Below are 144,179 nucleotides of genomic sequence, written 5' to 3'. Positions count from 1 at the left end.
TAAAGAGAGAGGTATGTTGTATAGTCTGTAAATATGCTGATACGGCAGTAAGATGGATTTTAATAGATGAGAAAGCTAAATTTGACTTTTGTAAATTAAGTAGGTAGCATACAATATATTGTATTGATGCTGTAAGTTGGTCTGTATTTTTAGATTGACAGTAATAAACAAATAGTTTCCATTTGTTAGTATAGCATTGTCTGGTTGCAGGCTTGGATGCTTGTTTGAGAACTTCCATACATTTTAATGGAAGTTTCAAGTATCCAAATTCTATGACTTCAGGAGCCAAATTGCTAAGTTGAGAGCACTGGGATTGGGTGTCTGATTTGTCCCTTGTGTTGTGCAGGCAAATTCGGTCTGTTTGGAAGTTTGTAGTGAGGTACTACCGACAGGTCTAGGAGTGTTGTGTACCAATGTTGTCGTGCCCACGTGGGAGCTATGAGAATCCTGGTGAGAGAGGTTTGATACAGTTTGTTGACCAGGAATGGAAGTAGTGGGAGAGGGAGAAAAGCATAAGCAAATATCCATGACCAGTTGATCCATAGAGCATTGCCCTTGAATAGAGGGTGTGGGTGTGTGGACGCAAAGTTTTGGCTTTTTGCGTTTTCACTTGTAGCGAATAGGCCTATTTCTGGTGTCCCCCACTTTTGAAAGTACTGGAAGTACCTGAGACTGAATCTCCTATCCGTGTATCTGTTGGTGTGTTCTGCTTAGGAGATCCACTAGCTGATTGTGTATTCCTGGAATGTATTCTGCTAGTAGATTAATGTGATTGTGAATTGCCCATTCACGTATTGTTTGGGCTAGAAGGGACAGCTGAGATGAATGTGTCCCGCCTTGTTTCTTTAGATAATACATGGTTGTCATATTGTCTGTTTTATCGAGACAGTTTTGTGTTTGAGAAGTGGTTGAAACGCTTTTAGGGCAAGGAATACAGCTAGCAATTCTAAATGGGTTATGTGATAATTTAGTTGTTTTGAATCCCATTCCCCTTGTATGGTAAGGTTGTTGAGATGAGCTCCCCAACCTATCATTGATTCATCTGTTGTTAATGTGGTCTGAGGCACAGGGTCCTGAAATGACTGCCCCTTCATTAGATTGCTGAGATTCCACCATTGAAGGGTCTTGTGCGTTTGGTGGTCTAACAACACTAGATCTTGCAATTGACTGTGCTCGAGACCATTGTTGTGAGTGGCACTGTTGTGGTGTTCTCATGTTTAGTCTTGCATGCAGTACTATACGCATCTTTGAGATCTAATGCGGTCATGTAATCTTGTTTTTGTAGTTGTGGAATGACGTCCTGCAGAGTTACCATGTGAAAGTGTTCTGACAGGATATATAGATTTAGTGGTCTGAGATCTAGAATGGGTCTGGGAGTGCCATCCTTTTTGGGAATGAGGAAGTATAGTGAGTATACCCTTGTTCTGTGTTGAGATTTTGGAACTAATTCTATTGCCTCTTTTAGTAGTAGCGATTGTACTTCTTCTTGTAATAGAACGTTGTGTTCTGGGAACAATCTGTGATAACGGGGAGGAATATTTGGAGGGGTAGAAATCAACTCTAGGCAATAACCATTGCGGATAATTGAGTGTACCCATTGGTCTGTGGTGATATTTTGCCATTAGGAGTGGAATTGCTGCAGTCTGCCCCCCACAGGAGATGTGTGGGGTTGTGGCATGCTTATGAAGTCACTGTTTTGATGGGGTAGTGACATTTTTTGAGGCCTGGAATTTGCCTCTGGCTCTGAAGTTTTGGCCTCTATAAGAGCCTCTAAATCCCCCTCTCTAGTACTGCTGTTGTTGTCCTTGTTTAGGCTGGGAGGTAGAAGCCTCCGTAGATTGGGGCTTGAATCCTCCTCTAAATTGCTGCTTATGAAAGGAGCCTCTGTAAGGTGTTGTGTATAAGGCTCCCATTGCTTTAGCAGTGCCTGAGTCTTTCCTGAGTTTTTCTATTGTGGTGTCAACCTCAGGACCAAACTGGTGTGTTATTTTTTTATTTTTTATTTTTAAATCGAAGGGCATATTCAGTACTGCCAGCTGTATTTCTGGTTTGAATCCAGAGGGCCATAACCATGCGTGTCTGCATATGGTTACAACATTATTCACACTTCTAGCTGCTGTATCTGCAGCATCAAGGGCAGACCTTATCTGGTTATTACTTATAGCCTGACCTTCCTCAACAATTTGTTGAGCCCTTTTTTGATGCTTTTTTGGCAGGTGTTGTAATAGCTCCTGCATCTCGTCCCAGTGAGCTCTATCATACCTTCCTAGCAAGGCTTGTAAGTTTTCAATGCGCCATTGGTTATCTGCCTGTCTACCCTCTTGCCAGCAGCATCAAATGTTCTGCTTTCTTTGTTAGGGGGAGGGGTATCCCCTGACGATTGACTATTGGCCCTTTTTCTGGCTGCACTGCAACCACTGAGTCTGGAGGTACCTGATGTGTAATGTAAGCAGCATCTGTAGGTGCAGGCCTATATTTCTTGTCTATGCGTGGTGTTAAAACCCTAGCTTTAACCGGCTCATTAAATATCTCATCTGCATGTTTGATCATGCCAGGTAGCATTGGGAGGCACTGGTAACGTGAGTGCGTGGAGGATAAGGTATTAAAAAGGAAATCCTCTTCTAAAGGCTCAGTGTGCATGATTACCCCGTGGTACGCAGCTGCCCTAGAGATGATGACCTGCGTGTATGCAGTTGTATCTACTGGTGGGGAAGGTTTCGAAGGATGTAGGTCTGGGTCGTTAGCTGGTATGGGATCTGGATCATACAGATCCCAAGGATCAACCGTATCACCATGAGAATAAGTCTGTAAGTGAGTTGGTGAAGGTAAAGGTGGTGGGCTAGTGGGTGGTGGAGAAAAAGAAAGTTGTGGTGAATGAGGGGGAGAAGTATGCAGAGGTAATGGCTTCTCCTTCCGTTTAAAAATCTTTGTTGGTGGTGAAGCAGTACCTAGATGTTCCTGAAAAGCCAACTTTCTTTTAGTCTGTGGAGAAGGTGCTGTAATGATCCTGCCAGTCTCTTTATGGATATGGATCCTTGATTGTCTTTCATCCATGATTTCGAAAACGGGTTGAATTTCAGTGTCCTCAGAAATATATTCTGATGGTTTTGATGATTTAGAGGACTGTTTATCACATGGTTTGGAGCTCTGCTTTAGGTGGCTCCAAAGTCCTTGTCCCTCTGAGTCAGAATACTTTTTCAGCTCTGAAATTTGCAGTTTTTTCGGGCCCGAAAATACAGCCTGTTGTTTCGGTTCTGAGGCAGGACGTTGAGGTTTCGACTCCTAAGTGTGTGGACGTCAACTTGGTTCGGCAGTTGAGATTTTGGTGAATTTGGTCGACTCCAGTATCGAAGTAGGTGTGGCCTTTTTCGGCACCAAACCCGAAGGTCAGACGCAGAGTATTTTCTTGCGGGTTGAACCATGGCTCTCTGGCAGTGGTGCATCCAAGGCCTTTGATTACTTTTTAGGAGTGGGCGCAGGGGCAGTCGGACTCACGTGCTGACCGGCAGTGATGAGTTTGGTATCTTCCTCCGAGTCTTCTTCGGAGTCAGTGTCCTGAATGGAAACTGCCGTCTGAGCCTGTTCTTCCTCAAGGGTGTTGATATACTCGGTACTTTGACACCATTTCCAGTCTCCTGGCTCTCCGGTCACGTAGTGTCTTCTTGTATCGGAACGATTGATAGGCTTCACAATCCTCTTCTTGGTGATCGGGAGAGACACAGATTACATACTGGGTGTTGATCTGTGTATGGAAATTTCACGTGACAGCGAGGACAGAATAGGAATGGAGTCCGATCCATCAGGCTTCAACGCAGTAGGCCCAAACAGGCCTGAGATGGGCGCTCACGCCGCGAAGGATGAAAATTGGTTTTCAACTGTACTATTGGGTCTACTTTAGATGAAAACGCGATCGAAACAATACCGACAGTGAAAAAGTTATCTAGAGTTTCCGATTCAAAATTTCGGAACGAGAGGAAACACGTCCAAACCTGACAGCAGAAAGAAAACAGTCTAACAAAAGAGTTGAAGCCCATGCGCAGTATGACTGAGAGGAGGAGTCACTCGATCCTGTGACTCCGAAAAGACTTCTTAGAAGAAAAACAACTTGGAACACTCCAAGCCCAACACTAGATGGCGGAAGCAATGCATAGCATGTGTATCTGCAGCTACATATGGAAAATGTCACTTACCCAGTGTACATCTGTTCGTGGCATGTTCCGCTGCAGATTAACATGCTATGCATAGGTCCTGCCATCTAGTGTTGGGCTCGGAGTGTTACAAGTTGTTTTTCTTCGAAGAAGTGTTTTCGAGTCACAGGATCGAGTGACTCCTCCTCTTTGGCTCCATTGCGCATGGGCATCGACTCCATCTTAGATTGTTTTCCCGCAGAGGGTAAGGTAGAAGTGAGAGAGTATAAAAAAAAAAAAAGATGTCCATGCAAATGTAATTGAAATATATATATACATATGTACAAATGTTGCAACTTAAATGGCTACAGGCTCCCGGGGAGGCGGGTGGGTGCATGTGAATCTGCAGCTGAACATGCCACGAACAGATGTACACTAGGTAAGTGACATTTTCCGTTCGATGGCATGTGTAGCTGCAGATACACATGCTATGCATAGACTACAAAGCAGTTTTCCTCCCATAAGCGGTGGTCAGCCTGTAGGAGTTGAAGTTGTTTGAAATAGAGTTCTTAGTACAGCCTGTCCTACTGTTGCTTGTTGTGCTGCTAACACATCTATACAGTAATGCTTGGTAAATGTATGGGGTGTTGACCAAGTGGCTGCTTTACAAATTTCTGTCATTGGTATATTTCCTAAAAAGGCCCTTGTTGCTCCTTTATTCCTGGTGGAATGTGCTTTTGGTGTTACTAACAGCTGCCTTTTGGCTTTCAGGTAACACGTTTGGATGCATTTTACTATCTAGCTAGCTAGTCCTTGCTTTGAAATTGGATTTCACAAATATACAAGGACAATGGGGCAACGAGCAAAAACGGCTACACATAAATCACTTACCCAGTGTAAATCTGTTCATGGCATGTTCCCCTGCAGATTCACATGCGCACTCCCACCTCCCCGGGAGCCTGTAGCCGTTTAAGTTGCAATTAGAAATTGTAAATAAACACTTTTTTAGTGCAAACTATGTACATACATACCTATTCCATTGCATGGACATCTTTACTATTCTCATTCTACCACTCCTACCTCACCCTCTGCGGGAAAACAATCTAAGATGGAGTCGATGCCCATGCGCAATGGAGCCGAAAGGGAGGAGTCACTCGATCCGGTGACCCGAAAACACTTCTTCGAAGAAAAACAACTTGTAACACTCTGAGCCCAACACTAGATGGCAGGAACAGTGCACAGCATGTGTATCTGCAGCTACACATGATATCGAACATATATATATATATATTTATATATAGCCTTGTGTTGGACCAGGAATGTTTCCTACACAGATATTGAATCTCCAGGGGCAGAGCTACTCAACTGGAGCTCAAGTGAACTGTTGCTGCTAAACTACCTCCTGGCCATAACTTCCTTTAGGCTTTACAGTGTCATTCACATCTTGGATCAGCCCAGAAGAGTATTTGTCTCACTGTAATGCCATTGGCTACATTATTTTATCCTAGGGAGTGCTTCCATGCAATGCATGAGATGCACTATTTTCAGCACGTGGCATGGACTATTTGCTGAACCAAAAAGCCATACTGAAAATGTTTCCCCCTACTAACAGCAATAACCGCTTACTCCTGTCTCCACCACATCATCAACCCCGGGAGCAAGAAGATCAGCAGTGACCACACCACCATTTTCCACACATACGTCACCACGCCCACTTTCCTCAAAGGGTGGAAACGCGCAGATGTCAAACCCCTTCTCAAGAAACCATCCGCCGACCCCAGCAAACTCAAAAACTACCATCCCATCTCTCTGCTCCCTTTTCCCGCCAAAGTCCTCGAAAAAGCCATCAACCACAAACTCACTCAACACATGGAGAAAAACAATCTTCTGGACACCTGCCAATCTGGATTCCACAGCACTGAAACCACCCTGATCACTGCCACTGACATCTAAACCCTCCTGTATCGGGGAGAAACTACCGCTCTGATCCTCCACAACCTCTCAGCAGCGTTTGACACCACATCCCACCATTCTCATCAAGAGGCTTCATCACATTGGAATCCAATGAGACACCCTCAGATGGATCACCTCCTTCCTCACCAGAAGAAGCTAGAGAATATGCCTGCCACTGTTCACCTCGGAACCCAAGAACATTATCTGTGGCATCCCTCAAGGCTAATCCCTCAGCCCTATCCTGTTCAACACCTACACGACCCCCTTGGCCAACACTGTAATAATCCATGGACTAAGCATCATACCCTACGCAGAAGACAGCCAGCTCATCCTCTCTCTATCAGTAGTCCCGCAACCTCGGCATTATACCGGACAGCAAGCTCACCAAGAGAAGCCAGATCAATGCAGTCTGTCCTGCTTACTTCCTCACTCTCCACATGCTCCAGAATAGCTTCAAATGGCTATCCGTCAACACCAGAGAACTGTCACTCAAGCCCTAGTCACCAGCCGGCTGGACTACAGCAACACACTATGTCAGAATCACCACTCACTTCCTGAAGAGACTGTAGACCACTCAGAACTCAGGGGCCAGCCTCATCCTCGACCTCCCCAAACGAACCCACATCACCCCTTGCCTCAAGAAACTCCACTGGCTGCCCATTCCCGAAGAGTTGCCAATTCAAGATGCTGATCCACACCTACCGAGCCCTACACAACTAGGGTTCAGCTTACATGAATCACCGTCTGAACTTACACCAACACTCCAGACTTCTGCGCTCCCCCTCCCTCTCCCTCATACACAGCCCTGTGTCAGCCAAAGCAATAGTGGAGGACGCTCCTTCGCCTACCTTCCAGCAAAATCCTGGAACAACCTCCCCTCCCCCTCCAGACCTCCCTTCTAGGATTCCGGAAAGGGCTCGAAACCTGGCTGTATGACTGAACACACTCAAAGCAGCAAGGACCTCAAGAGCCTGGATACCCTCTCAGATGATTAGCCGCGCTTTATAAATACTGTTTGACAAACATTGTAGTGTATTTATATATTTATTCAGATCATGTATGAATCAGTGTTATTTTCCAAAAATGAAACATTGGTGTGCTAAGCAAACTGTACTAAAATACCAAACAAATAATTTCATTTATAGTAAGTATTCTAGTGTTGTTACATAAGTGTTTATTTTCCATTTCACTTTTTTTGCATTTAATGTTGAGAACTGCATTTTCAAGATGATTTACAACTTGCCAGTGTGCTTGTTCTGAAAAGTCGTATACATCGAGTTTCTCTCTCATCTCTCCTCCACAGTTCTATCTGTGGCTGTAGAGACAAAAATTAAGTATATTGTCTGATATAAGCAGCAGCCATTTTGAAATGGTGCTGCTTACTTGCTTTGCCACGTGAAAAGACACTGCAGGCCAAGCATTAGAATTTTATCCTTTCATTTGGGCAAGGGCACCATGATATAAACACTGTAGGAAGCTGGCCTGGTGTGTGGTGAGCACCTATGGTGTTATCACCTTTCACCAGGTCCAGATATCTCCTATTGGTGAGGTGTAGGCAGTGTCTAGGAAGCCAGGACTCTCTAGAGGTAGCTGCGGATGAGCAGCCAAGACTTATCTAGGAGACATGCAAAGATTATGCAATAACACTATAGTCACACATCACTTACACACATGAAAGAACCACACAGTGTTACAAAAATAAAGGTACTTTATTATAGTAACACAACTACTAGAATACTGAATAAGCAATCCCAAACTGGAGGTAAGTAAACACACTATTATATACACATTAGCAATCAGTAAATAGCATAGAAAGCAATAGGCATTGGTAAAAGCAATGGCAAATAGTGAGGACCCCAGGGGAGGGCCAAACCATATACTAAAAAAGTGGAATGTAAAAGGCAGTCCCCCAACCAAGGAAGGGGAATCGGCAGAAGGGAGCTGGAGGAACTAGGAACCCCAAGAGGTGAGTACCAGAGTGACCCCAGCAACCAGGAGAGCAGAGGTAAGTACCTGGTTTTCCTCAAAACCAACCAGAGGACTTTGGAAAAGGATTATGCAAGACCCAAGGTTCATGGGACTCGACCCAAAGAGGGGAGTTTGGGGTGACCCTCAGCAGCTGGGAGAGTCACAAGAAGGAGGTAGCCCCCTCAGGCAACCCACTGACAGCAGGCACAGGAGTCGCAGTGAGGCCCACTCAGCACACCTGAAGAGGAGTCCCACGTCACTGGAACAGCAGGCAGGTTACTGTGCTTTGCGCGAAGGAGTGCTGGAGGCCAGGGCTACACAGAGTCTAAAGATCCCTTGGCGGAAGAACAAATGAGCCTTGCTAGCTGCAAGAGTCGTGGTGCACAGGTGTACTGTCCTGCAAGGAAATGCAAGGGCTTACCATCTCCCAAGTTAGTCAGCTGGTAGAGAGGGCCAAGGGGACCACTCCAGACCACCACCTGTGATGCTCCGGAGAAGAGCTGAACCATGCGACCAGACGTCGTTGCAGTTGGTGAGTGCGGATGCAGGGGAGTGTCTCTTTCACTCCAAGGGAGATTCCTTCTTACTTCTTGTGCAGGTTGAAGACTTGTCGCTCTCAGAGGATGCAGAGCCGGGGAAATGTTGTAGTTGCTGCAAGGAGCCAGAGAAACAATGTTGCAGAGCAGAGTGGTCGCTGTAGTTGCAGATTGTCGGCTTCTAGAGGGTCCAGTTGCAGTTCCAGTGGCCAGAAGATGAAATAAACGATACAGAGGAGTTCTGCTGGAATCGTGCATGTCGAATCTGAGGACCCACCCAAGAGAGAGACCCTAAAAAGCCCTGGAAGGGGGATTGGTCACCTAGCAGGGTGACCAACGACCAGGACGGGGCTGTGACGTCACCTACCTGACCTGGCCACAGATATGCATCCAGGAGCCTCTGCCCACCTTGGATTCAAGATGGGAGAATCAAGTGGCACCTGGAGGAGCTCTGGGCACCACCCTTAGGGTAGTGATGGACAGGGGAGTGGTCACTCCCCTTTCCTTTGTCCAGTGTTGCACCAGAGCAGGGAGTGGGAGTCCCTTGGACTGGTGCAAACTGGTTTATGCAAGGAGGGACCTAATGTGCCCTTCAGAGCATACCTGTCGATTAGGGAGGCTACCTCTCCCAAGCCATGTAACACCTATTTCCAAAGGTGAGGCTGTTACCTCCCTCTCCCACAGGAAATCCTTTGTTCTGCCTTCCTCTGCCTGAGCTTGGTCAAGCAGCAGGAGGGCAGAAACCGATCTGAGGGGTGGCAGCAGCGCGGGCTGCCTGGAAAATCCCTGAAGACTGGTAGGAGCAATGATGGGGGTCCTTTAAGAATCCCCCCAGAGTGCCTGGAATCATTCAACAAATACTGGCAACAGTACTGGGATATGATTCCTACATGTTTGATACAAACATGCCCAGGTTCAGAGTTACCATTATGTAGCTGGACACAGGTAGTGACCAGTGTCCAGTACACGGGTAAAATGGCTTCCCCGCACTTACGAAGTCCAGTGTAGTGGAGCTGGAGTTCGAAGGGACACCTCTAGTCATGCATGTGTGCCTTCACACACAGGTAGTTGCACCCTGCCCTCTGGGCTAGGAGAGCCTACTATAGGGGTGACTTGCAGTGACCTGTGGTGAAAGGGTGCATGCACCTTTTCACGCAGCCTGCAATGGCAGGCCTGCAGATACTTTTTGCATGTGCTCCCCCGGGTGGCATAATACAAGCTGCAGCCCATGGGGAACCCCTGGTGCCCCAACGCCCTGGGTACCTAGGTACCATATACTAGGGACTTATATGGAAGCACCAGTATGCCAAGTGTGGGGTGTGCAAAGTCCTAAGCAATCTAATTTAGAGGCAGAGAGCACAATCACTGGGGTCCTGGTTATCAGGATCCCAGTGAAAACAGTCTAAGCATACCGATAGCATGCAAAAAGTGGGGATAACCATGCCAAAAAGAGGGAACTTTCCTACAAACAATGCTTCCTTAAACATTTCTCTCAAGAGTATTCGCACTCAGCAGTTCGTTTCAAATGTGATTTGTGAGGCAATTCAGAAAAATCATATTGCTGGAAACCACTGCAGCACTGTCTAAGATGCCAGACCTGCCAACTTCCCCAAAAATTCCCACAGTGAGAGGAGTGGGCGGAACCTTGGAGGTGGTGTGGCCTTGTGCCGAGAAGCACCTGAGAGGCACTTTTGCCCCAACGCAGGCCCCAAACCCCCACCTCTAACCAAGAAAACAAAAGCTTGTTGAGGCTGCTGCCGATGTCCTGGGGTGTTTTCACACCCATTAATGGACATTAGCAGTTAAAAGCCTCAGAAAACGAGCTGAAAACCACTGTTTACATTGGTTTTCAACTAGTTTTCCCTGCCACCATGTAATATTGGCCCCTCACCAGGAGACCATGTGAGGGAGAACCAAGTTCATGTGTCACATGGTGGCATCGTGTGCGTTGCCAGGTCTGAGATGCCCTTAAAAAATGCATTTAACCGGCGCACTGCAATACGATACGATGAAGTGTTAATCTTGACCCTTCCATCGAAACAGAATCATCTACATGTTTCTGAACATCGCAGCAGCACTTTCTGTAACCCAAGCCACCAACCAGGGTGTAGGAAGTTGGCTCTGTATGTGCTATTTCAAAGTAAGAAATAGCATGCACAGAGTCCAAGGGTTCCACTTAGAGGTAAGATAGTGGCAAAAAGAGATAATTCTAATGCTCTATTTTGTGGTAGTGTGGTCGAGCAGTAGGCTTATCAGAGGGTAGTGTTAAGCATTTGTTGTACACACACAGGCAATAAATGGGGAACACACACTCAATGACAATTCCAGGCCAATAGGTTTTTGTATAGAAAAATCTTTTCTTAGTTTATTTTAAGAACCACAGGTTCAAGATTTACAAACAATACTTTAAATGAAAGGTATTTCACTTAGGAACTTTGAATTAGCAAAATAGCATATACAGTTTTCACACAAATGGCAATAAGCTATTTTAAAACTGGACACAGTGCAATTTTCAACAGTTCCTGGGGGAGGTAAGTGTTTGTTAGTTTTGCAGGTAAGTAAACCACCTACAGGGTTCAAAGTTGGGTCCAAGGTAGCCCACCGTTGGGGGTTCAGAGCACCCCCAAAGTTAGCACAACAGCAGCTCAGGGCTAGTCAGGTGCAGAGGTCAAAGTGGTGCCCAAAACACATAGGCTTCAATGGAGAAGGGGGTGCCCCGGTTCCAGTCTGCCAGCAGGTAAGTACCCGTGTCTTCGGAGGGCAGACCAGGGGGGTTTTGTAGGGCACCGCAGGGGACACAAGTCAGCACAAAAAGTACACCCTCAGCGGCACGGGGCGGCCGGGTGCAGAGTGCAAACAGGCGTCGGGTTTGCAATAGGTTTCAATGGGAGACCCAGGGGTCTCTTCAGCGAAGCAGGCAGGCAAGGGGGGGGGCTTCTCGGGGAAGCCACCACCTGGGCAAGGGAGAGGGCCACCTGGGGGTCGCTTCTGCACTGGAGGTCGGATCCTTCAGGTCCTGGGGGCTGCGGGTGCAGTGTCTTTACCAGGCGTCGGGTTCTTTGAAGCAGGCAGTCGCGGTCAGGGGGAGCCTCTGGATTACCTCTGCAGGCGTCGCTGTGGGGGCTCAAATCAAATCACAAACATTTATAAAGCGCGCTACTCACCCGTGAGGGTCTCAAGGCGCTAGGGGGAGGGGGTTACTGCTGCTCGAAGAGCCAGGTCTTGAGTTGCCTCCGGAATGCGAGGTGGTCCTTGGTGGTCCTGAGGTTGGTGGGGAGGGAATTCCATGTCTTGGCCGCCAGGTAGGAGAAGGATTTCCCACCTGCCGTGGTGCGGCGGATGCGAGGGATGGCGGCGAGTGCGAGGTTGGCGGAACGAAGTTGACGGGTGGGCGTGTAGAAACTGAGGCGACGGTTGAGGTATTCGGGTCCCTTGTTGTGGAGGGCTTTGTGTGCGTGGGTGAGGAGCCGGAAGGTGATCCTTTTGTTGACGGGAAGCCAGTGCAGGTGTCTTAGGTGGGCGGAGATGTGGGGGGTCAACTCTGGCTACTCACAGGCTCGCAGTCGCCGGGGAGTCCTCCCTGTAGTGTTGTTTCTCCACAAGTCGAGCCGGGGGTGTCGGGTGCAGAGTGCAAAGTCTCATGCTTCCAGCGGGAAACGTGTTGTCTTTAAAAGTTGCTTCTTTGTTGCAAAGGTGTTTCTTCTTTGGAGCAGAGCCGCTGTCCTCGGGAGTTCTTCGTCCTTTTAGATGCAGGATAGTCCTCTGAGGCTTCAGAGGTCGCTGGACCCTGGGGGACGCGTCGCTGTTGCAGTTTTTCTTGAAGTGGGGAGACAGGCCGGTAGGGCTGGGGCCAAAGCAGTTGGTGTCTCTGTCTTCTCTGCAGGGCTTTCAGGTCAGCAGTCCTTCTTCGTCTTCAGGTTGCAGGAATCTCGTTCCTAGGTTCTGGGGAGCCGCTAAATACTGAATTTAGGGGTGTGTTTAGGTCTGGGAGGGCAGTAGCCAATGGCTACTGTCCTTGAGGGTGGCTACACCCTCTTTGTGCCTCCTCCCTGAGGGGAGGGGAGCACATCCCTATTCCTATTGGGGGAATCCTCCAAAATCAAGATGGAGGATTTCTAAAGGCAGGGGTCACCTCAGCTCAGGACACCTTAGGGGCTGTCCTGACTGGTGGGTGACTCCTCCTTGTTTTTCTCATTATCTCCCCTGGACTTGCCGCAAAAAGTGGGGCTGTGTCCAGGGGGCGGGCATCTCCACCAGCTGGAGTGCCCTGGGGCATTGTAACACAAAGCCTGAGCCTTTGAGGCTCACTGCTAAGTGTTACAGTTCCTGCAGGGGGAGGTGTGAAGCACCTCCACCCAGAGCAGGCTTTTGTTTCTGTCCTCAGAGAGCACAAAGGCCCTCACCACATGGGGTCAGAAACTCGTCTCTCAGCAGCAGGCTGGCACAGACCAGTCAGTCCTGCACTGAACATTTGGGTAAAATACAGGGGGCATCTCTAAGATGCCCTCTGTGTGCATTTTTTAATAAATCCAACACTGGCATCAGTGTGGGTTTATTATTCTGAGAAGTTTGATACCAAACTTCCCAGTATTCAGTGTAGCCATTATGGTGCTGTGGAGTTCGTGCATGACAGACTCCCAGACCATATACTCTTATGGCTACCCTGCACTTACAATGTCCAAGGTTTTGCTTAGACACTGTAGGGGTATAGTGCTCATGCACCTATGCCCTCACCTGTGGTATAGTACACCCTGCCTTAGGGCTGTAAGGCCTGCTAGAGGGGTGACTTACCTATGCCACAGGCAGTGTGAGGTTGGCATGACACCCTGAGGGGAGTGCCATGTCGACATAGTCATTTTCTCCCCACCAGCACACACAAGCTGGCAAGCAGTGTGTCTGTGCTGAGTGAGGGGTCCCTAGGGTGGCATAAGACATGCTGCAGCCCTTAGAGACCTTCCCTGGCATCAGGACCTTTGGTACCAGGGGTACCAGTTACAAGGGACTTTCCTGGGTGCCAGGGGTGTGCCAATTGTGGAGACAATGGTACATTTTAGGTGAACGAACACTGGTGCTGGGGCCTGGTTAGCAGGGTCCCAGCACACTTCTCAGTCAAGTCAGCATCAGTATCAGGCAAAAAGTGGGGGGTAATTGCAACAGGGAGCCATTTCCTTACACAGGGACAACCTGCAGTGCACATGCAAGAGATAAAGCTCAAATCAAAGCCGGCGTTCGCTCGTAATGGTACTTTCGGTTACATTTGTGCTTCAAAGAGAGGTCGCAGATGCATGCCACTTTCAGGCTTACAAGGAATAGACGTGGTTGATAAGGGGGCTTATTATCTTGTTAATAGCTTCCCTGTTTCTCATTCTTTGGGCTATGGCTTAAACCACCTCTTCTACTTGCCATCCGTGTCAATGTTAACTGCACCCTGAAGGCAAGTAGCAGATTGCATGAGAAGACACTTTCAGCATCAGATTGATAAGTGTATTTTTTCCTTTTCCAAATCTGCAGGGTCTCATCGCGGTTCGAGGTGGTTCATTTAATTCCCAACTCATGGCTCCTGCTCAGTGATCAACCTGTCGCATAGTGTGCAGCAGCAGGCAAAATCCTACTACGCCTCAGCTCCCTCAAAGCTCTTGCTCAAAGAGGTCTGGTTTTAAAGTGCCAAAGAGCACATAAAAGCCATATCTAATGACTTTGTCAATGTATGTTTGTGAAGCACACCAGCTGATCTCAGAGTCAGAACCCACCGAGGTTCATCCATAAATAACACACTACAGGTCCCCAAATCCTGCCCAATGTGGTGCATGAGCCGTCAACTATAACTCAAAATATTTCCCACGTGGCCATGCACAACTAACTCTTTGAATCCTGCTCCGAAAGATTTCTGAGTATCCTGCCCTACCAGATAACTGGGAAGCCTACTGTGACCCTATGGGAACACTGGGAGACTTAGTTTACGCGTCTGACCTTGGGAGTCTGGTTGAACTGGAGCAGATGCAGCTTCTTCTGTATGACACCCACAGGCCTAGTAGACAACTTCTTTAAAATCCTGTAAACTGATCTGCCATTTCTATATTAGGCCCAAAACCAATGACATTCAAGTAAGATTCATTTGAAGAGACACAAGGTGAAAATCCATCAGTTTGACTTCACTTTTGTGTTCAAATTAGACAAATCTGTTTTTCAAGCATGGTTCTGGATGGGAATGTCTTGTATATGTAGAGACAGGAACCCTGAAGGGTTTTGGAAACAGATGGGCCACAACGTCATCTTATCAAGAGTGACTTGAAGCCACTCTTCTGGTGTACAATGGGTCCAATATCTGCACTTCATGTGCACATAGACTTGTCTTTAGTGGGCGTGGCAGCACAAGGGTGTAGGAAGTTGGCTCTGTATATACTATTTCAAAGTAAGAAATAGTGTGCACAGAGTCCAAGGGTTCCCCTTAGAGGAATTCTCATAATTCTAATGCTCTATTTTGTGGTAGTGTGGTCGAGCAGTAGGCTTATCAGAGGGTAGTGTTAAGCATTTGTGGTACACACAAAGGCAATAAATGAGGAACACACACTCAAAGACTTACTCCAGGCCAATAGGTTTTTATATAGAAAAATATATTTTCTTAGTTTAGTTTAAGAACCAGAGGTTCAAGATTTACAAGTAATACTTCACATGAAAGGTATTTCACTCAGGTATTCTAGGAACTTTGAATAATCACAATAGCATGTACAGTTTTGACAAAAATGGCAATAAGCTATTTTAAAAGTGGCCACAGTGCAAAAATCAACAGTTCCTGGAGGAGGTAAGTATTTGTTAAGTTCACAGGTAAGTAAAACACTTACAGGGTTCAAAGTTGGGTCCAAGGTAGCCCACCATTGGGGGTTCAAGGCAACCCCAAAGTTACCAAACCAGCAGCTCAGGGCCGGTCAGGTGCAGAGGTCAAAGTGGTGCCCAAAACAGATAGGCTTCAATGGAAATAGGGGTGCCACGGTTCCAGTCTGCCAGCAGGTAAGTACCCGCGGCCTCGGAGGGCAGACTAGGGGGGTTTTGTAGGGCACTGGGGGGGGGGGGGGGGACACAAGCAGGCACAGAAAGTACACCCTCAGTGGCACAGGGGCGGCCGGGTGCAGAGTGCAAACAGGCGTCAGGTTTCTGATAGGAATCAATGGGGAGAACCGGGGGTCTCTTCAACGATGCAGGCAGGCACGGGGGGGGCTCCTCGGGGTAGCCACCACCTGGGCTGGGCGGAGGGTCGCTCCTGCACTGGAGTTCGGTTCCTTCAGGTCCTGGGGGCTGCGGGTGCAGTGCTGGTTCCAGGCGTCGGGTTCCTTGTTACAGGCAGTCGCGGTCAGGGGGAGCCTATGGATTTCCTCTGCAGGCGTCGCTGTGGGGGCTCAGGGCGGCCAACTCTGGCTACTCACAGGCTCGCAGTCGCCAGGGAGTCCTCCCTGTAGTGTTGGTTTTCCGCAGGTCGAGCCGGGGGCGTCGGGTGCAGAGTGGAAAGTCTCATGCTTCCGGCGGGAAACGTGTGATCTTTAAAAGTTGCTTCTTTGTTGAAGAAAGTTGCAGTTTCTTGAACAGGGCCGCTGTTCTCGGGAGCTTCTTGGTCCTCTAGATGCAGGATAGTCCTCTGAGGCTTCAGAGGTCGCTGGACCCTGTTGGATGTGTCGCTGTTGCAGTTTTCTTCAAAGTAGGGAGGCCGGTGGGGCTGGGGCCAACTCAGTTGTCGTCTCCGTCTTCACTACAGGGCTTCAGGTCAGCAGTCCTTCTTCTTCTTTAGGTTGCAGGAATCTATCTTCCTCGGTTCTGGGAGCCCCTAAATACTGAATTTAGGGGTGTGTTTAGGTCTGGGAGGGCAGTAGCCAACGGCTACTGTCCTTGAGGGTGGCTACACCCTCTTTGTGCCTCCTCCCTGTGGGGAGGGGGGCACATCCCTAATCCTATTGGGGGAATCCTCCTTCTACAAGATGGAGGATTTCTAAAAGTAAGAGTCACCTCAGCTCAGGACACCTTAGGGACTGTCTAACTGGGGGGTGGACTCCTTGTTTTCCTCATTACCTCCTCCAGCCTTGCCACCAAAAGTGGGGGCAGTGGCCGGAGGGGCAGGCATCTCTACTAGCTGGGATGCCCTGTAGCGCTGTAACAAAGGGGGTGAGCCTCACCACAAGGTGTTACAGTTCCTGCAGGGGGAGGTGAGAAGCACCTCCACCCAGTACAGGCTTTGTTCCTGGCCACAGAGTGACAAAGGCACTCTCCCCATGTGGCCAGCAACACGTCTAGTGTGTGGCAGGCTGGCAGAAACTAGTCAGCCCACACTGGAAGTCGGGTATGTTTTCAGGGGGCATCTCTAAGATGCCCTCTGGGTGTCCTTTACCATAAAGTGCACACTGGCATTAGTGTGCATTTATTGTCCTAAGAAGTTTGATACCAAACTTCCCAGTTTTCAGTGTAGCCATTATGGTGCTGTGGAGTTCGTGTTTGACAGACTCCCAGACCATATACTCTTATGGCTACCCTGCACTTACAATGTCTAAGGTTTAGCTTAGACACTGTAGGGGCACAGTGCTCATGCACATATGCCCTCACCTGTGGTATAGTGCACCCTGCCTTAGGGCTGTAAGGCCTGCTAGAGGGGTGACTTACCTATGCCACAGGCAGTGTGAGATTGGCATGGCACTCTGAGGGGAGTGCCATGTCGACTTAGTCATTTTCTCCCCACCAGCACACACAAGCTGGCAAGCAGTGTGTATGTGCTGAGTGAGGGGTCCCTAGGGTGGCATAAGACATGCTGCAGCCCTTAGAGACCTTCCCTGGCATCAGGGCCCTTGGTACAAGGGGTACCAGTTACAAGAGACTTACCTGGGTGCCAGGGTTGTGCCAATTGTGGAGACAAAGGTACAGTTTAGGGAAAGAACACTGGTGCTGGGGCATGGTTATCAGTGTCCCAGCACACTTTCAAATCATAACTTGGCATCAGCAAAGGCAAAAAGTCAGGGGTAACCATGCCAAGGAGGCATTTCCTTACAAAGGGTCTTGGGCATTTTGCTACCAACAGTGATGGCTCAGCAGAGGGATCGAGTGCAGTAAAGCCTCACACTCACCCTTTACTTATGGATGAGAAAACAGTCCTCTATCTTCATTAAACTGGGAGCTGCACAGATGGGAGAGTTTTCACCAGGCAGAAGTCTTTTTCGCACCCAGGAATTAACTGGCACAATAAACTCTATACTACTCACAAATCTGACCCCTTCGAAAACAGGGGTTTGCGCAGGTTTCACAATTGTCCGTCATATATCCAATCGGGCCCTAATGCTCTCCGAAGGGACAGCAACCATCAGAGGAAAGGCCACTAAGGGCTCGATGGAGGGACCTCATGAATCAGAGGAAGTTCTTGTCAGGGTTATGACTCGATTGGTGCAAGGGAGGCTAATAGCCAGCAGTAAATGTTTAGGGGGACATGTCCCCAGTAAGAGCAACATGAAAGGAGACTTGAGCAGTGAGTGGAGGGTGGGGTTTGGACCTGGAATATCTTGTCAAAATGATACAATGTGTGCCATTTTAAAGAACACAACACAGTTCTGAGAAGCTCTTAAAATTATTACTGCTATTATATCCCAATGTATAGTCTGGACAATTAGAAGAAAATATTGGATTTCAAAGCACAGTGCAGCAGGACCTTTGTTTAAAACTGGAGAGAATTTTACTGGGGTTGATGAGAAGTTTTCCGAGACGAACAACTGGTGGAACGGTGGTTTAAAGCCCCCTTTATTCTGTGCCATCAGTAAAATAGAACTGGTTGAAAATTAGATTTCACAGGTACTTCTTAAGAATTTTGGTGGCATTTGCAGCAAATGTTTAATTTTAAATCACACTGATGAGGACGCTATTAAACCATGTGGAGCACTTTAGTGCCTCTGGGTGTCAGGACAATGGTTACATCTGGACAGGATGCACATATAAACATTACAGTGGGTTTGCGGATACTTCCCAAGAACCTTTGGATTAATGAGCGGAAAAGGCATCAACGAAATGAAGCAGGCAGAAATTATTAGGCAACCCCCCACACACAAGCAGGCTACCCTCTTACCCGGAGGCAGGCAGCGCTGTGGGGGCTGTACCCATCTCCCGCAGCAGATACCACGGCCGACAGTTGCCAGACAGGCATGGAGGCCCTGGCAAGGGCCAGAACCAGGATTTGTCAGTGGCCCTAGCTAGGAGACACCAGCTTAATCTCCATCTTCATCGCTGGAAGGAGAGCAGCCCAGCCCTTGATAGAGCGCTCAATCAACCCAGGCGTTGGCCGTGCCACAGCTTGGATCTAAACTCCCAGTCCTTCCTGGGATTCTTCCCCCTCTAGCTCTCTTTCTCAGTGTCATCCTGTAGGAAGTTGGCTCTGTATGCACTATTTCAAAGTAAGGAATAGTATGCACAGAGTCCAAGGGTTCCCCTTAGAGGTAAGATAGTGGCAAAAAGAGATAATACTAATGCTCTATTTTGTGGTAGTGTGGTCGAGCAGTAGGCTTATCAAAGGAGTAGTGTTAAGCATTTGTTGTACATACACACAGGCAATAAATGAGGAACACACACTCAGAGACAAATCCAAGCCAATAGGTTTTGTTATAGAAAAATATATTTTCTTAGTTTATTTTAAGAACCACAGGTTCAATTTCTACATGTAATATATCATTTGAAAGGTATTGCAGGTAAGTACTTTAGGAACTTTGAATCATTACATTAGCATGTATACTTTTTACATAAAACACAATAAGCTGTTTTAAAAGTGGACACTGCAATTTTCACAGTTCCTGGGGAGGTAGGTTTTTGTTAGTTTTTGTCAGGTAAGTAAATCACTTACAAGTCTCAGGTTTGGGTCCAAGGTAACCCACCGTTGGGGGTTCAGAGCAATCCCAAAGTTACCACACCAGCAGCTCAGGGCCGGTCAGGTGCAGAGGTCAAAGAGGTGCCCAAAACGCATAGGCTGCAATGGAGAGAAGGGGGTGCCCCGGTTCCGGTCTGCCAGCAAGTAAATACCCGCGTCTTCGGAGGGCAGACCAGGGGGGTTTTGTAGGGCACCGGGGGGGACACAAGTCCACACAAAAAGTACACCCTCAGCGGCACTGGGGCGGCCGGGTGCAGTGTAGAAACAAGCGTCGGGTTTTCAATGGAAATCAATGAGATCAAGGGATCTCTTCAGCGTTGCAGGTAGGCAAGGGGGGGGCTCCTCGGGGTAGCCACCACCTGGGCAAGGGAGAGGGCTTCCTGGGGGGTCACTCCTGCACAGGAGTTCCGTTCCTTTAGGTGCTGGGGGCTGCGGGTGCAGGGTCTTTTCCAGCCGTCGGGAAATGGAGTTCGGGCAGTCGCAGTCAGGGGGAGCCTCGGGATTCCCTCTGCAGGCATCGCTGTGGGGGCTCAGGGGGGACAACTTTGGTTACTCACGGACTCGGAGTCGCCGGAGGGTCCTCCCTGAGGTGTCGGTTCTCCACCAGTCGAGTCGGGATCGCCGGGTGCAGTGTTGCAAGTCTCACGCTTCTTGCGGGGAGTTGCAGGGGTCTTTAAATCTGCTCCTTGAAACAAAGTCGCAGTTCTTTTGGAGCAGTGCCGCTGTCCTCGGGAGTTTCTTGGTCTCTTGGAAGCAGGGCAGTCCTCTGAGGATTCAGAGGTCGCTGGTCCTGGAGAAAGCGTCGCTGGAGCAGGGTTCTTTAGAAGGCAGGAGACAGGCCGGTAGGACTGGGGCCAAAGCAGTTGGTGTCTTCTTTCTTCTTCTGCAGGGGTTTTCAGCTCAGCAGTCTTCTTCTTCGGTAAGTTGCAGGAATCTAAATTCTTAGGTTCAGGGGAGCCCTTAAATACTAAATTTAAGGGCGTGTTTAGGTCTGGGGGGTTAGTAGCCAATGGCTATTAGCCCTGAGGGTGGGTACACCCTCTTTGTGCCTCCACCCAAAGGGAGGGGGTCACATCCCTAATCCTATTGGGGGAATCCTCCATCTGCAAGATGGAGGATTTCTAAAAGTTGGAGTCACTTCAGCTCAGGACACCTTAGGGGCTGTCCTGACTGGCCAGTGACTCCTCCTTGTTTTTCTCATTATTTTCTCCGGCCTTGCCGCCAAAAGTGGGGGCCGTGGCCGGAGGGGGCGGGCAACTCCACTAGCTGGAGTGTCCTGCGGTGCTGGCACAAAGGGGTGAGCCTTTGAGGCTCACCGCCAGGTGTGACAGCTCCTGCCTGGGGGAGGTGTTAGCATCTCCACCCAGTGCAGGCTTTGTTACTGGCCTCAGAGTGACAAAGGCACTCTCCCCAAGGGGCCAGCAACATGTCTCGGTTGTGGCAGGCTGCTGGAACTAGTCAGCCTACACAGATAGTCAGTTAAGGTTTCAGGGGGCACCTCTAAGGTGCCCTCTGGGGTGTATTTCACAATAAAATGTACACTGGCATCAGTGTGCATTTATTGTGCTGAGAAGTTTGATACCAAACTTCCCAGCTTTCAGTGTAGCCATTATGGTGCTGTGGAGTTCGTGTAAAACAGACTCCCAGACCATATACTCTTATGGCTACCCTGCACTTACAATGTCTAAGGTATTGCTTAGACACTGTAGGGGCACAGTGCTCATGCACTGGTGCCCTCACCTATGGTATAGTGCACCCTGCCTTAGGGCTGTAAGGCCTGCTAGAGGGGTGACTTATCTATACCTGCATAGGCAGTGAGAGGCTGGCATGGCACCCTGAGGGGAGTGCCATGTCGACTTACTCGTTTTGTTCTCACCAGCACACACAAGCTGGCAAGCAGGGTGTCTGTGCTGAGTGAGGGGTCTCCAGGGTGGCATAAGATATGCTGCAGCCCTTAGAGACCTTCCTTGGCATCAGGGCCCTTGGTACCAGGGGTACCATTTACAAGGGACTTATCTGGATGCCAGGGTGTGCCAATTGTGGATACAAAAGTACAGGTTAGGGAAAGAACACTGGTGCTGGGGCCTGGTTAGCAGGCCTCAGCACACTTTCAATTCAAAACATAGCATCAGCAAAGGCAAAAAGTCAGGGGGTAACCATGCCAAGGAGGCATTTCCTTACACAACCCCCCCACCCCAAACGAAAGAAGATGAGACTAACCTTTCCCAAGAGAGTCTTCATTTTCTAAGTGGAAGAACCTGGAAAGGCCATCTGCATTGGCATGGGCAGTCCCAGGTCTGTGTTCCACTATAAAGTCCATTCCCTGTAGGGAGATGGACCACCTCAACAGTTTTGGATTTTCACCTTTCATTTGCATCAGCCATCTGAGAGGTCTGTGGTCAGTTTGAACTAGGAAGTGAGTACCAAAAAGGTATGGTCTCAGCTTCTTCAGGGACCAAACCACAGCAAAGGCCTCCCTCTCAATGGCACTCCAACGCTGCTCCCTGGGGAGTAACCTCCTGCTAATGAAAGCAACAGGCTGGTCAAGGCCATCATCATTTGTTTGGGACAAAACTGCCCCTATCCCATGTTCAGAGGCATCTGTCTGCACAATGAACTGCTTGGAGTAATCTGGAGCTTTTAGAACTGGTGCTGTGCACATAGCTTGTTTCAGGGTGTCAAAGGCCTGTTGGCATTCTACAGTCCAGTTTACTTTCTTGGGCATTTTCTTGGAGGTGAGTTCTGTGAGGGCTGTCACAATGGATCCATATCCCTTCACAAACCTCCTGTAGTACCCAGTCAAGCCAAGGAATGCCCTGACTTGAGTCTGGGTTTTTGGAGCTGCCCAGTACAGAATAGTCTGGATCTTAGGCTGGAGTGGCTGAACTTGGCCTCCACCTACAAGGTGTCCCAAGTAAACCACAGTTCCCTGCCCTATCTGGCATTTGGATGCCTTGATAGAGAGGCCTGCAGATCGCAGTGCCTTCAAAACCTTCTTCAGGTGGACCAGGTGATCCTGCCAGGTAGAGCTGAAGACAGCAATATCATCAAGATAAGCTGCACTAAAGGATTCCAACCCAGCAAGGACTTGATTCACCAACCTTTGGAAGGTGGCAGGGGCATTCTTTAAACCAAAGGGCATAACAGTGAACTGATAATGCCCATCAGGTGTGGAGAATGCTGTCTTTTCTTTTGCTCCAGGGGCCATTTTGATTTGCCAGTACCCCGCTGTTAAGTCAAAGGTACTTAAGAATTTGGCAGCCCCTAATTTGTCTATTAGCTCATCAGCTCTAGGAATGGGATGAGCATCTGTCTTGGTGACAGAGTTGAGACCTCTGTAGTCCACACAAAACCTAATCTCTCTCTTTCCTTCTTTGGTGTGAGGTTTGGGGACTAAGACCACTGGGCTAGCCCAGGGGCTGTCAGAGTACTCAATTACTCCCAATTCCAGCATCTTGTGGACTTCCATCTTGATGCTTTCCTTAACTTGGTCAGACTGTCGGAAGATTTTGTTTTTGACAGGCATGCTGTCTCCTGTGTCCACATCATGGGTACACAGGTGTGTCTGACCAGGGGTTAGGGAAAAGAGCTCAGCAAACTGTTGCAGGACCTTCCTACAGTCAGCTTGCTGTTGGCCAGAGAGGGTGTCTGAATAGATCACTCCATCCACTGAGCCATCTTTAGGGTCTGATGAGAGGAGATCAGGGAGAGGCTCACTCTCAGCTTCCTGGTCCTCATCTGTTACCATCAACAGATTTACATCAGCCCTGTCATGGAAGAGTTTTAGGCGGTTTACATGGATCACCCTCTTGGGGCTCCTGCTTGTGCCTAGGTCCACCAGGTAGGTGACCTGACTCTTCTTTTCCAGGATTGGGTAAGGGCCACTCCATCTGTCCTGAAGTGCCCTGGGAGCCACAGGCTCCAAAACCCATACTTTCTGCCCTGGTTGAAATTCAACCAGTGCAGCCTTTTAGTCATACCAACACTTCTGGAGCTGTTGGCTGGCCTCAAGATTTTTGCTTGCCTTTTCCATGTACTCTGCCATCCTTGAGCGAAGGCCAAGTACATAGTCCACTATGTCTTGTTTTGGCTCATGAAGAGGTCTCTCCCCTTCCTTCTTTAACAAGAGCAAGTGGTCCCCTTACAGGGTGGCCAAACAGAAGTTCAAAGGGTGAGAATCCTACTCCCTTCTGAGGCACCTCTCTGTAAGCGAAAAGCAGACATGGCAGGAGGACATCCCATCTCCTTTTGAGTTTTTCTGGGAGCCCCATGATCATGCCCTTTAATGTCTTGTTGAATCTCTCAACAAGGCCATTAGTTTGTGGATGATATGGTGTAGTGAATTTATAAGTCACTCCACACTCATTCCACATGTGTTTTAGGTATGCTGACATGAAGTTGGTACCTCTGTCAGACACCACCTCCTTAGGGAAGCCCACTCTGGTAAAGATACCAATGAGGGCCTTGGCTACTGCAGGGGCAGTAGTCGACCTAAGGGGAATAGCTTCAGGATACCTAGTAGCATGATCCACTACTACTAGGATGTACATATTTCCTGAGGCTGTGGGAGGTTCTAGTGGACCAACTATGTCCACACCCACTCTTTCAAAGGGGACCCCCACCACTGGAAGTGGAATGAGGGGGGCCTTTGGGTGCCCACCTGTCTTACCACTGGCTTGACAGGTGGGGCAGGAGAGGCAAAACTCCTTAACCTTCTGGGACATATTGGGCCAGTAGAAGTGGTTGACTAACCTCTCCCACGTCTTGGTTTGTCCCAAATGCCCAGCAAGGGAAATATCATGGGCTAAGGTCAGAATGAACTCTCTGAAACCCTGAGGCACTACCACTCTCCTAGTGGCACCAGGTTTGGGATCTCTTGCCTCAGTGTACAGGAGTCCATCTTCCCAATAGACCCTATGTGTTCCATTTTTCTTGCCTTTGGACTCTTCAGCAGCTTGCTGCCTAAGGCCTTCAAGAGAGGGACAGGTTTCTTGTCCCTTACACAGCTCTTCCCTTGAGGGTCCCCCTGGGCCTAAGAGCTCAACCTGATAAGGTTCCAGCTCCATAGGCTCAGTTCCCTCAGAGGGCAGAACTTCTTCCTGAGAAGAGAGGTTCTCTTTTTCTTGCTGTGTTGCAGCTGGTTTCCCAGCTGACTTTCCTTTTCTCTTGGTAGGCTGGGCCTTTCTTCCAGACTCCAGCTCTACTTTTTCACCCTGTGCCTTGCACTGTGCCCTTGTCTTGACACACACCAGTTCAGGGATACCCAGCATGGCTGCATGGGTTTTCCGTTCTACCTCAGCCCATGCTGAGGACTCCAGGTCATTTCCAAGCAAACAGTCTACTGGGATATTTGAGGAGACCACCACCTGTTTCAGGCCATTGACCCCTCCCCACTCTAAAGTTACCATTGCCATGGGATGTACTTTAGTCTGATTGTCAGCGTTGGTGACTGGATAAGTTTGTCCAGCCAGGTATTGGCCAGGGGAAACCAGTTTCTCTGTCACCATGGTGACACTGGCACCTGTATCGCTCAGGCCCTCTACACTTGTCCCATTAATTAAGAGCTGCTGCCTGTATTTTTGCATGTTAGGGGGCCAGGCAGCCAGTGTGGCTAAATCCACCCCACCCTCAGAGACTAATGTAGCTTCAGTGTGACACCTGATTTCCTCTGGGCACACTGTTGATCCCACTTGGAGACTGGCCATTCCAGTTTTAGCTGGAGTGGAGTTAGAAGTGGTATCTTTCTTGGGACAGGCCTTGTCTCCAGTTTAGTGTCCAGACTGACTACAGCTACAACACCAGGCCTTTTTGGGATCAAAGTTTTTACCCTTGTACCCAGAATTGTTTTGTGAAGAGGCTCTGGGCCCACCCTCCTGTGCAGGTTTTTGGGGGCCTGTAGAAGACTCTTTACTATTTTTGTTTTTGGCTGTCTCACCACCCTTCCCCTGGGGAGGTTTTGTGACCCCTTTCTTTTGGTCACCCCCTGTGGAAGTTTTGGACACCCTAGTCTTGACCCAATGGTCCGCCTTCTTTCCCAATTCTTGGGGAGAAATTGGTCCTAGGTCTACCAGATGCTGATGCAGTTTGTCATTGAAACAATTACTTAACAGGTGTTCTTTCACAAATAAATTGTATAGCCCATCATAATTACTTACACCACTGCCTTGAATCCAACCATCTAGTGTTTTTACTGAGTAGTCTACAAAGTCAACCCAGGTCTGGCTCGCGGATTTTTGAGCCCCCCTGAATCTAATCCTAAAATCCTCAGTGGAGAATCCAAAGCCCTCAATCAGGGTACCCTTCATGAGGTCATAAGATTCTGCATCTTTTCCAGAGAGTGTGAGGAGTCTATCCCTACACTTTCCAGTGAACATTTCCCAAAGGAGAGCACCCCAGTGAGATTTGTTCACTTTTCTGGTTACACAAGCCCTCTCAAAAGCTATGAAACCATTTGGTGATATCATCACCATCTTCATATTTAGTTACAATCCCTTTAGGGATTTTCAACATGTCAGGAGAATCTCTGACCCTAGTTATGTTGCTGCCACCATTGATGGGTCCTAGGCCCATGTCTTGTCTTTCCCTTTCTATGGCTAGGATCTGTCTTTCCAAAGCCAATCTTTTGGCCATCCTGGCTAACTGGATGTCCTCTTCACTGGAGTTATCCTCAGTGATTTCAGAGTTGTTGGTCCCTCCTGTGAGGGAACCAGCATCTCTGACTATTATTTGTGGAGTCAGGGCTTGAGAGGCCCTGTTCTCCCTAGATAGGACTGGTGGGGGGGGAATCACCCTCCAAGTCACTATCATCATCCTCTGAGTTGCCATCCTCAGAGGGGTTGGCCTTTTCAAACTCTGCCAACAGCTCCTGGAGCTGTAGTTTGGAAGGTCTGGGGCCCATTACTATTTTCTTTATTTTACAGAGTGACCTTAGCTCCCTCATCTTAAGATGGAGGTAAGGTGTGGTGTCGAGTTCCACCACATTCATCTCTGCACTAGACATTATGCCTCTAAAAGTTGGAATACTTTTTAAGAATCTAAAACTAGTTCTAGGTTCTAATTCAAACTTTTACCAAACTTTTAAACTCTAAAAGAAATGCTAAACAGGATCTAACACAAGGCCCTAGCAGGTCTTTTAAGAATTTAGAAAAAATTTCAAATTGCAAAAAATCTATTTCTAATGACAATTTTTGGAATTTGTCGTGTGATCAGGTTTTGGCTGAGTAGTCCAGCAAATGCAAAGTCTTGTACCCTACCGCTGATCCACCAATGTAGGAAGTTGGCTCTGTATGCACTATTTCAAAGTAAGGAATAGTATGCACAGAGTCCAAGGGTTCCCCTTAGAGGTAAGATAGTGGCAAAAAGAGATAATACTAATGCTCTATTTTATGGTAGTGTGGTCGAGCAGTAGGCTTATCAAAGGAGTAGTGTTAAGCATTTGTTGTACATACACACAGGCAATAAATGAGGAACACACACTCAGAGACAAATCCAAGCCAATAGGTTTTGTTATAGAAAAATATATTTTCTTAGTTTATTTTAAGAACCACAGGTTCAATTTCTACATGTAATATCTCATTTGAAAGGTATTGCAGGTAAGTACTTTAGGAACTTTGAATCATTACATTAGCATGTATACTTTTTACATAAAACACAATAAGCTGTTTTAAAAGTGGACACAGTGCAATTTTCACAGTTCCTGGGGAGGTAAGTTTTTGTTAGTTTTTGTCAGGTAAGTAAATCACTTACAAGTCTCAGGTTTGGGTCCAAGGTAGCCCACCGTTGGGGGTTCAGAGCAATCCCAAAGTTACCACACCAGCAGCTCAGGGCCGGTCAGGTGCAGAGGTCAAAGAGGTGCCCAAAACGCATAGGCTGCAATGGAGAGAAGTGGGTGCCCCGGTTCCGGTCTGCCAGCAGGTAAGTACCCGCGTCTTCGGAGGGCAGACCAGGGGGGTTTTGTAGGGCACCGGGGGGGACACAAGTCCACACAAAAAGTACACCCTCAGCGGCACTGGGGCGGCCGGGTGCAGTGTAGAAACAAGCGTCGGGTTTTCAATGGAAATCAATGAGAGATCAAGGGATCTCTTCAGCGTTGCAGGCAGGCAAGGGGGGGGCTCCTCGGGGTAGCCACCACCTGGGCAAGGGAGAGGGCTTCCTGGGGGTCACTCCTGCACAGGAGTTCCGTTCCTTTAGGTGCTGGGGGCTGCGGGTGCAGGGTCTTTTCCAGCCGTCAGGAAATGGAGTTCGGGCAGTCGCGGTCAGGGGGAGCCTCGGGATTCCCTCTGCAGGCGTCGCTGTGGGGGCCCAGGGGGGACAACTTTGGTTACTCGCGGACTCGGAGTCGCCGGAGGGTCCTCCCTGAGGTGTCGGTTCTCCACCAGTCGAGTCGGGATCGCCGGGTCCAGTGTTGCAAGTCTCATGCTTCTTGCGGGGAGTTGCAGGGGTCTTTAAATCTGCTCCTTGAAACAAAGTCGCAGTTCTTTTGGAGCAGTGCCGCTGTCCTCGGGAGTTTCTTGGTCTCTTGGAAGCAGGGCAGTCCTCTGAGGATTCAGAGGTCGCTGGTCCTGGAGACAGCGTCGCTGGAGCAGGGTTCTTTAGAAGGCAGGAGACAGGCCGGTAGGACTGGGGCCAAAGCAGTTGGTGTCTTCTTTCTTCTTCTGCAGGGGTTTTCAGCTCAGCAGTCTTCTTCTTCGGTAAGTTGCAGGAATCTAAATTCTTAGGTTCAGGGGAGCCCTTAAATACTAAATTTAAGGGCGTGTTTAGGTCTGGGGGGTTAGTAGCCAATGGCTATTAGCCCTGAGGGTGGGTACACCCTCTTTGTGCCTCCTCCCAAAGGGAGGGGGTCACATCCCTAATCCTATTGGGGGAATCCTCCATCTGCAAGATGGAGGATTTCTAAAAGTTGGAGTCACTTCAGCTCAGGACACCTTAGGGGCTGTCCTGACTGGCCAGTGACTCCTCCTTGTTTTTCTCATTATTTTCTCCGGCCTTGCCGCCAAAAGTAGGGGCCGTGGCCGGAGGGGGCGGGCAACTCCACTAGCTGGAGTGTCCTGCGGTGCTGGCACAAAGGGGTGAGCCTTTGAGGCTCACCGCCAGGTGTGACAGCTCCTGCCTGGGGGAGGTGTTAGCATCTCCACCCAGTGCAGGCTTTGTTACTGGCCTCAGAGTGACAAAGGCACTCTCCCCATGGGGCCAGCAACATGTCTCGGTTGTGGCAGGCTGCTGGAACTAGTCAGCCTACACAGATAGTCGGTTAAGGTTTCAGGGGGCACCTCTAAGGTGCCCTCTGGGGTGTATTTCACAATAAAATGTACACTGGCATCAGTGTGCATTTATTGTGCTGAGAAGTTTGATACCAAACTTCCCAGCTTTCAGTGTAGCCATTATGGTGCTGTGGAGTTCGTGTAAAACAGACTCCCAGACCATATACTCTTATGGCTACCCTGCACTTACAATGTCTAAGGTATTGCTTAGACACTGTAGGGGCACAGTGCTCATGCACTGGTGCCCTCACCTATGGTATAGTGCACCCTGCCTTAGGGCTGTAAGGCCTGCTAGAGGGGTGACTTATCTATACCTGCATAGGCAGTGAGAGGCTGGCATGGCACCCTGAGGGGAGTGCCATGTCGACTTACTCGTTTTGTTCTCACCAGCACACACAAGCTGGCAAGCAGGGTGTCTGTGCTGAGTGAGGGGTCTCCAGGGTGGCATAAGATATGCTGCAGCCCTTCGAGACCTTCCTTGGCATCAGGGCCCTTGGTACCAGGGGTACCATTTACAAGGGACTTATCTGGATGCCAGGGTGTGCCAATTGTGGATACAAAAGTACAGGTTAGGGAAAGAACACTGGTGCTGGGGCCTGGTTAGCAGGCCTCAGCACACTTTCAATTCAAAACATAGCATCAGCAAAGGCAAAAAGTCAGGGGGTAACCATGCCAAGGAGGCATTTCCTTACACATCCACATCACACATTTGGCAGTCATAAAAAAAACAGGACGACCACTTCTCTCCTAGTCTTTACGGACTCGATCTCCAACCATGGACTTTTCACCTACAAATGAGTGATTTTGAGGCGTATGGATCTAATTAGTCCAATGGAAGCAAATAGACTTGTCGATAACAACAAAAGTCAGAACTGGTAAGTGTCCGTAATAATATGGAGGGAGGTAGTTGTCCTAGTCGTAAATTTAAAATTACAACTTAATTTACTTTTAACACCTGACAGGAAATCACCAAGGGATTCCTGGTAGGTGTAAATCCATTTACCTGTGTTGATTTCTCCACACAGGTGAGGAGAAATCCGCACATGTAAATTCAGCTCAAGGGGTGGGTAGTGGGCGTTCCACTCTGTGGCAGTGTTGGTGCCAATGTGTCAGTGGCCTTCATTTTGTGTCGCCCAGAAAAGTATTCTTTTAAGCATAATGTTCAGGGTAAAACCTGCCCTACTTCTTTATATCTTCCCAACACCCAACCCACACCCCAACTGGCCTAAAAAGCTCATAGAAGGTGGTTAATGAAAGCGGAAGAAGGGATGCTTCCTGGGCTGAAATTGAGATTTTCATTTTCGATCTGACCCGGCAGTACCAGAGCAGCATGGTATTCCCCGTTCTTGACCCAACACATCTCCAAATGCTTCAAGCCAGAATCAGTATTTCTATTAGCTTCCCCTTTGTTTATGAGATTTTTATTGTCGATGTCCTGGTGCCAGTGCTCATGTCCGTGTCCTATCCTGGACATTCCAGCATCATTTCATTTTGTTTGTATAGTTCGCTCTTAAATGTATTCCCCAATTATGGTTTGAAAGCACCAAAGGGACAAATAAGTGGAAGATGGGGGCATGAGAGAAACGGCAGGGTCCTTGGGCTGATGATGTTTACATATAAAATGTAGCACTTGTTATATAACATTTTTTCATGGAAGGACAGAGAAATTGACAATAAAAAATAGAGTTGTGGCATTTGTTACATTGAGGTTTGCAGAATGACTAATATCTTGCCATATTCAGGTACCCCATCATCCTCTTTTTCTTACTTGATCAGGCAGGAGCAGTTTAAATGATAGCGAAGTTCAACTTAGAAGAAAGGTTTGCGGTTTGGACATGTTTATTTTGCAGTGCAATACAGGATTTGCGTTTCATCTTCAATGGTGTACATATCCCCTGGTGAGTTGTGTTTGAAAATGAGATGGATAATTCACATGCCCACTCTCTTGACCTGCCTTCGGCCAAAGTCACTTGGGGGTGGTTGGGGAAGGGGGGTGGTGTCAAACAGCAAACATCAATATGGGCCGGCCGAGGTCTGCAAGGCCCAAGCAGAACCATGGCTGAAGGCGGAGAGTAAGTGCATCAGTGGAAAGGGCTACATGCGTCAGAGGAAAGGCTTGTTACAGCTAGGGTGCTGTGGCAGGGTCCCTTTAACACCAAAAGATATGCAATGACTGTGGAAGAGACGCAGAGGAATCTAAGGAGGGACTATGTGCATCAAAGGAAGGCATGTGATGGCACTTGGTACAGGAATCTCAATTATCAGTGGAAGGACACATGAGGGCTGTCTCAGCGGAGACACCTCATGAATCGGTAAGCGCCTGCAAGGGCTAGGACATGATGCATAAGCTCCCTGCATCATGTTAACAGCCTTTTAGCCTGAGAGATTTCATGCATCAGTGGAGCAGCCTGTGACGGCTCAGTGGAAAGACTCACTTTATCAATGGGAAGGCATGCAGGGGCTAGGAATATGGGATAGACCTCATGCTTCAGTGGAAGAGCCTCAGAGGTCTGTGACTCAGTAGAAGGACCTCAAGCATCAGTGGAACACGTGGAATGCATGGCTCTAGTGGAAGCACCTGTGATGGCCTTGATTTGCTGGAGAGAAATCATATGATTAGAGGTGCCAACATGATTGCCCAAGTACAATCTGAAGGAAATGTCGCACAGCATTGGAAGCTCTGTGGACCCCCGTGCAACTTCAAGAAGTTGAGTGACATTTCCAGGCTCTTCTGGTTCAAGATCTACAGGGACTCTTTGCCTCATGTCTAAAGCATCTGGTTCCAGTGAATGGTTCTAAAGAAAGGATGAGATTTGATCTTGTTTATTCCATCTGCTCCAGACCCTAACCGGCTGTCAGGGTCACACTGCAGTAGCTGGAGAGAAGAAAAGGGATAAAAGAACATCAGGCTTGTGTATGAAAAACTATACAAGTAATCATAAATAAATTATGGTGGTCTACACCATCTGCCACATTCCGCCTCCTATAACAATACTACGGCCTGTGCCACCTTTCACAGGGCCTCCAGCCATGATGCACCTTCCTGTGACACCCCCCATGTCACCCCCCAGGAGATCTACATCACTGGTGCAACCTAAAATCAAACGGTCCACCCCAGGTGCTGCTTTTAGTCAGACCGAAAACCTTTGCTACCTCCCATGAGACTTACCAGCACTGTCTCACCTTCCATGAGAAACCAGACCCTGTGCAACCTCATAGGAGGCCTTTCGAATTCTGTGCTAACTCCCATGAAGTCTCCAGCTCTTGGCCCAATTACTATTACGCCTTCCAGTCCTTTGCCACCTCTCCTGGTCCCGCCAGTTTGTGGCAGTTCTCATGAGAAAGAACTTCAAGTGCTGATGTCTCTTCCCTTGAGACTTCCAGTCTCTGTATCATGTCTAAAGCGACCTTAAAATTCTTAGGCTACCTTACATGAGAATTCCAGTCCATAAGTCACCTTCCATGAGAACTTTACTCCTTGTACCATTTTTGTGAGAACTTAGAGCACATCTGTAAGACCTGAAGCCCATGCTCTGCCTCTAGTAAGGACTGCAGCCCTGTACTGCCTCTGAGACCTTGAGAATCTATACACCCTAAATGAGTCTTCCTATACTTTATGCCAGCTCTATCGAGGCCTTTAGACCAATGCATTCCCTTATAATTACTTCCAACCGCTGTGCCAACTGTGGTAAGACCTATAGCCCTATACATTCTGAGAGACCGGCTACTGTTGAACATACCTTGAGACCTACTAGCTCCAGTGAAACATACCAAGAGACCTTCAATTCTTAGGAGCTACCTTGTGTGAGGCCTTTCAGATCATCTTCCAAACTTATGATTTCTGAAGACAAACCCAAAGTTGCCAAACCTACTGCAGGTGATCCCTGCTCATAGTGGATACAGAAGTGGAAAATATGATGTCCATGAGGGATGCAACACTATGAGGTGATGACACAACAATTCCAGTCCAGGAAGGGAACAATGGGCAACTGTTTAAATAACCTTCATGTTCACCCATAATTCTGTGGGATAGTCAGGTAAACCCTCCTCAAGAACCACCCAGGTAAGGTTCGACAAGAAGGGGACTGCTTAGATTCATGATGGGAACTATGCTTTTCAGAAAAACCTGGGAAGTGGAGCAGAGAGGAGTTCCCATTCAAAGGTGGTGCCCACAAGCTTGCCAGATTAATCCACTCCAGTATGGTCACCGTCCTTGGGAACAGAAGTCCCTGACACATGAAGGCCTTCATTCAAGCTGAACAAATTGCCCCTTCTCATTTAAAACTAGCAATACTGCAGTAACTCTGGGGCTGATTTATATGTTGGCAGTGTGTATACTGCATCGCAGCTGCGATGGAGTATACACACCACCATAATGGTTTGTCTGCCCAAGTTAATTGTGGGTGGATCATAGGTTTGGCTGCGGCGGGGGCTACTCAGTCACCGCCATAGCCAAACCTCTCCAAGAGCCCAATTGAGTCAGTGGCGTAATGAAACTTGAGGTCCCCACCCAGCAAAGTACATGGACGCCCCCCCCCCTTCCTACAGAGTCCACCACCTACCACTTTTCCTGAGTGGACTCCCTCAACATGGGGGAGGGGAGGGGCGGGAGGAGGGTTTGGGGGCAGGAGGAGGGATTGGGAGCGGTGTGGGCAAGCAGGGGCTTATCTTTTGCCACTAGATGGAGTAAGGGGCGTCTGAGAAATGGCTATATGCCCACACATCTAATTCAGATGGGCGGGCAGGTAGCGATTTTTTAACTGTCCATCACCGCCAAAGGGACAGTAAAACATAAATAATGCTTCCCCAGCCCTGGGAGATGCCTCCCATAGTGAGGGAAGCCTTTTTTTTTTTTTTTTGAAAAAGAAAATGCCGGTTAGGAGTTTTCTTTTTCTAAATAAAAAAATAAACCGGTTTGGTACAAGGTTGCATCATGCTGAAGCAACCCTGCATCAAACAGCAATACGCATTGACAGGAACCACCTCGACATCGGTTCCTGCCACTGCTTTATAAATGGCCGCCAGATTGGCAGTCATTGAGAAATTCTGCAGGTGGTCCTTCCACCAGGGGGACAGAATAATTTACTCGGTCCCCCTGGCGAACATCAGGCCCTCTGCCATTGTATACATCGCTGCCTCTTTACAAGTGCTGTAGATATCAGCAGTAAGACCTAGGTCTCCACCACTTAGGCTTTGTATTGGTCTGGCTTATATAATTCATACCACGTTAGTTGGGAACTGTAGGAGTGGGGGGAATAGTAAGAGAGGGGACTGTATATTTCTCCATGTGATTTGAGCGTTTTCTGAGATACTGTTCTCTTTTGGTTCTATTTGGTATAAATCCAGAGTGTCCGCATCTTCTAGTGTTTTCTCATCACTGGATGACAGTCTTGCCCTCCATATCTTTGCTGAATGGAGAGAAATCCTGCATATTCTCATGCTACAGTCCTACATCCAGTTTTTCTTCTAATTTTATAATGGTCTTCTCTCCTTATACTACCACCCCCTTCTGCCATTTCCCTACCTCTCCTTAATAGCTCTTTATTACTACCCCATCTTCTTTTTCACTTGCTTACTGTTTGTTGATGCGTCTCTGCACTTTCTGCCGTAACTCTGTAGTTTTCTAATTCAACGTTTTCAAATCGCCCTCCTCCCTCTATTCAGGGGCCATCCCCACAGAAGGCAGCTTCCTCTAAAGGTTTTAGACTGCACAGCACCCTTACCTCAGTTAGCAGAGATGCAGCAGCACAGCTGAGGGAGTCTGGAAGGCAGAGCCGCGTATGTGCGTGAATTCCTGATGGGTGATTCTGGCTCAGAGACTTGCAAGGACAAACACCAAGAAGGGCAAGAAAGAGGGGAAGAATGAGCTCATGGCATGCAACATCCAAATAACAATCCGTGGTGTACAGGGGGCAGGGAAATAATATTGCCAAGACAATGCTTCTGGGAGCACCCAGCATAACATTTTAAGTTCTATATTTGTAAGAAAAAAAGCACCTAAAAATTAACTTGTAAAAACAGGGCTGGGAAAGTGATGTTCTGCTTGTCTATTTATTCAATATAACTACCCAATTGCTGAATAAATAGTAAGTGAGAACATAACATTTCTTGCCCTTTTTTTATTTTATTTTTTACTATTTTTAACCTTGTGATATTGGGAACTGAAAATAAAACATATGCATAATTTTCAGACCCCTCCCCACCTGAAAAAATACACATCGAGAAGTATTCAATAAAAAGCTTGTGATAAGCGTGCTGAGCAACACTTATTGCTTACGAGGCGCTCCCTTTTTATGAAGAAGGTCACCAATGTGTGAGTGAGGGGACTGTGTCCTTTTAGAAGGATCTCCATTGTGAGAAGCATCTACATCAAGATGGGGACACACATTTAAAAATACAGGGAAAGAGTTGAGGCACTCTGGGACACTGTTCCGGAGACTGCCATCGTTCACCTACTCTCCTATCTTCCACATTCGCGTTGTATGTCACTGTGATATCCACAAGAAACCCAAAAAGCCTTACCAAGGAGACATCAACTTCAGATTATTTCCTCCGATACTAATACTGCAAGATTATTAGTTAATATAAAATGAAGTACAGTAACATTTGTATCTCCAGTTCCTCTTCCTAATAGGATGGTATTGACTGTGAATTTGAAACCAAGATAAGTTGCAAAGGCAACCAGACTACAAACACTTGTTTAGAAGCTAAGTAACACTTCAGTTTGTAGCCTGGGAGGCTGTAGATACACATACTCTGTATAGACTAAATCAGTCCCTCTCCAAAGACATGGCTAGCTAGCAGATGTTTCAAATAGTGTTCTTAACACCACCTGGCCAACTAGAGCTTGTTGACATGTTACTATGACCTTGAGTGCCAAAACCTTAAAATCGTACTGTTTTCCACTTAGCACAAAGTGAAGGTACTAGTGATGCACTGGGTGTATTGGGATGTGAAAGTATGTTTATCACATCCTGCACAGCAATGAAGTCACCTTGGCATAGGAAGGGGGATGACATCTTGTAACATGACAATCTGAAGTGTTTGGATAAGGTGAACTTGTCCAGTGGTCAGAGGTTGAGAATCAGCTGGAGTGAGCCATCCTTTTTGGGCATAAGAGAGTACAGGGGTACACCTCTGCCTTGCTCTGTCGTACGGGTACAGATTCTATAGTACCCTTTGCTAGGAGAACCTGCAAGTGTTCCTTTAGGAGATGAAGTTGGTCTGAACTCCACAGATCATAGCGGGGTGATGGGAGTGGGGGGGTGAAATTCGAGCAGCCCTGTTCCTGCACAACGCAGAGGACCCACTGATCCATCGTAATGCTTTCCCATTGTGGCAGAAGTTCCTTATTCTTCCCTCGACAGGTGTAGTATGATTGGTGGAAGGGGAGTCACTGTTTTGAGGCGCAGGAGCCCCTTGCTGAGCCTCTCCTAGCTGTCCCCACCCATTTCCTCTATTTACCTGATAGGGCTGTTGAAACTGCTGTAAGAAGGTTTCTGTCAAGAACCTCTTGCTTGTTACCTCCTCTGGTGTGCTGATTGTGAAAATCAGGCTTTAGAATGGGAGACTAGGGCACCGATAGATTTTACTGTATCTGTAATCTTCGTGATGTTTCCGAGCATCTGATCAACCTGGTAGCCAAAAAAATGCTTGCCATCACAAGGTACATTGAGGATTTTTTTATCAGGTGAAGAAGTATTCCCTGTGGCCTGTGCGGAAGTCCTCTTACTGGAGTTTAAGCTACAAATCAGGCCTCAAAAAAACATAAGAATGTTAGCAGTCCTGCAGGTCTAGTGGTTTGAATAATCTACTCGACCTAACTTTAATGCGCTTGACCGATAAACTGGTCTCAAACTGTTTGTTCCTAGGCAAATATTTCATTTCTCCGACTCTCCTTTTTCTTCATTAACACATATGAAAGCACCTTCAACTGTCTGCTATACAAAAAACTCCTGTTTGGTTTAATAGACTCACATTTTGTGCTATGTATAATAAGAATCTAACCCACAGACAGGGTCCATCCGACCCCTGACTTGCCCCTTAGTTCACTAATAGAATTGTCATCAGGACGCTGGGAATCTCTTCAGTCCAGAAAATGTCAGGCATTGGTGATTACTCTTGGTGCTGCATATTGTAATGCACCCACCTTCTCTCCCTCCTGTGCCCGTGAGTCATTTTTACAGTAGCAGGTGAGACAAGCGTTGCAGGATGCTTTTCTGTGCTCTGCGGAGAGGTGGAGGTTTCAAACTCTGTACGATGTGTCTATGATCACCGCGCTATTTTCAGTGGAGGTAGTCGAAGAATCTCTATTTGAAGAACATGTCTTTAGGAAAGTGATACAGCCAGTGATCAAATCTGTACTACAATAACAACTACTGTGGAGACAGAGGTCCCTAATAAATTCCATGTTTTTTCTCCCTTTCCGGCCTTTAACGTATGACATATCGGATAATGATAAGGGAGCTTTTTGTGAGAACAAAAAAACAAACATAAGTGCCACTTTCATGTTGGGTTACATCACCATAATTATGAAACTGGTCATGGTCTGTGTCCCGGATGATCGAAGAAGGGATGCATATACCAACAGCTTCATGCATCCTTTTCACCCACTGTAAACCATGCAATATTCCCACAGTGTCTTAAGGGGTGGCCCTGACTCGTAGAGTGCTGGCCTTGAGAACCCTGAGTTAGCCAGGTCCTACCCAAGCAACAGCATCATCACCTTTTGCCACATATCGTACTGTGATGGAATGAGGAGTCCTATAGGGCTCTGCTTATCCCCAATCTTATTATATGTTTATGTTGGGCCAGTCTGTGTATACCACTGAGAACTAGATTCTTCGTTGAAGAAGGGAGAAGTCTGGAAGTGTCTGCATCCCCTTTCTATTTTCCAATGTTGGATGCACTTAATTGGCTGAACAGCCATGTCTGAGGCTGAAATGCAACAAGGAAGAGGTGAAGGGAAGTTTGATCTCTGGAGCGATACCTTCTAGCACAGGGATGTCCAACCTTTTCTGTAACAAGAGCTACTAATGTTTAAATGAAAATCATCCAAGCTACTAATACTATGAGTGTTGTAATAGTAACTACATTAGACACGATTATTTTAGTGGCCTTCATATGCAAGAGTAGCCGTAGTGATCACCTCAGTATATCAGGGAGGATTGGCAACAGTAATGTAAAAAGGCCTTATCAATTTTGAATGCCTCCACAGGGGTATTACATAGGTGCAATTGCACCAATGCCACTGGCACTAAGGTTATATTATTAGTAATAAGTTTCCCCAACAGCACTTGATTTATTACTCAAATATCATCTATTAATATATTTTCAATATTGAGCAGTTTTTCTCAAACCATGAGCTATTAAGTTCTGAAAATACACACACACTTTCATCTCAAATACACACTCTCAATTTTGGCATTCATAGGTGGAGATCTACCAGTAGCTCACGAGCTACTCGCTGGAGAAGAGTTTGGCGGAGGGGATACTCCAACAGTGATGGAGTAACCTCTCCGCCAAACCCTTGATCTGGCTGACAGATATTGACTTGGACGGACCACCTGGTTACTCAGTCTGCAAAAATCTTCCTTCCACAGCCCGTTGGAATGGGAGATGTCAGAAGAACCACATAACGCAATACTCCCTATTTAGGAGGAATGTCATTCTATGTTTATTCCAGTCTGTCACCACCTGGTAGAAGCTGGTAATGAGGGATAGAAATAAAATAATGACCTTCAAACAATGTTAGAAAACTCAGATGGTTTGTGGGCATCAACTTTTTATTTTTAAGAAAAAATCTCCCACTTTGGGAGTTTGCTTTTGGAAACTGAAAAAAACTTTGGAAATGTTTGATGGCTGGCCATCATGTTTTATGTCCCACATGTCAAACTTTTCCATGCTTGACATGGTGGTTCCTGCCAATGTATAGAGATGTCCGCTGGGACGGTGGATATATCTCAATTTGGTGAGCAAAGTAAAGGCAGTGTGACAAAACAAGTCTTCTGCCACCTTGTCTGTCCACCACTCTGCCTGTCTTTGTCTGTCAAACCTTAAATCAGGGCCTATTTAGCTCCATGAACCTCAACTGTATAGGTTTGTAACATTTGGTTTAAACTTGGTTCTCTTGCTTTGCAGATGTATAGAGTGCATTCTTTTTACCATCTTAACATGAGTATCCAGCCCTGGGTAGCTGGTTTTGAATTAAGCTGACAGAATTTGAACCACTACAATCTTTGTGCCTATGAATGCGGCTTCATCAAGTACATAACCAACTACAGTTGGAGAATGTCACAGCTAAAGCGATTAATGGAATGGGAAGATGCAAGCTGATCACATTTCCCATCAAATAGATGTTCTGCTCTGGCTTCCAGTGAAGCAAATTTTGGCCTCGAACACCTTGTGATAAAAAAAACAAAAAACATTGCCCAATGAGCTCAGCTTGAGCCAAACATTTTAAGCACCCCCTTCCTTCCCCACTGTAGACATCAACAGAAATATGAGAGATCTCTATCCATTTTGGCCCCAGCAATGTGGGCCATGACTCCAGCATCCTCAAGGATGGAAGCTACTGCCCTTCGCGCCAAGAGACCTTGAATACATACACGTTTACAGCTTAGGTACTCTGGTTTTAAAGCCCTTGGTTGTAGATTATACCCTTAAGGGCTAAGGTAACATTTCATTCAGTGAGAAGGTTCAGGTGGATAACCTCTGGCTGGCTTCAATGAGTAGAAAGGATATGTTGACAGTTGGATGGTAAATCACGGTGTCAACTGAATTTAAATTAAATATGCGAGCTCCACTTACCATCCCAGTGAGTAACTCGTACAGAAGTGCCCCAAAGCTCCACCAATCACAGGCCTCCGTCACTCCTGTGATCCCACGCACCTCTGTGGACAAGAACACTGGGTTTAAGCAGCGACAACTGTTTGGAGTGGTTCACAGCAGAGCTAATCATACTCTGTGTGACACAGCAGAATTAGTCAAATCATAAGAGGGCAACCTACCCTGCCAGCAGTGAAATGCTCTTCATGAGAAAAGCATATGCTTAAACCGCATAGGACAAAACAAATGTGTGAATATCCTTTTGTTAGTTGCCCATTTTACAGCAAGGCTACTCCATGTAATAGAAAATCATGAAGTTTGGTCATGGACTTAACCACAGACCCAATTTATCTAGCAGTTATGACCTTTTATAGATTATTTCTTAAGCTGACAAACCTAATGTATAATAATCAAACGAGTTACTTACCTTCAGTAAGGATATTTACATCAATGATAATGTTATTGAAGGCAAGTAACTTTTTCTGCTTATGGATACTTATACCTCAACTTATGGAGTCTCAAAGCAACCCCCTTTAGGATATAAGATTGAGTAGAGCAGATTAACATAGAAAGTCAAGCAACACAACCCTGGCAAAGTAAGCATCTCTCTGTGCCTGAGAGCTAAGGCATTGGTGCTTTGCAAAAGTAAGTAAGGATGAGCAAGTAGCCGCCTGGAACGCCTCCAGTACGAGCACTAGAAGCATCTATCACCCTTGGGGAGTGGGTCCAAATGCCAAGCAAAGGGTCTTTCTTGACCAAGATATAACAAATCTTTAGGGTAAGGGTAACAACATGAGAGAGAGCTCGGTCACTGCGTTTCCCTTCTTAGTTTAAGAAGTCCCACACAGAGCTGTTCAGCCATTCTGTATTGTTGTGCGTGGTCGAGGTCATAGGCCTGGGGTCCAGCCTATGCACTCTTTTCTTTCACTAGGTGAGCTGAGGAGGAAGAAGAGGAAGAAGAGAGACAGATTGGCCAATATGAAGGGCAGCAGCAACATTCAGCAACGAGGAAGGGCAGGAGTGAAATACCAATCTGTCCCGCTCAGCTAAAGGTGATCCGACTGAAAGTCTCATAATTCACTGAGTCTACGGGCTGACGTTATTGCACCAGGAAAGCAGTCTTGTAACCAAACAGACTTGGCAACTGTGCAGTGGCTTGAATGGAGAAGATGTAAAGAAGGTTAACCTCAAATTTAAATCTCATTGCAGAACGATAAGTAGCGTGGAAGTAAAGAGATCTAATAAACCTTACAATAAGAATGCCTGTAGTGACGACATAACTAGAGGACATAAACAGAGAGAGTTCATCACACAGGCACATGAAGGCAGCAGGATAACCTTTTACCATGAGAACAGCCAAGCCTTGTTGGGCAAGAGAAAATGTAAACTGCAGAACGTGGGAAAAGGTTTAAACCTTTTGACTCACACCTGGCAATATAATCTGTCTGGCAGGCCACAAAAACGGATTTTGTGGTGGGTTTTCTGGCAGCCAAGATGACATCTGCCACTTGTGTAGGTAAACAGAAAGTATCAAAGTAGGCGCTGCTCAATCTTCAAGCATGCAGCCACACATCTGCAGATTGGGGTGAAGGGCTCGACCACACTGCTTGGAAAGCAGTTGCGCTCTGTGCAGAAGAGGAACTGGGCACTCAATTCTGAGACCAAACAGATCAGTGTATCAAATCCTGCTCACGAATTTGGGGTGAGCAGGATCAGCTGAGCCCAGTCCTCCTCCACCTTTAGCATGACTTTCTGAAGCAGTGGGATCGGAGGAAATGGGTATAGCAGGCACAGTGACAAACTGAACGTGAAGGCTTTCCCTACAGAACCATTTAGTCGGAAGTGTGTGGCAAGAAATTAGAGAAACTTCCTGTGCTGGGCTGTGGAAAAGAGATCCATGCAAGGACATCCTAATCAGGAGGAGATCCTATCTGTTTTGTTGGGATGGAGTTCCCACTAGTGTTTCTCTAGAAAGAGAAGTGCATCCACACTCACACTGTGGGTTGCCACAAGGTGGGCCGACCTACCACAATAGGAAAGATACCCCACTTTAGGGTCTATCTTCACCGGCGTAAGGTGAACAATGGGTCCAAGAGCCAACCCTGCCCTGTGTATGGACAGAGTGGATGGTGGTTATGTTTTCCAATAAGACCTGAATAGTACTCACTGTGAATGAGGGGACAAAAGTCATCAGGGTAAGGTGGACTACACAGGACTCTAACATATCTATCTGTAGGTGCTACTTCAATACAGATGAAATGCCCAATGCCATTATGTTGTCAATATGAGTGCCAAAGCCCAAAGATGAGGTGCCTATAACCATGGCAAACTCTAAATGAGAGGGTTGAACAGAGGACCAACTGAGGTTGGAGGGGCACAACCACCTATGGAGATATGGGAGGACAGAGGGAAATATCTGCATGGAGCTTAAAGACTCCAAAGTTACTGCTATCTCACACACCACTAAGGGACACTCATAACTCACTTGACAAATGGCACCTACAGATTGTATGAAGTTATCAGGTTCAACAGGTATAGACCGGACTTACAGAACTGTGATCAGAGACAGATTGGGAAACATTGGGAACATGTCAAAAATATTTGGCATCCTCTGTTACTGCGAAAGAGCAAAATCCTTCAAACAGGTGAAGTTCAACAATGTGGCTACGCAGGCAGACTTTGCATAGGGATGAGGTGGGACTTCAGGACACTCATGGTAAAGCCCTAGTCATGCAGGAGGACAGTGGTGTTCCATGACTAGCACTGGGAACCCCGCCTTCACCAGCCAGCCGTTTAGGTGCAGAACACAAACTCCTGACTTCCCGAGTGATGCACTCGCCACAATGGTGCATTCAGTGTGGTATTTAAACCAAATCAGATATACCACCAGTGGGAGGGGAGGATAAGTAGATGGAATAGGTGTCCTGGAGATGCATGGACACCTACCAATGCCACGTATTTTGAGTTAGCACACCTGGCTAAAAAATGCATTTTTAACTTGCTGTGTGAATGAACAGATCTAAGAGGCATTGGTCTAGAATGAGAATGAGACCTTCATCATTTTTTAGGACTAAGAAATAAAGGGAGCAAACTCTTTTTCCCCCATCTCCTGCAGGAGAACCACTTACAGAGTCTCTGTTCAAAAAGGCATGATCCTCCATCTCCAAGACTGAGGCTTGTGATAGGCAGCTCTTGTGGGCAGGAGGACAATGTGACGAATAGGAAGGGAACACTGACACCCTTGTAAATACCCTTGGATACCCAGCAATCTGTCATTACTGTATCCTACTTGGTGGTGATCTGGAAGACACTCTACCCAGCGTAAGGTGGTGGTAGGGTCGCTCTGGCAGAAATGGGAAAACTCCTTCAGTGTCATTGCAGGCCACGGAGACTGCTGGGGAGGAAACCATTGTTGCTCCGGTGGTGCTTTGAGAACTGCAGCATTGAATGCCGCAAACCAGAACTCTATTTTCCAGCACCATGTGGTCCCTAACACAGTGAATGATAGCACGGATCCCAGGAAACAGACTTTCCTGGGATTGACTGGAATGTATGATTGGTATGGGGCATCTGAGAGAACGATGAAACAATGTCTTTCCTTTTATGTCTCTTGTGAATATACACCCGCAGGGTGCTAATGTGGTAATGCTTGAGGTGAAAGTGGGTCCAATAGGATACTGTCCACTATACTGCAGTGGCGGCTTTTTCTCAACAGGGGCGGGGGGGAAAAGACAAATAAAATAAAATAAAACACTTACCTTTTACCGTGGGAGAGACGGTTCCGTCTCTTCTTCATCCTCTTCTCTTCACTGACTCCCGGAAGCACACAGGCTTCCAGATTCCCCTCCAATCACGACGCTGCTGTTACCAATATGACAGCAGCATCGTGATAGGTCTGAGCGGCCTGCTTGGTGCTCAGACAGGGAGTGGGACCCTGTGCACTTCCTCCTCCCAGCTGTGCAATACAGTCAGGTAGAGAAATGCTAAGTGCGCGTGACCAATTGGCCGCCCGTCTACGGCTGGCCAAACAATCATGCGCACTTATGGTGCACTTACTACTCCTCCTCCAGCCCAGCTCCACCCTAACCTGGATCCCCGAGGAAAAATAAATAATAATGCTGTTTTATTTTATTTTTCCCTTTTCTTCACTGCACAAAGCAATGGGCGACACTCCTCTGCCTTAGCAGAAGAGCCGCTGCTGCTATTCTATTTATTTTTATTTTTCCCCTCTTCAGTGAGTGGCTGAGGGCCCGACCTACCTGAATCGCCGAGTGCCACCTTAGGCCTCGCAGTTTGTATGGGTTACAGCACCTTGGGCTATGATTACTACAAGAGCAGGGGGTGGACCCTTTCTTACTTTGTATCAATAACTTTTTCCATTGTTCTGTAAGATAATCTCTATTGAGGAGGTGAAGGGGCCGATGACTAGTCCCCTTTGGCTCATGGCTGTCAGAGGTTGTTCTGTATATTCTTCCTGAAGGTGGGAAACTGACTGGGAGGGTTGTGGGAATGTTGTGCAAAGCTATTATTTTTGGTCAGGGTGCTCCATATCCATGTTATGGGACACAGGTTCTTGTATGGCAGGGATGGTCTTGGGGACTGCTCCTGCTCCCAGGCAGCTGTGAGAACGGCTGTCACAGGCACCAAGTACAAGTTGCTAACTTGGAACATACATAGGCTCAACAGGCCGGAGAAGTGCTATTGGATACATGCAAACTTAAGACGTTATAGTATCTCTGTTGCAATGTTGCAGGAAAGGCATATATGTGGAGATTCTATCAGCTGCGTGCAGAAGAAGTGGAGAGGGCAGGTATATGCCACTTTCTATTCAGGGTATGCCTGAGATGCCCTCATCTGGATTACCGTTACGGTACTCACTGGTCCAGTTGGATCTGGGGTGAGGGAATATGTTACGCTGGCAGACACTTTAGATGCTCAGGAATTCTGTGGCTAGTGCTGAGTACTTCGGGGTAGTTTTACCTGGAGCCCAGGCGTTTACGGCAGCAGAGGTTGCCTTAACTGGTGGCTTTTATTGTGTGATCCATGGAGAGGTGGACAGATCCCCGCCCCTGTCAGGCAGGGCACCAACCCCAATATGACATTCACTCAAAACAGCTGATGACAGAAATGGGCTTAGTAGACACCTGGTGTGCACAACACCCTCAAAAGTGTGCTTATTCCTGCTATACTCCACCTGCTGGTACTTATAGCAGACTCAACTACTTAATTATACACATGGGTGCTCCACTGTGACTGCTTCGACCTATTTAGCTAGACACTTGTCAGATCATACTCGGCTGCTAACTACATATTCTTTAGCTAGGCCGATACCCAGGGTTCCGTCGTGGAGATTAAGAGCCAAGGCACCAACTGACCCGGTATTGGAGACCATAACGGAGGCCCTCACTAGTAACTTTAAGACCAATTGCCACCATACATTAAGCAGAGCAAATTAATGGGATACAAAGAAAGTAATGTTGACGGGTGTGTGTATAGCCACATCTACAGGCATGCGACAAACACTTGAGAAGGATCTGACCACACAGGAAGAGAAGTTGGCCATGCTAGAAGCGGCCTTGTTGGCTGACCCGGGCTTCCTGCAGGGATGGGGCAGCGCTAGAAGGTGATTCCTCACGTTATGGGATGAGCTGGGGAAGCAAGTCCAACTATCTTTCAACGTAGACTGCACAGGGAGGGTGATAAAGCAGGGCTTGTGCTGGTACGATTTATAAAAAACAGGACTTATGCCCAGACAATTTTATCCATTAGGGATCAAGTGGGAAAGCTTTCTTAAGGGGAGCCTAAGGAGTGAGAAATGCCATGCTTCTGGAGATGTGTCAAGCCCACATGCATTTTACAGATCCGAGCAGAGGGACAGCATATGTATTGAAATGAGGGAAAAGGTGATCAGCCTCTATGTTGTCTTCCTATCTGTGCCATGAGTTTTGATTGGGCATTTCTAGGGCAGTAGAATCTGACCTGAACATTTTCTGCACCCGGACGAATATCTGGGCCCTAGGGCCGAATTCTGCCAAGAGGATGTAATTAAAAGAGTCATACACTTTTATGTGGCCACAAGCAGTCACACGTCTAAGAGATCATGACTGGAGAGAGCAGTTAGTTGTAGGCAGCACCATGGCCAGAGCCTGTGGAGGTACAAGGACTGGTGGGTCTGCAGCCAGCTAAACCCCAAACCCACAGCAATTAGCTAACCCTTGCTGAGTGGGCCATAAGGTAGCAGAGCCATCTTGAAAATTAATTTACTTTAGACCACAGCACTCCAGCACAACTAAACAGAACATAATTAGTAGTTTTCCAAATGTCCAACAGTTTTTAGATGAGTCTTTAAAGAAAATCCAACAAAAATCCTCTCTTGTAACCTTGTGGTTTATTTACTTCATTAAAAAGTTCTTGACTTTGATCATTCACATAAAGTCATAGGCAATACTTTTCCATAGTCAATCCATATAGTAACAACCCGTAGTCAATCCATGCAATAACAACCAACACGTGTTTTGTCACAAAGTGACTTTTTCAAGGCTGCAAAGAGATTAAAGTATATACTTATTGAAGAGTGAGGTTAAATATGTAAGGACATGACATAGCCAAATAGAGCTCAGTTGCCAAAAGTGAAAAGAGGTCCAACACCGTGCATAGGTCAGAAGAAATGCCATATTTTCATTATTCCTGACAAGCTAAAAACACTGCCAAGGTGAATCCCCCAAATGAGTACTAAAACATACTTCTTGGTGAACGTGCATTAAGTGTGTGTGTGAGTACAGAAAAACTGTAACCAAGGTGTAGACAAAAGACCCTGTGTCTGAGACAAACTAACAAGTAAAGAAATTGTAAAAATCAATGTTCATTCCTGTCAACCTACCAGAAAAGTCAGAAAGATGAGTCCTGTATGCTTTCAAACCAGTCAAATGAGAGAAAGCTGTACTATAGTGATCTATATACAGGTTAATGTGTTTAGAAGAAGTGACTGGTGTGAAGTGAAAGATGCTTACGGATCATGTAGATTATCGTGAGCTCAAGGAATGTAGAAATGTTATCAACAAAAATTGGTATGAGGTTATGAAAAAAGTACCTGTGTGATAGAAGTGTTACACGGCATCTGTCATTACATGGTCCAGAGACCATATCTTCCATAATGTCCCCAATGTGGGCGAATTCTAAATTTCCAAACTATGTGGCGTTATTAGCTGTTTATAGGACCATGACAAGTCCTATATCTAATCAAAAACAAGTAGAAAGAAGGAAACAAATTGAGAACTTTCATCAAGATACTTATCTTTGTGATACAAAAAAGTAAATATGCAGTGGTAGTGTAAAGACGTGGATTCCACTGAGAACAATATAATGTACACTTCCAGGTGTACCCCGGCTACTTACGGAGATTTAACCAAATGGTCCAATCAGAAGGCTCAGAAGGGAGAATGAGGGGATGCCCAAATTTTTTAACCAGGAAGGTGGACAAAACTGTGTATATAAAACTTTTCTAGTAACGAAGTTGTATTGTAATCAGAATGTAGGCATTTCATAGTTTGCAGTACTATGTCAATGGTTATAGTACCCCTTACAAAGAGGGTGAAGAAAGGCAGAGAAATCACCCACCAAAACAATATGTATATAATTGGTACCTAGTGGTATATACCACGTATGGAGTATTAACGTTAGAATCAGCACAAGGGAGCGAGTATAAGGCAACGTAGTATGACCTACTGAGTTTGCGGTCTAAAAATATATAACAATAATGTAAACCATGACCACAAAATAGCCAAATCAGCTCATGGCCGAAGAACGTACAATAACAATGTGCAGTCGAATAACATATAGCTATCATTACCCACAGTGATCTGAAGTCGTGCGAAACTAATGTACAAAAACTGACCTGATACGACATTACTAGATGTCCATTTTTAAGAAAATCAGTTGTGAACCATATATCAGACCAGACCCCTCTAGCATTATCTACAAAGTGACCAAAGTGCAATCACCTGTCGTGAGTTGAATGAAGCGTCCAACGTCAGAAGTAAACGGAATTGGAACTGAAGAAATGTGCAAAGCAAACATAAGTAGAGCCTTTGATGAAACAGAAAGATGACTAGTGCTATTGAAAGCCCTCATAGCAACTGAATAACGGCAGCCATATTAGAATGTATAAAAGTGACATATACACATTGTATGTGTAATGGAAAATGCATATAGTAAGATATTCAAAATATTCAAGATACTTTTAAAATGGTAGAGGAAAGAGAAAGTGGGTCAGGAAAGTTGTACACTGTACACGTCGTCGGGAAGGAACCCGAAGGTGTGTGCAGTGTGAGTGTAAGTAGTTCCATTAGTAAACTAAAGAGAGGACTAATGTCAATATGAGTCCTCATAGTAATTGGGTAACGGCAGCCATATAGGAGCGCATAAGAAAATACGTTGTATGTGTAGTGGAAAGCATATATGTCGGTATATTCCACGGCACCTAATTTCTTTCAAGCAGAAACAGAAAAGTTGTAGAATGACAGTAAGTCACGAATGGGGCAGTAATATGCCACTAAGATGGAGTGTACATCAGCAGATATATTAGATCGTGGCCCACATAGCTCAATGAAATGAAAGATAATGTGAATATGGCCCAGGTAAAAGGTATGTTCTTGTAATGATGAGACTTTACATAATCTAAAAAGATTTACTATTCTTGTCAAAAGTAAGGATATATAGTATATGTGTGCATGGTGTACATACATGACCTTGTTGCTTATGCAAAAAGTATTATATGTATTAAGATTTAAACAATTAAGAGAAATACTAACGTGTCTAAAAATGTTGCAGAGGCAGGTAATAGACACAAAACACACAAGCTATGAACAATGAAGGTTAAAGAGAGGATGGAGAAGGTGAAAGTAGACTGCACCTAACAGTGTGACTATGTATATGTTTCCTCAATAGCATACCAGATAATATCAGTGTAGATCTTACATCCCTATCTTATGAATAGTACTAAGGTATTTGACATGTTAAGTAAAAGAAATACTGTTATACACCTGACATCAAGTTGTGCCCAACTTGATAACTTTATAAATAATCAATGTCATGACAGAAACACTAGTCACAAACACCGCCGACTTCATACCATTTTTGCTAAAAACATAAAAATGTTCAGGCAGAACAGAAAAACAGGGAAGAGGGGGAAGTGGACTGCAGCATACACCATACCTTTACATGTAGTTTCCAGATAATATAACAGACAAAAACATATACAGATGTTACATTGCTGTCTTCTGAATAAGCCATTGATACTCAACATGTTAAATAGCAGAGAAATTATAATTTGTTATAGAGCCTTCAGATAATGCCTAATTAAAGTGACATCATAAGTTGTGTCATATCAGAAAATACTAGTTATGAACATATATTCTCATTCTAGGAACACATGTAATTCCATATCTAAATTCAATCTATATTCAACAGCTCATAATTTAATGATCCACCTAGCTTCACATTTTCTCAGTTCCCTGTTCCTATCAACCCACCCGGGGTGATTGGTGATTTGGGTAATGCCATGGAATCTGGTCTTTAGAACTTCAGACTCTTTGTGTGAAGAGTTATAATGTGTTGCTAGCGAACAGTTTGGATTGTTATTCCTAATGGCTCTAATGTATTCCTGGGTCTGTTCCTTAAGTGGACGGATGGTACTGCCCACATATATTAGTCCACAAATGCACATAATACAATACACTGTATACTTAGTAATACAATTGATAAACTGTTTAATCTGGTGGATCTCACGTGTTATATGAAAACGTCATAGTTTTATTCAGAGAAAACTGACAGGTGATACAGCCACTACATTTGAAAAAAACAAAAGTTTGCTGGGCAACCATGTCTTAGGTTTCTCCTGTGTCAGTGGGGCGACATATCTGGGACATAGTGAATTTCTCAGTGTATGCCCCCTACTATGTAATACAGACGGTCTCTTGCCTAGGACCCTGCCTAGACAAGTGTCCTACAACAATAGATGCCAATGACGTTTCAGTATGCGATACACCGCTGAACTAACAGGACTATATTTGGTTACCAAAGAGAAAATTATTATTATTCCTACGAATAAGTAAAGTCCTGTGATTTTTAGATGTTTTACATGTTTTAGCTTGTGAAATTACAGGGCTAAGGAACCCTCTGTGCTGGAAATGTTGTTCTAACAGATTTAATTCTTGTAAGAGTATTGCATCATCACTGCAATTGCGTCTGGTTCTAGTCATTTCCCCATAGGGGATGGCATTGATTTGAGCACTTGGATGTGCACTACCTGCATGCAAAATTGAATTACAGGCTGTTGGTTTTCTGTAAATCCTAGACAGTATCTTAATGTCCACTGTGTATAGAAGTCTAAAAACCCAATACGATCCAACCCCACATGATGTGTGAAAACCAGATTGTAACGTTTGTTATTCAAGTGGCATATAAGGATATTCAAATCAGAGATAGTACCTGTCCAGATGATGAGTATATCATCTATGTATCTTCCTCAAAATAGGATGTGTTGCAAGATATTGGGTGGACAGTCAGTCCATAGATGTTGTTTCTCAAAGTGTCCCATGTACAGGTTTGCGTAGGACGGTGAAAATGTGGCCCCCGTGGCCACTCTTTGGGCTTGCCTATACCAACTGCCATTATGTAGGGATACATTGTTCTCCAAAACCAAACGTGTGAGATCTATGAGCATATTTGTATGCCCAAAAAGAGTAGTATCTCTAAGGGAAAGTCTGGCAGATAACGCTTTCAGACCTTTTTCTAGAGGAATAGATGTATATAATGAGTTAACATCCAGACTAACAAATTTAGTCATTGGTCCAATCAACCTTGGTATCTTTGTAGATAATGCTAGAAGGGTCTGGTCTGATATATGGGTCACAACCGATTTTCTTAAAAATGAACATCTAGTAATGTTATATCGGGGTCAGTTTTTATATATTAGTTTCACACGACTTCGGATCGCTGTGGGTAATGATAGCTATATGTTATTTGACTGCACATTGTTATTGTACATTCTTTGGCCACAAGCTGATTTGGCTATCCTGGGTCATGGTTACATTATTGTTATATATTTTTAGACCGCAAACTCAGTAGGTCATATCGGTGCCTTATACTCGCTCCCTTGTGAGGATTCCAACGTTAATACTCTGTGGTATATACTGCTAATTACCAATTATATACATATTGTTTTGGTGGGTCATTTCTGTCTTTTTTCACCCTCTTTATAGGAGGTACTATAACCATAGACATAGTACTGCAAACTATGAAATGCCTAAATTCTGATTACAATACAGCTTCGTTACTAGAAACGTTTTATATACACACAGGTTTGTCCACCTTCCTGGTTACAAAATATACATTTGGGCATCCCCCCGTTCTCCCTTCTGAGCCTTCTTATGATGGGACCATTTGGGTAAATCTCCGTGGATGCACATTTCCCCTGTTGTAAGTAGAAGGGGTACATCTGGAAGTGTACATTATATTGTTCTCAGTGGAATCCATGTCTTTACACTATTACTGCATATTTACGTTTTTGTATCACAGATATGTATCTTGATGAAAGTTCTCAATTTGTTTCCTTCTTTCTACTTGTTTTTGATTAGGTATAGGACTTATCATGGTCCTATAAACAGCTAATAATGCCACATAGTTTGGAAATTTGGAATTTGCCCACATTGGGGACATTACGGAAGATATGGTCTCTGGACCATGTAATGACAGATGCCCTATAACACTTCTATCACACAGGTTCTTTGCGCATAACCTCATACCAATTCTTATTGATAACATTTCTATAATACTTTGGCTCACGATAATCTGCATGATCCATAAGCATCTTGCACTTCACACCAGCCACTTCTTCTAAACACATTAATCTGTAGATACATCATTATATTTAAGCTTTCTCGCAGTTGACTGGGTTGAAAGCATACAGGACTCGTCATTCTAATTTTTCTGTTAGGTTGACAGGATTGAACGTTGATTTTGACCATTTCTTTACTTGTTGGTTTGTCTCGGATACAGGGTCTTTTGTCTACACCTTGGTTACGTTTTTTCTGCACTCACACACACTTACTGCACGTTCACCAGGAAGTATGTCTTAGTACTCATTTGTGGGATTCACCCTCGCGGTGTTTTTAGATTCTAGGGAATAATGAAAATATGGCATTTCTTCTGACCTATGCACAGTGTTGGACCTCTTTTCACTTTTGGCAACTGAGCTCTATTTGGCTATGTCATGTCCTTACATATTCAACCTCGCTCTTCAATAAGTATATACATTCATCTCTTCGCAGCCTTGAAAAAGTCCTTTGTGACGAAACACATGTTGGCTGTATTGCATGGATTGACTACGGGTTGTTACTATATGGATTGACTATGAAAAAGTATTGCCTATGACTATGTGAATGAACAAAGTCAAGGAGGACTTTTTACTGATGTAAATAAACCACAAGGTTACAACAAGAGAGGATTTTCGTTGGATTTTCTTCAAAGACTGATCTAAAAACTGTTGGATATTTAGAAAACTACTAATTATGTTCTGTATACTTGTGCTGGAGTGTTGTGGTCTAAAGTAAATTCATATATGTTGTGTATTCTTTGTGATGCATACTATTTTGTCTTGAGGTAGTAGGACATATTTGACCACATAGCACCACAACATACTTTCTTGTCTTGATTATTGGACACTTATGGGAAGTGCTACTAGGTTACTATTACTACCACTGCTGTGTTTATGTTCACCTTGAAAATGTATAACAAGGAGTCCCGAAAGGTCTTGCCTTGAAACAGATCAGCACACAAATGCTGATTAAACTCCAGTTTCATCTTTTCTAGAAAAATAACAGGACCCCATGAAAAGGGGGAGCTTGGAATTGGGGAGTGGCATTAAGTCTCTGAATGGTCAAAAATAGCTTGGCCTAATGGCCTATAGGCCAAACATGTGTAGTCAGATCAAAGACACCACATATGTAGGTTATGTACAGCAGACTCAATAAGGACATCTCAAAGCATCTTTGACAGTGCTTGAAGACTGTGAACTAAGGAGGAAACATTTAACCAAGTTTCTATCTGTCGCAGAGGAATTTTATCAGTGCGACATTGAAAAGAGGTCCAGATCCTGGATGCTAGGCAGTAAGGTGCTGAAAAATTTCCAGGCCTGACAAAGTCTCAGTTGAAGTTGCATGATGCCACCTGGTGAATGCTGGAGAGCTATTGCTAGGGAACATTTTTTTGGATCCAATCTGTCCCCTAGAAGATATTAAGTAGGAGAATAATCAGTGGGAAAAAGAAGCCAGGAGAATAACTGTAACTTGTTTCCAAATGTCGTTACTAAATATTTTAAGACTATACAATACTTGATGAATGATTTGATCAGCTCTGCCATTCTCTTAAAATTCTAGCAGAAATCCTGGGAAAACAGAGCTGCAGTCCGTACATAGTGAATACGGGTAATAGTAGTCTAAAGGGTGCACTTCCTACAATTTGTCCTGAGTAATAAATTATTATTAGAATCAGAAACAGTCCAAATGAAACATAGCACGGTGCTGAACAGTAGACATACATTGGTGCCCAGAGGGTGACACCATAAATATGATCCTATAAACACCGAGGCACTCCCAAGCAGTCCATAATAATTAAGTCATCCAGATGAGATCAGTTGTAGTGAGATCTTATTTATTGTTGGTATAGACATCAATGTGGTGATATGAATATGTTTCCAACAGCACAGCCAACACGTGTTTCGTCACACTCATGACTTTTTCAAGGCTTACTATGCCTAAGACCGTTAATATCATAAAAGCAACATCATGCCCGCAGGAAAGAATAGTCCAATGTCTCACTAATGAGAAGTATAACTAAACGGGTAGTAGGAAACCGGTCAATAACTCCTGTGGCGAAAGCAAGTGCAGGTTCATAACAAACCAGAAGACCATGTTAAATCCAATCCCGATGTGTCCGGAGATTAAGAGCTGCAGTCTATGGGGGTCATTTTGACCCTGGCTGGTCTTCTGACAAGCGGGGTAAATGTGGCGGTCCCATCACCAAAAGGCTGGCGGTGTAGACTGCCACATTAGGAGTGTGGCGGGTTGGCCTTTGCCACCCCGCCCACATCTTCACTCATACTGCCATGAGCATCTCTGACCCAGCAGTCCACAAAAGACTGCAGGCGGTATTAAGAGCCGGCCTTCCGACATGGTTTCCACGGCAGTAGCACCGCCACGAAAACCATGGCAGAAGGGCTACCGGTGACTGGGAATTCCTTCCCTGTCACCGGTAGATATCCCCCCCTACCCCAGCAAGCATTAGACCCCCACCCTCCAATCCCCTCCACCTCTTCAGCGACATCACTCCCCCTTCAGCCACATCGCTCCCCATCCCCCTTCAGCCACATCACAACCCACCACCCTCATCGCCCCCCACCCACCTGCCCGCATACAGTCAGACACCCACACGCACCATACACCCATTCACCTACACTGACATACATGTATCTACTCACACGCATCCATGCTCAATTCATACACGTATTCACAACTCCATTCATACACTCATTCATGCACACATACTCACACCCATACTCAGACGCATACACACCGACATGTAGACAAGCACTCACTTCGACATTTAGACATGGATACAACGCACACACACAGACACCACACACTCATACATGCACACACAACACAACCCACCCTCCCACCCACCTCCCCTGTCGGACGATCACCTTACCTGGTCCAGGGAGAAGGTCATCCGGCAGAGAACAGGAAGGGGTGCTTCCACCGACGGCAGCACCCCGCCAGCAGGACACCGCCAGACCTTATTATGGTCCATAATATGGCGGGTGGTGTCCTACTGGTGGGGCGGGCCGGTGGTAGAACCGCCAGAGCGCCTCCACCCGCCAGCATGACTACTGCCGGATTTCCACCTAAAGTGTGGCAGAAATCCGGCAGAACCCATGATATGGCTGGCAGAAGAACGCCAACCCAGCGGTCTCTCGGCGCCTCTGGCTTTGGCAGTCTTCCGTCAAAGTCACAATAAGGGCCTATGTCTTTGAGGGAGGGGGCATGCCGTCACCCAAACTCACACACACTAAACACCCAATAGGATTGGGAGATGAAGCTTGTTAATCAGAGATAAACTGAAATCATCTTTCCCCCACCCCTTTCACTTTTCTTCCAATAGGACTGACAGCACTCCCTCCTTCATCCTAAGCTCCCCAGCAGTCAAAACTTCCCTCCTTGTGCAGGTAGGGGGAAGACGGTGGGAGTAAAGGGATGGAGAAACACCATCTCTTCTACCACAGATGAATTAGTCACTTTTGTGCATGACAGTACAGAGAACTTCGGTATGGCTGTACTATCGAAGGGTGTAATTGACCAGGGCACCACTGTACAAGGGACAATTCAGAAGATTTGCACAACGTGATCAACATTTGGAACGGTCAGCATCGCTGGATGGGCACTTGGGAAGTACTGAAACGTGTATGGGTCTCTTGGAAAAGGGCTGCTTTATGCAAGAGACTGGTGATCCAGAGTATTGGACACTTTGGCTTGACCACATTGTATGAGGGAAAAACGCTGCTCTTCGTGAAGGTCAGTTGGGTAGTACATTTTAATATGAGGGATATCAGGGCAGCATTGTGCCATGTAAAAACACTTAGTACCAAATAATTTAAAAAATACCAGAGTAGAACCTCACTCTCTCTCTCACCTGGCTGGACTGACGGGTAGAAATAACACTTTGATTGGTTGCACTGGGTTAGGGACTCTTGGGTAGGGCTTACATGCTTCAGCGACAAGGAGAAGTTGTGCTCTACCTGGGCTGTTTATAGATGATAGTATAGGACATAATTTCGAGTTGGGAGCAAACTGAGCATTCTCCAATTTGTGAAGTAGGCTTGATTGGCTGGATTTACTCCACCTTAAGGATAATAATATTGCAGATGCTTTTCAAAACGTGAATTCTGCTTCACACATAGTGTTCTCTAATGAAATAGGAGGATTCTGAGCTCTGTCCAAACTCTGAATAGTGCAGTGTACCAGGTGTGGAATACTCTTACCGGGCAGCGAGTGAAGAGAAGAGGGAGACATGGTTATACCCAGTGCAATGGACAGAAAGATGCTGGTGATATTCTTACCTGGGGCTGCATACAGCTCTTCTAAAGCTTGGCTGCTGAACTGCAGTTCCACCTCCGGCCACTGACCAAAGTAAGTGAGACAAATGTGACCTAATATGAAGCAAGAAGGAGGGAGCGAGGAAGACATAAGGAAGGAAAGATCAAAAGACCAATGGGAGAGAGTTTATGGATAGAAAGGGAGGGAGTCAGAGTTGGATGGGAAATAAGAGGGACGTTAAAGAGGGAGAGAGAAGAGAGACAGATGTAAGCTAAAGTCAACTTGGAAAAAACAGCGTTCAACAAGGTTTCAATATTCTAGGTAGGACCAAATGCTGCATCCTAGAAAGTATAGTGTGCAGTGAGCCTCAACCTTTAACACAATATAGTAATGCTCCACATGCAGTTATACCATAAAGTACATTGTTCAGAATGTGCCTAGGCCACAAAAATACTCAACTCCATGGTACATTCTAAAACACACCCTTATCTGATACAAAACATGAGTAAGTCCACCTTCCATGTTATGCCACTCCTCTCTCCACATCTGGAAACTTGTGGTTCACCTCAATGTTGGGCAGCTCTAGAAACAGGGTTATTCTGAGAGGAGAACTATGTTCTATGTTTGATCACCAGAGTTGCATTGTTCTGAGTCTTCGATGTTCTTCTAATGAATCTTATACTATGTAAGTATGTGATTTGGGGGTTCTCCTATTCTGAACCTCCACAGGCCATCGGTAGAGATGGGAACTCACAGATATACTACACAGACAGCTCGCCCTGCTGAAACTTAACATCTCCCAGGTGTAGCAGAACTCCAAAGCAAGTTTGAGAGTAGGAAAGAACCGTGCAAATCCATCTTCCAGACACTGACATAACTACAGTTATGTGGCACATCCTCAGAGACAGCTCAACAGTAGTATTACTACACTGCACACCTGCGGCGTGTCCACTTATACGTTACTCTTTATGGTATAACTCAAAAAATATCCCCAGGAGTGACAAGACATGGCTCATCTCCAAAGACACCTTCCAGCACTGTCAATATATGGTAGGTGCTGAGAGTACACTCTGGCAACAACACTCTTGGATAGCCCATTGGCTATCCCCAGCTGTGACACCACAGCCATCATTACGAGATGCTCAGGAAATGGGTTGGATGTTCCCTGACCCAGAATTACTCATTCCGGGGTTAATGGTAACTCCATATTCAAGGAAAATCCAACCCATTACGAGTTGAACCCAGGAGGGCCCACTAAAAAACGAGGTATTAACCGGGGAATCAATAATTTTGGGTCCTATTCCCCCAGTGATTCCTCAATTTGGGTCAACTGTTACCAGCCCCACTAGAATTAAGAGGTCACTCTCAGTAAGGTCCTACATATTACATAGTTATAGGAATCTCCCAACAATGACACCATGTGAAACATACCCCAATTCTTTACTGACAACACCACAATGCAGAGGCAGTGACACTATATGGTACATATCAAGGATCTGCCTAGACCACACATGGTATGCCACGGATTCTGTGCCAGATGAGATACTACAAGAAACATCTCAACTGCCTCCATCATAGGTGTTACTGAACGCCCTCCGCTGTAATACCGCACAATACATTCTAAGAGTCTGTTCCCAACAGAGACATTACACTGTACATCCTCAGTGGCTGCCCTCAGAAGTGACAATATGGCATATCCTATGAGCTACGCAAATATTACTGATCCGATATATTTATAATCCAGAATTTTGGTCTCTGAGTCACAGTTAGTACCTATCTGGGAATTTACACCCAACAGTGAAACATTAAGGTACTCCTGTAGAGCTTGCTCTATGTGGAATGAGTAAACATTATGTTCCTAGAATCTCCTCCAGGGAGTGACACCATACAGAAATTCTCCAGTCACTCCTAGAATTAAATCTATTGGTACATCCCCAGAGTCTGCTGCCAGCGTGGACACAATACATACCCACCAATGTCTGCCCTGCGGCACTAATATATGTATATTTTTTGTATTGTTTAAGCACAGTTTACTTGCAATGGCTGCTTATTGCTCAGGCAGGGAGGAAAACAGATGCCCTCTGAAATACTGAAATAATCTGAGTTTGTATGGTCAGAGAGGACTTGACGGTGCATTCCACAAGGAAGGGGGTCAGAAGCAAGAAGATACAATCCCCAAGACATTGTTTAGAAAACTGAAGAAAAGTAGGCAACACATAATTGATTGTTTGAATAGATGACCTGAAAGATATGGTTTCCTATTTCTATTCAGAACAAAGATTCAGCCTCACATAAGGCCTTGCCTGTCAGTAGTATACAGCACTAGAATATAATGCTATACCGTTTACCTGCAGACGATTGAGATAACAGATCAAATTTTTAAAGAAAAGTGATCGTGGGCAGAATTAATTTTAAAGGGTCAGCCATATTGGCAGGTATACAGAACTGCCAAGTGACCATAATTAAAGCCACTAACCAGGACAGTATGATAGATAAGGACATAAGTGTACAGCCATAACCAACACGTTTCGTTCTGAACAGCGAACTTCTTCAAGGCTTCTGTTCAATATTCCAATATTTCCATATAGCTTTACGTCTGTTTCACGTCAAATTTTCCACCCATTTGAGTCCTTCCATTTATATCGATCCAGTCACATCCCATATAGACACCCAAATCGGTGTCTTCCGTAAAAACAGGCATTTCACATCTGAGCTGACAGCGGTCTATATGGGATATGACTGACAATGTAAGTGGAGGACTCAAATGTGTGGAAAATTTGACGTGTTTTTGTAAATAAGAATCTTGTGAATCTCATTACATCAAAAATGTTTAGGTCGAACACCTAATTTATACTTTAAACTGAGGTAAACCTTCTGTAACGCCCACAATTTCTTTCAACATCCCCACCTTATGTTGTTAATTTCTCTGAACTGTTGACTGTATGCAAGTCAGCGCAATCATAATCTGATCCTATATATAACACAAAGCGGGCACAACAAACATCTGCACACAGTATTCCCCACTATTTAGCAATAACATGATACTCAAAGGAGATGTCACTTGAGCCAAGCATTTTTATATTCAAGGTAATACCTAACTGATTTACATAACCCTGTATAAGTTACATTTTCAGAACCTGCCCCCCGTATGGAACACTATAAGGAATATCCACATAAACTTTATCTAACACTTAACTTCAGGACTGAAGATTTTCTGCTATGTTGCAATTTATCTGTAACCCAGAGGCTTTTGTGTGCAGCTTCAGCAGCTTCCTTTAACATATTAGGCCTTGTCTCTCTGAAAGTAAGCTATTCCAACTCAGCTACTTGTGTGTTTGGCTTATAGAAGCCCTTGTTGGGGTGTGTGATTTTAGAGTTACATGTTGTGTACTCTAACCAAGCTGAGGTTCCTTGTATTCCTTCTGTTTGTAGGGGAGGCTGGCCTGGCAGATCAGGCTCGACTGTGCCTACTGGAGGGATATTACTGGTTTGCCTACATCTGTGTCCTGTCTGAAGGAGCATGGTGGGCAGCAAGTCAATGGCCTGAGAGATGGTGCAAATAATTACCAGTGCCTGAGATTCATTTAAACACTAAATCAATCACTTTTTTGTATTCCTCAGTGTGACACCATATACACCACCAGTACGCCCAGACACAGGGTCCTACCAATGGAGCCAAGTTGCACCCTACTGATGAGGCTCAAATATGCTGAAACCTTTCAGGAGTATCTATGTACCTGTTCAGAGGGGACCTGGCCTAGCAGTTTAGGGTGAACTGTTCTATTGGAGCAGGACCAAGACGGATCTGAATGTGGCTGGGTCCTGTCTGAGGTGGAATAATGGGCAAAAAACTATGGACTGAGATGAAGCCTGAGAAAATACCAGTGGCTAGGATTAATTTCAGCACTCCATAAATCATTGTTCTGCATTTCTCAGTGCATTGTAACCAGCTGGAAGCATTTCATGCAGACTTATTTAAAAACCTGTGGGAGAGGGATTAACAGGTGGTGCATGACGTGGCCTAGTTGTGTACGTTTCTTTTTCAGAAATGGATCACTGCCAGGCCGCCCAAAAAAGCTTGAGCACCAGATTACCACAGTCTACAACTTTTCTGCACTTCTCCACAGTAGTCTGTTTCAGCCCAACATGCACAGTTGGCTGAATAAATCCTACATACTCTGAGTCAGGGCGACTTGCTAATCCCATTATGTATTGCTTCTCTCCAAACATAGAGGCAGCTAAATCTGAATGAAAGAACCAACCCTCCCGATTGGTCCCCCATCTTAATGTAGGACACTGTATCCTATTCATAGGCTGTACTTGTTGCCCCAGATCTTTGAATTCACCTGGAGAGCTAGTCTCACGAGAGGTTACTGAGAGGATTCCTGGTGTAGTATCCAGTCTACTCAGATGCTGACTACTACAAAATGGCCCTTGACTGCTTGGAATGGTCTTATCCAGTTGGTCTAGTGGGGCCATTTCTGCCCCAGAGTTTTCTGCCTTGATGGGAATTACCTACTAGCAAGGTGCCTGTGAGAAGGACACAATGCTAATATGCTTGCCACCCTCCCTGTGAGGCTATTCAGCCAGCTCTAAAGATATGAGCAAGGGTCTACTGTCCTGAGCCAAGTGAACCAGTAACTTGGGGTTACTACATGGACTGGCCGAAGCAGGCACTAGCGATCGCTGGAGAGGCACTAGTGCAACCTAAATCAGAACTAGTGATCCCTAGTAAGGCATTAGTGATCCCTTAGTAAGCATCTTTACAGTTGAGTCCTGCAGAATACCATGCTGCATGGGTCCATTACCTTGCCAGCAGGCGTGGGGACCATGAAACTCAACAAAGAAAAGCAGTGGCTTTACCCATGTCAGCTTTGTGGTCTGAATCATATGTCGGTACATTAGACAAAAATGTGCATTAAAGCAAGTGAAAGAATATACTTTGGCACTAGTTTGTGTGGCTTTTGTCCAACATATTATCTAATTCAGGTGTCTCCAACCAGTTGATCGCGAGCTACCACTAGCTCACAGACATCTTCAGAATAGATCATAGCCTTGAGTTCATTCTAAATAAGCACAGGGTCACAAAATTTACTTTTCAAGTTAAGGGAAGGCTGGGTTTACTTTACATTATCTTCAGACTGCACACAGCGGGCCAGATAATGAGCAGTGCTCGAGTCAGATTTATGACCCAGAGCATAGAGGTGAAGAGCTGAAGCACTGAGATATTTAAATCTTAAATAAAAGTACGTGCCATCTCAATACTGGAGGGTGAGAACAAAATGATTTTTCTAAATGCTTTTAAATGGAAGAAAATTAACAGAGTCAACCTAATGATTTAGTTAACTGTTCATTTTAAATTTCATCCATGTCAAAGTGTCGCAGTTACAAACAGCAGGCGTCTTACTCTCAGTGGCCAGTAGACACTAACATATTTATAACTGAAAAAAATAGTTTTTTTTTTTTTTTTTTAAATGAGCAACGTTGTAAGTGAACAAAAATGTTAAGCCAATTATATATTAATATTTTATGAAGGATGTTTCTTCACTTTTAAGTTCTCCCATTTAAACAAATGGCTTTATTTTTTCTGAAGTAAGTATGGCACCGTGTCTAGAGGCCACTTGATGCAAGATGCCTGCTGTTTGTAAATGCAACACTTTGAAATGGGAGAAAAAGTCAATGATAAATGAAATCAATATAAACAAAGTTAACTCCTCAGTTTATTTTTCTCCAATTTCAAAGTGTCGCATTTATCCATAGCAGGAATCTTGCTCCCACTGGATGGTAGACACAGTGTCATAATTATAACAGAAAAATGCAGCAATTTATTTTTAAGTGGGATAAATTTGTAGTGCAGAAAAATGTTTCATATTATAAACATTTTTCTGCACTTTAAATTTCTTCCATTTAAGAAAATGGTTGTATGTTTTTGTTATATATGTAATGGTGCCACATGGGGAAAGTGATGTCCTCCGCCATAACTACATACAACACAGACTCTTGTTCACACATACACATAGATCCCATTCATACACATACATGTTCATACATCCCCGAAGACCACGCTCTGACTGACACACACAGCATACTATCATACTGCCTCTAGTCAGAGTATTTTGTTCAAACCATAGTATCTGGATGTATGCACATTTGGCTAAAGTCAATGAGCCGGGCTTGGGGGGGTATCTGATAATGCTGCACGAGAGGCTTGGCCTTCAGTACCTCACGATGTTCATTGACCAGAAGTGGCTCTCAGTATAGAAAAGGTTGAAAACCCCGGATCTAATTTGATTCCAGAATTATGTAGGGTCATTTTTTTAATATATAAACTATTTATAGCATCACTTTAAGTATTGTTGATGATGTTATCATTTTAAGGCAACTAAAGAGCTACATTTTTATTAGTCAGGACAACACAAACTTGATAGAGCACTCCAGCATAATTCTATGTCGATATACACCTCCGCAAGTCTGAGAAACCTTTGAATTGCCTTTCTACCCCGCAAACAAAGATTACCAATCTAGGAGTGCCTCTTCAGACAGAAACTGGACCACTCAGATACAAGAGGGCAGTAGTATTGCATCGTCTTCTCTAGACAGTAGGCTGGACTACATAGCTGTACCCTGTTAAGAGATTCCAAGAAAAGTCTGACATACACAAACTCCCCTACTGTGACTACATGGCAGTCTGAGAATCGTTAACATCATTATACAACACATAATCAAAGACTATCCCTGGAAGTTAAACTAAGTGGGTCATTCCAAGAGTGTGCCCTCAGTAAAGATATTACATGGAACATCCCTAATGTACTTCCCTGAAACTGACACTATATGATACATCGCTGGCTTTCCCTGGGAAGGACGCGTTGGTGTACATTCTCCCAGTCTGCCTACAACAGCAATACAAACTGAGAGGTACCAGCTCCTCCACACCTGTGTCATCCAGTAGTACATTCCTGGGGTTCAAGTCTTGGCATATCACCCCCTGCTGGTGCAAACCTTCCAAGGCCAGAAGGAGTTCAGATGCCCACAGCCGAATCTGCTGCTCGGACAGCCCCCATGGCCCCTGTGCTCCACTCCTCGACTCTGCTGTAGATGGTGGAGGGGCTGACACAAAACACCAGCCATCCACCTCAATGTCAGGACTGGCATCGGGTGAAACCAATCCTGTTCCAGTGCCCCCCTCTCGTCCTAGGGAAGCAGGCACCTTCATGTCCGGTGCCTCAAGGGCACATGTAGTTCTGTGCTCATTCTTTGCTGGAAGCATCCTAGCTGCTGACCCTGAGATAACCGTATTGGCTTCTTTCCCATTTAGGTCCCTGGAGTGCCAGTCTGTCAACAACGTACAGTGGGTTTCAGTGCAATCCAATGGTTTGTCCCCCAAGGGTTTGCCATTAGTAGTGTTGCCCCCATCTGGGTCTTTGGCTTCAAGGCACAGTGTATTCTGGTTTCCCACCATTTTAGAGTTTGATTGGTGCATTTCTGTTACGTTTACCACAGAAGATATCCTAAGCCCACAATCTGGCCTGGAAATTGTGTCCTGTGCTAATCTCCCATTAGGACACTGGTGATCTATGGGAGGAAGCTTACCCTGTAGATTCCTAAAGCTATCCACAAGAGCCTGCGACTCTGGTGACCAGAGATCCTGGACACTGTGGCTTATGGAACCGTTCTCCTTAGTAGGCTCTCTTTGGCTTAAGTGGGAATCATGGTCTGTAAGGGAAGTGGGGTGTACGGTCATCAACCTTGTTCCTTGTCGCTGGGCTACCTCTCTAATATTATTTATCGGTCCAATGCAGACTGTGCCAGATGGAATACTGCTATATGACCCACAGCCAACAACATAGCCGTGTGTTGATCCTTCCTGAGAGGAGGACTGACTGGAACGCTCATCCCAGCAAGTCGACTGGTTGGAATCAGGGCTCTGGCCGAGTCCCGGGCTCAGATGATCCCTTGTAGGAGACAACATGTCGCACTCTGTCATAGCTTCACTGCATCCATCCCAAGTACTCCTGGACTCCCAGTGCCACCAACTTCCTCCCTCTTCCAGCCGGGAGCTCATGCTTGGTGTGGTGTAACTATTCTTAAGTTTGATGGTCTTTCGGAAAGGACTGGAGCATTCTGGGTATTCCTTCCCCCGTTCCATGTCTGGATGGAGCTGTCGGCGGAGGTGTGACCAAAGCTTGCCTCCTGGGTAAGAGAGGAAAAGAAGAGATGAGGGTATCAGAGCGGGATAAAGCCAAAGATCGCTTTTGAGGAGGTGAAGGGGAAAACAAACAGCAGCATAGTGATGACTGATTTGGGAGGTGTACGAGTCAGAGAATGATCTAGTAGAGCAGATGGTGAGTGAAAGGTGGAATGAATGAGTTGACAAATATAAAGATGGGTGAATGAATGAGTACATGAGCATCTGGCAACCAAGACGATGAATAAGACTGAGCACCAGAATTAACGTGACGTAGCAGGTCAATGAATGAGTGAAGACCATGGGAGCCAGTGAACGTTTGGGGTTCAGAGGTGGTTACATTATGTGGCGGGGATGGGGCTCAGAACTAAGAGTTCACAATATAATTTTGGGACAGCAGTGCACAGTCGTAACAGCGATTGAAGATTTTCTTGTCACATGAAAACTAACGAATGTGTCGACAGAGGTAGTGAAAGCAGAACTTTACGACCTTAGAAAAGACCCACGAGATGAAATGGAGCAACAGTACTGAGTGAGAAGTTGGGGACCTGAGATAATGTGCGAATAAAGAGCAGGTAGGCTTTGAGCAGAAGGGATGGACAGAAAGTGCTTATCTGATGTAGTTACACACACCCTGCACATGCTGAAGCCTCAGGAAGATGGAGTCCTCGCTGACGTAATACCGCAGGAGCTTCACCATGTATGGAACACCCTGGGGAATGATCGTTTGCTGCTCCCGCCGTTCTAAAAGTGACTTGGGAAGACTCTGTAAGACACAAGAAAGTTTCATCACTGCACAAAACAAGCACAGAATGGAGAGGTACTGTTACTAACCTCACACACTCCCTATTACACTCCCGCAGTCCCACACACTGGAGCTTCATCCCGGCCTGCAGCACCATTCTCTGTCCAGGATCTGAACCAACAAGCACCAGTGTCTATGCACCTCGATCTTTACCTGCAGCCTCCCTGCCAAGTATCACACAACATACGTGAGATCTACGCGTCACAGAAAAATCTCAGCATCAAACAGGGTCCACAATACCTCATGCAAATTAGCTGCACTCGATTATACCCTTATTTTTCAATTCATTTCAGTCTCTCCTTGCCTCCCACTAGCCACTGCTTCCAGCGTACACAGAGTTATGAGGCAGACCGTGCATACATGCAGCCAGACCTCAATACCTGGTCGTCATTGCCAGAGGATCACACTGCCTTTGTTTTATCCCACCTCCCCTGGCACTAGATTGGTGGGTTAGATTTTGCAACCAATTACCCGCCTTACTTCCTTGTGCTTCCAGCCGGTGTGCCACCCAACCACTGTGTCTTGTGAAGACACACAAGAGGGGTCTTTAACATGAGCCAATCCGCACTTTGCAGTACTCTTTGCTAATGCACTTCTGAAATTGACACGTAGCATATTATAAGTGAGAAACCTCAAAGTACACTTCTCGCAATTCAAATTAGCACAGCAATTTAACCCACTCCACAGCACCTAGACTTGTTTGACTAGACTCGGAAATGCCCAACGGTCAAAATGTTTATATTTAGAGCCTTTATATACCCCAATGTAGCGTCTATGTGGATCACAGATCTAGGGCACAGACACATTATTTTTTTCAGCAGAGGTGATGCCGGTACGGCAATCTAAGAGGTTCAGTGTTATTTAGTCTAAAGAGAATTCACAGCAGAATGTGTGATGTTAACTGACTGGATGTAGATGCATGCCCCCAGGGTGTTCATTCTTTATTCATCTGTTTGTGCTGTTGTGTAGAATGTTTCAGGGCCAGCCAGAGAAGAAGCTTCTGATGAAGGCAGCATCTGCAATGTTCAGGGCTGAGGTGAGGGGAGTCAGTGCAGAAGGCGGAGGCCAGGAGCTGCAGTAGTTCTGTAGGCCCATCTAAAGTCAGCCCTGGGTCGCTCTTACGTTTGGAGAGTTACCTGGGGCCTCTTTCAGGCTTACCCGGAAAGAGGTCCCATGTTCCTGAGACCAGCTCCCCATGCTCAGTTAGAGCACCTGCTGGGTGACAGATGGACCCCGCGGTGAGCAGTGCCAAGAATCCTGCCAGGACTCCGTAGCTAAGCAGCATGTGCATAACAGGTCTATCAGGTGGGACTACAGTGAAGACGAAGGGAGGAAAGAGAACAGATTCTGAATACAGTTTTACGGGTATAAGCCCCATCACTTAAGCAAGACAAGCAATGCAAGCAGTCAATTGCAAGGTCTCTAAGAGATTAGGAGCACACTAAAACTTAAATCACCACTGGTCTTATCGAGAATATGATATAAAGGGAGAGAGATATTCTTAACTATCAACTTGTAAAGGAGTATTTTAGGGTGAATCAAGTCATGGCAGGGATTCAAATCGAATTTAAGTAACGTTCAAGTTATGATAAACTAATCAAAGCCTAATCCTTTTAGACCTTTACGTTTTTTAGGAAATCTTGCTTCTGTGTTTTGCTCCGTAGGGTACTCAAACATTTTAATAAAGCCTCGTTAATGGTGGAAACAGCTGTGATCGCTAGGACTTGCTTTTGGGGAGTGTGGTATTTCTTTAGTCTTCGCTTCTCCCGGAGTTTGTAACATTGATGGTGCTGGCAGGCTGTGCCTTTAGACATCCAAAGCAAGACAGAGGGAAAGCCGTAAAGGACAAAATAGACTTCTTTATCGCAAGTCAGTCCGAGTTTCTAGAGGCCTCTGGTGTCCGGAAGAGAGGCACTGGGGAGGTCGAGGAGGACGGCTCAGCCAGGGGAGAGTCCCTAATCTTGGCTACTCTGAAATAAGAGTTACAACACAGCACCTGTAATATAGAGGGGATTGATTACTTTACGAAAACATCACCAAATCAAATCATTAACATTTATAAAGTGCGCTACTCACCTGTGCGGGTCTCAAGGCGCTAGGGGAAAAAGGGGGGGGGTTATCGCTGTTCGAACAGCCAGGTCTTTAGGAGTCTCCGGAAAGCGGAGTGGTCCTGGGTGGTCCTGAGGCGGATGCGAGGGACAGCAGTGAGTGCGAGGCCAGAGGAGCGGAGGAGGCGGGTGGGGACGTAGAAGCTGAGGCGTCTGTTGAGGTATTCCGGTCCCTTGTCGTAGAGGGCTTTGTGTGCGTGGGTGAGAAGTCGGAAGGTGATCCTTTTGCTGACAGGGAGCCAATGCAGGTGTCTCAGGTGTGCGGAGATGTGGCTGCTGCGGGGTATGTCGAGGATGAGGCGGGCCGAGGCGTTTTGAATGCGTTGCAGGCGATTTTGGAGTTTGGCTGTGGTCCCGGCGTAGTGGGTGTTGCCGTAGTCCAGGCGGCTCGTGACGAGGGCGTGGGTCACGGTTTTTCTGGTGTCGGCGGGGATCCAGCGGAAGATCTTGCGGAGCATGCGGAGGGTGAGGAAGCAGGCGGAGGACACGGCGTTGACTTGCTTGGTCATGGTGAGAAGAGGGTCCAAGATGAAGCCGAGGTTGCGGGCGTGGTCTGTGGGGGGTCGGTGCGGTGCCGAGGGCCGTGGGCCACCAGGAGTCGTCCCAGGCGGACGGGGTGTTGCCGAGGATGAGGACTTCAGTTTTTTCAGAGTTCAGCTTTAGGCGGCTGAGCCTCATCCAATCTGCGACGTCCTTCATACCCTCTTGTAGGTTGGTCTTGGCGCTGGCGGGGTCCTTGGTGAGGGAGAGTATAAGTTGGGTGTCGTCGGCGTAGGAGGTGATGATGATGTCGTGCTTGCGTACGATGTTGGCGAGGGGGCTCATGTAGACATTGAAGAGTGTTGGGCTGAGTGATGAGCCTTGGGGTACGCCGCAGATGATCTCGGTGGGTTCTGAGCGAAACGGAGGGAGGTAAACTCTTTGGGAACGGTTTGAGAGGAAGGAGGCGATCCAGTCCAGGGCCTGGCCTTGGATCCCGGTGGAGCAGAGGCGGGTGATTAGGGTGCGGTGACAGACGGTGTCAAAGGCAGCGGAGAGGTCGAGCAGAATGAGGGCGACTGTTTCACCGTTGTCCATCAGGGTTCTGATGTCGTCAGTGACTGAGATGAGGGCGGTTTCAGTGCTGTGGTTGGTTCGGAATCCGGTTTGTGAGGGGTCGAGCAGGTTGTTGTCTTCCAGGAAGGTGGTCAGCTGTTTGTTGACGGTCTTCTCTATTACTTTGGCTGGGAAAGGCAGAAGAGAGATGGGGCGGAAGTTTTTTAGGTCGCTCGGGTCAGCCGTAGGTTTCTTTAGTAGGGTGTTGACTTCGGCATGTTTCCAGCATTTGGGGAAGGTAGCAGAAGAAAAAGAAGAGTTGATGACGGTCTGGAGGTGCGGGGCGATGATGTCGTCGGTTTTGTTAAAGATGAAGTGTGGGCAGGGGTCCGAAGGCGCGCCGGAGTGGATAGAGTTCATGATGGATTTGGTTTCTTCCGTGTTGATGTGGGACCAGTTGTTGAGGGTGATGGCCGTGGATGCCGGTTCGGTGGTGTATGGTTGGGTCTGGTGTCTGAAGCTGTCGTGGAGGTCGCTAATCTTGCGATGGAAGAAAGTGGCGAGGGATTCGCACAGATCCTGTGAGGGCGTGACGGCGTTGGCGTTGGCGCTGGGGTTGGAGACCTCCTTGACGATGCTGAAGAGTTCTCTGCTGTTGTGTCTGTTTTTGTCCAGTCTGTCGGTGAAAAAGTTCCTTTTGGCAGTGCGGATCAGGTGGTGGTGTTCGCGGGTAGCGTTCTTGAGGGCGGTCATGTTGTCAGCGGTGCGGTCCTTGCGCCAGGCTTTCTCAAGGGCGCGACAAGTTTTCTTTGATTCTTTGAGGGTGTCAGAGAACCAGAGAGGTTTTTTGGTGTTGGTCTGTCGATGCATGCGTTTGAGGGGAGCAAGGATGTCTGCGCAGTTGGAGATCCAGTTTGTGAGGTTGAGGGCTGCGTCGTTGGGGTCGGTGGTGAGGGTGGGTTGGTTGGCGGCGAGTGCGGAGAAGAGTTGCTCTTTGGGGATCTTGTTCCACTGTCGACGAGGGATGGGTTGGGTGCGGAGGTGGCGGGTCTCGCGTCGGAATGTGAAGTGGACGCAGCTGTGGTCGGTCCAGTGTAGGGCGGAGGCGTGGCTGAAGAAGACGTGTTTGCTGGCGGAGAAGATGGGGTCAAGCGTGTGTCCGGCGATGTGGGTGGCGGTGTTCACCAGTTGTTTGAGGCCGAGGTTGGCGAGGTTGTCGAGCAGGGTGGTGGTGTTGGGGTCGTTGTTTTGTTCCAGATGGAAGTTGAGGTCACCTAGGAGGATGCAGTCCGGCGAGGCGAGGGCGTGCGGGGAGATGAAGTCGGCGATGGCGTCGCTGAAAGGGGCGCGTGGGCCGGGAGGACGGTAGACGAGGGATCCTCTGAGGGTGGTCCTCGGATCGGTGCGAATCTGAAAATGCAGATGTTCAGCGGCGAGAGGGGTGTCTTCGGTGGAGGTGGTGACGCTGATGGAGTCTTTGAAGACGATGGCGATACCTCCTCCTACCTGGTTGGTGCGGTCTTTTCTGGAGATCTTGTAGCCTTCGGGGATGGCAGTGGCGATGTCAGGGGCCGAGGAGGCGTTCATCCAGGTCTCCGTGATGAAGGCGACGTCCGGTGCTATGGAGTCCAGGAAGTCCCAGAGTTCAATGGCGTGTTTGTGGACGGAGCGAGCGTCGACTAGGATGCACTTGAGGTGGTTGATGGCGCGTGGGCTTGTGGTCGAGGTTGTTGCGTGGTGGAAGGTGCGTTTGCAGGAGTTGCAGGCGAAGGGTCCATGGGTGCGTTTGGGGTGAGCTTGGAAGCAGGTGTTGGAGCGTCCTGGGTTGAGGGCGTGGAGGGTGGTGGGGTCGTAGCGGGTCAGCGGGGCTTGGGAGAGCTGGGGACCAGGGGTCGTGGCGCTGGGCGCGGGACAGGCGCGGATGGGCGCAGACGGGCTTGCCTCTGGCGCGCCCGCTGCACGGTCGCGCAGCGGCCGCCATATGAGGAAGGGGGGGGGGGAGGGGTCAGGTGGGGGCGAATGGGAGCTGGGGGGCGGGGGCGTGCAGGAGGTCGCGGCGGGAAAGCGCAAGGGAGGGGGGACAGGTAGAGTGAGAAGAGCTGGGGGAGGGGGGTTTAAGGGTGGTGAGTGTTAGGAGGTTTAGGAGATAAGGGAGAAAGATAGGAGTAGGGTTGAGAAGATAGGGGAGGGGGGGTTGTAGAGGTGGGTGAGGGTGAGAGGTAGAGTGAGAGGATAGGAAGATAGGTAATAGAGGGGGTGAGGGAGGGGGGGAGAGATAGAGAAATAGATAGAGAAAATAGATAGGGAAATCGATAGATAGGGAAATAGATAGAGAGATAGGAAGATAGGAGGAGGTAGAGAGTGAGGGAGTTAGATAGTGGGATAGAGAGATAGGTAGATAGGAGGAGTGAGGGAGGTAGATAGTGAACGGGTTAGATAGGAGAGATAGAGAGGGGGATGCGAGTGGGGGAGGGGGATGAGGCAGGAGGGCAGGCGCGGGGAGAAGAGGACGGAGGAGGCAGAAGAGCCGAAGACAAGAAGAACAGAAGACAAGAACAAGAAGAACAGAAGACCGGAAGGAGAGAAGAAAGGAAGATCAGAAGACCGGAAGAAGAGAAGAAAGGAAGACCGGAAGAACACAGAAGAACACAGAAGAACACAGAAGAACACAGAAGAACACAGAAGAAGATACAGAAAAACGAAGAACAGAGGGCAGAAGACCACAGAAGAAGATGAGGAAGAAGAGAAGAAGAGTGAAGACGGGGGAAAGAAGAGTACAGAAGAAGATTACAGACGAGGAGCGAGGAGGAAGAACAGAAGAACAGAGAAGAAGAAAAGAAGAAAAGAAGCAGGAGCAGGAGAGAGGGTGAGTAGCGCGGGGCAGAGCGAGGGGCTGGGAGGGGGGGGTTACTTACTGTGAGGTGGGTCTCAGGAACTCAGGAACCTGGAGGAGCTGCAGCGGCAGGGGGAGCGACCTACCCTTGGGTCAAGGGTCGCTACCACTGTCGCGCAGCGGCCGCCATATGAGGTAGGAGGGGGGGGAGTGGGGAGGGGGGGGAGGGGTCAGGTGGGGGCGAATGGGAGCTGGGGCGTGCAGGAGGTCGCGGCGGGAAAGCGCGAGGGAGGGGGGGACAGGTAGAGTGAGAAGAGCTGGGGGAGGGGGTTTAAGGGTGGAGGGGGGTGAGTGTTAGGAGGTTTAGGAGATAAGGGAGAAAGATAGGAGTAGGGTTGAGAAGATAGGGGAGGGGGGGTTGTAGAGGTGGGTGAGGGCGAGAGGTAGAGAGAGGATAGGAAGATAGGTAATAGAGGGGGTGAGGGAGGGGGGGAGAGATAGAGAAATAGATAGAGAAAATAGATAGGGAAATCGATAGATAGGGAAATAGATAGAGAGATAGGAAGATAGGAGGAGGTAGAGAGTGAGGGAGTTAGATAGTGGGATAGAGAGATAGGTAGATAGGAGGAGTGAGGGAGGTAGATAGTGAACGGGTTAGATAGGAGAGATAGAGAGGGGGATGCGAGTGGGGGAGGGGGATGAGGCAGGAGGGCAGGCGCGGGGAGAAGAGGACGGAGGAGGCAGAAGAGCCGAAGACAAGAAGAACAGAAGACAAGAACAAGAAGAACAGAAGACCGGAAGGAGAGAAGAAAGGAAGATCAGAAGACCGGAAGAAGAGAAGAAAGGAAGACCGGAAGAACACAGAAGAACACAGAAGAACACAGAAGAACACAGAAGAACACAGAAGAACACAGAAGAAGATACAGAAAAACGAAGAACAGAGGGCAGAAGACCACAGAAGAAGATGAGGAAGAAGAGAAGAAGAGTGAAGACGGGGGAAAGAAGAGTACAGAAGAAGATTACAGACGAGGAGCGAGGAGGAAGAACAGAAGAACAGAGAAGAAGAAAAGAAGAAAAGAAGCAGGAGCAGGAGAGAGGGTGAGTAGCGCGGGGCAGAGCGAGGGGCTGGGAGGGGGGGGGTTACTTACTGTGAGGTGGGTCTCAGGAACTCAGGAACCTGGAGGAGCTGCAGCGGCAGGGGGAGCGACCTACCCTTGGGTCAAGGGTCGCTACTACTGTCGCGCAGCGGCCGCCATATGAGGTAGGAGGGGGGGGGAGTGGGGAGGGGGGGGAGGGGTCAGGTGGGGGCGAATGGGAGCTGGGGCGTGCAGGAGGTCGCGGCGGGAAAGCGCGAGGGAGGGGGGGGACAGGTAGAGTGAGAAGAGCTGGGGGAGGGGGTTTAAGGGTGGAGGGGGGTGAGTGTTAGGAGGTTTAGGAGATAAGGGAGAAAGATAGGAGTAGGGTTGAGAAGATAGGGGAGGGGGGGTTGTAGAGGTGGGTGAGGGTGAGAGGTAGAGTGAGAGGATAGGAAGATAGGTAATAGAGGGGGTGAGGGAGGGGGGAGAGATAGAGAAATAGATAGAGAAAATAGATAGGGAAATCGATAGATAGGGAAATAGATAGAGAGATAGGAAGATAGGAGGAGGTGGAGAGTGAGGGAGTTAGATAGTGGGATAGAGAGATAGGTAGATAGGAGGAGTGAGGGAGGTAGATAGTGAACGGGTTAGATAGGAGAGATAGAGAGGGGGATGCGAGTGGGGGAGGGGGATGAGGCAGGAGCAGGAGGGCAGGCGCGGGGAGAAGAGGACGGAGGAGGCAGAAGAGCCGAAGACAAGAAGAACAGAAGACAAGAACAAGAAGAACAGAAGAACAGAAGACCGGAAGGAGAGAAGAAAGGAAGATCAGAAGACCGGAAGAAGAGAAGAAAGGAAGACCGGAAGAACACAGAAGAACATAGAAGAACACAGAAGATACAGAAAAACGAAGAACAGAGGGCAGAAGACCACAGAAGAAGATGAGGAAGAAGAGAAGAAGAGTGAAGACGGGGGAAAGAAGAGTACAGAAGAAGATTACAGACGAGGAGCGAGGAGGAAGAACAGAAGAACAGAGAAGAAGAAAAGAAGAAAAGAAGCAGGAGCAGGAGAGAGGGTGAGTAGCGCGGGGCAGAGCGAGGGGCTGGGAGGGGGGGGGTACTTACTGTGAGGTGGGTCTCAGGAACTCAGGAACCTGGAGGAGCTGCAGCGGCAGGGGGAGCGACCTACCCTTGGGTCAAGGGTCGCTACCACTGTCGCGCAGCGGGCGCCATATGAGGTAGGAGGGGGGGGGGAGGGGTCAGGTGGGGGCGAATGGGAGCTGGGGCGTGCAGGAGGTCGCGGCGGGAAAACGCGAGGGAGGGGGGGACAGGTAGAGTGAGAAGAGCTGGGGGAGGGGGTTTAAGGGTGGAGGGGGGTGAGTGTTAGGAGGTTTAGGAGATAAGGGAGAAAGATAGGAGTAGGGTTGAGAAGATAGGGGAGGGGGGGTTGTAGAGGTGGGTGAGGGTGAGAGGTAGAGTGAGAGGATAGGAAGATAGGTAATAGAGGGGGTGAGGGAGGGGGGGAGAGATAGAGAAATAGATAGAGAAAATAGATAGGGAAATCGATAGATAGGGAAATAGATAGAGAGATAGGAAGATAGGAGGAGGTGGAGAGTGAGGGAGTTAGATAGTGGGATAGAGAGATAGGTAGATAGGAGGAGTGAGGGAGGTAGATAGTGAACGGGTTAGATAGGAGAGATAGAGAGGGGGATGCGAGTGGGGGAGGGGGATGAGGCAGGAGCAGGAGGGCAGGCGCGGGGAGAAGAGGACGGAGGAGGCAGAAGAGCCGAAGACAAGAAGAACAGAAGAACAGAAGACCGGAAGGAGAGAAGAAAGGAAGAACAGAAGAGCGGAAGGAGAGAAGAAAGGAAGATCAGAAGAGCGGAAGGAGAGAAGAAAGGAAGACCGGAAGAACACAGAAGAACACAGAAGAAGATACAGAAAAACGAAGAACAGAGGGCAGAAGAAGATGAGGAAGAAGAGAAGAAGAGTGAAGACGGGGGAAAGAAGAGTACAGAAGAAGATTACAGACGAGGAGCGAGGAGGAAGAACAGAAGAACAGAGAAGAAGAAAAGAAGAAAAGAAGCAGGAGAGGGTGAGTAGCGCGGGGCAGAGTGAGGGGCTGGGAGGGGGGGGTACTTACTGTGAGGTGGGTCTCAGGAACTCAGGAACTCAGGAACCTGGAGGAGCTGCAGCGGCAGGGGGAGCGACCTACCCTTGGGTCAAGGGTCGCTACCACTGTCGCGCAGCGGCCGCCATATGAGGTAGGAGGGGGGGAGGGGTCAGGTGGGGGCGAATGGGAGCTGGGGGCGTGCAGGAGGTCGCGGCGGGAAAGTGCAAGGGAGGGGGGGACAGGTAGAGTGAGAAGAGCTGGGGGAGGGGGGTTTAAGGGTGGAGGGGGGTGAGTGTTAGGAGGTTTAGGAGATAAGGGAGAAAGATAGGAGTAGGGTTGAGAAGATAGGGGAGGGGGGTTGTAGAGGTGGGTGAGAGGTAGAGTGAGAGGATAGGAAGATAGGTAATAGAGGGGGTGAGGGAGGGGGGAGAGATAGAGAAATAGATAGAGAAAATGGATAGGGAAATCGATAGATAGGGAAATAGATAGAGAGATAGGAAGATAGGAGGAGGTGGAGAGTGAGGGAGTTAGATAGTGGGATAGAGAGATAGGTAGATAGGAGGAGTGAGGGAGGTAGATAGTGAACAGGTTAGATAGGAGAGATAGAGAGGAGGATGCGAGTGGGGGAGGGGGATGAGGCAGGAGCAGGAGGGCAGGCGCGGGGAGAAGAGGACGGAGGAGGCAGAAGAGCCGAAGACAAGAAGAACAGAAGACCAGAAGACCAGAAGACCAGAAGACCAGAAGACCAGAAGACCAGAAGGAGAGAAGAAAGGAAGATCAGAAGACCGGAAGGAGAGAAGAAAGGAAGACCGGAAGAACACAGAAGAACATAGAAGAACACAGAAGAAGATACAGAAAAACGAAGAACAGAGGGCAGAAGACCACAGAAGAAGATGAGGAAGAAGAGAAGAAGAGTGAAGACGGGGGAAAGAAGAGTACAGAAGAAGATTACAGACGAGGAGCGAGGAGGAAGAACAGAAGAACAGAGAAGAAGAAAAGAAGCAGGAGAGAGGGTGAGTAGCGCGGGGCAGAGCGAGGGGCTGGGAGGGGGGGGGTACTTACTGTGAGGTGGGTCTCAGGAACTCAAGAACCTGGAGGAGCTGCAGGGGGAGCGACCTACCCTTGGGTCAAGGGTCGCTACCACTGTCGCGCAGCGGCCGCCATATGAGGTGGGGGGGGGGGGGGGGGGGGAGGGGTCAGGTGGGGGCGAATGGGAGCTGGGGGGCGGGGCGTGCAGGAGGTCGCGGCGGGAAAGCGCGAGGGAGGGGGGGACAGGTAGAGTGAGAAGAGCTGGGGGAGAGGGTTTAAGGGTGGAGGGGGGTGAGTGTTAGGAGGTTTAGGAGATAAGGGAGAAAGATAGGAGTAGGGTTGAGAAGATAGGGGAGGGGGGGTTGTAGAGGTGGGTGAGAGGTAGAGTGAGAGGATAGGAAGATAGGTAATAGAGGGGATGAGGGAGGGGGGGAGAGATAGAGAAATAGATAGAGAAAATAGATAGGGAAATCGATAGATAGGGAAATAGATAGAGAGATAGGAAGATAGGAGGAGGTGGAGAGTGAGGGAGTTAGTGGGATAGAGAGATAGAGAGATAGGTAGATAGGAGGAGTGAGGGAGGTAGATAGTGAACGGGTTAGATAGGAGAGGGGGATGCGAGTGGGGGAGGGGGATGAGGCAGGAGGGCAGGCGCGGGGAGAAGAGGACGGAGGAGGCAGAAGAGCCGAAGACAAGAAGAACAGAAGACCGGAAGGAGAGAAGAAAGGAAGATCAGAAGACCGGAAGGAGAGAAGAAAGGAAGACCGGAAGAACACAGAAGAACATAGAAGAACACAGAAGAACACAGAAGAAGATACAGAAAAACGAAGAGCAGAGGACAGAAGACCACAGAAGAAGATGAGGAAGAAGAGAAGAAGAGTGAAGACGGGGGAAAGAAGAGTACAGAAGAAGATTACAGACGAGGAGCGAGGAGGAAGAACAGAAGAACAGAGAAGCAGAAAAGAAGCAGGAGAGAGGGTGAGTAGCGCGGGGCAGAGCGAGGGGCTGGGAGGGGGGGGGGGTACTTACTGTGAGGTGGGTCTCAGGAACTCAGGAACCTGGAGGAGCTGCAGCGGCAGGGGGAGCGACCTACCCTTGACCCTTGGGTCAAGGGTCGCTACCACTGTCGCGCAGCGGCCGCCATATGAGGTAGGAGGGGGGGGGAGGGGTCAGGTGGGGGAGAATGGGAGCTGGGGGGCGGGGGCGTGCAGGAGGTCGCGGCGGGAAAGCACGAGGGAGGGGGGGACAGGTAGAGTGAGAAGAGCTGGGGGAGGGGAGTTTAAGGGTGGAGGGGGGGTGAGTGTTAGGAGGTTTAGGAGATAAGGGAGAAAGATAGGAGTAGGGTTGAGAAGATAGGGGAGGGGGGGTTGTAGAGGTGGGTGAGGGTGAGAGGTAGAGTGAGAGGATAGGAAGATAGGTAATAGAGGGGGTGAGGGAGGGGGGGAGAGATACCTACCCTTGGGTCAAGGGTCGCTACCACTCCACCAGGGTGATGGATAAAAGATTCAATATCGAAGGTGCCCTGTCTGGGGTACAATCCTGTGCTAAGGTCTTAGAATCAGGCATGACAAACCTAAGGAGGGGCACAATGTGCCCAGCAGGACGGCACCTCCTTTGCTACATGGTCAGTGATTCACTCAGAGTCACAAACTGAATATGTGGAAGGCTCTCACAGAGCAGCCAGCAGACTAACTCTGCTGAGGAGAACCTCTCTGTAGACAAACACTTGCTGGATAAAGAAGTCCACTTTGCTGAACCACCACATCGTGATGTGGTGCGGGAGGCTTCCATGTTACCAACTAAAGGGCGGAGGGACACAGGATGTTATAAGGACTATAAATGCTGAACTAGTCACCCTATGGCCGTGGTCAGATATTGAAACTTTACCAATGTAGCTTTTCCTCTGTTTCTTCCCCACTTTCAGGCTTTTTCGCACTGCGGGTGATGAGCGAGTATCCACGAGGGTTCTCATATGGAGCTGTACAATACGTCCTTTCGCCATTTGGGGACATTTTGATATCTACTGGTTATCTGCCCTGTATTGTAAATGGCATTAAGTGTGTGTTTTACCTCACTAAATATGTATTAATACTAAAATACATATCTGCAACTTTAAAACCAATAGAAAAGTCGAAGCAGTTCTTTGGAAATCTGAAACCTCTTAGAGGTAATCCTCAGCACAATATTGTCAAGAGGGTCAGATAGCTGCAACCTGTGCACAAACTCCTATTAACGCAGGGATCAGAATTATAAATTGTGCGGCGTTTACCGCACCCACTAATTCCCAGGTGCGATAAAGTCTCCACCTCCTGCAATTTTCTCCAGGCACATATCTGCAGGTCAAACCTGCTTTCAAATATGGCAGGCGACACCGCCAGGTAAATACCAGGACATGCTGATGTTTCTGTGAAAAGCACTAAAATCCACGTGCAATGCCTTGTTTTGAAGTACTTGACTCATACACGGATAATTATTGCACCCAATAAATACTGAGCCAGGTGGCTAACAAATGATCTCCAAACCTTCTGGGGCAGCCATGTGCAGAGCCAAAGTGTTGATTAGGGTTTTAGGAGTAGGCGGGTGATGGCCAAATAACAACCCATGCCCTTAGGTCCGGGCCTCTTCTATTCCCATTCTATGGGAACTTTCCCAGCTAGAGAAGGGATAGGAAACAAATTCTTAAATGTACGCATTTCACTGTTTATCACAGTTGCACACAATCCATGGTGTACACGGATTACACGTTTCCTTAAAATGAGGTCTGGAACATATTTCTCATGTGTTGAGAGATTCTGGACTAGGAAACCTTTGTACTGCATTTGAATTCTGCACCTAGTTTTCACCCCTCACTTATCCCCTTTAGGTCTGTCAGCAGTTGGCACTATTTGACTGCAAACCTGTAGCAAGTATTGACTGGTGACGAACCATCCCGGGGTAAGCTTGTGCTCTCTGTCACTATCAGGAGAAGCTCTTCCTACAACCATCAAGCAGGAGACACATTATTCATGTTTCAAGAGTTTTGAGATAAGTACAGGTGCTCAGAAATCCAATATGGTATTCAGCACCATTTCTTTCGTGTGAAACATGCTGAACCCACACTTAAGCCTCCGCCCCTCCCTCGTGACGATCACCATACACAAAGCAGGCTCGTAACACGAACAGAAGGCACTTACTGAAACAACCATTGTCTACCCGATGGAGCGGTTCACCTAGAAACATCTGTTTCGGATAAAGGGAGAAGTCTAACACACCCCTAACCAAAAGGCGCACCGGCTCCTGTCCCTATTATACCGCTGAGCTGTATCATGTCCAGTTGTCACTGTGGACACAGGGCCCCAGCCTTGGAATGCCCCCTCTAACGTGCCACGTGATGGCTGGCTGCAGTGGCCCTCGGGCGATACATCACCAGGAAGAGGTTTCTGACAGCAGTGCCAGCTGCGCCTCTTACGTCATGAGCCTGGCAGTACCCAGATCTCTCAATGAAGTGGGGGTACAGTGACCGTGGTGGGCTGGGGGCACCGTCGATTTACTGTGCTTTTCTTATCCTGCCAAAGTCCAAATGACCGCCCTAGCCTTTGATTCTTTTGAAGCCGATAGAACGAGGCATCACAGAACCAACTTTTATCAGTGCTATGTGAGTTTGATAATTCTGCGTTAAGTATCACAATATGTTTTTTGTTACAGCAACACACTAATTTCGACAAAGCAATTCAAATATTTGCCAAATGGTAAAATATAATAATTAGTGATAAAAGACACAGACAAACCTCAAATAAGAAGACTGAAAATATCCACCACCATTCTCACAGAGCATTGCTTTACACCATACAGAGATTAAGCAACCAAAATACAATGCCCATTTCTACAATGATACAAAAACATTCCCAGTACTTCCTCAGGGAAGGCCCCAAAAAGTCCTGCATTAGTTAGCCACTGACATCTGGCTATTGATGGGGGAGAGGGAAGCACATGAATGGGAGAAAAAGTTGGTAGGTGGGCAAGATGCAATGCCGACTGACAGGATGGACAGATTTGTGGCAGGGCTGGTGAAGAGATTTAAAGTATGGTGGACGGATATACACGTGTATGGTTACTGAACAGACCGAAGGTATAATGGGAGGAAAAATGAATGCACGGCTAGTGGATGAATAGGTGAGGACAAGGATGGTATTAGCATAGGTGGGTGAGAGGATGATATCTAAAGGGTATCTCGGCGGGAGGATGGAGTGATGTGCGGTCAATGGGTGGCAAGTAAAGAGAACGGTGGATGAGGTCAGGGATGAATATAGAGAAGTCTCTTGTACCTTTAGGACGAAGGTCTCTCCTGTGCAGGGGTCCTGGACCAACTGTACCTAGAGAATGAAGAATACAATGTATCATCATAGCAAGATAAATACATCTATATTATACTGTGTGTCAGTAATGCATTTCCGGCCCCACCTTCTGTGCCCCGTGCTATTCCATCTAATCCTGTAAACCAACATACCCCCCCTCCTTGCACCCACATATAGGGGCACTAGTTACTGCTACACTTTACTGCTATGTTACCCTTCTAATACACCCAGCCACCTCTACACCATTATTGTGTGCAGAGTCCATCTACCTCTCCTTGTCATACAATCAGGTCTCAGGCTTAGCTCGTAGCCCCTTCCCTCCCGAACACAGTCCGAACTAAGCCCGCCTATAGTGTCCGGTCTATTGCCAACTATATACGCCAAGTAAACACATTTGTTTTTTTCAATTTATGCTGAGGCTGTGATCCTCAGGTGCAGAGTCGGATTGTGTCTGTGATGCACTTGTGTCCCTGCAGATGCTGAGAAGATCTGCAATTTAAACAGGCTTAGATGGAGAGAGGCAGAGGGAAGGGGAGAGAGAGAAAGGGAGACACACAACAGAGCAAGGTTCAGAGACACAGACAGAAGGAGAGGTGCACACAGAGATAGATAAGTTTAGAGACAAACAGGCAGGCAACGAGACAGACAGAGGCAGTTAGAGAAACAGGTACTTGACTCAAAAATAGATAGGCGAAGATATATAGACTGACAGACAATTAGATAGACAGACCTAACGACACAGTCTTACACAAAGATATATAGTACAGAGACAAATATAGTGACAGACATAAATAAAGAGGGGGAGATTCCTGTCAAGGTACAAAATGTTTGGGGACAGCCACTGTGTTTCAACAGCCGTCCACCAATCTTTAAAAAAGTTTTTGTTTTTCAAAAACAAATTAGAAGATTGTTATTGAAAAAAACAAAAATTGTTATTTGAAGGTTTTTTCCCTTGGCGTGCAAGTCATTTTATATGTTTTTCTGCCCCTCAGAGCAAGGTTTTACCTAGTAGTGACCAGCAGAAAAAAGAACATCACAGCGCCCACCTCTATTAGGGTAGGCAATGTAATGCCCTTTTTCGCCTACAGCACCTGACCGTCTGAGGAGGCTTCCCACTGATGGAATCAAAAGGGGCTCCGTCGACGGAAAACTGGTGGCCCTCCCGATCCTAAACAGGGTGGGTAGTACCGGATAGTGTACCCTGACGTATTTGTGACCAAGTACTCTGTCTGCCTAACTGTAAATCAGTGCCATAGATATGACAGACAGACAACCAGACAAATGGGCAGGTGTAGAGCTAGAGGGATAGACTGATGGAGACAAAGTGGTATTCAAAGACAGGCGGACCCGGGTCCTTTCTTCCTCCTTCTTTCTTGGTTTCCTTCTCTTTCTCATTGCTGCTCCGTTTCTCCGTCTTTCCGGCATTTCTGTCTTTTCTTCCTTTCTCTCCCGGTCTCTCTCTCTCTCTTCATTTCTTCCTATCTTTATCTACTTATCTCTTGGATTTTCTCTGCCACTCCCCCTCTCTCTTTTCTCTCTCCTGCCTTTCTCTCACTTACAGTCCCTCCAGTTTCTTCCGTCCATCTCGGTTTCCCAGTCTTTATCCCTTTACATTGGTCTTTCTCTGCCTCACCCTGTCACTTTCTTTACCAGTGGCCTTCTCAGTCTCTTTCTATCTATGTTCCTATCTTTCTCTATCTCTCCAGATCTCTCTCTCCTGTCTCTCCCTATCCATTTCTCAGTCCTCTCCCCAAGTTTTCCTGGACTTTACCCCTCCCCTCATGTCTCTCTCTGTTACTCGCTCTCTCCCTTTTCAGTGCTCTGGGCCATCCCTAATAATGTCTGCTGTATCAAGAGTTCTTCCGAATCTGGAGCGGGAGTGGTTTTTTGGGGGTACCTTCCTTACAGCAGAAACATCGTTTTTAGGTCTGGCTTGACAGCAAAGCTGTCTGCACGACCTTTTGTTAGCAATGCTTTAAATAAAATATACAGAGTGGGCTTTGGTTCCACTCAAAAAATTCACCTAATGCCATAGGCTGTTGGGTGTACGATTCCAACTTCTGGTAAGTGCTTCCAGTGGAGTGCACAAAATTAAGAATGTAATTTCAGTGATTCATCTCCTGTATGCATCCTGTACAGAAAGCAAGCATTTGTGCTACTTTTTCTCCAGCAGCAGCAGCGCGGCCGATAGGGCTAGATTTAATATGATAAACTGATTTCATGCATGTAACATATGTGAACAGCATCTGTGAATGTCTGTGTTCACAGGCATTGGCGCATTAAAGTCAGACCTACTGGCTTTGGCAATGCTTGTTTTTATATTCTTCTAAAGACTGAACCTTTCTATAGGTTAATAAAGCATTGAAAAATTGAAATAGTCACAGCTGAATGAAAAGAGAAATCATAATAAATGAGAAATAAGAGATTCGGATCAGACAATTGGACAATATTGCAAACTATATTAAATTATTTTCAAGAGAATATGTCCAAAAACAAAGGTGATTTAATTGTTCAAAAACTCATGGTGCTTGGGTCTATTTAAAAAAAAAAAAAAAAAGACGTTGGAATTAGTAAGAGAATTTATATATCTGGGTTTGTGAGTCAGAGACACTAACATCGATTTAATCTACTCTCTCAGAAGGTGACCACAGTCACCAACCGAATACAGCAGCATAATGAAATTTATGAAAGCTCTAACAGTTGACGTTTAATCAAGATATACAAAGCCACAAATATGCCTACACTTTTGTATGTATTTGGTGTCTGGGGGAGAACAAAACAATATATGGTATGGATAAACCGTGGGAATGTTTCACCTCCTTTCCCTATCAAACGCATGTTGAGGCCTTACAGATGCAATTTAGATTTGTCCATGAAACACATGTAGAGCATGACGTCCTGGCCTATTATCCTTCAATGGCAGATGACTGTACGGACATAAGCCATCGTGTTATACGCCTAGAAGCTGCATACTGCAATTATAAAAACAATCATAGCTCTCTCACTAGAGTTGGCACACCAAGCTCAGAGCGAAGCCAGGCTCCCATAGTGACCAGGTATGCCAGGGCTTTGGGCCCAATGTGGAAACCATCATGCAAAATTTAAACATTCTGGCTCCGGCAATGAGGATCGATTAGTTTGATCTAGGAGAGCTCCCACATTTTCCTATAACCCACTTTTTCCTCGGATACTTCACTGATAAGCCCCCAGCTTCCCTTATGCCCTTTGGACTTCCCCTGTAATCTCATAAGGACCTTTTAACCCCCTGCTTCATGTAAATCATGTATTACATATATGAACCACCACACATACATCCACTTGGATCCGCATCCTTCATATGAAGCGCCATGTTTGTCAGAGACCCCGCATGCCTCCTGTGACTCCCATTGAAATCCTGAAACTTCCTTGAAACATTGACCTCTCCGTGGCCCGTAGCATAAGACTACATCCCGCCTGGCAGTACCTTATCTAGGATTCCCACGACCTTGCACGTGCTCAGGTGCTCGATGGGCGAGCTCAGGCTTCTGATGGGTCGAAACCGCAGGCTGCTGTAACCCTGTGAGGAGGTGAAAGTTGGAGCCATTAGCTGTGAGAAAGAAGTGGTGCCTTCTCGCCCTGGGGAGGATGGTACCAATGTGAATACCGAGGGGCAAAATGTATATCAGCAAGCAGGGCAGTGTATGTACCTCATCCCCCACCCTCCGCCCCCCCCGCCAATAGATCGAGCTAAAGGGTCATATGACAGACTTCCTTAGTCCTTCCGACAAATCAGCCGGACATGCAACTTCTTCAGCCCCAGCCAGGCTTCTGGTCTCTCACAACCAAGTATTGCTTGTGACTCACTCACCTAACGCACACCTCAGGCACTGGCCTGATAGCTGACTTACTGCTCCACTCATAAGAGTCTTTCAGAGGCATAGGATTGGCGTGTGACTGATGCTGCCCCAGCCCAATAATTTTCTCAAACTCGCTGCCTTCACATGTGGGTGTTTAGCCCTCTCTTCCTTTAGTCACATCTCAAGCTCGCCTCTGAAAGATTGGTTGGGCTGTGAAAGAGGCAAAAAGCATTTGTAATGCAATGGGTCTCGTGTTTGCTCGAGTTAGAGCTGTTAACGTTGTAAATTCCTAACTGGATATATATATTTTTTTTTAAATAATGCTATTGATTTTTTTTTTAAAAACAGGGTTCGCACTGTTGTGTAGCATAGAGGGTACATACATAAGAATCCATCACATATTGCATAATACCAAAGAGTATGCCTTCAAAACCGTCAAAATGCTTTTACGGCCACTACACCACTGAGGAAAAACTTCTTTCCCCCCCTTAGTTACCGTTCTCCAAACTCTCCTGAGGGTCCCCCTCGCCTCCCCCACCTCGAGCTGTTGTCCAGTCTCCCCATCTCCTGGGGTAGCCCCTGTCTCTGTATATAGCTTTCTCAGTTCTCTGACACCGATTCAGGTTGCCCTGCCAATATGATAGTTGAGGGGTGGCTGTGCCCCCCTATGCTCTTGCAATATTACATTTGGCTACCCCAGATACCAGTCTTAGCCAAATTTCTTTATATCTGGGCCATGTGTGTTCTCCCGAAAATCCCAGGATAAGCCATTTGGCGACCAAAGGAATTTCTATTGCGGTAGTCCGGGACATGGCTTGGACTAAACTTTCCCAGTAGTCCCGTATCAAGGGGCATCCTCACAGTATGTGTATGAATGTGCATTCTTCATTGCAGCCCTTCAAGCATAGTAGGTTACCTGCCCTACCAATTCTGTGTAGCAATGAGCAACAATAATATGATCTATACAGGACTTTTAGCTGGACCAGTCGGAACCTGGCCCTGATGGCCATGTGTCTGGGTCTGCTGGGGGGCTACCCCCACTCATCCTCTTCTAGGTGTCCCAGGTCGTCCTCCCATGCCTCCCTCAATTTACTCAGCAGGTCTGGAGAATTGTTGATTAGTTTCCTGTAGATCACTGAAATTCCTTTTTTTGGGTAGTGGTACTAGTAGTACCCCATCCTCCAGTGGGGAGGCATCCGGTAGTTGATCTCCTTCCCGGATATGCCTCGTCAGAGCGTGCCCCAGCTGCAAATAACAATAATATTCAGTGCTAGCCAAAGTGTATTCCTCCTTAAGCATCTCAAAACTGATAAATGCCTGCCCCTCCACACATCTCCCAGGCGTTCTATGCCAATCATCTCCCACTTCTGAAATCCGTGCAAACCTTGCATGTCTGTCAGTTCGTCGCTATGCCATAGCGGGGAGAGGTCAGGGAGTTTCCCGCCCACCCCAGGTATTTGGTTGCATCTTTCCAGGCTCAAATCACGACCCTTATGTGGGTTCGCTCACGTCTGGCGTCACGCTGTAAGGCCTCGGGTCCACTACCCCCATCATGTGCCTATTCAGCCTGTATGCTGGATCCTGCTGGTTTGCACACCCATTCATTGACTATGTGAAGGTAGGACGTCCAGTAGTATTTTTGGATGTCCAGAACTGCCAGTCCCCATCATAAACCCCCCTGTGCAGTTTGGTCAGGGCAATCCTGGGTGCCCTGGCCCCACAGAAGCCGGCGAACCTCAGAGTCTATCATACTAAAAACGTCTTGTGGAATATTGTAAGGTGTGTTCTGCATGACATAAAGGAGTTGCGGGAGGCTCATTATTTTATAACCTTGCCCATCAGAGTCAGCGGGAGGCCGTGCCAGTGGGTGACATCCCCCTTGAGTTTTTCCAACTGGGGAGCCAACTTCCTTCTCAGGAAGTCCTGGGGGTTCCTAGTCACGTATTTACCCAGGTAGCAGAAGCCTTCCGTGACCACTGAGGCCCTGCAGTCCCGGGGGAGGCGAGGCCTCTCCCCCGAAAGGGGAAACACCACCGACTTCGACCAGTGTACAGTATATCCGGAGTGGTCTCAAAACATTTTGACCATTTACATGAGCCTGCCAATTGTAAGGGGGGCCTGTATACATAAAGGAGAATGTCGTCAGCGTATAATGATATACACTCTTCCTATCCACCCGAAACCTGTATCCCCCTAACCAAAGAACCCTGGAGGATCCATGGTTCTAGTGCCAGGGCAAAGAGCAGGGGAGACAGGGGACAACCCTGACGATTGCCCTTCCATTACATGTAATCCTAAGACACCACTCTGCACGCGTACTGGATTTTGACATGTTTTAGCAATGTTGTAAAGCAGCACAGCTAGTGTACAGCATGACTAAAAGAAAATGAAAAAAATTACGTGACCGTGCCATAGCTTTAAGAAACAAGCATTTGGAATGGAATAGTCTCGTGTTTGCTCAAGTTAGAGCTCATAGCGTTGTAAATTACTGACAGGACTTTTATTGCCAGACAGACTGAAACTAACAAAAGGAAGAGAGCGAGGGTGAGCTCGCCCCGGAAAAGCCCCCCTCTGCTGTTGGTTTATGTTTACAGAGGGAGCTGGTGGGGAGGAGGGACTGAACAAGCACCCACACTGTTGAGGTGAAACAGGCAAATGCCAAAAAAAGTCCCTTACAGAAGAGATAAACAGGACATAGCGTAATTATACAGTACTTTGTGCTGCTCCCAAAGTGAAAAAAGGCAGGACAAAGAGGCAGAACTGACCACTAGCAAGCAAGGATTTTTGAAGGGCACTGCAACTAACAAATCAGAACGCTGAAACTCACTCTATTGTATACTTTAGTATACAGCAGGCCGAAAGCTAACGCTCGACCTAAAAAAACAACAACAAAAAAACCTTTTAATCAAGCTGTACAACAGCTGCGCTGCTGTACAGCATGGGTAAAACATTGAAAAAGCCAATACCGCTTTAGGTGATACTTATTGGCTTTGCCAAAGCTGGTTTTTCCTCAAGATCCCTCTGCCGGCCACCATAGATTTTTGTTAATTTCCCAACATTCAATGCAAGTCAATTAACCTCTGCAACTGCAAGCTCTGAAAGTCACAGAGGGATCGTGGCAACCAAAAAGCTCGAGACAAAAGGTGTGGTTCCTGACACTTGTCAAATAAGTGAAGCACGGTCTTGGTAGGTGTTACTTTTGCCAGAGTCTGGACAAATGCAACACACTCTATATTATCATTGTTCTCAAACCAATGCCTTTTTGCAACAAAAATAGTATGTGCAGAGCTGCCAGAGGACCCCCTCCCAATGTCATGTGTGATACCTTAAGCCAGTCATGGCTTTTAAACCAACTAAAATTACCATTCTGGAATTTGCAGCACACCTTTCAGAAATATACACATTGTTTTTTTAAGTCTCAGCATGCTATCTATTGGATGAAAATCTCAAACTGAATAAATGTGTCATTTGATATATGAGGTCGCTAGAAAGCTATGTACAAGGACAAATAGTTGTGAGGATATGGGGTATATTATATGCTGTGATTGTGTGACCTCACCGTGTAATACACTTACGAACCCCTTCAGGACCAGTAGCTTTCGTATGCTAAACATTCTAGCTCAAACCCGGTTAGCTATCGCTCTGTGCAGCAAGGCTTACAAAGGAACAAGTGTAAAGCATTTAAAACAACACCAAAACAATTGACAAAGAAATTGACAAGACGCCTAAGTAATCCAACACAAATTTATAAAACCAGACTATTTTTTGACACAGCAATGAAAAGGATCTACGGAGGGTCCCACAGATATGAAATTTACAAGGTATAGTAAATGAAAACTTTTCACTCAACCACAAACAAGCACTGGCAAATTAACCAAATTTGAAACAGACTTTTTGAGCAACAACTTTGGCTAGCTGTACTGCAGTCAGTTAGAGTTACTTTGGGTGACCAACCGGGACGGGGGTCAGAGAAACCTGCAAGGTCCACAGATACAGTTGCCTCAACAGGTGAAGCAGTCTTCAGTCTTCCAGGCACTTCTATCCATTGCTGTAATTCCCTATGGAAGTGTTCCTGAGGCAAGGGATACAGGATACTGATGATGCTCAAGGATGCAATACAGTCGATGGGTCTTCCTGCGGCACCTCTTCGGTCCAGGAAGGGGGTGAGGTGGTCTCAGTCACAAGGTCAATGTCCCACAAAGTCCTGTTGGTCCTGGTAAAAGTCAAGTTGTCACTGGGCTACCAGTCGTCCGAAATCACAGTCACAGCCAAATTCTTCCCTGGGTAATAACTTATTTTGTGGGTGACCAAGCTGCATTCCAATGGCTCTTCAAGGCTCCGTGAACTCAGGTGCAACTTTGAACACCGGGTCCTGGTCACTGGTGCTGCTCGGCGGCGGTTGACTGTGATGTGGAGACTTTGGCTACCAACCTGCCCCAGCAGGCTTATTCAGCTGCAGAGGTCCTGTGCTGGGAACAGGAGGCCAGCCAACTGTCCCTTGGTGTCTCTTGCTTTGGCTGGACTCTGGAGATGACTTCTCCATGAGCAGGACGGAGCAAGCACAGTGCCTTCTCCTTTGCTAGCCATAAGATGCAGACCAAGGCATTACAGCCTCTTCTTATGCTGTACCCCTGGTGTTGCAGGGTAGTCCTTTTTTCATCCCTCTGTCAGTCCAGTTAAGATCTGCGTTCTGGGTGCCAGGGGTGCCCTATTTATGCTCAGAAAGTGCCCTTAGTATAGACTTGATCAGTAGGCAAAGGGCTGTTAAAGTCCTTCCCTCCTGATGACCACTTTCTGGAAAGCGTGGTATCTGGCTATCCCAAGATGAACCATTCTGCCAATTCCCAACATGGCAGAACCCATTTCTTGGCATTCAGAACTCCCTAGCCCAACCTAAAGATGTGGCTACAAGCCGCTGGAAATCTAGTTTGGCAACTGGTTTCTTCTTCCTTGCGAGCCTGTCTACCTAGGCAATGGAGTAGACCCTCTCCTGAGTGTTACTCATTTTCCCCTTCAAAGGATGCTTCTTCTTTAAAGCTCACCTTGGGCCAACACCCATGTGGCTTTCTGCAGGAGAGAGGTAACACATATCTCCAGTGCAAGTCTATATTTTCTCCTTTCCTGGAAGTCATTAGCACATCTCTTGAGGGGGCAGAAAACCGTTTTGGGGGCAGGTTCCTTGTGCAACAGTGGAGGGCACAGGAGACTAAAAGCAACAATGTGGCAACTTTGCTCAAGTTGAACACCACAATCTGTTACATTAATTTCTACTTGAGAATAAAGTTGGGCTTAATGGAACAAGTTGTTTCCCTGGAGTACCAAGTTTGGTTGTGTTGTTGAGGAGCTAGCACAGGTCAGAGGTCAGTATGTAACCCTGTAGTAATAACTACCATTTCACATTTGAACTGCTATAAAATGTAAAATACATGTTCTGCCCGTGAAATATGCTACACCCTGCCTCAGGGCTCAGTAGGCCTACCATAGGAGTGGCTTACACATATTGCAGAAGGCGGTTTGGCTTTGCCATTGCCTTCGATAGCAGTCAGGCTAGCAGTTTAAAACTGCTCCTCAAGTCTGCTATGGTGGACTGGGAGATTTGTTTTACTTGTTTCACACCAAGGGTGGCACAACCAGTGCTACAATCCCTGAGGACACTAATTTGCATGCCCTGGGTACCGTATACTAGGGACTTACAGTTAAATTAGCCCACGCCAATTGGATATAGCCAATGTTACATACACGTTTTGGGGTCAGGACACTGACGCAGAGGTCTGGTTAGCAGGCCTCCGTGCACTCAGTAAAAACCCCAGCAGCATCAGTCCAAAAACTTGCTGAGGACCATTTAAAAAGAAGAATTTTCCTTGTGCTAGCATTAGGATTACAATGGCGAACAATTCAAAGATTACGAAACAGACTTTTTACACTTTAACTATGGCATCAAGGCAGACAGAGGGAAATCTCCCTGAGGCTTCAAATAGGAACATTATACAGGGAACGAACACTGAAGTCATTTTTTCTAAAGAATGTTCCACCCAACAGCATCTGGATGTCTCTCCATGTTGAAGGCTGTCTTCCACTGGACCCTTTTAACTCTGGGCAACAAATGTAATAAGAAACCAGAAAGAATTTGGCTGCTCGTGAGTTAATTCCAATTTCTAAACCTCCAGGGTAAATCTGTAGATAAGGGACACAATGGAGTGGGCACTGACACAGGAAATTCACATGAAAAAAACTCAGGAGGCATGAACAAGTGGTGGAAGACTTGAGGATATGGCAGATGTGATGCTAGAATTATCTGCAACGATACCACAAAACACACTATAGGGAATCTACTGAGACCAAGGAAGTACACATTCTATTCTGGACTTTGTGTGCTACGGAGATTACTTGTGATGAATAGAAGGACCTTCTTGAGGAGAATATTTTGCAAATCAGGCAATGGAAGCGGGCCCTGAGAGTGCGACAATGGTTTGTAAACCTAATATTTGTATTCATGTTTTTTGTTTGTTTTTGATCAAATGCAAAATAAAGATATTGAAAAAAAAGACTACTAAAAACTCTATTCTGAAGGAACTAAGCATTGGAAAGCTCCACCCCACTGCACCGAGAGAAGACCCTCAATCAACCTGCAGGTGTAAGAGAGTGTGAAAACGTGAAGAAACGGGAGAGGGGTTCACAACGAATTGTCTAGGTCCTGGAACGCCATCTGTGCAATATCAGGCTAGAGCCATTACTCTTCTGTCTTGGACGGAAGTAAAAGTGTACCATGTCAAGGAGTTGCCCAGACACCCTCATAGAGGGCCCACGTGCACCAGCACCTAGCCATTACCAGAATACCACCTTCCACACTCTTACACAATTAATTCAAAACCGTTCCCTCCTATCGTGTACAGAGCGGGTTTGCGCCAGCTAGGTTGGCACTGCATACTAACACTCGAATACACATACACCATGTACATGCAAGCATATTCGGCTGTGTACTTTGTACTAAAGACAACTGTACGGTTGCATCAGCGTGCAAGGAGACAAACTAGTTGATTGATTTCTTGAACTCATCAGGAAACAAATCATACCCCCAAATGGCAAGAGGGATTCGCCCAGTTCTATATTCTTCATGATGCAACTCGCCCTAAAATCCACTTGCCTTTATAGAAGGCATCCAGCTTCAGTGAGTTGTATTCCGTTTTGCTCTACCCTATTAAGCCTCGTCTGTCTCACCCTATTTGTAATGCATCCTACCTTCCGAGAAGCTGACCAGTTTCAGATAGTACTTTAGTATACATTATTTCAGCTGATTTTCATTTGTAGTAATTAGTTTCGTTCCCAAAGTGCTTGAAACTGTCCTTGTTACCAGTGATGTATTTCTAGGCATCTTTTGCAGCCCTGCTAGTTTATTTCCCAGAGTCCTTGGCAGTGTACACTACCGCAGTATCAGTGGGCTTATGAAAGAGTCCTCTGCAAGTAACCTTTCCTCCTGGAGCTCTTGACAACTCTCAGTGATGTATTACCACTCCTCCCCCCACCATCCCCCATTCTCCCAAGAGAGAGGTGCCCTTACCTCTGTAATCGAGAGTCCATTCCCCAAAGCCCTTTGCAGGTGAGAGTTGAAGATTTCTTCGGCTCGTTTTAGGTACTGGGCCACCTTCCTCTTCACCGCTTCACGGCGCTCCTTGTTCGATTCAACTGTCAAATGGAGAGTCACAGAGAGGTGTAAGGGCAGTCAAACAGTCTGAAACCGCATACTGCTTTGCACAATGCTTAATAACAAATTATATAAATAAATAAGAATACAGATCTGGGTGCTCCCACCCACCAAACATATGCAACTGAATAAACACATGAAGGTCACCAACCTTCACCTGCCTACAACGTCAACCCCACAAAAATGCAGAAGAACTGACAGGAGAGACACGCGGCCTGCACCATTCACTCACTGCCAACCAAACACACAGAATTTAAGGACATTAGGAGGAAGAGACGGGGACTTTACTATTTGGCACCTACACACAACCACCCTTTGAAAAACTCCAGAATAAATATTAGCCAGACACACAAGTGTAGCGTACCATCCTTTAGAAAATAAGAGAACATAGGTGTTGCAATGCTACAAGCTGACCTGCACTTCACCCTCACCAAGACAAAAAAAAGACATGAGGTGCTACTGACACTATGCCCAGAAAGGATACCGTCTCACTGCCCCAAACACCTTTCTTTAGAATCCGATAGTTTTTTTTAGAAAGGGCATTGTGATAATGAAGAATTATGCCAACCAGAACTTCCTTACCACCCTTTTCTATCCATGCTGACCAGACGGCAGGGATATAAGGAGGTTTAACAGCTTGCAACACATAGCCCTTCCCAGAATCCTAGAGCAAACAAGTGCACCAGAGGAGGATGGGAATACTATTCCACCAACTGGCACTTCACACACATCAACAAAAGCCCAGAATACAGTGGAAACAGAGAGAGAGACGTTTTTGTGTCCGGGCCTGCAAGAGACCATTCGATCTCTAGGTGACACCTTTCTCCAGTATCTCAGAATGAATAGGAGCTTGGTGAAAGCCAAGGCAAGGGGTTATATGTGCTGGCCTACACACCACTCTTCCCAGAACCCTATATAAATTGAAGCACTGTAAAAAACACTGGAAGAATCTTTGCATTCCTTCAGCCCAGTAACATCCTCACCAGAACCGTAGGATAAACAAGGGCACCAGAGAGCACTGGGTGGTGGCTGTATCATCCTTTTTATTCTTGAAACCACCCTCGCCAGAATCGCAGAATACTAGTGCCCCGGGAGATATATGCATGCCCATTCGTAATCCTCTCATTTTACTTTTTTTTTGCTGAGGGGGACTGTTGCTTGTGACCTGTGTTTAGGGTCCCTGTAGCCCCGATTCCTCCTTGGGGCTATTTGTTTTGGGGTTTGTTTTTTTGTGACGTCCACCATTTTTTCCCTCGCTGCCTGGTGCCATTTGCGGCAGCCATCTTGGACGGGTTAGAGGTCCAGTTGTTTATTGGATCACTAATTGCCTCTTCCAAGGCTATTTTAAGCGTGATGCGGCGAGTGCACAGCGGGCGCGCCAAAGGCAAGCCCGTCTGCGCCAGTTCGGGCCTGCTTCCTTGATTCTCCCTCAGAGGTTAGTGATGCCCCTTCTATCTACTGTTATTCCTCTAAGGAACTGCATGACCTGAGAGTCTCAGGGAACAGGGAATGTATTATATGTAGAGAGTGTACTAGAGATACATGGCACTGCCCTGCCTGGCACTGGGCTTTCAATCCCAGTGGGGTTGAGTTGGAGGTAGGGGGGTAATCCTCTTACCTCCTTGCTCTACACTAACTGCCGCTCATTGGTCGCCCACAAACTTGATATTAATTTACTGTTAACTGAGGTCTCTCCTACAGCATTGTTTCTAACCGAAACATGGCTGAATGATGCTACAGATCCTGGTATTAGCCTGGCATTACCTATTGGGTATCAAATCGCCAGATTAGACAGAGGGATGGCAATAGGAGGGGGTATTGCAGTCATTTATAGGGACTGTTTGAACCTTACCTTTAAGCCTCTTCAGTTAGTGGAGGGGAAGGGATGTTTTTTTCTCTAGCTCTTAACCCTCGTTATACCTTCTCTGGGATCCTAATTTATCGCCCCCCAGGTCCCTTGGAAAAGTTTTTAGACTCGCTCTTAGACTGTACGGCAGATTTTATATGTGCCAGACCTAATCTTAGGAGATTTTAATATTTATGGTGAGATCCCGGAAGGAACAGATTCAAGGCGTCTACTTGGTGGTATGGAAGCAATGGGCCTGACCAAACTTGTTAAAGGCCCTTCCCACGAAATGGGTCATACTATTGACTTAGTGTTTAGTAACACTCCTGCCCTGACACGTAGGTCTCCAACCCCACTAGCGTGGTCTAATCATTTTTTTATTTCTATTGAATTAGCCACGGGTACAATGGTGAGTGGGAGTAAGCCTGTTGTTCAGGTCAGGAGATCGTGGAATAAATTGGATAAAGAGAATTTTTTAGTCACTTTGGAATCTCTTAAGTCCAGTGTCATGAGTAAGAGGGGATCTGAAGTTGAAGCTTTCAGTGACTGGATCACTGAAAGTCTGGACATAGTTCTCCCCCTGAGGAAAAAGTCTGGTCCGCGTAGAACAACTAGTGCCCCTTGGTTTACCCCCTCATTACTGCTCCTAAAAAAGGAATGTAAAAAGTTAGAAAGAACTTGGAGAAAGCCGTTTGTTCCAGCAGATAGGGAAGCTTACAACGGGGCTATCAGAAGGTATCTTGCTGAAATTAAGGAGGCACAGAGGGTTTTCTACCAGCAGAAAATTGAGGGACCGTCAGGTTCCCCCAAAGTAGTTTTCCAAATATTAAAAGATATTCTACACGCGCCGATGAAAGACAATCCTTTAGAGGCTTCCATTGAACACAGCAATTTACTAGCTGAATTTTTCCACCTAAAAATGTTGGACATCTATGCCACTTTTGAGGAGAAAAGTCCTTCACTGAAGTAGGTGGAGTTTGTTAATGGTGTTAATACAGCCTGTCTTTCTCACCTTAACCCTCTTTCACAAACTCAAGTGTTAAATTTCTTGAGTGCCCTGAAATGAGGATCCCCCCTGGACCTTGCCCCTCCTCACATATTTGTGCAGGGGGCGGAAGTTATTGTTCCGATGCTAACACATTTACTTAATGATTCTCTTTCCAAAGGAGTAGTACATAGCTCTTGGAAGCATGCTATAGTGAAACCGCTATTAAAAAAACCTTCTCTTGACCCAACAGTGTTGAAGAATTTTAGACCCATTTCCCTTTTGCCCACCCCCGCTAAAATTCTGGATAAATACATCAATTGGCAACTTTCTACTTTTTTTAGAAGAGAATAGGTTGCTCCATCCCACTCAGATGGGCTTTAGAACTGGTCACAGCACGGAAACTCCATTAATTGCGGTTACGGAAGAGGTCAGAAAGAGGGTTGGCCAGGGTCTTACCACAGTGATTATTATGCTGGACTTGAGCGCAGCTTTTGACACAGTAGACCACCAGGTATTGATACAGAGAATGAGGGAGCTCGGAATTAAGGAACAGGCACTTGCCTGGTTTACTTCCTTCCTACAGGAAAGGTCCTTTCTGGGCCTAGATCGATCGTTCCTATCAAACAAACTACAGTGCAGGTGTGGTGTACCTCAGGGCTCTGCCCTTAGTCCGACACTGTTTAACATTTATTTGGCTCCCTTGGCCTCTTTGGTGTAATCATTTGGGTTAGCATTAATGTCCTATGCTGATGACACCCAACTGGTGGTTTCCTGTTCTGCTAATGAGACCTCAGAAGGAGCCGCTTTCCTTACTTGTATGCAAGCGGTCTCAAGCTGGATGACTCAGAGTAAATTGCAACTAAATGAGGAGAAGACGGAAGTCATGATACTGGGCCCTGAACCAAGGTCTGGAATTTCTCGCACTTGTCCTTTTGGCACTTAGTGAGTTCCCTCCTCCCAAAAAGCATGTTAAGAGCCTGGGGGTCAGTCTGGATCCCCTTCTGATGCTAGACCTGCAGGCTACGAACATATCGACTACTTGCTTTGCCTTACTGAGACTTCTTAGGAAGATTTTTGTTATTCTTCCAGCACTGGCTAGAAGACTTATTGTGCAAGCTGTTATTCTTTCAAGGCTAGACTACGGGAATGGCCATTTCCTAGGTTCCATAGTATATGTTAAAAAGAAATTACAAAGAGTTCAAAATGCTGCAGCTCGTTTATTACTGAACATCCCGAGAAGGTCTTCAGTGAAAGCTGGATTGGCCTCCTTGCACTGGTTGCCTGTTTTACAGTGGATCAAATTTAAGGTTCTATGTCATATCCACAGGTCTTTGCATGATAGAGGACCTATGCTCCTTAGGAACTTGGACACTTTTTATAGGCCGAATAGAGATTTGAGATCCTCTACTCTTGCTTTAGTAACCGTACCGAAAATAAAGAAAGCAAGATGGGGTAGGTCCTCTCTGATGTTTTTAGGAGCCAAATTGTGGAACTCACTGTCTCTTAATCTTCGGCTGATGGAGCAAGAACTGGAATTTTGAAAGGCCTTGAAAACTTGGTTATTCTAGGTCCGGTTGTTTTTATTCCTTTCTAGTTGCTTATCACTCTCATCCTCTCTGTGGTTAGGGTTTAGTAGCGCTGGGAAACCCGAGGGTAGCCATGCGCTCTATAAATTGTAAAACATAACATAACAACATAATCCCTCCACCACTATTTACAAAGCTCAAGACTAAATAAAGGCATTGTATATTGATGAGGAGGTGGGTCGGTCTGTACCATCCTTTTACTCTTCCCTGAATCGCAGAATTCAGGGGCAGTGGCAAGAGAAAGGTGTGTGTGGCAGAGATTCATAATACCTATACCACCATTTCCAATTGCCTAAAATAAAAACTGCCACCAGATATAGAGGGGAGTGCAGAATGAACCATCCTTTGACCCTCCCTACCATCCTTGCCAAAATCCCAGAATATAGGTGCTAGCCTTTTCATTTGGTTGACCCTCCCTGTGTCAGTCATCTCTGTCTCAGAGAGGGTAGGCCTGATCTACCCAAAGAAATGGCCCAACCGGGAGACCATTCCAAGATACATGTTGAAGCACTTAACTCAGAACTCTGCAGTTTCACTGTGCTGAAAAGACATTTTTCTACAATTGTCAGTGAGCGTCCGTTTTGTTTTTTTCTGTGATGTCGCGCTGAAGCAATACATTTATCCACAACAGCTCTTAAGATGAGGTACTCAATATCTATTTTATAATTATCGTTCTATAAAAAAGCTCTTTCCTGCTTGCATCACTGAAACATACTGAGGTCACTTTTTCCGTCTCCTCCTGTTGGTCTACTATTTTGTGAGCTTCTCATTCTTACAACAGGATTAATATTTCATCTTAACTTGAATGAGTGTTTGCCTATGATGCATTCTTCTGGTGGCATATTTGTTTGCTGCAGAGATTTTGTGTGCTACAAATTTTTGAGGTAAACATTTTTTGCACAACACACCTATTGTGTGGTATTGCTGCTAGGACTTTGCCATACTTAATAAAAGGTTGCTTATTGGAAGCTCCAAATTATTATCGAAAGTTTCAAAATTTATATGAGGTAGATGTTGTCGGATTCACAGTTTAATAAAACCTTCATTTTCTACATCTTGGGTAAAACACAAAAGACAAAAAAATATCCTGGTTCTACTATTTCTGCATCTAATGATCTGGTACTCAATAAGATCTTTAACACAATACAAGTATACTAACCTTTCATGATTACTACCAAAACTAAACTGCAAACTGGATAGTTTGGGGCTGATGGAGAATAAATTAACGGAAATGGAGCACCAAGTTAATGATGTTGAAGACACATCACCTATAGTTTCTAAAATGAACAAGAAATTTTGCAACTTCAAATTCACGCTCAAGATTTGGAGAATGGAAATAGGATAAAAAAATCTACATTTAGATGATGTGCTGAATGATGTTGAAGGCGAGGACATAATAAACTTCCTCAAAAAATGTCTTCCAAATCTGCTTGGGTTTTATCGATCACCAACATTTAACTTTAAACGAGCACATCGACTTGGCAAACAATCCACTAAACCTCGTGGAATTACCATTCTTTTTGAGGAATACACTGATTTGCTTTGTGTTATCAAGTCTGCCAAGGAAAAGAAAAGGTTATCTTGGTCTGGCCACAATATTTATATATTTATATTTCTCAGATTTGTCTACTGCAACAAAAGCTTTGGCTCTTCGTCCAATTCGTAGACATTATAAGATATGATATGTTGCACCCTCGTTTGTGTAGGATCACTCACAATGGCGTTACTAGATCTTATGAGGGTCCTCATATATAAATGTATAACTTGTTTTTGTAGCTCTACTGGTTATCTTGAGATGTTGAAATTGCGTGCATTTCTTCGTTGTCTATTGTCAGTTCAGGAATCTATCCCTTATCTGCTTTTCTGTTTTCATTTTCTCCTTATGGAATTGTCTTTATCTCACTTGTAGGTCGAGCCTCAGCAGCGCGCATGCGCTGTCTTTCAACATGTTGTAATCTACTTCTATGGGCTTTCACCACGCCCATCACTTTCATTCGTTCCTTGGCCTGCTTTTCAAAATTCCCTTGATTTCGTAGGTAAATGCTTTACATTTGTCCCACCTCGAGGATGTTTTGTTACCGTTTTGGCTACTGACCGTAATACATAGATAATTGCACAATCAGTTATATACCTTAGTGTGGGGGCACTACTTTTTTCTTTTGCCTCTCTGCTCTGTGCTCCATCTTTGCATGTTGTTTCTGCCTCTTCCTTGTTTTTGGGCGTACCACTGTTTCTTTGTGGTGTCTGCGCCCACAGACTGCAAGCCGGAGGGGGGTTCTTTTTTATTTTTTAAGTTTCATATAGCACAAACTCGATTGGAGGAGCGCTTGCGTACTAGTTTAGCAGTTGAAAAATATACAAACTGGTGCATCTTAAACAGAAAAAACAAGGAAATCCTCAACAAGGCTCTTCCGGCACAGCGGGAGAGCTGATAATACAATATTCACTGCACTCCGGAAACCCGCCCCATAATGCTTTGAGGGGCATTTCTTTTACAAAACATTTTGGCCCAATACAGCCTGTGGTGGTCCTGCGACAATGGAACCACCACCAAACCATTCAGAACAACGCACTCTTCATGTGGTAATGCTCTCTAGGGGCTACATGGTTACATGATCATGTTTATTACAAATGCTATTTTTAATGTGGTGCCCTCTAGGGGATGGTCTGAGCATTACAGTCAAGAAACTACAGTATTCGTTGCACTCGAAAACTTGCCCCATAATGCTTTGCAGGGCATTCCTTTTACAAAACATTTTTGCACATAACTCACTGTGTGGTGGTCCTAGGACAATGGGACCACCATCAAAACTGTTCGCATGAGTGATCTTTCTGTCTAGGTCATCTCTGGGTTGGGGAGGGGCAAAATAATATAAATAAATATAATAAATAATGGCAATATTTTCATTTTTTTGCTGCAGATAGAGGAAGAAGGTAAATGGAAATACCTTAGTTATATGCAGGGCCACTGAAATTATGTGGCAGAGCAGACCTAATTGTACAGCAGTGTTAAGCAATTTATGTGGCAAGAAAAGTCCAGTTATGCATTTACAACGCCAATAGCTCTAACTCAAGCAAATGCAAGACCTATTGCATTGCAAATACTTGTTTAGACATTTGTTTTTTTCCCTTTTCTTTATTGCATAATTTATTATTTTCTTGACTATTTTTTTCATTTCTTTGGTGCTCCCCTTTCACTGTGGGTCTTTTAGGCTGGTAGCTGCCTGCGTTTTACTGCAGAATTCCGTTCCTCCCACCTCCTCCCATGTCACAGACAATTGTTTTGGCTTTATTCCAGTGCTGTCCTCGTTTACCTCTGGCTCCTAAAATAAGCTTATGTTACAAAAAAGAACACCCGGTCGTTTAGCTCACTCCCCACGAAAGCCACAATATGCCCTTTCTGGTAGAATGTAGCTAAACCTAGAAGCAATTATGTGAAACTTCCTTAGCCTTGCATCCCATCTCGAAGTCTTTCTTTCCAGGGCCCCTCCCTGCCAGCACTTAACAATGCACACAGGGCATTGCTTATCTCCTTTATTGGGGCCATAAATCATCTCCGGTTGCTCCGCTTGTGAGGCAAGAATGCTTGCAAGACTTTTCATTCTGGTAAAATAAAAATAAAATACTTTTCCAGCCTTATTTTCCAATTTCTGTTCAGACATTTACACCACTCAATGTAGTGCAATCATCTTCTCATCTCTCCTCAAGGGCTTGTGATATCTGATGTCAGTAGCCGCCAGTGACCACTAAAACAAGACAGAACAAGACGAAATTATGAGACAGGGCTGACCAATTTATGTGGCAAAAAAGTCCAGTTCTGAATTTACAATGCCTATAGCTCTAACTCAAGAAAATGTGACCTTTGTTTTCCTTTCATCGGATGTGAAAGAATTGGTAATTTGTGCTCAAATTTCTTCAGTGGTACGAATTTGGTCCCCTTTTATTTCATTGAAATAATATTTATTTCTTATAGCTAGTGTTTATGTTAACAACACTTTTCTCCTTATTTTAATTTGTCAGTGGAAAAAGACAAGGTTGTCATTTGTCTCCCTTATTATTGGTTTTTTGCCTCAAACGATTTTTTAAACATATCAGATGCAATCCTTTAATTTCTGGCGTTAAATGTAAACCTGTGAAAATCAAATAATCTGCTTATGCAGATGATGTTTTTTATGTAACGCTTTATTAAGTTTTAACCCCTTGAGGGCCATGGACATAATGGTTACGTCCAAGGGGGGCGTGTCCAAGATGGCGACCGGGTCGGACGTATAATTCACAGCTCTGACCCGGCCTATACTCAAGATCCTGCAAAGAGATGCTTTGACCCGCGGCAGAGGCAAAAAAAACACCCCCTCCTAGCTGCGGAGCAGACGGAGCGGCGGCGGTGACGAGCACGGACCTGGGGGAGCTGCCCGGGACGAGAGATCCGAGCCGGGCCCGTGGGATGCCGGCAACGCCCTGCCGCGACGTGCGAACGCGATGTGAAGCACCGTGTGCTTCAAAATTGAAAAGCTAAGCCAGCCGGAGCCACGCTGCCTGCATAACGCAGAGCTCCCGCGAAATAGTAAGTGCAAGACTTTTAAAATCGGAACACGAAGGGCACCATATGCAGACCTGAGGGAGCAGCCCAGAACACATAACACACACCAGAACTGAGAGACGCTTGTGCCACCCTCCCTCGCCGCGCAATCGAGCTGTGTAACCCCCGAGTGCTTGAGGCCCGAAAAAAAAAAAAAAAAAAAAGAAGTGGCGGTAGGAGCTGCGCGGGCTATAAAGATACAGAACTCCAAAACAGTAGCAAAATCGTCCAGAACCACCATGGAGAGGAAAATTATTTCTCACCAGATAGGGAACCAATGACGTAGAGGCGGCAACGCATATGGGCCTGAGGGAGTCATTACAGAAAACTAATCCGCGATAGTCCAGAGAGGCGCTCGTGACGCCCTCCACTACAGCTAAGCTGAGAAGCACTCGAGTGCTCCTGTAATGAAAATCGTAGGCGGTGAGAACCGTGCTGACTACAGAGCTCCTAAGAGGCGGTAGGCGCGAATCCCTGGGGCCCCCGTCCCGACGCGCGCCTGACGGAGGGAAACTGGACAGTACGAACAACGTGCCCTACAGATCTCTTTTATTCCTTTAGAGGTCGGAAGCGACCCTGGCTGATAGAATAAAAACCTGGGAAAAAACGATAGTCACATAGTAACACTGCTACCAACGGGCCCAAAACAACGCGATTCAACCATAGTAGATTGAAGAAACTTAAGAGAGTGAGCGAGCCTGATCAACACAATAAGAGCAAATTAAGAAAAACAGTGCCTAGTAGATAGGCCGAAAAGGAGCCGATACCAAAACGGCGCAGAGGTTGGCGGAAATAGGATCAACCCTTCGTAGTCCCGGCTGATGAGTGCGTAACATAGGGAAAGGTGGAGGCCACTCGTCGTTTGCAGACTCCGTGCCGTGGCTCAGCGCTTATGCAGCATAGACGATGACCTCCCGACGCTACAGCACTTAGCCTCTGTGACAAAACTAAACAGTGCAACGCTGAATTCGGAGCTTGGCAATACCTTTAAACGTGTACCATCTGATGGGTAAACCAAAGACCCCACGTGCACCCCCAGAAACCATGGGTCCAACTAATCCGCCTTTAGCACCTGGTGCCACAGACACATACCAAACCCTTCAGAAAATGGAAGAGACATTGCAAACGCACTCAGCACAATTCGAAAAAGTGCTGCAAGCCATATTGGAAACTAAAACAACTCTGGAAGCAAGAATAGGCTCAATTACAGAAGATGTTAACCTGCTTCGTACGGATCAGCAGGCGCTAGCTGAAAAGGTCGACGAACTCGAAAAGGATACGTCGCACTTCAAACCAACTATTTTGGAAGTCAAATCCCAACTAAGCGCCATAACAACAGAAGTGGAGACACTTAAGCGACGAGCTGAAGAAGCCGAAGGCAGGTCGCGTCGAAACAACATCCGGTTTGTAGGATTTCCAGAGCACATCGAAGGCCCAAATACAGAACTCTTTATCGAAAAATGGCTGACGGAAACAGTGTTGAAGAACAATGTCCCAAAGTTCTTTTCAATAGAACGTGCTCACAGGATTCCGGGTAGACCCCCTCCACCGGGCGCCTACCCACGTCCCCTCATAGCAAAACTATTGAACTACCGCGACAGAGACCTTATATTACAATTATTCCGGAAATTAAACCCAATTCACTTTGAGAACACGCAAATAACCGCCTACCCGGACTTCACAGCTGAGGTACAAAAAAAACGAAACTCATTCTACCGGGTCAAAGAACGTCTCAGAGAGCACAATATTAAATATTCCTTGCTGTTCCCCGCTAAACTTCGAGTACAAGACGTCACTCGTACCCTATTTTTCACTACTCCTGAGGATACGTGGACATGGCTGCACGCAAAAGGACTAGCTGATCCTCTATCTCCTAATGTCAAAAGCCTACCTCCGAGAAACAAACGTAAACCTCGCAGTAAACAAGGTAACAAACCTTCCCCTGAACAATCACAAGTGGAAAGATCGCTACTACTGCAATCTGCGCAGCGTTTTGCCAATGTATCACCGACATCTCTTTCTGAACAATCAGAAGCTGAACCTGATCCAGAGTTAAATTCTGACTCAACGGAAACTGAGAGGGGCCCAAGCCTCATCCCAAGAACAGCAGACGACATTTGTTAAATACCTGATCCCATACACAGGATAACATTTCTTTAACTGTTGCTGTTTAGTCAATGCAGTCGTTTGCAATTATGTAGATGCTTTCTCTGTCCCGTGTGTCCGATCCGCCGCCGCTCGACCCTGGCAATGACACCTATATACGCAAAATAGGCCAGATCTAAAACCACTTCAATACCCGTAACCATGGAACACCCTCCACACTATATAGACTGTTATCCCAAGCAGACAAGTTTGTCTATCTCCTTGTTTTTACTTCTCCTGCTATTGTCGTTAGACATAGCGGATCTTGTAGCCATAGTTGAATGGAAAGTTTGGTTATTATGTATATCGACATGCAATAATTATAGAACGTCACACCATAATGTAAAACCTAGGAGCAGGGCACACATTTCAGTATCTAGAGGGCTAGCTGTTAGGCATAGATACCAAAAAATAAAGAAAATTTGGGCTTACACAATCCTGAGCGATATCCCCTCAGATTATTTTACTCAAACCCTATGGCATCACAAAATAAACAATATACTACACAGTATAAAGCCTTAACATGGAATGTAAAGGGCATGGCCTCCGCTAGCAAAAGACAACGGATTTACACATACTTCAGGAGGCACCAAATACACATAGCCATGCTACAGGAGACCCACTTAGATAAATCCTTACTGGCATTAACTAAAACAAAGTGGAAAGGTCAAGTATATGGGACCACCTTTTCGTCATATGCCAGAGGTACTGTAATATGGATAGCCCCCGGGGTTCCGTATACTGTGTCCCACAAACAGTGCGACCCAAATGGACGGTATGTAGTTCTAGAAGGTACCCTAGATGGTGTCCCATTATCCTTGATAACCGTATATGTTCCTAATACAAATCAAAGCGACTTTTTAAGAACAAAAGGCAGTAGCATGCTCAGCGACCCTGCAATAGATGCCATATGGGGTGGAGACTTTAACTGCGTCTTGGATATTTTGAATGATCGTTCTATCCCCCCACTGGAACACGCCCCGACTAAACGAGCATCGCTCGACCTGATAGAATGGGCTGCCAATAACATGCTCACTGAAATATGGAGAGCTTCTCACCCCACACTACGCGAGTACTCATTTTATTCACCAGTACACAAACTCTATACTAGACTAGACATGTTTTTCGCTACTTCTAACATAATCCCAAAGGTAATTGCATCTAGCTACCTGGCACGCACCATATCAGATCATAATCCACACTACTCCATACTGATGTGGGGATATATTCATGCCCGCATTCCAACATGGCGCCTACAGCCAGACACCCTGACGGATCCCCCCTTTAACACAGAATTGACCACATGCCTAACAACCTATTTTTCTCTAAACAAAAATACAACATCAACCCGAGCTATCGAATGGGATGCCCATAAAGTAATAGTCAGAGGACACTGCCTGGCAGCATCGGTGGGCATTAAGAAAATGCTGTCCTCAGAATTATTAAAATTGGAAGCCAAAATACATAGAGCAGAGGTTGAAGTCTCAACAAATAATACATCACCAGAAACACTTATATCACTGAAAGCAAAATACAGAGAAACGGACGACAGCCTTGGTAAACACAATTATAGACATTTTAAAATGAGACAACATGCTGAGGGGGACAGATCGGGCAAACTATTAGCGTGGCTGGTGCGCCAATCGCCGCAATCATCACCGATAGGAGCTATCAAACTACAAACAGGGAGAGTGGTCAACACTCAAACTGATATCAACCAGGCCTTTTTCTCATATTATTATACGTTATACCAATCTTCTACACCTCCCACAGAACAGCAACTTGCAGAATTCTTAACTCAGATTCCCCAAAACTCAAACATTGTCAACAACGCAGATATACTAGACGGCCCCATTACCATTGAAGAACTTCGCTTGGCCCTTTCTCAGATGGCGCGAGGCAAGACCCCTGGCACAGATGGCCTACCGCCAGAATATTATAACACGCAAAGCACTCACCTGTTGCAACCTCTGCTGGAGGTGTTTAATGAAGCGTGCAACAGAAAACAATTATCAGACTCCATGAGGGAAGCATTAATAGTGGTCCTACCAAAACCGGGTCGGGACCCTTTGGACGTCAGATCATACAGACCACTCTCCTTGCTGAACACAGATTGCAAACTTCTTGGAAAAAACTTAGCAAACAGATTACTCCCCCATCTACCTGACTTGATACACCCAGACCAGTCGGGCTTTATTCCGGGTAGAAGCACTTTTATTAACATAAGGCGCCTAATTCGTATCATGCACAACACCTCTGACCCAGAAAGTATGACTGTGTCACTAGACATTGAGAAGGCGTTTGATACGCTAGGCTGGGAATATCTATTCGCTACCCTTAAGATGTTCGGTTTCAGGAGCGACTTCATTGACTGGATCATAACACTGTACTCCAAACCAACAGCCCGAGTAAAAAACGGCCGGGTAGTGTCGGAGGCCTTCCCTGTGTGCAGAGGAACCAGACAGGGCTGCCCACTATCACCACTACTATTTGCAATAGCTATGGAACCACTTGCAATTAAGATCAGGATGAATGCACATAAATGGGGAATAAAGGAGCTCGAAACATATCATATAATCTCTTTGTATGCAGACGATGCCCTGATATATTTACGCAATTACTCTGACTCCCTGCCCAGGATAATGCATATATTGGATAGCTTTGCTCTGGTGTCCGGCTTACATGTGAACTGGTCTAAATCTTGTATCTTTCCCCTCACTGGTTTGCCCCCTGAACAACAAACAGCATCCCCCATACATCAATTACCATGGTCGTACCAAACCTTCAAATACCTGGGTGTCCAAGTGTATCACTCTATATCAGATCTAAGAGAAGGTAACTTAGACAGGCTCCTCCGCTCCACCAGGGGCTCCTTGGCATTTTGGAGTTCCTTGCCTCTATCGCCCATGGGCCGGATAGCAATAGTCAAGATGCTAATACTACCGAGATTTTTATATTATTTCTCGGCACTTCCGTTGGCCTTACCGCGCTCATTCTTCCATAAAACACATTCTCTGCTAACTGACTTACTCTGGGGCAGGGATAGGCGTAGAGTAGCTCTAAACACCACGCAATATCCACAAGAGGAAGGCGGCCTAGGTATGCCGAACCTTGAGCTATATTATGCAGCAGCCTAACTTCAATGGGTCACCAAATGGCTCAATGAGCCGTCCAATACAGAGGTTGAAGCAATATTGGGTTACATAACCCCTGCACAGATATTGGCATGGTTACTGACAGGTCTCCCTCACCTACGACATAATACTCCTCTGCTTAGCTCGGCCAGGCATTGCTGGAAGAGATATGTACAAGGCAAAATGCCGTCACTCCTCTACTCTCCCTTGATTCCAATATCTCAGCTCCCGGGCCTCCATGCCTTATCCTCTCATCATGACTTACGAACGGTTAATACCCTCTATGTGGGAGACCTATACAGCGAATCTAAAGCAATCAAGTTCGCAGATCTGACAGCTGCGGGGGCGTTGCAGCCACGGGATTTTCTGACATTCAATGCCATTAACAATCTCCTACGCAACATATGGGGCTGTGGTCAAAACAAACCAAATGAATCCCTCCTACTTTCTGCAATACTTTCTATGGGAGAGGCAAAACACACTGTCACTAAATTATATAAAATTCTATTATCAAGAAGCTGTAAAGCTCTAACCCAGGTCAAACTCCGCTGGGATTCCGCTCTTCCTACACCAATAGCACAAAAATCTTGGGACACAGCCCTAACCTCGATCAAGTCCGTATAACGTAACTTTAGATTAAGATATACGCAATTTAATTATCTGCATCAGGCTTATCTCTCCCCAGCTCATATTCATAAAATATATCCAGGAGCTAACCCCATATGTCCAAGATGCGCTACCCCAGCTGCAACCTTTTACCATATGGTCTGGGAATGTCGCACGATCAATACTGGCTGGAACCAAATCGTCAACACAACCATAGACCTATCAGGCCAACAGCTTACCCAGACTCCAGAATCCTGCTTACTTAATATACGATACAGAGAAAAAAAAGATAAGCACACCCACAAGTTTGTAGATTTAGCATTCGTGACATACAAACGCCTGATAGCCACACATTGGAAGGCCCCAAATGCCCCTACACACTCTATCTGGCTTCGCGACCTACATGGCTACACACTGGCAGAAGCTCAAACCCTGAGGCAATCACAGCATAGAGGTCAGTCACTAAGTGGGATTGAAAATTGGGATCTCTTTGTAGTTAGAATTGAATCTAGGGATGACAAATACCCCCCATGAACCATTCCCTTTAATAAACTTGTAATACGCCATCCATAAAGTTATACACAATAACTGAATTTGCTAGGAATGGACCCAAACTATTACATCACTAGGACTAGCCCACAACACACTTACCCAATGATAGCCCCATAACACAACCATCCCTCTACACCAAAAAAAAAAAAAAACACAGAATTGTAGCCCTCGGAAGCAGCACAACATCACGCCCCCACAATCATTATGGCCGTCAAAAGACATACCTAAGAATACTATTCAGCATGTCTAATGTTATTGGTTATTGAATGTTCATGGAAAGCAAGTACACTGAAATGTATCAATACTGTGCAATGTACAAACGATAGAAGATAGGTGACTTTTCACCTAAATATATGTAATGTACTGCTATGTTCAGACCTCGTTTGACTTTAAGTTTAATAAACAGATTTAAAAAAAAAAAAAAAATGGTTACGTCCAAGACTGCGCCTCTCAGGCGCCATGGACGTAACCATTACGTCCATTTACCAGCCCTCGGGGGAAGCACTATTGCTCCCCCGAGGGCCGCCCTCCCATCCCCCCAGGTCAGGGCTGGAAGGGGAGTCACTTCTCCTTCCACCCCGACCCCCCCTGTGACATCTGATGACGTCAGCACGCGAGAGCATGCTGACCTCATCAGAGGTCACCTTCCATTGCGCTGGAAGCATTGGGGAAGAGAAATGCTCAGCATTTCTCTTCCGCTCAGGAGGAGGGGGCCAGCAAAGGCATGAAAGGAAATGTTTTTAGGCCATTTATGCTCCCCCTGGGGGCAGATCGGCCTAATTATATTATATTAGGCCGATCTGCCCCCCGGGGGACAGAAACCACTAGACACCAGGGATTTTATTTTTTAAGCTTACGCATAAGGGGAGCGGCCCCTTGGGCAAGGGCCGCTCCCCAGGGGGCAAAATATTTTTAGGCCCACCAGAGGCCAGGGAAGATTTTTTTTTTCAAAACAAGAGGGTGGGGGTATGGCCATACTCCCACCCCAAATAAATGGGGCCAAAGTTGTTCTGCCCACCAGTGGGCAGATGGGGCAATTAACCCCGATCCACACTTCGGGGGGGGCAGCTGAAAGTCTACTAAATGCCATGGAATTAAAAAAAAAAAAAAAAAAAATTACATAGTGGGGTGGTGGCTACCAACCAGTTTGGGCCTAGTTATGCTCCCACCCCAACTGAAGGGGTAACAGTCTTACAGCTCTCCCCCCGCACACTAAAACATCTTATCCCACGGCAAGCAAGAGGACATTTGATTATTTTGGGTTTTGGTTTTACATTTGGGCCATGAGAGCTTGGTAACTCTCAAAATCGTCCCACTTGGAATGGTGAGGAATGTACTTTTTTGACTTTGGGACGCTGCCATGTAGAAAAATTCACAACACCTAGACTTAATTGAAAACTAAACATCTGGTTGATTCCAGGGTGGTGTGGTTCACATGCACCCGCACCATTTTCTTACCCACAATGCCCTGCAAACCCCCAACTTTGCTAGAAATCACACATTTTCCCCACATTTTTGTGATGGAACCTTCTGGAAGCTGCAGGAATCCACAAAATTCCTGCCACCCAACATTGTCTCATCTATACCGATAGAAATTCTGCTGCACTGGTCTGCCTAAAAAAATCTTTTTTTTTTTTCGAACTGCCCTTTTGGACCCGCTTTGGTTCCCCCTCAATTTCGACATGTTTTTGGCTCTTCCCTGTCACAGGCACTTGGCCCATCTACACAAGTGAGGTATCATTTTTACCTGGAGACTGAGGGGAATGTTGGGTGGTAGGAAATTTGTCCCGGTGTGGGGATCCCACACAGAAATGTGTTTTTTTAAAAAATTTTAGCTAAATTTGAGGTTTACTGAGGATTCTGGGTAAGAAAACATTGGGGGATCCACGCAAGTCACACCTCCCTGGACTCCCTCGGGTGTCTAGTTTTGAGAAATGTCTGGGTTTGGTAGGTTTCCGTATATGGCTGCTGAGCCCAGGACCAAAAACGCAGGTGCCATCCCCTTCTCCCCATTCACCCATAAAAACAGGTAGTTTTGTGTATTTGATAATTTTTATATGTCCAGATAGTGTTTTGGGGCATTTCCTTTCGCGAGCACTAGGCCTACCCTCACAAGTGAGGTACCATTTCTATCAGGAGACTTGGGGGAACGCTGGGTGGAAGGAAATTTGTGGCTCCTCTCAGATTCCGGAACTTTCGGTCACCGAAATGAGAGGAAAAAGTGGTTTTTGGGGTTTGCAAAGGATTCAGGGTAACAGAACCTGGTGAGAGCCCCACAAGTCACTCCATCTTGGATTCCCCTAGGTGTCTAGTTTTCAAAACTGCACAGGTTTGGTAGGTTTCCCTAGGTGCCGGCTGAGCTAGAGGCCAAAATCCACAGCTAGGCACTTTGCAAAAAACAGCTGTGTTTTATTTGGAAAAATATGATGTGTCCACGTTGTGTTTGGGGGCATGTCCTGTCGCGGGCACTAGGCCTACCCACACAGGTGAGGTACCATTTTTATTGGGAGACTTGGGGGAACGCTGGGTGGAGGGGAATTTGTGGCTCATCTCAGATTCAAGAACTTTCTGTCACCGAAATGAGAGAGAAAAGTATTTTGTTGGCCAAAATCTGAGGTTTGCAAAGGATTCTGAGCAACAGAACATGATCAGAGCCCCACAAGTCACCCCATCGTGGATTCCCCTAAGTGTCTAGTTTTCAAAAATGCGCAGGTTTGGTAGGTTTCCCTAGGTGCCGGCTGAGCTAGAGGCAAAAATCTACAGCTAGGCACTTTGCAAAAAACATGTCAGATTTCAATGTAAAAATGTGATGTGTCCATGTTGTGTTTTCTGTCGCGAGCATTAGGCCTACCCACGCAAGTGGGGTACCATTTTTATTAGGAGACTCTGGGGAACACAGAATAGTAAAACAAGTGTTATTGCCCCTTGTCTTTCCCTACATTTTTTCCTTCCAAACGTAAGACAGTGTGTAAAAAAGGTGTCCATTTGAGAAATGCCCTGTAAGTCACATGCTAGTATGGGCACCCCAGAATTCAGAGATGTGCAAATAACCACTGCTTCTCATCTTATCTTGTGCCCATTTTGGAAATACAAAGGTTTTCTTGATACCTATTTTTCACTTTTTACATATTTCAGCAAATGAATTGCTGTATACCCGGTATACAATGAAAACCCATTGCAAGGAGCAGCTCATTTATTGGCTCTGGATATCTAGGGTTCTTGATGAACCTACAAGCTCTATATATCCCCGCAACCAGAAGAGTCCAGCAGACATAACAGTATTTTGCTTTCAAAAATCTGACATTGCAGGAAAAAGTTACAGAGTAAAACGTGGAGAAAAATGGCTGTTTTTTTCACATCAATTTCAATATTTGTTTATTTCAGCTGTTATTTTCTGTAGGAAACACTTGTAGGATCCACACAAATTACCCCTTGCTGAATTCAGAATTTTGTCTACTTTTCCGAAATGTTTAGCTTTCTGGAATCCAGCACTGGTTTCACACCCATTTGTCACTAACTGGAAGGAGGCTGAAAGCACAAAAAATTGTAAAAATGAGGTATGTCCCAGTAAAATGCCAAAATTGTGTTGTAAAATGGGGTTTTCTGATTCAAGTCTGCCTGTTCCTGAAAGCTGGGAAGATGGTGATTTTCGCACCACAAACCCTTTGTTGATGCCATTTTCAGGGAAAAAACCACAAGCCTTCTTCTGCAGCACTTTTTTCCCATTTCTTTGAAAAAAACGAAATTTTCGCTGTATTTTGGCTAATTTCTTGGTCTCCTCCACAAAGTCTGGGTACCTCTAGAATCCCTAGGATGTTGGGAAAAAAGGATGCAGATTTGGCGTGGGTAGCTTATGCGGACAAAAAGTTATGAGGGCCTAAGCGCGAACTGCCCCAAATAGCCAAAAAAAGGCTTGGCACCTGAGGGGGAAAAGGCCTGGCAGCGAAGGGGTTAACCAATAACAAGAACAGATTCAGCATCAGATATACAAAATACAAGGTAAGTAGGTACACCAATCACCAACATCATTGCACAGGTTGACTCCACATACTATAATAGCCCTGACAATCCCATTACACGAAAGCCAGTGGGGCATGAGGCCAGTACCAAAACCTGGCAGTGTCCCAGCATATCTCAGTTCTGAAGGAGCACATTTCAATGTCCATAACCCTGGGCCTACCAGGGCAACATTCCATATAGCCCCCTCGATGTGCTGTCCAGTCTTTCCGGATCTTGAGATACTTATGAGGACTTCCCCAACCCAAGTAAACCAGGCGTGTGAGACACATGCACAAGTCCATGCTCCTCGCCCTCCCTTCCTCGGACAGGTCCTCTACGTTCTTCTATTGGAGCCACCCGAAAGAATGGCACCCAGTGTCGTAATGCCAATGGAATCCCAGCTGGCAAAACTCTGTAGCGTCAACACCTGGGGAAGTCTAGTCCCTTACCACAACAGGGTCTCCAGCAGTGCTTAATTTGTAAATTAAAACGTACCGTTGCCCAAAGCCCTCCTCTTAAACACGCGGTTGCTGCAATTAAATGTATGAGCACCGAATACTGAGACAACATAATCCTGAAGCCATCTCGGGCCTCTTCAATCCATTTAAAGCCACTCCCTGCCCCTTCTGCTTACTCCTGCAGCTTTCCACTTTCTCCCTTTGTGACACTTTTTCGTTTTTCCCTTCCTCCGTCTTTCCCGTGTGTGTTTTTTGCTCGCAGCAAATGCTTGAGGCAGAAGAATAAGCCCCGGCCCTCAAAAATAAGTGCCGGTGCTCAGCAACGGAAACAACAAGTACAAATTAAGCACTGGTCTCCGGAGTCAACCATTAAGCACATCCTCCGGGCCTTGATGCCTCCTTCCAAACTGTCAGCACTACCCGTGTAGGAGTGCCTAGATTGTGCAGTAAGGCACCACCGTACAACAAATGAGGGAGACTGTCACGACCCATGACCCAACCCTCTATTGCATATCCCGGATTATGGAACCCTTCAAACCACCAGTCATTGAGCACTAAGAGATGTGCCATTCTGTTAATACTGCAACAAATCTTGGGTGGCAATTCCCCCCTCAAAGGTGCGTTGGCAACACTTTGTAACACAACGCGGGACTACCCACCATCCCACATGCTCCCACAACAGTACATTAGCCTTGGCAAAGAAAATCTTGGCTGATACAAAAGCTGCTGTAGTGAGACCATTTTAGAGATGGCCAAGCAGTCGAGTAGGGATAATGGGATAGATCTTTAGAATTTAATATCACCTACCAGTCTCTCTAGTTGAGGTTACGTTCATACGTTAAAGCCCTGTCTCCAGTAACATACACCCCAAAGTATTTGAATCCTTGCAGAAGTACCCGCAGCTCCAAAGCCCAGGACATGGGGAGTGGGCTATGAAGTAAATTACCGATTTTGACATTGATTCGTAGACCCGAATATGTCCCTAGGGTGGACAGTATTGGCAAGGCTTTCAGTCCAGAATTGGGAGGGTCATCCAGGAAAAGCAGGACATTGTCAGCATAGGGTGAAATTCTATCACTCATTGTCGGAAGCCCCCGAAACAGAGCGTCCACCCTGACTCACATTGTTAAAGACTCTACCATCAACACGGAGAGGATTGGGGGGGAGGGGTGATCACCGGGCACCCTTGTCGAGTCCCTCTCTCAATGGGGAACCAGGGGGAGATGGAAGCTCCAATCCAGATCCTAGCCTGTAGGCTACTGTATAGCAACTTAACATACCTGATGAATGTGGGCCCAAATTGCAGATGCGTCATAAGGGCGAAGAAGAACTCCCAGTCCCACGTAGTCAAACACTTGCGAGAAATCAACCAAGAACAACACCTGATGGCCTCCCAGGCTAGCAATCACCTCAATGGCATTACTGACCCTGTTGCTGCTGTGTCTGGTAGCCCGTCTGGATATAAACCCAAATTCGTCTGGATGAACCAATTTATCAATCACCCCTCCGCTAACCTATTTGCCAACCCTTTGGCCCATATCTTGACTTCTATATTTAACAGCGAGACAGGTGGATAATCCTCACAGCGTGTTCCACTAAGGTCCAGCTTAGGGATCACGACAATATACGCTGTTTAGAGGCCTCTGGACAGCCTACCCTCCTTTAGAGCCTCCTGGAATATTTGTGCCAGTAGTGGGCTCATTTGCGGCCACAGGAGCTTCCAAAACTCCACCAGGTACTGATTTGGGACCGCCGCCTTGGCCTGCTGAAGCTGCAAGAGGGCCGTTCCCAGCTCCTCAGGGTTGATATTCGCATCTAACAGGTCTCTGTTTGGGTGCTCCAGCATGGGCACCGGGAGGCCAGCAATAAAGTGTTGGATGTCCTCCTGATGCACTTCTGAATCCAGACCATACAAATGATGATAATATGCAGCAAAAGCATATGCTATATTGTTGCTACCTATAATATGAATACCGTGGTCATCTTCAATATAGGAGATGGGGTTCGGGGATCATGGGGTGTACAAGGCCAATGGAAGGTCTTGTTAGCATTGTCTCCCACTGATAAATCAGGTTATATGTAGTCAATCACTCCGCTCAAACCTCTTGCAAGCATTCTTGTCTGAGAAGCGTCTGAGTGTGTAAGGAATCACTCTGAATCAACTTCTCTGGCTGGGCAAGATACTGCCACTCCAGGTCATCAACCCAGGATTCAAGATCTGATATCTTTTGTTGGGAACTATCTCTCTGGCCCTCATAACTTATGATCCTCAACCTCAGGGTGGCCTTCTTAGCCTCCCAGAGAATGCCTGGAGAGCTCAACGATCCCAGATTTTCTTTCAGGTAATGTTTACTATATGGTAACAGGCGCCATTAAATGTGCCATTGTGCAGGCACCAGGAACTCAAGCGCCAGCCCGCCGTGGGTTTCGGGGATCCCCCAGCAAGAGTTATCAGGATAGGGGAGCGGTCCAACAAGCCTCGTGCCAGAATCTGTGCTTCGAGTACCCTGTGACTCTTAGGTTGGGGGAGAAAAAGTAATCAATTCGGGAGAAAGATGTATGCGGATTAGAGAAGAAAGTTTAGCATCGTTCTGCTTGATGATGTGCCTGCCACACATCTAAAAGAGACACTGTGCAAAAATGCTGGCAGCTGAGTTGGTTGCCCCGCACCCACAGTCACCCCGGAGGAACAGTCTAAGCCGGGATCCTGTTAAATTTGCTGCCCGGCACCTAGGGGACAGCTGGGAGCTCCAGTAGGAGCCGGGGGTGGAGAGGTCGCGGTGGAGGGCGGTGGGTAAGCATACACCAATGACAATAGTGACAATGTTGACCCATGTAGCGTTCCGGTCACTGCCACATAATGTCCCAGTTTGCCATGCCATTCCCTGGAGATCAACAGAGAGTCATGTTATATGTTATGATAGCAACCACTCTCAAGCCTCGATGAAACCCTGCATGTATCACCCTTGAGAACGCTTTACCTGCCTAGAAGGGGACTTTATTACCCATCAAGTGTTTTTTCTGGAGAAAGAGGAGATCTGGATTATGCTTGTGTGCAGCCTTCATGACCGCTCCTCTCTATCTGGTCTATGAGACAGGTGACATTCCATGAAAAAGCAACAAGCTTACCCACAGGAGCAGTTGGTCTCCTTGAGTGCACCATATCCAGGGGCTCAATCCAAGCTGGAGAACCCCAGAGGAAGGCAAGGATCTGAGCATATCAGTACGGTGGCGGTGCAGAGCTCGCTTACAGAGTGGCCGCCATATTGGGCTTCCAGGCCACACCCACACCTGCATGCAGATTTTATTTTAATATGCATGTTCAACCCCTCTTCCTCATTGTTCTCTTTTTTAGAAGAGGTTAACACAAACTCAAAGGTTTCAGGTTACAAACCTAATTTGTATAAAACTGAAGTATTAGCATTTGTTTTCATACTAGTAACATATTACAAGATACTACGCTTGCCTGGACTCCGTATAAAATTAAAAACCTTGGAACATGGTTTACTACAAATCCCAAGGAGACTATAGAATCCAATGTTTTCTCCTTGAAAGATAAACTCAACTCTTTATCGGCCATATGGTCCCATTTACATCTCTCATGGTGGGGTAGAATGGACACCATAAAAATGATGGTTGTTACTCAAATTGTATTCTTATTAACTATGTCACCCTATAAGATTCTTTTATGGGCATCTAGATACAATTTGTTCATTTATTTTATGGAATAATAAAACTCAATATATAGCTTTGTCCAAACTTAAACAACCAAAGCTAGAAGGTGGTGTTTGATTCCCTGATTTCAAAGTGTATCATACATCACTCATTATTAGAGAAGCATATACTTAACTTTTCAACTTCCCAGAGTGTTTTACTACATTATGGGTTTGTGTGGAGAAATATTTTCTGAACGATTTTTCTTTTTATGATAATCTCCATATGTTCATTGTTAAGCATTTGCATAATTGTTTAGTATTGAAATTCACTACCTTTTACTACATTTTTTGGGTCAAGCGCAAAGTGCTCTGCCCCTGGTGTAATCTCTCTATGGGCTTTTAAACACACCCCTGTCAAACCCATCAGTCTGGTTGGTACGTGGGCTTGCCTTTTAAAATCAGCTTGATTTAATTAGTGAAAGGCATACATACGTCATGCCTATTCCGGTGTTTCGCCCGCCTCGAGTGCACCAGCAAACTACTGAAAACCTAGGAGGCTCCATGTTTTTCATATGGTTTCTGCACTACTGTTTCTCTTTATTTCATAGGCAGCGCGATCTTGCAAGGCAGTAGTAGAGCGCTTTGCATGACATCGACCGCGTTACATGGATATTTGCACTTTTGCCGGTTATATGGTTAATTGCACTTTTGCCGATGCATTTCACTGCGAGCGAACTTCTGTTTCATTTTGTATGTTTGCTTTGCGCTCATGGTGGCTGTCTGATAGCTTATGTGAAACTGTTTTACTTTTCAGTTTATGTGGCAAGAAAAGTCCGGCCAGGAGTTTACAACGCTAATAGCTTTAACTCGAGTAAACACGAGACCCATTGCATTGCAAATACTTGTTATCGAATATGTTTGCTTATTTTCTTCTTTCTCTTCTCTGTTATCTACTCCTTTTATTTGTCTCACTCACATCTTTCATTTCATAGTGAGGTTTTATATCATTATCATATGATTTGTTTCATATTTATCAATGTTTTTATTTATAGGAAACACTATCTATTACTTCGTATACGTACACTTCAAATACTTTATGCTTGAATTGCCTTCTTTTCTAACCTCAATAAAGTCTGACTAACCTGAAACAAAAAAAGAATGTTCATACCTGGGCTGAAAGGATAGTTGACATGCCCTACAAATTGATACGGTAAACTAATTAAGATTTTGTTAGCATGTGGGCAATAATGCAGACCTTCGAATGCATTATCCATGATTTTTTATTAGGTCGTTCACTCTAAGGCCTTTGTAAATAAATGTTCTGTTGATACGGTTTAAGGTGAGCAGTAGAGGATATGCTTGTGTACAGTTTTTGTGAACCCATAGGGCCTCTACTTACTTGCAGATCCCGGTGCCTGCTAGTATGCCGTAGAACAATTCAATCTTCCCATGGCCCTGCACCTTTGAATACATATATACAGCAGGGTCCTATCCCCCCCACACATTAGTCTTGGTACAGTGGATACCATCATGGAATCCTCCCCCAACAGCAGAAGACTCATGTCACCCCATGCCTCATACCTTGAATGCCCCCCAAGAGCAGGTCCACTCCGTTCTTGTAGTGGTTAAAGGCAGCCTCGTAGTCCTCGCTGACATCTCTTTCCAGTGCTAAGCGAATCTGTTTAGCAGCATCCACCAGGTAGTCCCGCTTGGCACCCAGAGCAGAGCCTTTCAGCATGCTCTGCATGTCAGAGGAGCCACCAGCTGACACACGGCTGCGGATCTGCTCGATGTACACACGAGCCTGGGACAGTGCTCTGGAGCAGGTCTCAGCCTCTGGGCCAAGCTGGCGCTCCTTACAGCTCCGGTTCATCTCTGCTTCTGGCTTTTCCCGACCGCCACCTGCCCGTCCATCATGGTCCAGCCCACACAATGGGTCTTTTCACCTATTAAGGAAAAATAAATTTTTGGATATAAATGTGCATGTACTTATTTCGTCACACCATACCTATAGGCTGTTACTGCAGCAATTTACACTATGAGGTGTTTATTTATTACACATACATCTAACTATTTGGGAAATAAAAATATTCCTACTGTGCCTCACTCTCTGGCCACAGCTGTTCACACTCATACCATGTAAGACATCTTCACCTTCTCTAGTTATATCCCCCATAAAGGTCCTACGCCTACTCTTGGGCTAGCAGCTCAGGAAACTGTAAGTTGGCAACTCCATTACGCAAGCAGGTGTAGGGCCAATCCCAAATACTCTGCAAGGCCCTCTTAAGTCCATGTATCTTAACAGGCTGTGGTGGATGTTTCCGAGTGAAAAATGTGTGCCTATAAATAGCCTCAGGATGCCAAAGTCTGCGGGTGAACCAACTCTTCTCTTTTGCCCTAGCACTTTACTGTGGAGTTGGAAGACCTTAGTAGTGTCACACTGCATTGACAATGCACTGCTTACTTAAAGGAGTTAGCAGTCTGGGGCACGGAGCTCCTCTCAAACCTCTGTGCCTCACGCATGTGGACTACTCGACACAGAGAGATAGGGAATCTGCCTACCTGTTCCTCGAAAAGGCGTAGAGTCTGCCCATTTTTAACGGTGCAGGAAGATATTTAAGAGGAATAGCTCTCCAATGGGTAGTGAGATCCTCTGAATATGTTACTGGTTGGACAGTTAGGGCCTGATTTAGTTCTTGGTGGTCGGCGCTCCGTTATAATGGTGACAGATATCCTGTCCGCCAAAATATAAATCCCATAGGATATAATGGGATTTATATTTCGGCGGATGAGAAGTCTGTCACTGTTGTGATGAAGTAACCCATCCGCTAACAACTAAATCAGGCCCTTAAGTTTTTCTTTTCAGTCTTTTCCTTTTTCTACTTGCATGCATGTGACTGACTTAACATAATTTTACACAGACTGAAATGTGGAAATTATTTAAAAAAAATAAAGATATACATTTATTGTTTACAAACATGTAGGTCTGTTCAACTTATAAACAACTGCATTCAAGATAAATTAAGATATTTTAAAATAAGTTACATTGTAAATAACACAGAAAATGGAGGCTTCTACATTAACACACAGTGGGAACTGCCATGAGCTACACAAGTTTCACAGACTCAGAACTAGTCAGTCAGTCAGTCAAAATAACTTTATTCGGCGATTAGCCATAAAAGTAAACATGCATACATAAAGATCATCATAAAATACAGTACTTATGACATTCATTAAAAATATGTCTATTAAATCTAAGCTTACCACCCAAGCTTACTAAAACAGTAAAAAATAAATACTTATAAAAACATATATAACAATAAGACAATATAGTAAAAGGACAATGCCTAATTTCTCTTAATAAATAGTCACATTACCAATTCATATCGATTTCTAATAGTGATAGCGGATTTAATAATACTAAGAATAGAAATGCAGATTTGTCTGGATGAGAGGCTTTGGATGCCAATCAATCCTTCTTTGTAGGAAGAAGTGTGCAAATTGCGCAAAATGGGTAATAAAAAGGATTTCCTGGGAACTGAATAAAGTTTACATAATAAAATAAAGTGGCAAGTGCTTTGTTTTGAAAAGTTATCACAAGGGCATGGGGGTAGTGTTTTTCCCACACACATTTTATCGGGAACGCCACTCTAAAATGGATCAAATGAAATCTAAAAGATACGAGTAAAGAATATAAAGAAGGGGTCGGGAACCAAACAAAATAAGGTTCTAACAAGTCTGATGATAGAATTTGTATATATGAATTAAAAGAGCTCAATTTCTCTGCCATTTGGTATCTAAGATTCATGACATACTCTTTATGTCGAAGTTTAACAATTTCTTTCGCATTAGCTGGCAGGAGCTCTGGTTTAAAATACATAAACTCCAAATCCAAGTTTCGGAAGCCATTGTGAACAAAATTTAGCCATGGAATTTTGTTACAGTTTGATAATGAGAAACAATCTTTTACACAATCATGTGTTAAAGTAGCCGCCGGATTTGACCATACTTTTATCCATAGCAAAAGTGGGGCAATATCTATCAAATCTGTAATATAGCGGATTCCTAGTTCCTCATGGCATAAAATGTTCCCTATGTTCTTAGGTACCATAAGTAACCGATGAAGGAATTTATTCTCTGCAAGCTGCAAAGTGTTTGGACTGGTATATCCCCACAGGCCACCCCGATAGATCGCCGCCGAAACACATTTAGAGTTGTAGAGCGTGAGGATCTGATGGACCAGTCTATGCCCTAATCTGCGGGCAAAGCGAAAGATTGCCTCAACATTTCTTACCAGTTGTTGAAGCTTAAAATTCAAATGGGATTTCCAAGACAGAGTGGAACTTAAATACAGACCTAGAGAGCAAAAGTCTTTTACCTTTGTCAGGGTATTCCCCCCCATTCTAAAACATCTGGTACGAGTATTTTTAGGACCGCAGGTCATAACATGTGATTTTTTTTAATTGATTTTCAAATCCAGCTCTCGTGTGTGTGTTAAAAAAAGATCCAAGAGAGTCTGTAGACCATTGGCTGTGCGGGCAATTAAAACAGCATCATCGGCATATAATAAAATTGGCAATTGTCTAAAACTCATCCTTGGGAAATCCTTACCATTTTGGACCAAACAATTATGCAAGCCATTTATGTACAGTAAAAACAGGAAAGGTGCCAGTGTACAGCCCTGTCTAACACCTCGAGTGGAAACAAGGGGATGGGACCTTTCACCGTGTTGACCAAACTGAATTAGAATATGGAGGTCAGAGTATAAGCGTTTGATCAAAATTAGCAAATCTTGCTCAATCCCCATTGTATCCATTATGTCCCACAATTTTGCTCTGTTCACCATATCAAATGCACTAGACAGGTCTATGAATGCTAAATGGATAGATTCCCTTTTGGCAATTACATATTTACTGAGGATAAGATGTAAATTTAGGGCCTGGTCCACTGTGCCTAATCCAGGCCTAAACCCATATTGAGTTGGCGATAAAATGTTTGACCTTACAACCCAATCCTCAAGCCGGGTCAGGATGACACTCCCCAGTATCTTTGCAGTGGAGTCTATTAAAGAAATGGGTCTATAGCAGAAGGGGTCAAGCCTGTTACCCTTTTTTGAAAATCGGAACGATAATTGCCATTAACCAGGAGGAGGGAATAGCCCTTTGAATAGCACTGTTCAGAACGTTTGTGATTAATGGAACCCACAGATCAGGTAGAGATTTAAATGGATCCACCGGTATCCCATCAGGGCCAGGAGCTTTCCTTAGTTTCATTTTAGTTATTGCTGCACTGATCTCATGTGCCTCAAGTAAAATGGCGCTCTTAGCTGGAATTGGAGTAGCCAAACGTGGGGGGCCACATCCCTCCCCTCCGTCATTGGGATTATCTGCAGATTGAAATACAGATGAAAAATGGTCTACCCAAACCCCCTCTGGTATCAAACAGTCATCTTCCCTGTTTTCCTTTCCTGAAAAATATGGGTGATTAACCACCTTCCAAAATTGAGAGGGATCCCGTAGTTCCGTCGCTGCCATAAGGTCTTCCCAAGCGCTAGTGCGTATTTCATTCTTTCTCTCTTCTAGGACTGATTTATATCGGCCCCTGGCCTGTTTAATTAAATCCCGATTACATGGAATGGTTTTGATCGCTAACTTTAGGTCTCTATGGGCAGCCGTACAGGCAGAGTTGAACCACAGTTGAGGTTTTGCACCTTTGGGATGTTGGGCACACAACAATGCCTGAGAAATAGCACAGCTTAAAGATTCAAAGGCATTAATAAGGTGGAATGGAGTGGGTTGCAGGGACAAGCAAGTGTTTATGTCAGCCTTGTTTTGAGTGATAAGGTTCGTATGGAAAGTGTTAGAGTTTACTCTCTCCCACCTTATACGGGGGCCGGAATTTCTTTTGAACACCTCTTTCCCTTTATATGCAATCCTAGGTAAGGTTACTCTAGTTTTAAAGGATAGTTTTATACTCAAAGGGTTATGGTCACTAGCACAGTGAGAATTAATTTTAAAATCCGCTATTGAACGTGAAAGTGAGGAGTTATTCAGAATAAAATCAATAATGCTACCGTTAATACTTCCAGTATAGGTGGGTGTTTCTCTTATCTGACTATTTGCCATATCCCTTGCAAAGGCAAGATCAAATTTATAAATGAGAGTGTTCAAGGCATTTCCTAAATTAGAGTGAATAAAATGAGTGAGTGACTCTCTGCCTTCTATAGCGGTGCCACATAAATGAGGTAATTCATACTTGCATAACTGAACATTAAAATCTCCAACCCAGATCGTGTCAAATTCCCTATCCTGAAGTTTCCCGGCTGAGTCTAATTGGTCTGTAAGCTCTTCGAGACTTCCTGACAGAGCAGCACTTGGAATGTTATTATAAAAGATTAAGAGTAAAATATCTTTCGTCCGGATATTGATAATAAAACTACCAAAAAAAAAGCAGAAGACCAAATCAATGAAACCTCAATTTTTGGGAGTAATAATGACACAAGTACCAGAAGGTCGCCACTTGCTCTGCCTGCTCTAGATGGAGTAGCTGGCTGAGATACAGAGTAGTAGCCGTCTAAATGGAAGGGTGCCGTAAGCCAAGTTTCTTGAAAACAAATGATGTCATATGTGGATATAAATTCCAGCCATTCCAAATTTTCAACTTTAGAACGCAACCCAGCAATATTCCAACTAATTAAGGATAACAATGCGTTACTTTGCTGGGGCATTTTCCCAGACTCCTCGATTGTGGCCGTATCTGTTGTAAGATGTGGAAAGCTAACTAACTCATCAGGCCCTATGGGTGATTGCAAAAGTGTGTGCACTCCCATCAGCTCTGGTTCCTGTAAATATTCATTTGGGAGCCCCAAACCCTCCGATTGTCAATCAATTGCGTCAAGGGAAGAGTGATTTTGAGTAGCCCCAGAGTCAAAAATGGGGTTCTGTACAGGTGCCTTTGTTAGAATATTTTTACCAATGAGAAGCCCTCATAGGAGGAAGTGGTAAAGTGGGCGGCCTGTAGAAAAAGCTTAATGGATAGACTTTAATTCCACCTTCCCCTTTTGGACTCGATGGTAGAGACGCCAACAAATGATTAACACAATGAGAATTTGCAAAATTAATCACTATGCAATCGCCTTCATATGCTTTTTTGGATTAGCCTAACCACTTCACCCTTCTAGCCATAATTATTCTATTATTTAAATCATCTTGATGTCTAAGCTTTTGGCTCATCCAATGTGCACATTTCCTTATTAGCGCATGAGTATCTTCCTTCTGAGCGCAATCAAGAGGTGGAACATTTGCTAAAACTAAAACATATGGCAAGCTATCCGGAGGAAGCTGTAGAACCTCCTTTGTGCTAGTAAAAGATCTAGGTTTAGAAGCAGTTTCAGGCCTCGGTAAATCAATCGCGCCACCAGCCAGAGTAGACCGGGAATCGGTTAATAAGTCATCATGGGGATTGCGGGTAGGTATGCGATGGGACGGGAGTTGGTTGCAGTTCGTTAGACGGTTAGCCTGCTGAGAAGCAATGAGATTAGACACCAATTTCGGAGTAGGGGGAGGGGAGTTTGAACTAGATTTTAAAGTGGGCTGCTGAGGCAGATATTTAAAAATAGTTTCTTGTAACTGCTCGAATTTGGAATCAATGAGTAATGTTAGCTTCTCCTCTAAAGCCGAAAAAAAAGGTTTGAGGATTGAGTCTAAGTTGGTTGAATGAATATCTCTTGAAATCCTGCAGTCTGAGCCTAGATCGCCCAATGTTGAGATTTCCTTTGGAAGAGGGTCGGCCGGGATATCCGTTGGTGTGGAAAAACGTTCCTTAACCTTCGTTGGGTGTTTGAGTAGCTTATTACACTTACGGGATCCTCCAGCTTTCCTTTTTTTGGGGGTAGGGGGAGTGTCAGCTAAGTGTTCGTTGTTAGCTATGTTAAACGGCTGTAAAGAATGCGAAGCATTAACGTCATCTTCGGGCAGAGGCAAGATAAACTCACGGGGAACAATTGGAGAGACAGCGGACTGTATATAGGTCGTAGGTTCTAAAGAGGTTCTTTGGGTCAAATTATTTGCCACCCCAATTCTTTCTTCCACTTGGACAATTTCAGTTTCAATGGCCCCAATAACTGAAGATAAGTAGCTAGTTATTGATGATTGGACGGGCATAGCGTGTGCTCCATCGGCCCCAGGTGTGGTGGTCTTTCTTTTACCCATCGTCTTGCAAGTAATAAAAACACCAATTGTATGCCGATATGAATAAAATACAGGGAAGTAGTGGCAGTGTGAAAATAGTAATTAGATAAATGGAACTGCTCTCTTAGCGGATCTTGCTTAGATGTCAGTTACTTAGGGCCTCCTGAGCTGTGAAACCCAAATACGAAGGAGCAATCACAGGAGAAAGAAATGCAGTACCTCTTGAGAGTCTGATGAGCCTGATCCAGAAGTCCCAAGTGAGTTCTCAGGGGGGTGGCCCAGCCCAGCCTCTTCCGGGCGCTGACGGGCAAAGGACGGGCTTCGCCCGGGCACCGCCCGCGCGTCCCACGACAGCGGGAGCGCGATCCAAAGTTAAAGGGCTCCTGCCCTATGGTCCGCCACCTTCTGTAAACGCGCTTCCCGCGATAGCGGGAGCGCGATCCAAAGTTAAAGGGCTCCTGCCCTATGGTCCGCCTCCTGCTTCCTTCTGTAAACGCGCTTCCCGCGACAGCGGGAGCGCGATCCAAAGTTAAAGGGCTCCTGCCCTATGGTCCGCCTCCTGCCTACTTCCTCCTTCTGTAAACGCGCTTCCCGCCTCAGAACTATTTAAATATGTAATACAAACAAATGGAAAGGCATGTTTTTAGGGACTTGTTGATTCCAAGAACTTGCAGCATAAGAGATAAGGAACATTTAGTGTGAATATTTAGCCTTCTAGAACTTCTGGTGGCAGGCTTCATCATTGAGCGACCTCTGCCCTCCCCCAAAATGCTGTAAACATGCGCACAAGAGTGCATTTTAGGGCAAAGTTTTCACACACTAAAGATCCATAGGTTCTGACATGGCAGTCATGCCATCTGTGGGAGGATCATCAGGTTTGCCAAGCAAACCTGATGATCCTCCCACAGATGTGGAGGTTCATCCTTTCAAAGAAGACTATGAAATAACCTTGCATTTTTAGCAAAGGTATCCAAAAATTAGCACAAAAAAAAAGAAATCATTCAAGTGGATAATTAATAAAAACTGGAGGCTACTGAACACAGGGAAACTCCTTCACGAGAAACCTATGTTTTCATACAAGAGGGGAAGGAGTCTTGCAGACGTTACTACACACTAGACCAAAGAAAGAACCGAATAACATTATTTCTTTAACCAGCATATGGGGCTTACTGAAGATAATAGGGCACTACCCCTGTGGCAGCTGTAGTGTTTTCCATCTGACAAAATCAACACAGACACTGGAACAGAATTTACAAAACTGAGGGTCCTCCATAAAAGCACAAATTGTAACTTAACACCTAGTAGTATACATGATTACATTATCATGTTTACTTATGTGTGTAGAGAAGATATGCAGGAAGGTCAAAATGGGAATATCATAGTAACTACGATGCAAACGCAATACCACAATACTGTCCAACAACTATCTAAGCATGGGTCACTGTTAATGACCTGAACTGGGTCATTATCGAACAAATGATGAAATGGTAAAGAAAACCACGAAACATTAGTATATGAAAAGGAACAAAGGTGGATATATAGACTATCCAACCACACCAGTAGCATGAACAATGACATACCATACATACATGTGTATAGACCATGAATATGAGAGGCTTGTAGCACCACTGAGCTTACAATACTATAAAAGGACAGTTTCGAGATGATGACATCGTATTACGTGATCCCTAAGCTACACTTAAGATGGATTCTTTCTAACACCAGACACCCTATTAAAATGAAAACAAGATTTACGTTACTACTATTAAAAACAAATACAGTGACCTACAATATATATATATTTTTTTTTTCAATCGGGATCATACTTTTTTTTTTTTTTTTTTTAACCAGCAGGCAAGACATTGACCACATTTACGTTTTGTGTACTGAATATTTAAAAAGATAGGATGAATTACAATGCCTTAAATTGCCGACAGTATTTGAAACAGCACTTTTTAGGTAATTCCTATACACAACAGCAGCAACTGGGTACAAGAGTAGTGTTAAGAATGTTTTTGTCATTTTTTTAGCCCGTCTCCTCTTCCTTTCCCCTAATAAGCAGAACATCGACCTTAGGTAAATTTTATGGACAGAGTTGGATATTTAAAACAACAAGATGAACGTAAACATTTATAAATGCTTTTAGTCACCAGTGGGACTTGAACCGACAATCAGGATATAGGACATTAAATGATTTGCACTAAAGAGTCAACCCTGAAATGTCACGATAATGAACAAGCAATTCTGAATATGCATTCCCTAACTAATCTGGGAGTGGGACCAATCGTGTGGCCCATTTTGAATCAATTAATTTGTTAGTTTGCAAGTGAACATGGGCAGTGTTTACAGTGTGCATTAATGCTCAACTCTTCTCAACTCTTCTATCAACAGAAAAAAAGAAAGGATTTTGGACTGGTCTGTATGTATGGGATGACTATGAATGGGTCAAATTCAAAAGTGAAGCATTAAGTTCTCTGATACAATCAACATGGTTGCGTAACTAATTCTCTCCATAAACATTACATTTGTTTTAAAGCGTGCCAGCAAGCTTTTGAATAAAGGAAAATATTAGGGGTCTACTAGACATTTTTAATCTTAGATCCTTTCTCCTTACAAAGTGCTCCCGTGAGACTCAAGGTAGAGCATGTCCAGATATGAAGGGTGAGAAGGACGAGAATTAGATGATGAAGCATGCCACCAGATGTTCTGGTGAGTAACAGTCCGTTTTAAAGCAACTAGAATGACCTCCTGGGTAAGTCGAAGGAGACAATAAAACAATGAGAGTGGGTGTGTCTCTTTTCGATATTTGTTTGCTCATTGGAATTGGAAGCAATAGTCAACTACACTTTAGTCTCTTGAGTATACATAACACGTGACTGAGAACCTCCTTAGGAGCGACACAATAGAACATGAAGGAAAGCAGATTGCAGATCTGAAAAAATATGTTACGCATAGAAAATTCTGAAAAACATAAGGGCTTGTGAAACTACACACCTAACTTACATGAACTGTCTTTTTGCCAATTTTTGGAATCATTTGCTAAAAATGCAGTTATTTCAAAGTTTTCCTAGAAACGATGAACCTCCACACCTCTGAGATGGATGGTCAGGCCTGTTCCACACGCCATGAACATATTTAAATATTGCATGAGTGCCCTGCCAGAACCTATGAATTATTAGCCATTGTATAGTAAAAAAGTGTGCAATAAAATGCACCACTATGCCCATCTTTTCAGCATTTTGGGGAGGGAAGAGGCTGCACCATGCGCCCCCAAAAATTCAATGACTTGGATTAGCTTACTCGGTGCAATATATTTAATACAAGTTTTTTCAATTTCCGGACAGATAGTCCAGCGGCTACTGCAGACCACTAAAATAAAAGAACAGGGGATAGAGTCTCATTGATTTCAAGATGAAGCATCCCAAATAGGTATTTCTCCATCTCTGCTACTCTCCACGTCGGAGATCAGCTGAATTTCAGTTCAATCTTTAGATGTCTTCTAAGCGGATGTTGTTGGGACACTTCTCTCAGGCAATGGCTTAAGGCATGCCAGAGTTTGAGGCCCTTCACAAGCATTGATCTGGTTCCATGTGTTTTTGTTTAAGATGATTGGTAGATAAGGGGCAGATGTCTCCGTCAAAATGTCATAGCTGCAATGTAAGTGGGAGTAGGTTGGAAGGTAGTTGGTTCCTTTGTTCCATTAAGCCTTGTGGTAATGCATAGAATGTTGAATTAAATCCTGGATCCCACTGCCAACCGTGAAGGGGATTAAAGGTCGATTTCGCAAGGCCATGTTTCCAGAGGTTGAGGTAAAGTTAGGCTGCATTATTATGCAGTGTTTTCAATCTGTCAGTAGGCTTTTAGGGAGTTTTTCATGGGACCATGCTTACTCATTTCTAAGGCTCTCAGTCCCACTTGATGACTGCTCTGCAAAAGTGGCAGGATCTTCTTAAGCAACAACAATTGTAGGTTAAGGGCATTAGGCGCATCATTCATTTGTGGATCAAACGAATAATCTGTATTGAAGATTACCTCCATATACTTTACTTTCTGAGAAGTAGATTGGGGGGGGTGCAAGGGAGTCAGGCAGAAGGACCAATTAAAAGAAAATCACTGTGAGGACCACCTAGATTTATGTTGTTTTTTTTTACTTCCAGTCATAGACAAATTTCATTTGTCTACTAGAAAGTTTGGCATAGGCATTCTATTAGGTTTGTTTGACTAAGTTATTGCCCAGTTCGATGTGAATTTTGATATAATTACTGTACATTTGGAAAGATATCGGTTGACTGTATAAAATCTGCTTTTGATGCTTTGTTTCTGTCATTTTCCTCTGCTAGGCACTGACTGGTTTCTCAGTGTAAGTTTTTCCTGTATGGTGTAAAGTTCATTGTATTAAATTTCACAGCTACAGGTGCACAACTTGCCTGTTCTTTACAGGGGAGAACTGCAGTAGGACGGATTCCCTTTGCATAACCTCACAGGGGTCTGCAATCCAAAGAGGGGATGTTAATATCTATCCTCTGTCACCTAGGAAGCTCAAAAAGAGATAGACAAGCAGTGGCATATCCAATAGGTCTCGCCTGAGGCACCTTATAGGTGTTTAACCATGCAGCACATGGGTGCATGGTTAAGTGTTTAACCATGCAGCACAGCGACAAGGGGGCGCTGATCCGTAGCCCTGCGTGAGCTGGTCCTCGCTCAGACGGTCACTCTGTAATGGCGCTTCTGGCTGTGGCAGTGTGAAGCAAGTACACACTTTTGGATACAAAAGGATGGACTTGCAGAAACTGGGGCTGGAGAAAAGAAGTCCGATATAGAACTCAACAGCAGCTACGGTGAAAGGAGAAGTTGAAGTGAGAAAGCGCTCCTGAGAGCACCCTATGGAGAAAGGATTGCGGTTCGGATTAAAGGCAAAACTGAAACCAGACGGGAAGAGGGGGTCATCACACGTTGTAACAAGAGGAAGCGTGAATGTAGTGTGATAGCCAACAAAAATGTTCTCTTAGTGAAATCGCCCGGAAGGGAACTAAGCACACAAAGGAGGGACATTTAGAAAAATGCACCAATAAAAAGGAAGCATTTAAGACAAGCAAAACAAAGAACGAATGGCAATAGTGGGCGTGGCTAAAGCCAATATTCTGACTGCAGCATGTCTTGCAGATAGCACACACGCACTGCCTAAATTCAACCTAAAAAGGAATGTGAAGGTCTAGCCCACTGTTACAGATAATTTTTAAAAGAGCAGCAGAGTTGGGATTCTAGAATGGAGAGCTGTGTTTTCCAACTTTTCTCCATTTAGGCCCAAGATGAGAGGTCAGCAAGCCAGTTTGGGTGAGACAGCTTTGGTTTTCAATGGGAGAGAATCAATGTAAATTGCATACACGAGGGCAGCCCATTTGTCTAACGTTACTAGTGTAATCTTTTAAAAACTTGGAAAAGACCACTCGCTTAGCAGGGTATTTGCTGTAAAGGAGAGGCTGTAATGAATAATGGGGTGGAGATAATTAGATTAAGGGCACTCCCCCTCCCATCTCTGCTAGGTGCTACTGTGACGTTTCAGGGAGAAGTGTCAGATCGGAAACAACCATGTTTTGCTGCATATTACTTTCAAGACTGAGGCACAAGTCCCCTGCACAGAGGGAAGTAGTCAGGGATTGTCTGTCTGTTGCCACTAAGGTTAGACTTGTGAGGCTTCAAAGAGGCGACAGACCCACACACGTTTGCGTGCTACAGGACTAGGAAGTGAACAGAGACTGCTGAACTGTGGGTGGGAATGTGACCCGCCCTAACCCAGTCTTGTATGTTTTTTTCTAGGGAAGGGTCAGTGTCAGCTGATCTCCAGTTAGCACTCCTGGTCTTTACAGAGCCCCCAGAAGACTCTTCTGGTGAAACAGACCAGTTGTAACTGGTCTGAAAATGGACTTGGAAAAGATTCCTTATTGGAACTGGGAAGTGAGTGGAAAAGGCAAAGTACACTCATCTTGAACTGGTATCCGGAACGAGAACTTCAGAGGAAGATGAGGACTTTGGTGTCAACACAAAAACTGAATCTTTAGTTGAGGAGGAGCAGGGACTGTCTACTGTCTTAAGGAAGACTAAGAAAGATCAACAAAACTCTCTCTGCCATAGAGATGCAAGCCAGAGACACCAACACAGGAACCCAGTGACGTTTGAAAGTTATGAACTATGCCTGCACAAGATGGCTGACTCGTATCGAGCTCATCAGGCCTGACTGAATTTAAAAGGCAGCCTGGACATGGAAGTCATGCTGTTTGACTGGAGGAGAAATACGCCTTGAGTGGCCGGCCCGTTGTAACTACTGCACAAGAACTTTCAGACCTACTATAATTCGTGAGCTATGTCACATTTGTGGTTGTACAAGAGGGCTGTGTTTTCAATAGCAAAGGAAACATCAAGTCCAGGGTATGGCCTGCACAGTGAGTGGGTTCACTGACAATTTGCTTGAAACATAAGGCATAGAGGTTTTTGATGAGCTCCAAAACTGGGATGGAGCCTTTTCGGTCAACCCTGGTGATGCAATCACCTATAGGCAGGATTTCCTAGTTGTGGACTGAAGGCGTAAGGCAACCATTTCTTTCAGGAAGGGAATCATAATGTGGGCGTTGATATATCACAGCTGTGATGAAGAAGCTGTTACGATTATTCATACACCCTGTTGTCAGACACTCAAATGAGGTATATGAAAAGTCAGACATTAGGTTGAAGACAAGTTCTGTAGAATAATTGTTTGCTGCTGCTGCTCCTCCTCCTATCTTTATAACTCTAATTTTGTAAGGAAGTTTAAAGTCAGGAAGAATTAGATAGATAAAATGGTAATCAACTTGTCCTTGAGCTTCGCCCTGGTGAGGCCTAAGTGACCGTCTGTTTCTGCTATGAGTTCACATTTGTCAAGGTTACATTTTGGTCAGGTAGTAACAATTTGGGTCTTTTGTTTTCCCCTGGGCTCTGAAGTTGCCTAAGAGGTTTACAAAAGCAAGACAGTTACAAACAATAAATATAGATATGACTGAAACACACTCGTATGGTTCTGACATACAGATGTGCATTTAGAAATTTCCTGATGCGGAAGTGACGATCAATAAGTCAAATGGAGAGCAGGAGCGAGTTCCACAACGTAGCTGTCTGAAAGGAAAAACAAACTGCCTTCTTTCCGAGAGCGACAGATTTTGGGAAACTGTGAGAAGTCAAAGAGAAGACAAGTAAGGTGCATTGGTGTGGGCAGTAAGGAACGCTTTTTTCTTGAAGGAAGATGGGCCTGCCTTGCAGAGACCTCATTGTACAATATACATGGAATCGAATAGTCCTTGAAGGGATGGGTAGCTAGGATAACTTGGAATGATGTTGAGGGATGAGCGTGTGTTTGGGGAGATTAAAATGAGTCTGGCAGACGAGTGTTGAATGCGAGAAGACAATGTGTAGAGAATTCATGGAGACAAAGATACAGAGAGTTGCAGTAGTTCAAACTGGAGTTTGCGAGAGGCCACTGGTAGAAAGGTAAATGTTTTTCCCCTGAAGATGTAAGTGAAAAAACACAAGGAAGAGATTTTATTATTTGAGAGTTGAGGGAGAAGAAGTTATCAAATTTAAAAACCTAAGACTGCAAACTTCTATTTGACCAGAATTCTGGGGATGTTCCAATGACCACAATGCAGAGGGTTCATGTGCAATCGTGATTTTACTAAGATCAAGTTTCTGTTTTGTTGGTGTTGATCCTGAGAACATTTTGAGTCATCCAACACATGAATATGCGATAATGGCGGAAGCTGATAATGTGTAAAGTGATTAATGATAATGGCGGAAGCTGATAATGTCTGAAAAGGAGTTAAATCAAGTTGGAAGAGGATTTGTGTGTCACCTGTGCATGATGTGAATATGAATGTGACCCCAAAAGATCAAAAGAGACATGCAAGAGGGACTATGTGAATGCTAAAAATGGGAAGCGCTCAAAGAGGCATGCGGTACTCCTGATGGAACATCTTGAAAACAAGAAGCTAAGGGAGGGATTAGGCTTGACTGGGGTTGCGCTTTCAGGAAGTCTGCTATCCAGACTAACCCCAGCCATATGCAGGCAGTTTAACAATATGGTATTGGAAACCATATCAATGGCTTCAGATAGATGACGATTAGGTCAGTAGAGCCGTCTTGATCTGTGAGCAGCTGGAGATCGTCAAAGATGGAAACAAGGGTGGACTCATTGGTGTGCATGATATGAAACCCAGCCTGACAAGGATCCAAAATACTGAGAGATTTGAACGTTGACTTTCTTTTCCAAAACATTGACATCAAAGGTCAGACACGAGTTGTGTATCAATGATGCCAATGGTCATGTTTGCGCTTAAAAGCCATTTTAGTGTCACACTAAGAACTGCACTAGTCAGTGCGGAAAAGGAGGGTCATACAGCCAGATCCAGGATTTGGGATCCAGCAGCAAATATTGAGCTGGAACTAGAATGCAGGCTGGACCCTGTGAACTATGCTGAATTTAGCAACATGCAGGCAGTAAAGGGGCTTTCTTATTTTAACTTCCATCTGGGCCCAAAGTAAGGGCTGAATTTAAGAGGACATTCAGCCCTCCTTTTGTTTGAGTATGATCCTACCTGAGAGATAATGGGTGGAAACAAAGGTATGCAGCTTTGTATCCAAATACTTAATAGGCCATAAGAGGCAGGTCTTTGACTTTGTTCAACTCCTGTACATAGGCAATATACATGTAAGAATGCCAAATGTTCAGGTCTGTATGAGTGGTTACACAAAAAATGTAAATAGTCTTTACCAATTTAATTGTTTAAAAGTGCTATTTATCCCAATGTGGGGTGTTAGAATGCTTTACGCCACACGCACACATTGACAATAAAGCAAACGTGTGAAAATCAATGTGCAGGGTGTATTACACAAGACAATGAGGATTATAAGGTGTAGAAGTCACGCATCTTTACTGGTGGGTATTATATGTTAAGAGTGCATGGTCGAGAGAAACACAAAGCCAGGATTTAAAATGTAATACAGTGCTTGGGGTTGCTGTAATAACAAAAGGATACAGGGGTGTCTCCTTCACAATGGCAAAGGAGCGTCGCCCCCTGGCTAAGCCAGGAGCTGACAGATAAAATTGTATTTCTTTATTGTTTTATCTTTCCGCTGCTAGTTCAGCCAGCAGCATGTGAATGGAGGGGAGTGGCTGGCCTATGGGCAGGGGGGAGCGGGGAGGATTAGGAGAGAGTGCACCTAGGTGCACGTGTATTTAGCCGGCCAAACACACATGCGCACTTAGGTTTCTCCAGCCCGGCTGTTTTGAACAGCCGGGATGGAGAAACTGCACAGACCCCAGGGGAGTGTCTGAGCGGCAGTCCAAGCCACTCAGACCAATCCTGACGCTGCTTTCATGCTAGTTTTAGCATGAAAGCAGTGCCAGGATTGCTGGGGAGCCCGTGCTGATGTCCCAGTGAATGCCAGGAAATCAGAAGAAGAGGATCGAAGTGGCTACGGGAAGAGGCAAGGTTTTTTATTATTATTTTTATTTATTCTCTACTCCCCGCCTGTCCCTTCTTCCTGCCCGCCCCTCCCCTTGAGATTTGCAACACCCGCCACTGAAAGGAAATCTGTGTAAAAATCAGTAACCCACTTACCTATCTACATAAAATACAAATATGTGATCTGCATCTGCAGAATTGCTTCACAAGAGAAAATTAAGCCTCTATGCTACTTTAGGAGTCAAAACTGACTAAACACATCTCTCGCCAGCACCTGCATTAACCACCAGTTATCTTACCGTTATTAATGTCCTCTGAAATTTGCTGGCATGACAAAGCTCTCTGAAACGGGTGCCTTCATCCCATAACATGTTTTAAATTGCAACTTTTGTGACCAATTAAGCAGAACAGATTTACTGTTACGTTTGGCATCGTTTCCAATCTTTCTGCAGCAGAATGTTTAAAAAAAATAAACGTATAGATTGCCTGCCAGGCTCTACTTTCCATGAATCCACCCCTCGTGATTCCACCCCTTTCTGTTGTGAAACTTATCCCCCAATTTATGGGTCCCCGGAGTAAGTTTCTTAGTTCCAACATGGACTACAGTGCAACACCTACCCATCATTGGCGCAAACACCACACCAACAAAAAGATATACACAGTTTCACAGGGAAACAGCAGCCAGACACTGCTGAACATATGTACACGGCACGATAATCTACATCCTGACACACTACCATGCTGAAGCAAACATTCCTGCAAAACGTGTACCGACTGGATACAAAACAGAAGCCGAGGTGCGTGCTTGGGACTTTGTTCAGTGGGCACCCAATGCCTGCATCTTTGTGTACTCTGGGGGTATACCATGAGGGTTCGGTTGGTGTAGTATGCGCGTCTTCGAAATATAAGTGTACTCTGGGTCAAGCCCGTGTGATTCATACTTGAAAGACCAAGGTACAAGGACTGTTAGATCAGCCATACCTGCAGAAGACGAGGGCAGCATCTCTTCCGGGAAGCCACTACTTCCGCTTTTAGGGGGTCACCGCCTCAGACCCGAACGAGCTGAGCCGCAACGAGCACTTCCACAGCTCTCCAGTCTTTAGCACCTGAGGCGCCTTCTCTTGTCAGCGACCCACCGGCCTCTCCCCAGCCCTTCTCTCCCCTTTACTCCCCTCCCACGTGCAGCCCACAGCTCCCTTGTCAATGTGTGCCCTTACCCTGGCTCCCGCTATCCTTACCCCCCTACAGTCCTGACTGCTCCCTCCTCCTGCACAGTCCTTATTTTCACCGCTGTTCGGCCTCGCCTTTACCGCCCCTATCTAGTGTCCCCCTCCAGCCGACAGCACAGGCTCCCTGCCCTCGAGGCTTCCTTCCTGCCGTAACACCGCCGTCACAGCGCGAGGCTGCGGCACTCGCTCAGGAAGGACCCGATTGGCTGCTGATGAGCTCATCTGTCTTTGATTACAATAATGCGCCAATGTGCAACGAGCACTGGCTCCATCAATGGGTGCCTATCTTTACCAATGAAGGGGCGTGGGCGGGGAGGGGGCTGAGTATATTGCCATCGTCAATGAGTGTCATTCTCGGGGGAGGATGAACGTCAGTCGTAGCTGAAACCTTTCAAGGAGGTGGGAAGGGGTGGGAGGGGTGAGGAGTTGTTATCTGATATTCATCACTGGGACTTCTGCATCATCAATGAAAGCTGAAAATCAATGAAGGATGAGCAAACCATTACTATTTTAAACTGAGCATAAATAAGAGTCGTAGCATAATCAATAGGCGCTGTGCATAACTTCACACTTCTTTCAAAAAGACCGCAGAGGTCAAAATGACCCCCATAGTCTTTTCCTATGTCACAGCCAGCCTTGCTACAGTGAAAACAGCATTTCAGGTTTTACACCATGAGTCCATGTTTAGCAACACATTCATACGTGTCCTACTTATAAATACCATGTACCCTGACTTATGGGCAATAAGCCCTACATAGGGGTAACATCAATATGCAAGGACGTTTTTGACCTGTCAAAAGTGGTTATTTGACAGGTCAGATTTGCAGTTTAAAACTGCAACAGCCAGGTGAAAACTGGTGGGCATGCAGTCATGTTTGCACTGTCACTGTAGTGGGTGGTACAAACTGTGCTGCAGTCTACCAGTGACATTAAAATTACAGGCCCGAGTACCCTTTGTACCATATACTAGGGACCTGCAGGCAAGTTAAGCATGCCACTCAAGTGTATACAGATTTCACCATGTTAAAAGGAGGAGCACAGGCACTTCATAACTGGTTAGCAGGAGTAAAGTGCATAGAGTTATACAGCCAGCAAAAATATAGGGTCCAGCAAAAGGTGAAAAACCAAGGGTGACTCTGCAGAAAGAACACATTTCTTACATGCTTTATAACCAGAATTGCTACATCATGTTTTATTTTATGTAGTTTATTACTTTTTCCAGTATCACAGCATTCTTATACAACAAATAACAATACCTCTCCACACCCCACCATCTGAGGGCACCATTGAACAGTTTGCATCCCAAGACCACCATCCCAGAGGCAGGCACCACTCCTCCTTTGTAGTCAGCCATAGTTTGCATGCCCTTTGTCCCATCCCAGTGCAGTCAAGTGCCTGACCTCTCAATCCTCTTTACCTCGTGGTTCACACCAGATTTCTCTATTCCTCACCAGCCTAGCCATTCCAAATGTTGTCAATTTTTTGGGGACATCCTCTCCCCTTGTATATCCCCCTTTCCTGCTCGTAGCAAATATCCATTTCCTGTTCCCAATCTCTCACCACCAGTACCAATGAGGGGGCCCAATTTATGCACCACTTCTCTCAGCCACAAGGAAGCCCTGGTTGAATAAAAGCCGCTGGTAGGAAGAAGCATCTGATCCACTCCATATCCCTGACAAAATTACTTGCATCCCTGGATCCACTAGAATGTCAGTGGTGCCTGCTAACTTGTGAGTCACCCCTTCCTAGTACTCGCAGAGACTCAAACAATCCCACAGTGTGTGAAGAAACATACCCCTATGTCCACAATCTTGCAGACACTTTTCATCTGGAGCTCTACTAATTTTATATTAGAGGCCCCAAGTCTAAATCTTAACCTGTATCCCAGCAGAAGTGGCCATAGAAAGGGTGTAGTCATCCTAAAGGTGGTCAACCCATTGCTACCACCTGGCACTCCTTGCAACACCCCTAAATTCAGTATTTAGGTGGCACCTCTAAACCCTAGAACTCAGATCCTTACTACCTACTAAGCAAGGACAAAGAAGAGTCACACCCCTACAGAAGAGTAAAAGAAGAAGCAGCTGACTCGGTATCAGCCCTACCTGGCTGCCTGCTGACCTCAACAGATTCTGCCCAAAAAGATGACTTGTCCTGCAGCTGAGCCTCCAAGAAACCCAGGTCTGCCTGCCTTCTACAATTACTCAGACTCCCATTACCAGTGGAACTGCTCTGCAACAAAGTTTCAAGAAAGGACTCTGCAGCTCCTAGAACAGCACAGACCTGACACCTGAAGTGACCTCTGCACCCGACGTCCACAATCCGAGGTGAAGTCAACCAATGTTGCCAGCCAAGTTCCCCAGCGGCCTAGAGTCCGAGTCCACTCAGGTTTCAAACCTCTTGGACTCCCCCAAGTCACCTGCAGCCTTGTGGTGAGTGAAAACCCAACACCTCCAGCAACCACTGCACCCATCGTCTCTGACACAATCTGAGGTGGGCCACTGGTGCCAACAACATCCCCTGGCTACTCTGAGCTCAAGTTCTCCCTGGGTCCCACCCTGCTGGACTCTCTGATGATGCCTGCAGCCTCAGCACACAGGACCCCCTGACCATACGTGCTCTCAGACGAAGAAACCCGACACCCCAGCATCCATCGCCCCGGGCCCTGGAGAAAAGGACCAAAATTGCACCTATGCCCCTGAGCACCCCAAGTCTACAACCTACCTTTTTGTTGTCCCTGACTGGCTTCCTAGCCAGAGCCTGCAGCCTGTCTTCACGAGGTCCAACTTCCATAGAGAATGATTGGGCACCTGAAGCCTTACTGCACCCTTGCACCCGGCCCCCCGAGTGCTGCCCAGTGTGACCTGCTGGTGTGGTTCTGATCAGTGCCCAATACTTACTGTTGCTCCCTGAGCTTGACCTCATAAGTCATGGTTAACCCTGTGTTTGCTGAACATTGTTTTGCTCCATAGAATAACACTGAAGGATCTCTGAGAATTGCACTAAGTTTTGATTTCTGAAATTGCAAAGTATGTATGCTTAAAAGTCTACTTAACTGATTATGAAGTTCTTGGGTTGAAACATATATAAAAAGAATTGTTACTTTTCTAAATTGGTCTCTGATTTATTCTTTGAGTGTGTGTGTCATTTATTGCCTCTGTGAGTACAACAAATGCTTAGTACTACCCTCTGATAAGCCTAACTGCTCGCCCACACTACCACAAAATAGAGCATTAGGCCTATATACTTTTGCCTCTGCAAACCAATTGGAGATCCACTGGTCTCCCTGCATGGGGTACTTATTTTTAGTGCACCCTACGGAGAGCCTGCTTCCTACAGGCTCGAAGTCCCCCTCCCTCTCCTGTCACAGAGTCTGCTAGGTGAGAGAGATCACCTTGGTAAGCACTGAGCCATCCAGCAATCTGCACTCCAAAGGCAAGGTCTTCATAACATCCACATCATGTGGATCACCCGCACTTAGCAGATGATGCAATTGGAGGTATTTAAAAACTTGAGAGAGCAGCATCTCATATTTCACCCTAAGATGGTAAATAGGAGCCACCCCATTCGCATCCCATACATTATTCAGTGTACTGATCCCTGTCATGTCCTACTTCCGGAAGCTGCAAAGACCCAACACCGCACCCAGACTCATACCCAGCAACATTGGGGTCCTCGGTGTGAGGCATCCATGCTAACCCATTTTCCTATTCAGCCTGTGCCAAACTCCCATGACCATCCTCGTTGCCGGAGGTACTACCTCAGACACTCTCCCACAATACAGAACATGCAAGTACCCATTCTGCACCCCCCCACAGCATCTCCCGATCCAGGTGAAAAGCCAGGTTATCTAGATGCGCATATGCCCAGCCATTAATCACACTAAAATGAGCTGCCTTATAGTAGTGCTTCACATTAGGGAGTGCAATGCCCCCTCTTACATGGAACTTTGAAGAGCGGAAGGTGCTATCCTCGGTGAGCCCCACTGCCACAGCAGCTTTCTCAGCAGTGCATCAACTGTCCTAAAAAACTCTTTGGGTCTGTCGAACAGCCTGTTTTGAAGTTTAGAAGTAAAGCAAGGGAGTGCCACCATTTTAAAGAGCACTGCTCTGCCCACCAAGGAGAGCAGCAGTGATATTTAAAATGCCACCATTCAATCCTGAGCAGCACAGGGACACTGTGCTCCCCCACCACGTACCCACTGGAAAAATCAAGGACTTCCCCAAATTAATCTGCAACCAGGAGTACTTCCCGTAAATCCCATATATCTCGCCCACCCTTCCCAGGGTCCAATCAGGGTTGGCCTGAATAGTAGTATGTTGTCTGCATAGAGCGAGATGTGATCCTTCTTGGGGGGTGGGGGATCCCATTTCCAGCCCTCTATATAAGCATCAACTCGCACCCACTCAGCCAGCGACTCCAATGCCAGCATTGGAGACAGAGGGCAGTCCTGTCTTGTGCCCCTCCGTATGGGGAAGTCTGGGGAAGAGGACCCAATGTTCCTTAAGCCGTGCTCTAGGATTCACGTAGAGTAAGCAGACCCAGGCCAAGAATTTCGGTCACAATCCCATATTTTCCAGGACCGCAAACAAAAAGGCCACTCCATCTAGTCAAATGCCTTGACAGAGACCACCCCAATGCTAACCCCACCCCTCTCGCAGCTGCAGTGTTGTTCTGGAGCCTCTGAAGATTGAGTCTGTTAGATCTCTGAGGCATAAACCCATTCTGGTCTGAGTGGACCAGATCGAGAATCACTCCCCTCAACCTGTTAGCCAAAACCTTGGCTAAACGTTTTGTATCAACATTGAGGAGTGAAATAGAACTGTATGAGTTCCATTTATCTGATGGTTTTCCCAGGTTTAGGATAGGCATCATTGTGGCCATCCTCAGATCCTGTGGGAGTTCTCCCTTCTCATGGGCCTCTAAATAAATTTTTTGCAGCAGGGCTGTGATTTTAGCAACTAACCTCCTCAGGAGCTCCACTGAGATTCTAAGATGGGCCAAAGCTTTTCCGGTGTGTAACTGTGAGAGAGCCATTCGTATCTACCCCTCCAACAAGTCCTCTACGAGCTCCATTGCCCTCTCTTGCTCCAGTTTCTTACAAGGGCAGGCCTTGAAAATCCCACAGCTCCGAATCCTGAATAGGTAGCCGCTGCAAGTAAAATTCCTGTAGATAGTCAACCATGACACCAGCTATTCTGTTGCTATCCTGTACCCTGACCCCGCCGGCCCACAATCTCGCTAATGTACAATCTATCTGTATTCCTCACCACCACCTATGCTAAAAGTTTGCCCGCCTTGTTGCCTCCTTCATAAAATCTTCCCTGCTGAGCCAGGCCCACATATTGCACCTCATTGGTGGCCTAGGCTCGATACTCCTCCCGCTTTTGCACCTGCACCTGGTCTGGCCATGCCTATCCTCCAAAATTCGGAGGTCTCTCTCTGCTGCCAAGCAATCCTGCTTCCGCTTCCCTTTATCCCCACTTTCCCCAAAATTATCTCTGCCTCCTTATCGTTATATTCTAGGCCTCCCAAAGGGAGGCTGCACTGCTCACTGGCTTCCCATTTTCTGTAATATATGAATTTGTGACCCTGGTCAGCCTTAACACCTCTGTGGGGGCAGTCAGCCGCCATGCCGCCATTTGCCATTCACCCAACCCCCTTGCGCATGGGGTGGCCAAGGTAATTTCCAACGAAGAATGACCCAAAATTCTTCTAGCCTTAAAGACCACCTCTGTTAGTCTATGGAGAATCTATATAGGTGCAAAAAATTATTGATTCAGGAGTGGGTATTATGAGCCCCAGAGTAATAAATAGGAATGCCTTCTCCTCTGATGGTTTAATGATCTCCAAACATCCTCCAGGCCCCTTGCCCAGACAAATCCTTCCATTGTCCCCACATGGGCTTGCTATATCTGTCTAATGTATGTCCGGTCCCGTTAAGGGTCTATGCTCATATTAAATTCGCCCCTCAAGAAGGTTGCAACCTGCAGGACATCCGCTACAATGCGGCCAAATAGTCAGAGCGTTTCCAACTGGAGCACAGGGGGGGGTTACGTACACATTTATGAGCACTAACGGCTAACCCTCCTAATGCCCCAGGACCACTACATGCCAACCCACGCTTAATTCTATGGCCCAGGCCATTGACGTTCCACGTTAACAATGTAAGATTATGTGCACCATTCAGAACAAGCAGCCCCCCTCATGCTGCCCCACTTCAAACTTGATGACTTCCCCGTTTGTACCCTGAAAGCAGAAACAGAGCAACCTGTTGAACTGTTCCCCAACTCCTCCCTACTTTACTGTGCTGCGGTCTTACAACTGACTGTACTCCCAATTCAAGTTCCGTCACTCATTCTAACCATACAAAACCTGCTTTAAACCTCATCGACTACCAATTTCCTTGACTCCAACGAGACAGAGTGTGTGAGATTTAGTAGTAATCCTTGCCAGCTCCGACCTCTCAATTCTCCACCTTCACCTTGTTGAGGCGGGGGAAAGAGTAAATAACCGCTCCAGTACCCGGAGCCACCAAGAGACCTGGCATTCCTCATAGGATTTCACCCATAGTGCTTGAAGTCGTCACCGGTTGCAGCACCTCCTCGGACCCCGCCCCCGATGACTCCTCACCAGATTCCTCCTTGCTGCCCTGAAGAGAATCCCACCTGTTACCCATGTTCCTGCTCCATTGCCGGTGAAGTGCCTCCACCACTTTTGCTCACTCAGACTCTGCCTGGTCCCTGGATGGCCCCAAAGACGACCTCATCCGTGGTCTATGGCAACACTTAGCTTCCTTCCAGTCCAATGTTGAATGGTCTACCTGGGCCCTCTTGAGGACAGGATAACCCCTCTGCTCCAGCCACTCCCATGTCTCCACAAAGTACATTTTGCCGTCAAGTTAATGCGGAGCCTGGCTATGTTATGTTGCTTTTGTTGTGATTTTCCTGCTGTGTCTTGGTGTGTAATGAAGTGAAAGATGTGTGAGAGGATGCAGAGGCATATAAGATGCTAGTGAATGGATGGAGAGAAAGTGTCTGAACACAATGTGGCCTAAATGGGAAGTGTTTTAGTTTGGGCATCAATGGCAGAGCCTCCTTATATGATGGCAATGCAAATCTGTGGAGTGGAGCAAAGGAGACTTAGAGGTACCTGCGCTTGGGGTTGTGCTTGCCTTCCTTGGAGTGATTTTTTCAATTTCAGGTGGGCATGATACTAAGGGCCATATGTACCAACGCATTTTCCCATAGACACAGAATGGGTAAAACCCTTTGATACATCTGGCCCTTAGTTCTGTGCTGTACAACCCTCCTAGTACCGGCAAGTGGTTCTGTCTGCTTGTTGTGGATAATTTTTAAGAGAGGCAAGTTCTTATTGTATTCCTGAATTCTTGGTCGTCTTGAATGTTTCTGGTCTCTCATGGAAAAGAATTCCAAAACTTTGCCACTTGTAATGAGAATGTGGTTCCACTGACATGTTTCTTTTTATTTAGAGGGATAGACAACTAGAGTGCCAGTCTAGAGGGGAGGGTTGATTTCTGGGAATATCATTGCAGTTTTAATTGATGAAGGATGGGTCCTTTCCATGGAAGCCCCCCTGGTTCATGAGGCTAGTCTAGAAGGCTGAGTGTCTTGCACTGGAAAGCCAATGAAGCAGTTGAAGATCAGGTAAGACATTGGCAGATAGGTGAACACGTACATGTTGCCTTAATGCTGCATTCTGGATTCTTTACAAACTTCAGATGAGAAAGAGTAGTTCCAAGGTAGAGTCTATTAGCATAATCCAGATGAGACCGGATATGTCTAGGTCTCTTGAATTTTCCAGGTTTTAGAGATGTATCGGCTGGTTTCTTGGGGCACTAGGGCAGTCAGGGTAATACTGGGCATCAAATGAAGTTGTTCAACACTAATATCCTGGGGCCACAGTACTTCTGGACCCCAAAGTGGACAACCAAGTACTCCTCTGCAGCACTTGACTCTGTCAGGGTAGCGAGAGAGAGCAGTCCAAGACTTACTCAAGGAGGTGAGGTGGGTCAGACAATAAGAACACACCTTACATCGTAATATCAGCTAATAGGATCAATGTCAAGTCTGTGCTTTACTTTATTAAAGTACTTTAATGCACACAAGAACAAAAATATAGTACAGAGACAACTAAGATACAGAGTGAAAACCAGAAGTCTTTACAACCCTCAGGGCCAGAGTTCTGACCACCAACAGTATTATGGTGCTTAGTCACTAAGCACTATAAAACAGTTAACGTTGCATTTTACAGACCAATCGTATTAATACTTGCAATGATTTGGTCTCAGCAGTTTATATGAGTTCAAATGTTCCTGGTCCACCCTTCCACCAACCAAAGCAACAGAAAAGCCCTCCCCCTCCTTCCTTGGTGAGGGCACCGCTCTAGTGATTTCATGAATCTGGTTAGGGGCACCAGGTATCTTGGCACAGTTACTGGAGTCCCACTAGTCCAGTAGCCACTGGGCTAGCTGTAGGAGGGTAGTGGCTGGCCAGGGTGCCAGTCCATCCTGGTACCCTCCGATGATACAAGAAGGCCCTGACAAACACCCAACAGAAAGGGAGGGGTCGTCCAAGCAGAGTGTCTTAGCTAAATACAGATAACAGCTAGTGCCTGTCCTAACCTACCAAGCTTCGACAAGGCATAGGGAGGGCCATAGGGAGCTGGAATGCCCAGCAGGACAGATATCAGCTCGACCCACATTAAACACAATGGCTCACCAACCTCAACCAGTGAACCCACTGAGTCTTACTACAAACATACAACAGAGGCAAAAAGAAGCCAGGTAAGGGAGACTGCACAGACTTTGCTAGGAGGAAGCTGATATGCCACCTTTCCTAAAGGGTACAGGAGTACAGCTACATTGGAGTATAAATTAATGCTGCCACCACTGTCATTAATGGGTAGCGAGGACAGTAGCCACTCTGTGGAAAAGAGGAATTGAGCCTGTATGCCCCTTCAACCTCAGAGCCAAGCTCTAGAGTCTGTATCCATATAAAAAGGGAGACCCTCAGTGGATACGTGTGATTGTCAAGTTCTCTGAGGTAGAAATCAAGAAAACCTACAGCAACTTTCAAGTGACTAGTCAGATCAACGCAGGACATGGATGCCAGCTTTCCAAAGCCATTCTGAAGACCCCCGTCCCAAAAGATGGTCTTTCATTGGTGTTGTTTTAACATGGTATGATGGAAGACTTGATGGGATTTGTCAGTTGCCAAAAATTGGCATTGAAGTGAAGTAGAGTGGCCAGGTGATTAAACTTGAAGGGATGCCAGCATTGACACTGAAAGGTGAAGATATGAATGGGAACATCAAGATGGTTCTGGATGTGTCAGAGAGTAAAAAGGGGGATCTAGTCAAGGATGCTTCCCTTGATTTCAAACACCTCTAGTCTCAAGAGAACAGAATGGTGATGGACTGTATCAAACGTGGTGGACAAGTCCAGTAGCAGAAGTTTCACTTCTCTGTTCTTGCCCACTGAGGTCTTCCGGTTGTCTCAGATTAAAAATAAGAGTGGTAAAATGCCTCCCCAGATTGTTCATCTGAAAATACTGTTTTATTCCAGAAAGTTGCAAATCCACTTGAACACAGATCTTTTAATAATTTTTTCTAGCAAAAGGCCAGTCAAAATTGATCTGAAGGTCTGCTCGATCGAGATTATTCTTTGTACTAAAGCTGCCTTTTCTGCATGGTCATCCCAAATTGTTAACTGTTTCCTGGACCCTATATTTTTGCTGGCTTTAGAACTCTGAGCACTGTACCCCTGCTAGCTAGTTGTAAAATCACCAACCCAGCTTTAAACATGGTTGAATGGGCCTATTCCTAATGGGAAACACCCGGAAGAACGAGTCCGGAACCACAAGGTTGTGAAAAACGAAAGCGAAACAATGCTTTCGTTTTTCACGACTTTCTGGTTTTGGTACCTTAACCACGCATTTCTGAACAACGTACATGTGAGGTTAAGGTACAGAAGGGAGTCGGAGTGGAGGCGGTGAAGGAGGAGGTAAGTTGGGCTGGGACTGGAGCTGTTTTTGGGGGGGTGGGGGGGCTCGGGGTGATTAGGGTTAAGGGGGGGCAGGGTTTAGGTTTAAGGGGTGGGTTGGGGTGTTTAGGTTTTAGGGGCGGGAGTGGGAACTCAGGGTATTTTTAGTTTTTGGGGTGGGGTGGGGGGCTGGGGGTGATTAGGGTTTGGGGGGAGGGGAGGGGAGGGTCAGGGTTTAGGTTTAAGGGGTGGGATGGGGTCTGGGGTGGAAGCATGCTGGGTTGTGCATGCTGATTGCTAATGCCTTTACCAGGAATGCGTTTACAATGGTAAAATCGTTGTAAACGCATTTGTGGTAAAGGCATTAGTGGTTAGAATGAGGTCGTTGTTCCGACCTCATTGTTGAGCCACAGGTGGTTTAGGCACCCGTGGTTCCGAGATATAACCATTCCTAATTGGTATGTATAACTTATCTATATGTCCTTAGTATACGGTATAAACTGTACCCAAGGCCTGCAAGTTAAATGTTTCGAGTGGGCTGAAGCACCTATTGTGCTATCCACTACAGTGACGGTGTAAAACTAGGCGTCAGACCAACCACTGTAATATAACTGTAGCAGTGTAAAAAAACATTTTTCAGCCAGACAAAATAAACCCTTTTGACTGGTTAAAATCTCCCTTTTAAATATTAGTAAATAACCCCTGTGTAGGCCTTGGAGCCCATAAGTCAAGCACGGGGCATGGCGTTTAAAAGTAGGACATGTATAAATTTAATGTTAACATGTACTCACAGTGACTAGTACCCAAAAGCTATTTGTCACTGTGGGAAGCCTAGCTGTTTTATGCAGAAAACCAGATTACAGATTAAAAATCTTAATGCCGTATCTCAGTAGGACATGTATAAATGTAATGTTAACGTGTACTTACAGTGACTAGTACCCGAAAGCTATTTGTCACTGTGGGAAGCA

At 45.9% G+C, this 144,179-nt stretch overlaps 1 protein-coding gene across 3 annotated transcripts; it reads right to left on the bottom strand.

The window, feature by feature from the left end:
- Positions 1-30,544: 30,544 nt before the first annotated feature.
- On the bottom strand, positions 30,545-133,376 carry RPS6KL1 (ribosomal protein S6 kinase like 1). Of its 3 annotated transcripts, XM_069208476.1 has the most exons (11): positions 132,964-133,368; positions 115,884-116,248; positions 90,610-90,734; positions 82,679-82,771; positions 79,186-79,233; positions 64,520-64,652; positions 62,635-63,891; positions 55,725-55,814; positions 39,533-39,615; positions 34,447-34,542; positions 30,545-31,598 (listed from the first exon to the last, which is right to left on the bottom strand). In XM_069208476.1, exons 2-11 carry the CDS (start codon positions 116,173-116,175, stop codon positions 31,491-31,493), a joined length of 2,325 nt encoding a protein of 774 aa, XP_069064577.1. In that variant the 5' UTR covers positions 116,176-116,248; positions 132,964-133,368; the 3' UTR covers positions 30,545-31,490. The 3 variants fall into 3 exon arrangements, with proteins under 3 accessions (XP_069064577.1, XP_069064579.1, XP_069064578.1); XM_069208478.1 differs by lacking the exon at positions 82,679-82,771 and having other exon boundaries at positions 132,964-133,376; XM_069208477.1 differs by lacking the exon at positions 55,725-55,814 and having other exon boundaries at positions 31,354-31,598; positions 132,964-133,099.
- Between the last annotated feature and the right edge of the window lie 10,803 nt (positions 133,377-144,179).

Source organism: Pleurodeles waltl, chromosome 9 (genome assembly GCF_031143425.1).
Source record: "Pleurodeles waltl isolate 20211129_DDA chromosome 9, aPleWal1.hap1.20221129, whole genome shotgun sequence".
Classification (NCBI taxonomy): Eukaryota; Metazoa; Chordata; class Amphibia; order Caudata; family Salamandridae; genus Pleurodeles; species Pleurodeles waltl.
This window is presented reverse-complemented; position numbering and strand designations above follow the sequence as displayed.

Bases quoted from the DNA above. Each gene is read 5' to 3' on its own strand.
- RPS6KL1 (XM_069208476.1), bottom strand. From the start codon at position 116,175: ATGAACCGGAGCTGTAAGGAGCGCCAGCTTGGCCCAGAGGCTGAGACC. The intron at 34,543-39,532 runs GTAAGTGGAGCT...TGTCCTTGCAAG, and splicing joins ACGAGTTACTCACTGGGATG to TCTCTGAGCCAGAATCACCC. The intron at 31,599-34,446 runs GTAAGGGTGCTG...TCTTCTCTCCAG, and splicing joins CTGCATCTCTGCTAACTGAG to CTACTGCAGTGTGACCCTGA.